Source organism: Gossypium raimondii, chromosome 7 (genome assembly GCF_025698545.1).
Source record: "Gossypium raimondii isolate GPD5lz chromosome 7, ASM2569854v1, whole genome shotgun sequence".
Classification (NCBI taxonomy): domain Eukaryota; kingdom Viridiplantae; phylum Streptophyta; class Magnoliopsida; order Malvales; family Malvaceae; genus Gossypium; species Gossypium raimondii.
The window spans coordinates 51,415,336-51,556,074 of NC_068571.1; the positions used below are offsets into that span (position 1 = coordinate 51,415,336).

At 31.5% G+C, this 140,739-nt stretch overlaps 20 protein-coding genes and 1 non-coding gene across 28 annotated transcripts in view; 10 read left to right on the forward strand and 11 right to left on the reverse strand.

Annotated features, from left to right (window-relative positions):
- LOC105803137 (IQ domain-containing protein IQM1) overlaps positions 1-1,043 on the forward strand; it is a 3,046-nt gene extending 2,003 nt beyond the window's left edge. The window contains exons 7-8 of the mRNA XM_012635193.2: positions 257-358; positions 447-1,043. Of these exons, the coding sequence (XP_012490647.1) occupies positions 257-358; positions 447-845 (501 nt within the window). The 3' untranslated portion in view covers positions 846-1,043. The remainder of the gene's footprint in view (positions 1-256; positions 359-446) is intronic.
- A 7,524-nt stretch (positions 1,044-8,567) lies between these two features.
- On the forward strand, positions 8,568-10,928 carry LOC105803069 (protein IQ-DOMAIN 6). Its single transcript, XM_012635076.2, has 5 exons — positions 8,568-8,869; positions 8,956-9,204; positions 9,641-9,868; positions 9,951-10,064; positions 10,136-10,928. Exons 1-5 carry the CDS (start codon positions 8,804-8,806, stop codon positions 10,790-10,792), a joined length of 1,314 nt encoding a protein of 437 aa, XP_012490530.1. The 5' UTR covers positions 8,568-8,803; the 3' UTR covers positions 10,793-10,928.
- Positions 10,929-12,251: 1,323 nt separating this feature from the next.
- On the forward strand, positions 12,252-17,492 carry LOC105802934 (ATP-dependent zinc metalloprotease FTSH 4, mitochondrial). 2 transcript variants are annotated; one of them, XM_052633575.1, is made up of 7 exons: positions 12,252-12,507; positions 12,960-13,032; positions 14,341-14,604; positions 14,829-15,065; positions 15,154-15,275; positions 15,363-15,839; positions 16,190-17,492. In XM_052633575.1, the coding sequence occupies exons 1-7, from the start codon at positions 12,481-12,483 to the stop codon at positions 17,117-17,119; spliced, it is 2,130 nt and encodes a 709-aa protein (XP_052489535.1). In that variant the 5' UTR covers positions 12,252-12,480; the 3' UTR covers positions 17,120-17,492. The 2 variants fall into 2 exon arrangements, with proteins under 2 accessions (XP_052489535.1, XP_012490337.1); XM_012634883.2 differs by having other exon boundaries at positions 12,960-13,020.
- A 1,498-nt stretch (positions 17,493-18,990) lies between these two features.
- Positions 18,991-21,039, forward strand: LOC105802703 (LOB domain-containing protein 22). 3 transcript variants are annotated; one of them, XR_001136300.2, is made up of 3 exons: positions 18,991-19,423; positions 19,513-19,826; positions 20,488-21,039. XR_001136300.2 is itself a non-coding variant. In XM_012634621.2 (3 exons), the coding sequence occupies exons 1-3, from the start codon at positions 19,120-19,122 to the stop codon at positions 20,591-20,593; spliced, it is 561 nt and encodes a 186-aa protein (XP_012490075.1). In that variant the 5' UTR covers positions 18,991-19,119; the 3' UTR covers positions 20,594-21,039. The 3 variants fall into 3 exon arrangements, 2 of the variants coding, with proteins under 2 accessions (XP_012490075.1, XP_012490001.1); XM_012634621.2 differs by having other exon boundaries at positions 19,676-19,826; XM_012634547.2 differs by having other exon boundaries at positions 18,991-19,826.
- A 5,885-nt stretch (positions 21,040-26,924) lies between these two features.
- Positions 26,925-28,048, reverse strand: LOC105802633 (NDR1/HIN1-like protein 13). Its single transcript, XM_012634428.2, has one exon. It carries the CDS (start codon positions 27,901-27,903, stop codon positions 27,070-27,072), a length of 834 nt encoding a protein of 277 aa, XP_012489882.1. The 5' UTR covers positions 27,904-28,048; the 3' UTR covers positions 26,925-27,069.
- Positions 28,049-31,889: 3,841 nt separating this feature from the next.
- Positions 31,890-32,728, reverse strand: LOC105802852 (leucine-rich repeat extensin-like protein 5). The gene has a single exon (XM_012634776.2). The coding sequence runs from the start codon at positions 32,650-32,652 to the stop codon at positions 32,062-32,064; it is 591 nt and encodes a 196-aa protein (XP_012490230.1). The 5' UTR covers positions 32,653-32,728; the 3' UTR covers positions 31,890-32,061.
- Positions 32,729-43,580: 10,852 nt separating this feature from the next.
- On the forward strand, positions 43,581-45,314 carry LOC105803223 (protein ALP1-like). The gene has a single exon (XM_012635271.2). It carries the CDS (start codon positions 43,783-43,785, stop codon positions 45,247-45,249), a length of 1,467 nt encoding a protein of 488 aa, XP_012490725.2. The 5' UTR covers positions 43,581-43,782; the 3' UTR covers positions 45,250-45,314.
- Positions 45,315-50,190: 4,876 nt separating this feature from the next.
- LOC105802563 (aminopeptidase M1) lies at positions 50,191-56,587 on the reverse strand. The gene is made up of 19 exons (XM_012634304.2): positions 56,317-56,587; positions 54,972-55,117; positions 54,783-54,885; positions 54,500-54,686; positions 54,260-54,353; positions 53,956-54,109; positions 53,763-53,867; positions 53,562-53,678; positions 53,343-53,456; positions 52,824-53,006; positions 52,366-52,642; positions 52,167-52,288; positions 51,990-52,087; positions 51,526-51,703; positions 51,319-51,433; positions 51,171-51,238; positions 50,993-51,067; positions 50,802-50,879; positions 50,191-50,668 (listed from the first exon to the last, which is right to left on the reverse strand). Exons 1-19 carry the CDS (start codon positions 56,530-56,532, stop codon positions 50,483-50,485), a joined length of 2,616 nt encoding a protein of 871 aa, XP_012489758.1. The 5' UTR covers positions 56,533-56,587; the 3' UTR covers positions 50,191-50,482.
- A 1,668-nt stretch (positions 56,588-58,255) lies between these two features.
- Positions 58,256-61,160, forward strand: LOC105802489 (uncharacterized protein At4g33100). The gene is made up of 4 exons (XM_012634202.2): positions 58,256-58,414; positions 58,507-58,591; positions 58,685-58,803; positions 60,831-61,160. Exons 1-3 carry the CDS (start codon positions 58,320-58,322, stop codon positions 58,790-58,792), a joined length of 288 nt encoding a protein of 95 aa, XP_012489656.1. The 5' UTR covers positions 58,256-58,319; the 3' UTR covers positions 58,793-58,803; positions 60,831-61,160.
- Positions 61,161-62,653: 1,493 nt separating this feature from the next.
- Positions 62,654-65,909, forward strand: LOC105802288 (protein PLASTID MOVEMENT IMPAIRED 1-RELATED 2). The gene is made up of 5 exons (XM_052633488.1): positions 62,654-62,693; positions 62,782-62,855; positions 62,958-62,985; positions 63,547-65,146; positions 65,258-65,909. Exon 4 carries the CDS (start codon positions 63,843-63,845, stop codon positions 64,863-64,865), a length of 1,023 nt encoding a protein of 340 aa, XP_052489448.1. The 5' UTR covers positions 62,654-62,693; positions 62,782-62,855; positions 62,958-62,985; positions 63,547-63,842; the 3' UTR covers positions 64,866-65,146; positions 65,258-65,909.
- A 270-nt stretch (positions 65,910-66,179) lies between these two features.
- On the reverse strand, positions 66,180-67,689 carry LOC105802365 (probable WRKY transcription factor 50). 2 transcript variants are annotated; one of them, XM_012634081.2, is made up of 3 exons: positions 67,318-67,689; positions 66,788-66,929; positions 66,180-66,676 (listed from the first exon to the last, which is right to left on the reverse strand). In XM_012634081.2, exons 1-3 carry the CDS (start codon positions 67,571-67,573, stop codon positions 66,652-66,654), a joined length of 423 nt encoding a protein of 140 aa, XP_012489535.1. In that variant the 5' UTR covers positions 67,574-67,689; the 3' UTR covers positions 66,180-66,651. The 2 variants fall into 2 exon arrangements, with proteins under 2 accessions (XP_012489535.1, XP_012489455.1); XM_012634001.2 differs by having other exon boundaries at positions 66,243-66,702; positions 67,318-67,676.
- A 1,451-nt stretch (positions 67,690-69,140) lies between these two features.
- Positions 69,141-69,902, reverse strand: LOC105802226 (17.1 kDa class II heat shock protein). Its single transcript, XM_012633772.2, has one exon. It carries the CDS (start codon positions 69,755-69,757, stop codon positions 69,281-69,283), a length of 477 nt encoding a protein of 158 aa, XP_012489226.1. The 5' UTR covers positions 69,758-69,902; the 3' UTR covers positions 69,141-69,280.
- A 967-nt stretch (positions 69,903-70,869) lies between these two features.
- Positions 70,870-74,498, reverse strand: LOC105801989 (PHD finger protein ALFIN-LIKE 4). Of its 3 annotated transcripts, none has more exons than XM_012633498.2 (6): positions 74,059-74,498; positions 73,921-73,953; positions 73,258-73,486; positions 72,554-72,686; positions 72,024-72,305; positions 70,870-71,521 (listed from the first exon to the last, which is right to left on the reverse strand). In XM_012633498.2, exons 1-5 carry the CDS (start codon positions 74,144-74,146, stop codon positions 72,030-72,032), a joined length of 759 nt encoding a protein of 252 aa, XP_012488952.1. In that variant the 5' UTR covers positions 74,147-74,498; the 3' UTR covers positions 70,870-71,521; positions 72,024-72,029. The 3 variants fall into 3 exon arrangements, with proteins under 3 accessions (XP_012488952.1, XP_012489035.1, XP_012488872.1); XM_012633581.2 differs by having other exon boundaries at positions 70,872-71,430; XM_012633418.2 differs by lacking the exon at positions 70,870-71,521 and having other exon boundaries at positions 71,780-72,305; positions 74,059-74,495.
- Positions 74,499-75,312: 814 nt separating this feature from the next.
- LOC128042450 (pentatricopeptide repeat-containing protein At1g05670, mitochondrial-like) lies at positions 75,313-77,628 on the reverse strand. Its single transcript, XM_052633731.1, has one exon. It carries the CDS (start codon positions 77,520-77,522, stop codon positions 75,807-75,809), a length of 1,716 nt encoding a protein of 571 aa, XP_052489691.1. The 5' UTR covers positions 77,523-77,628; the 3' UTR covers positions 75,313-75,806.
- An 8,805-nt stretch (positions 77,629-86,433) lies between these two features.
- LOC105801911 (omega-amidase, chloroplastic) lies at positions 86,434-90,240 on the forward strand. Its single transcript, XM_012633298.2, has 10 exons — positions 86,434-86,754; positions 86,839-86,955; positions 87,613-87,837; positions 88,192-88,285; positions 88,417-88,491; positions 88,577-88,655; positions 89,150-89,165; positions 89,527-89,607; positions 89,712-89,794; positions 89,902-90,240. Exons 1-10 carry the CDS (start codon positions 86,503-86,505, stop codon positions 89,978-89,980), a joined length of 1,101 nt encoding a protein of 366 aa, XP_012488752.1. The 5' UTR covers positions 86,434-86,502; the 3' UTR covers positions 89,981-90,240.
- Positions 90,241-100,683: 10,443 nt separating this feature from the next.
- Positions 100,684-102,151, forward strand: LOC105801836 (protein BIG GRAIN 1-like A). Its single transcript, XM_012633187.2, has one exon. The coding sequence runs from the start codon at positions 100,946-100,948 to the stop codon at positions 102,101-102,103; it is 1,158 nt and encodes a 385-aa protein (XP_012488641.1). The 5' UTR covers positions 100,684-100,945; the 3' UTR covers positions 102,104-102,151.
- Positions 102,152-113,210: 11,059 nt separating this feature from the next.
- Positions 113,211-116,539, forward strand: LOC105801400 (mechanosensitive ion channel protein 10). 2 transcript variants are annotated; one of them, XM_012632820.2, is made up of 6 exons: positions 113,211-113,373; positions 113,727-115,008; positions 115,090-115,210; positions 115,345-115,638; positions 115,730-115,932; positions 116,026-116,539. In XM_012632820.2, the coding sequence occupies exons 2-6, from the start codon at positions 113,750-113,752 to the stop codon at positions 116,294-116,296; spliced, it is 2,148 nt and encodes a 715-aa protein (XP_012488274.1). In that variant the 5' UTR covers positions 113,211-113,373; positions 113,727-113,749; the 3' UTR covers positions 116,297-116,539. The 2 variants fall into 2 exon arrangements, with proteins under 2 accessions (XP_012488274.1, XP_012488191.1); XM_012632737.2 differs by lacking the exon at positions 113,211-113,373 and adding an exon at positions 113,398-113,631.
- A 129-nt stretch (positions 116,540-116,668) lies between these two features.
- On the reverse strand, positions 116,669-117,265 carry LOC105801759 (40S ribosomal protein S3-3). Its single transcript, XM_012633066.2, has 2 exons — positions 117,164-117,265; positions 116,669-116,997 (listed from the first exon to the last, which is right to left on the reverse strand). Exons 1-2 carry the CDS (start codon positions 117,251-117,253, stop codon positions 116,794-116,796), a joined length of 294 nt encoding a protein of 97 aa, XP_012488520.1. The 5' UTR covers positions 117,254-117,265; the 3' UTR covers positions 116,669-116,793.
- A 2,862-nt stretch (positions 117,266-120,127) lies between these two features.
- LOC105801330 (peroxisome biogenesis factor 10) lies at positions 120,128-123,466 on the reverse strand. Its single transcript, XM_012632668.2, has 11 exons — positions 123,188-123,466; positions 123,065-123,096; positions 122,884-122,973; positions 122,688-122,782; positions 122,346-122,556; positions 122,101-122,170; positions 121,925-122,003; positions 121,660-121,793; positions 121,206-121,294; positions 120,679-120,764; positions 120,128-120,576 (listed from the first exon to the last, which is right to left on the reverse strand). Exons 1-11 carry the CDS (start codon positions 123,381-123,383, stop codon positions 120,474-120,476), a joined length of 1,185 nt encoding a protein of 394 aa, XP_012488122.1. The 5' UTR covers positions 123,384-123,466; the 3' UTR covers positions 120,128-120,473.
- An 80-nt stretch (positions 123,467-123,546) lies between these two features.
- Positions 123,547-123,618, reverse strand: TRNAD-GUC (transfer RNA aspartic acid (anticodon GUC)). Its single transcript has one exon. It is a non-coding gene; the product is annotated as a tRNA-Asp (tRNA).
- Positions 123,619-133,254: 9,636 nt separating this feature from the next.
- Positions 133,255-134,622, reverse strand: LOC105801260 (transcription factor MYB123). The gene is made up of 3 exons (XM_012632600.2): positions 134,298-134,622; positions 134,079-134,208; positions 133,255-133,992 (listed from the first exon to the last, which is right to left on the reverse strand). The coding sequence occupies exons 1-3, from the start codon at positions 134,428-134,430 to the stop codon at positions 133,440-133,442; spliced, it is 816 nt and encodes a 271-aa protein (XP_012488054.1). The 5' UTR covers positions 134,431-134,622; the 3' UTR covers positions 133,255-133,439.
- Positions 134,623-140,739: the final 6,117 nt, after the last annotated feature.

A 140,739-nucleotide genomic window follows, 5' to 3' on the forward strand; every position in this document is an offset into this window, starting at 1 on the left:
TATAAACGTAGAGATTATAAAGATCTCCAAAAACTTTATAAACAAATATTAAACCTGAGCCTCGAAACAAAACCAATTTTTATGCTCTCTAGTGTTCAAACGCATGGAATACACCAGGTGTTCTGCCGAACTTTTTCTCGTATCCCTACAAAGCCTATTACTTGGTCTCCAAGAAACTTATTCTTCAGATATTACCTAATACAATATTTGGATCAATATCTAATGTATGATGCTAAATGCTTATCTTCCTTTCCAGGCTATTTGGCCTTACAGTGGTCATTACCTCCCAACTGAAGATAATTTCAAGGAATTCATTATTTTCCTTGAGGAACAGAATGTAGATTTGACCAATGTAAAGGTAATAATCTAACATTATTTTCTCCAAGTTTGCATGTGTTTAGCTTAAATAGTCATTTAGGCTTATTGGTTCCTCATTTCTTATGCAGAGATGTGCAGTAGATGATGACTACACCGCATGCAAAGTTGCTGTTGATGAATCCAAGCATGGGGAGATCAAAGATCCAACGGCAACAGTGAGTCTACAAAGTAGCATAGGCAACAGTGCTGCCAATGTGGAAGAACCAGCATTCAATATGGCGAACCGTTTGTCTTGCAAGTGGTCAAGTGGTGTTGGCCCTCGAATTGGTTGTGTTAAAGACTACCCCAAAGAGCTGCAATTTCAGGCATTGGAACAAGTCAACCTATCTCCAAGGATTGAACATGGTCGCTTCGGAAACTGTGGTCCGATACCTTCACCAAGACCGAGCCCCAAAATCCGTGTCTCACCAAGGCTTGCATACATGGGACTCCCTAGCCCAAGGGTGTCTGTTATGGCTGCCAATTGAAAACTTAGTGAGCATTCACCAAATGGTAGGAGGGACAAAAGTTGAGTTGAGCACTTCTTATGCTCACAATTTTGGAATAAAAGTGTATATAACAGATAGTAAAAAAATGTAAAATAGGTAGAAGGGAAGGGATCTAACCGAACATTCTTTGTTCTTTGATTTGTTTTATGCATTTAGGCGCAGTAACCCCATTTGTCCTGGGACGTTCCATTTGTTGGCTTATAATTTTTAGGCCAAAGGTGTCTAAAGCTCTAAAAAAATCCATTCTAAATTGAATTCTTGAAGGTCAAAATTTTAATAAATTAAGTCATTTAATCCTTAAAGTTAAAAGGTTAACTATTAAAGAGTAACATAGCTATTTTGAGGTTGTTTTAGTAATGTAACATGTTAAAATTGTGTAATGTGTCGAAATATGATATTTTATATTTAAAATTATTAAAGATCATAAAAATACAAAAATTAAAATATATTTATTAAAATATATAAAAGTACAAAAAGTTATACACAATTATTATAGATGACAAAAGTTATATAAATTATTAAAATTCAAAAAGCATTTAAAATTATTAAAAGTACAAAATATAAAAATTATGAAAAATATTTAAAAATATTATAAAAATATCGAAAAGTTTAAATTTTATAAAAATTAAAAATATATAAATTACAAAAAATAAAAATTGTAAAAATTATAAAATAAAATAAAAATTACAAAATGTTAAAATAGGGTTCAACATACACTATTAGACTAAGACTTAGACCAACAAATGGTACGCCACCCTGGCGGATTCTATTCTTCTTGTTTTCGAAGTATCAACAAATGGGCACAGTCCAATGGCGGACACCATCCGATATTAGAGACTCGCATATGACGGGCACGAGGCACAACTACTCTGCATGTACGCTACCTTTGCAGATTACCCCTTTATGACTATTTATCATACTATTTACACTTCATACAACGTTCACATTTTGTTTAACACAATATACACTCTCTTATCTTTATACTTCCTTCCTTATATTAGCTTTTGATCCTAGTTCTGAAGAACCATTATTCTTGTATCTTTATACCTCTCATTAGAGCCATTAAACCAATCATAACCTCCATATATCCATGATTCCTCATTGTATTTCGAACAAATGAGTTTCCCCACAGTCGGGTATTCACCAATCACGGTTTGCACTAGAGTGTCATATCGTAGGCAAAACATAATATCTTGTATCTTCTTTTCATTATCATACGTAACAACCTTCCAATGCTTCCTTACACCATTTTGGATACGGAGCTTGTGCACCAAGGAAGAAGTATTTATACCCATTCACATGCATGACTTCTGTTTCTGATTTACTGACTATAATCGTACATGCATCGACTCCTTAAACGCATCTCATTTGATGCAAGTATCAGAACCAAAGGTTAAAGTCACTTCTCTGGATATATAGTAGGTAGGTTTAAATGAAATAATACAGATAACAGACTCAGAGCTTTCCTACTCAACGAGTTCTTTCCCTTTAACACTAGGACCTTCTCTCATATCTTTGGCTAAAACAATCAAATGGCTTCTTTAAATATAAAAATAACCAAAGCTTATGAAATAATATAAATCGATAAACATGCAAACAGTTTCCGGATAGAAGTTTACTTCCTATCTAATATTCAAATGAAAGCCCTATTGAATAGCTCTTATAATAACTCATTTCTATCTAGTAAACTTAAAGAATGATTGAAGAATTTTACCAACAAACAACTTAAGGGAAAGAAGCTTTTATAAGCTTGACAAACAACTCTTTCGTTAACGATGAAGAACACCTTTAGTTTTTCTTCGATGATAACGAAGGTTAGTGGAGAAGATGAAATAGAAATCTTCTCTCCACTACCAGGCTGTCCTATTTAAGCTATCTCCAACCTAAATCTCACTCAAGGTTAAACTCTAATCAGTAATTATGCTCACACGCTTCCACTAATTAATCACATCCTATGAGGCTCCCCAAGTGTTCAGGTTATTGACACGTTACCTCCACTAGGATGCTAGATGACTTAAACATGTCCCACTAACGACTACAATTTCATCTGCGGCAACACAAAAACACGGGCGACAAACTTATTAGTGGGAGAGTCCGCCAAATAAAGAATCTCGCCGCAAGAAGGAACTCGCTAACCGCAAAGTAAGATTCTGCAAACTCGGTGAAGTTCAGCGAAATACTTTTCTAGGAAGCTTACCAACGCTAACCTGTCTACGTCGCTCACCAGCACAATCTCCAAAACAGTACTAGCTTGCCAAATGAGGGTGTAACACAACAGGTGGCAAGTAAATTTCAATGAAGAAGATGAAAGTGTAGTTCTTAATAAAAGAACGACCTTATGGTCGTCACAATTGCTATTGTTGGGTTTGAAGTAAAAAGGATATTGATTGGCAGTGGTAATGCGGTAAAAGTCTTACTCTGTGAGTGTTCAACCTCAAGTCAATCTCCACAAGGATTACTGCCTTAAAGCCAAACATGAGGTTGAATGGTGTTCCGCGCGTGCCTGCATGTGATATTTTTTGCAGGGCCTAAAGGATTCTTGGTAGCTCTTCCAACCATGATCCCTTTTCCTCGTCAACTTTCTTTTTTAAAGCTTATAGGATGGTCTATGTCTGCTCATTTGTTTATGGAGTTTTAACCGAGTTATGGACTAAAAATATATATAAAGGCTTTTACAAAATCCACAAATTTTCCATGTAAATAGGTGGCATTATCTGTGGGAGGTCATACCTACATATTATTGTCTTTTAAACAACTGCCTTCATTTGCTTTTCCGTGATTGTAGAGAAAGCCTTCGCTTTCATCCATTTTGTGAAAAACTCAATGACCATAATTGATTGGAGCATTTTCTTTAACACTTACATGACATGAACTCAAATATTATCGTTCACCTCTTTTTTTATTATTGTAATGATAAAAATATATATATTATTATTATTAATGTATAAAATTTTGTTTAAATTCAAAAAATAATACAAATATGAACAGGGGTGAAGGGCACGTGAGAGAGAGGGAGGGACAGACAGACAAGGTGTTCATTCCTGGAACCCTGAGCTTTGACTTTTGACTATTGACTATCGCCCTTTGTCTATAAACATTAATGAACCTCGTACATAAATTTATAACAAATTTGTGTAATTCAATTATTCTGTTTCTGGAGTTTTAATTTTAATAAGTTTGAAGGGAAATTTTATTTGATGGAAATGTCATTTTAAAATTTATAAAATTATTTAAGCATAATTATTTTTTTAGTCTTCCAATTTTATAAAAAAAAAGTTATTTTTGTCCTTTATTTATTTTTTCACTTTTTTTAACTCTTCATTTTGTGTTTTTTTGTTAAATCACCCTAAAATAGATGGAAAAGTCAACCTGTTTTAACTTTGCTAATGTGGCTCACACCCACGTGGATGACACGTTATCATTTAATTAAGTTTTAAAAAATTTAAAAATTTAAAAATGTTTTTTTAAATTTAAAATCATTAAAAACATAAAATTATTTAAAAATCATTTATTTTTCTACATTTTTTATCTCTTAAACTTGTGTTTTTGTTAAATTGCCTTAAAATAGATGGAAAATTTAATATTTTTAACTTTGTTGATGTGACATACACCCACTTAGATGACATGTTAGCATTTACTTAAATTTTTAAAAGAAATTTAGAAAAAATAAAATTGTTTTTAAAAATTAAAAAATATTAAAACTATTAAAAAGTGTAAAATTATAAAAAATATATTTTTAATTTTATAAAATTAATTAAATATTGAAATGTCATCCACATGGCAATTCACGTGTATACTATAGTCAACAAACGTTAACTTTTTCATCTACTTTGGGGTGATTTAATAAAAAAATACAAGTTCAAGGGCTAAAAAAGGTCAAAAAAATAAATAGAGGGCTAAAAATGATTTTTTTTTGCAAAGTTGGAGGGCCAAAAAAGTTATTATGTCAATTATTTAAAGATTTAAGTACTTTTATAATATTTTTTATTGTTTTTATGCCCTTTTAATTCTTTATTAATTGAGTTAATGTTCAATTAACTCATCACACCATATCACTTAGGGATTTTATAAGTAATATAGATAATTAAATCATCATTGTGTTCAATTGAATGCGTTTAATTTTGTGAAATAGATTGAGGCTCCACAAACTTTGACATCTTATATTTAAGTCCCAATGTGGATGAATATCATATGTAAGTTTTAGTCTAGATTTAATTGTGGCTTACGTTCCACAATGTGTGAGCCTTATTCAAATCTAGATGTGTATTATAATAAATTATTTTAGTCATACTTATACGAATATATTAATTGTAATTACTATCGAAATTGTAACTTAAAAAATGCAAAATAGAGTAGATGTGTAAAAAGAAATTGTAATTGTAACTTAAAAATTTAAAACAAAATGGAATAAAAATAAAAATGTGTACAAGAGAGGAATCGAACTTGAGACTTAAAAATAATATTACAAACATTTAACCATCTAACAAAAGGCTAATATATTAGAAAATTGCGGTTTTTAAAAATATTTTCGAAAGTGTGTCCTATAAAGTGCGCTTTGAACTAAAAACGTTTTTTGTAGAATGTATCTTTTATTTCACTCCCCTAAATATCGAAAAAAAACTCCTAAAATCCTAAATAACTTTTAAAACCAGTATATATATATATATATATGTGTCAATTCTATAGTGAAATTATATAAAAAATTATATAATTAATCTCACCCTCCCTATAAAAAATTTATCGTTTCACCTTTGACTTCAGGTGAGTTGTTTTCTCCGGGTACCATTAGCCACTCTTTAAGCCTCGCAGATGAGATGTGGTGGAGTTATGGTACCAACACACGAAATTAAAAGGTTTGATGGTTGAAGCACCCCATCCTTTTAGGGTGTGCTTGGTTGGCCGAAAAAGTGAATGAATGGAAAGAAAATAAACTTTGATTGCGCTTGGTAAGAAAAAAAAGAAGTGAGAGGAAATAAAATAGGATGGTGACCATTTTCCATCTTAATACATAAAACCCAATCGTTCCAAATTGAAATGATGAAAGGAGAGAAAATATAAAGTAATAGTGGTCGACAATGGCTCTAATCGGAACATTTGTTGATTTGGATATTCTCTCCCCTTTGGGAGTTTAGGGTTGTTTAAGAACTAGGCTTGAGTTTTGTTTCACCATTTGAGTCTCCTGTTATAATTAATTCTATTAATTTTTATTGTTAATATTAGATGTTTATGGTATGCATCTTTCGATTAAATATTAGTTCGATTGACATAAATATTGTTGTTAATGTAAGATAATGTGAATTTAAATGCATTGAAATGTAATATCTTTTGAGAACGGGTTATAGGTAAAAAAAACACATGCAGTCAGAGGCTGGACAAATTAAGGAGCACACCAACCAAAGTAAAAACATTGAAAGTAATTAATTAACCCAAAGAAACTCCCAATCCCCAATTTGCATGTTTTTATTTATTGATTTTTATTACTTCAATGTGGCTGTCACTGTCTTCTTCACATTTCAATTAGGATTTAAATTGGAGCCCAAACTTGACTTTCTTTTTACTCCAATTACAGCATTACACTGTACTTCTAAGATTGACAGAGAATCCTAAGCTAAAAATATTAATTCACTATCAATAGATCTTACTGTTTTGGGTTCTATGAACACATTTGAATCAAACCCTTCATTGCCAACGAATTTCAAAATTAAGAAAAAAGATTTGTCCTTTTTACACTGTAAAGTTCAAATGATATTTGTAGTTTTATGAAATACTTGCAGGCATCAAATCACCAACCAATCAACTTCTCACCTTTTTTTCTCCTTTGTTTTCCTATGCTTAACCTTATATAGAAAGATAATTAATTATGAGTTTAGTCCTTCTGTATTAAACTGTATACTTGTTGTTTGAATTAAGGGTGGAGTGGAAAAAATGTTTTCTTCACCAACAACAATAATGTTTCTAAAAGAGATTATAAAAATATAGAAAAATAAAGAGATTAATGTTTTAGTGGTGTCGTAGTACTAACTTTTCTAAAAGAAACGATAAAGGAGTTTTTTGAAGTTGAACAGCGATTTAACACTGTCCATACAAGTAGCTTAACCACTCTTCTTCTTTTTCATTCTTAGGGTGAGTTTGGATGGGCGGTGCATTTACCTGCGGTTAGTGTAAAAATAGCGGTGGCGGTGAGATTAGACACTGTAGCGATACTGTAGCGTGAGACAAAAAGTAAACTAAACGCACCGCACCGCACCCAATCGCCCATCCAAACCCACCCTTATTTGGAGAAATGAGATACGATACCAGGAAAGTTTTCAAATATTTATCAAATTAAAACAAAATTATTTGGTTTTGAATGATTCGTTTATGGGTTGAGTCGGATGTTGACAAAGTTTTAGACCCATTTGATAGGTTCGGGTTTACTTTAATACCTGAATTCTAGTTCGGATAAAAATGTTAAGATTGGGGTCCGGCTCACCCATATTATATTTTTATATAATTTTAAAAAATATATAAAATACATCACAAATATTAAAATAAATATTTATACTTAAATAGGTGCAACATAACAAGCAAATATTTCTAAAATAATAGCTTTCAAAATAGACATTTTTTTTACTCAAGACTAAATAATCATACCCATGAATAGGTTTATTAGAAGTGTACTGTTGTAATTTCTATTTTAGTTAGATATGAAGAGTGCAACATAAACATAGTTAGGGGGTTGGGTATAACAGAAGAAACCAAACAAAAATGTTGAGAGGAGAGATTAGAGAGATCCTTTGTCGGGTAATTTGTTGTCTTATTTTATTTTTTTCGGTTTCCAACTTTTGATATTTGTATAAAACAAAGGCGACGTACCTTTTCATACGACAGTGGGACCAAACAATCTCGAATGCCATAACACAAATTTCCAAATTAAAATGTCAGAGACTCAAAAAGTGAAGGAATTCCATTGAGCGGGATCCTTTCTCCCCTGCTTTTGAATTTCAAATTATATCCCAACTCCGTTATTGCCTCCTTTTATTTTTGCTTCATTTCTACTTTTACACTTCATTTTACTTAACACTATGATTTAGTCCTTATAGTTTTATTTAACATAGGTTCACATATACCTTAGATCCCTTTACTCTTCATAAGTTTAAACTTTAATCCTTCTACTTTTATGATTTCAAAACTCTAATCCGATGTTAACAAGAAATAAAAGTACAAGAACCTATGGAATATTTTAACCTTTAATATAATCTGAAATTAGGAAATTTCGGAAGGAGATCAAGAAAAATTATAATTTTTAAGAGATTAAAGATAAAAAGAAAATATTACATGAACTTAAATTATTAATTTTGGAGGGTCAAAATGATTTTTTCATTAATTAAAAGTTTTTCCTTGATACAAATTTTACTACTATTCATTACTCCAAAACCCTTAAATTGGGAAACAATACACATTTAAGCATGCTCAAATTCAAATTATTCCATTTAACCAAGAGAAGAATGCCCTTCCTACCTGATCATTAATTAGGTGAATTTTTTTTTCCCCTAAAATGAGCATAGTACAAGGATAAAAACTAAAATTTGACCTACTTGTGTAAACTAATGATATTATAAAACTAGGGTTAGATTTCAAATTGAGCATAGTAGAAGGATAAAAACTAGAATTTGACCTTTATTTTCAGTTTTCTACTCACCATTTTGGGTTCTTAGTGGTTTTCAAAATTTTAACTCGAATATGTTTCCTTTTTCTTAAAAGAAAGGGATTTTTTTTTCTCTTTGAGTCTAGTTGAAGACTTAAGGATCCCCCACCTTTTTTTTTTGTGCAAAAAGATTTCCTTTTTGTCACTCATACTCTGTTATCAATTGTTTCCATCGTTGCCCATTTCCTTTTTCTTTTCTTAAATAACAGTTGTTTGTATCTCTGGGAAAAATATATACTTTGAAACTACCATGGGTGCTTCAGCGAAATGGGTGAAATCTCTTATTGGTCTCAAGAAAACTGTAAAAGATGACCAAGTAAGCTCTACTCTTTTTTGTGGTTCATCTCAAAGTTACCTTACTGTTATATAGAATTAATCACCAAAGTGTTTTTTTTTTTGTAGGAAAAGATGAGTGGCAAGAGCAAGAAATGGAAGCTATGGAGGAGTTCTTCAGGGGATGGAATAGGTTCCTCATGGAAGGGTTTTAAAGGAAAGTTTAAAGCAGATTACGAAGGATCTGATTCTTCACCAAGGTCTGAAGCTTTCTCTGCTGCCATGGCTGCTGTGGTTCGAGCTCCTCCTAAAGATTTCAGGGTTGTAAGGCAAGAATGGGCTGCTATCCGCATTCAAACTGCTTTCCGAGGCTTCTTGGTACTTTTTTCTGCCCTTTGTTTCCTTGTTTGGTGTCTGAGAAAGCGAAGGAAAGTTTCTGTAGTGTAGGTTCTTTACTGTTTGAATTTATCGGTGTTAAACACATACTCTTATTTAACGTTCACACTCGAGTTCGAGTAATATAGATGGAAGGGACTAAGCTAGACTTGCTGAGACACTACCCCAAGTAAACCAATGCTTTCAATGAGGGGCTTTATCATGATTTGATCCCAGATTTAGAGGAAAAAATGTGTTTGAACATGTATCAAATTGTGTCTGTTTTCTGTTTTTATCATTTTGCCATAACCACGCCTATTTTGCCATGTCGAATATATGTCTGCCGCTGGTATGTACCCTGGTGTGTCTGTGCTCACCGTGCTTGTTTCAGATACATTTGGTGATGTTGTTCAGCTATTTACCAGCAATACTTTTGCAGGCAAGAAGGGCTTTAAGGGCTTTAAAGGGAATCGTGAGGATCCAAGCCTTTGTTCGCGGTCGACAGGTGAGGAAACAGGCTGCTGTGACACTCCGGTGCATGCAAGCTCTCGTTCGTGTCCAAGCTCGTGTTAGAGCTCGTCGTGTCCGAATGTCCATCGAGGGCCAGGCAGTTCAAAAGATACTCGATGAACACCGCAGCAAGGCCGAACTCTTGAAACAAGCCGAGGTACCACTAACTGAAAACTTTAGTTCCTACATCAATGTCGTTATAAGCTGTTCGGATAATTCTATGTCGAAATATTTTTCAGGAGGGCTGGTGTGATAGTAAAGGAACATTGGATGATGTTAAAATAAAGCTACAACTGAGACAAGAAGGTGCTTTCAAGAGAGAACGAGCACTTGCTTATTCTCTTGCACAAAAGGTAAGGGAATTCCCTAAACTTTGCACCATTGTTTATATCGAAAGATGATCGAAGCTTATTTGGTTTTGCAGCAATGGAGATTGAACATGGATTCAAATACTCGAACAAATAGTTCGGTTTCTGTTCCATATCTCAAAAACCAAGTGTTTGATAAGAATAGTTGGGGATGGAGTTGGCTTGAACGTTGGATGGCAGCCCGACCGTGGGAAACTCGATTGATGGAGCAATCACAGGCAGACCCTTCCGAACCAACTCCACCATCAAAAACTTGTTCAGAGTCTAGAAAAACTACTAGACCGACCGAACCGTGTTCAGTAAAGGTACGAAAGAACAATGTCACAACTAGGATTTCAGCAAAGCCTCCCCATATTGGTCAAGGTACTAGATCATCATCGAGTCCAAGTTCCGAATTCCGGTTCGAAGAGAGCTCCGCATCATCATCGATATGCACATCTACAACACCGGTCTCGTGGAATACAATGCCGACTTCAGAGAGAACGGAGAAGACGGGGAATAGTAGGCCAAACTATATGAACTTGACAGAGTCTACCAAGGCAAAACAAAGAGCTGCAAATCATGCCTTACGAAGAATCCAAATGCAGTCCATGGATGAGTTCCAGTTAAAGAAAACAGCTGGTTTGTATGATGGGGATTCAAAGAGTAGTGTGGGGTCGGATCCTACGGTCCATATGTCTCGGCCACTGTATCCACCTACGAGATTAGGTTAAAAGTGGTTGTGTCTGTGATTAAGTAGATCGTCAGTTTTATTATGTTTTCCAACATCTTGTTGTTTAGTTTTAGTGTGATGTAGCAAACAACTTATTGAGTGTTTTTGTATCTAATTCGACGGCAATTCATTCTGCATTGGTAGTGTACATTAATTTTGTCTTAAAAATTATTTTGATCAACCGATAGATATGTTCATGATATGAACTGGGATTGGAGCTTGTTGGTCATTTTTTTATCCAACATATGGGAATACATATTTTACCTCCATTAATGTACTATTGAGGGGAGGTGGGACTCTCTCTTGAGAGTTGTTCAAGGGGTATGTAGATGTGGTTTAGCAGGAGAAGTGATTCGGGATGAGAATGGACATTGGATCGTTGGGTTCTTGCGCAAGATGGAGATCAGTTTGCAAGTTGAACTGTAGGGTGTGAAAGATGCCCAACAACAGAAGTCTAGAAAAAGGTTATATTGGAGTTAGATTTGACAGTAAATTCGCATTTCTTAAATTACGGTGTCGATGGAGATCATTCTTTGAGGGTCTGTTTGATTGTAAGAAAAATTCGATTAGAGTTTTAAAAAGAAAAATCTTAAGTTTTTACGTAAAATTAAGTAATAAGGAAAAATTTGGATTTCATTTTGTAGTTGAATAACTAAATTTTCTGTAAAAATATTCAAATTTATTTTTGCAAAAAAATTTTGAAAAGTAAATTAATGATCAAAATGAAAATTTACTAAAGTCCTTGTACTCTTTATAAATTTATAATTTAGTCATTAACCTTTATTTTAGGAATTTAGTTCTACTTTTTATATTTCAAAATTTAAATCCAATTGTTAACATTGAAATTTAGGGTTCATTATAATGTCAATTTTAGTTACATGGTTACTAAAATTTTTTTATTTCAAAATGTCACGCACGTCAATAGATTTAACAAAAAATAATGTTAAAAATTGGATCTAAAATTTGAAATCTGAAAATTTGAAGGATTAAATTCTTGAAAATAAAAATAAAAGATTAAATTTCAAATCTATAAAAAGTATAAGGAATTCTGACTTCGCCTATTTTGAACCAAATAACTTTCAAAAGAAATATAACATATTGTAAAATAAAAATAGAGTCAAATCGAGCTAAACATCTATTTTTATTTTTGAAAATAATATTTTAAACTTTTTTAAAGTAATAAACATAATTTTTAAAATAAGATTGATGGTCAAATCGATGAGATTATTAGTTTTGGTTCGATCAATTAATTCGATCTTAGTTAAATAAATTTTAAAAATCATAAAAAAATGAAAGGGTAAAAAATTCACAAAAATTTTTAATATAATAATATTAATAGTTTCACAAAAATTTCAGATATTCACATTTTAATCCAAAAGTATCTCCCAAAAGAAAATGACAACGTTGAAAGGGTCAAAAAAGGAATAAGAAATGTCAAATTGAAAGGGGAAACATGTCATTTGGAGTAGAAGATCTTCTGCTACTGTTACTATAACTAATAAAACAAAAACCGAACCGAATTTGCCATTTCCTCACTTACGGTTCGTTCTGCTCTCCAGATTTTCCTCTTTTTTACTCTTTCATTTTTCCCATTGTCCTTCATTTTCTAGCCAACCAAACACGCCCTTCAGCACCCATATAAGGAAAAAGATAGAGATCAGACCTCATTTTGGTCTCTGTAAAAAGGCGATGTCTTGGAGACGGTTAATCACTCAGGTTCCTTGCCTTCTTTCTTTTCTCCTGATTTTTAGGATATTTTTTTAAGATTCTTTGCTCCATTTAATAGATTGGATTTTGTAGGATATGAAACTTCTGAAAATTTGGGGGTTGTGGAAACCCTAATCTTGAATATCTTGCCTTGAACATTCCAATTCGAGTTAGGTTTTAGTAGAGTAGGTAATTAAAAAAATATTGGAGTTGGGATTCATTTTCTTAAGGGATTGAAAGCAATGACGTCATCCATCTATATATTTTCAATGAATTTTTGCATGAGATTCTGGTAGAAATGGTAAAGAATTGCACTAATCGGATTGGTGTGAGGCTTAGTTAGTATATTGTGTGTGTTATTCTTGTTTACTAAAGAAGCAAATTGCATGTTAGACAGGGGTTTGAATGTTAATTCTTTAGATAAACAAGTGAGATTTTTCTTCAACTTCATCTTAAAACAGGTTTCACGACAATCGGAGTCGGGACGAATCGGTTGCTTGTTTAATAGAACTAATCTTTCTGGTATGTTTAGGGGTGAGCATTCGATCGAATCGAATTGAAAATTTTCGAGTTAATCGAGTTTTCGAATCTCATTTTATCATCCTAACTTTATTTGAAGTTTTCTCGAATCGAGTCGAGTGAGATGGAATTCGAATCGAATCGAATCGAATATATTTGTTCGAGTTAAATTTTAAAAATTAATTTTGGGTCCTTGTAACCATTGTCACCCATCGTAATAAAATTTGTCCACCTTAATCAAATTTTTTATTAACTTTCATCATCTCATAATTTATTTATTAATTTTTTATATACTGGTTAGCTTATTTGTTTGCTTAGTTGTTTCAATTATCTTCGGATTCTTGTCACTATGTATTATATTAAATATAAAAATATGATTTTTAATAAAATTTATTTTAAAATAAAATTTAAAATTGATACCAATATAAAATTTTAACACGAATATTTTATGACATAATTAAAATTCAATTTTAATATAAATATTCAATATGACTAAACAATTCAATAATATAAATAATATAAAATGTGAAATTTAATTTAATAATATAAATAGTATATATAAATAAAATTATTACTATTTATGTTTAGTGATTTTTTGGATAATTTTAATTTTTATTTGAGAGTAAAGGGTGAGAAGTAAAAGTTTAGGGGAAAATAAAAGTTTTGGGGAATAAAAGTTTGAGGAAAGTAAATAGGGAGTAAAATTTTGGAGGAAAATATTAAAAAAATTGGAGGGGAGGGTTTGGGGTAGATGGGATGTGGGATGGGAAGAGAATAAAATTTTAGGGAAAAAGTGGGAGGGAGTAAAAATTTTGGGGGAAAATAAAAGGTTTTGATGGTTTTTGAGAGTAAAATTTTGAAAAAAAATGAATTGAAGAGTAAAATTTTGGTGGGAAATGGATTTTGGGTAGATTGGGGGTTGGGAGGGGAGGGGAGTAAAAGTTTTGGGGGAAAAGTGGGAAGGAGTAAAAGTTTTGAGGGAAAAGTAAAAAAGTTTAGGATTTAGGGTAAAACTGTAAAATATTATAGTTTGATATTCGAATTATTTGAATTATTCGAGTTATTCGAATTCGAAAACTCAACTCGATTCGAACTCGAAATTCGAAAAAAAAATTCGAGTTGATTCGAATAACTCGATTAACTCGAATAACTCGATTCGTTTAACTCGAAATTCGAATTTTTTTTCGATTTTTTCGAGTCGAATCGAATTTTGCTCACCCCTAGGTATGTTTGTTTCTTTTTCAATAAAATACATGGATTACCCTTTCATTGTTCTCAACTCAAAAACTACTTTGCCTAAGCTGAAATCTTGTTTGATTGCAGGTAATAGCCTTTTGAGTAACCAACAGAGGTTTAGGTCAAGCTATGTAGGCAGTTTAGCTCGAAGATTCCAAGATGCGTATGAATCTACTGAAGTTGCTAATTTAAGAGAACTTTACCTTAGAAATGATCCTGAAGCAGTGATAAGACTATTTGAAAGTCAGGCATCATTACATTCTAACCGTTCTGCACTTTCTGAGTATGTTAAGGCATTAGTCAAAGTTGATAGGCTGGATGAAAGTGAGTTGCTTAAGACATTACAAAAAGGTGCATGGTCTTGTTCTTGTGCTTCTCTATCTCTCTTTAAATTTTCACATTGCTTCTTTTTTGTTCTGTTTTTTTTTGTTTTCTTTTTCACTTTTCTGGAGAAATCTTTTAAGACATGCTTAGAAATTCTATGTTAAACTATAATTTGTTCATTTCATTCTGGACGGTTTCCACTCTTTGCCTTTATTAATATTTGTTTGCTAAGAGATTATATTAAATTACAGGTATATCTAGTTCAGCAAGAGAGGAAGAGATTAAAGGTGGACTTTCAGCTTTGCGAAATGTGGGAAAACCTACAAACAATGGTGCCCTAGGAACTGCTAGTGCTCCTATCCACATGGTGTCTTCAGAATCAGGGAATTTTAAAGATCAATTGTGGCGTATTTTTCGCAGTCTTGCACTTGGCTTCTTGTTGATTTCTGGTATTGGTGCACTTATTGAAGATAGAGGGATTAGTAAAGGTAGAGCCTTTAAGCAGCAAGTTTCTCTCTCAGTTTCAAACGGAGCATGTCTTTTTCTGAATTCTGACTGACTATTTCCTCGTTTCAGGACTTGGTCTACACGAAGAGGTGCAAGTGGTGGAATCTAACACAAAATTTAATGATGTCAAAGGTGTTGATGAGGCGAAGGCAGAGTTAGAAGAAATTGTTCACTACCTTCAAGATCCTAAGGTAATTTCTGTTTTGGTTTTCTTAACTTTGTCTCACTCACTCACTCACAACTGACACACTCTCTAAATATGTTCGTCTTTCTTGCAGCGTTTTACTCGTCTTGGAGGCAAACTTCCAAAAGGAGTCTTGCTTGTTGGTCCACCTGGCACAGGGAAAACTATGTTAGCAAGAGCTATTGCTGGCGAGGCTGGGGTACCTTTCTTCTCCTGCAGTGGCAGTGAGTTTGAAGAGATGTTTGTTGGTGTTGGAGCTCGAAGAGTGAGAGATCTTTTTTCTGCTGCGAAGAAGCGATCACCATGTATTATATTTATTGACGAGATAGATGCCATAGGTGGAAGACGTAATCCAAAGGACCAACAATATATGAGGATGACATTGAATCAATTACTTGTTGAATTGGATGGGTTTAAACAGAATGAAGGAGTTATTGTGATAGCAGCAACTAATTTTCCAGAATCATTGGATAAGGCATTGGTAAGACCCGGACGAGTTGACCGTCACATTATTGTTCCTTATCCAGATGTTGAAGGGCGAAGGCAGATTATGGAATCCCACATGTCAAAGGTATTATGTTGACTGTAGAAGTTAATTTCTTCTAGGAGTTTTGAGTTTAAGTTGACAGCTATTAGTGGCAGATTCATCAGATTTGTGACAGTACATCAGGTGGACTGTGTTTGGCAGGCCCCATTGGAGCATGTTCCATAACATTTGGCTTGATGTTAGCTTTTCAAACATGCTTCTAATTATTGTCTTCGCTGTTTTACATGTTGCTTTAGTTGCATCAACATTCTGTTGTCTAATTTTCTGTACTAGGTTTGTCTTATATTTACATTAACGATTAGTTTTTGGGATATTTTTGGTAGAATAATTGTGTGCAGCCATGATGTCTAACGATTCGTTCTTGTTCATTACAGGTCTTGAAGGCTGAGGATGTTGATTTAATGATCATTGCTAGAGGTACTCCTGGATTCTCTGGTGCTGATCTAGCAAATTTGGTCAATATTGCTGCTGTAAAGGCTGCAATGGATGGTGCCAAAGCAGTTACAATGACTGATCTAGAATTTGCAAAAGATAAGATCATATTGGGAAGTGAACGCAAGTCAGCTGTGATTTCTGAGGAGTCACTAAAATTGACAGCTTTCCATGAAGCTGGCCATGCCCTTGTTGCAATCCATACCAATGGGGCACTTCCTGTTCACAAAGCAACAATAGTCCCTCGAGGAAGTTCTCTTGGCATGGTGTCCCAGTTGCCTGACAAGGATCAAACAAGCTTTTCTCGAAAGCAGATGCTTGCAAGGCTTGATGTTGCTATGGGAGGACGGGTTGCAGAAGAGCTTATCTTTGGGGAAAATGAAGTTACTTCTGGTGCAGTGTCTGATCTTGAGAATGCGACTAATCTAGCTCGAAAAATGGTTACAAGGTATGGCATGAGTAAAGAAGTGGGGCTTGTTACTCATTTTTATAATGACCACGGCAGAAGCATGAGCACTGAGACTAGACTTCTTATCGAGAAAGAAGTGAGGGAGTTGCTGGAGAGGGCTTATAACAATGCAAAAACCATTCTCACCACCCACTGTAAAGAACATTATGCACTTGCTAACGCATTGCTTGAGCATGAGACACTCACAGGAAGTCAGATTAAGGCTATGCTTGCCCAGTTCAACTCTCAGCAGCAACAAGAACAGTGTGAACAGAGGATTGAACCACAGAATGGATCTAAGTTCAACCCAGTGCCTTCAAGTGCAAGTCCAGCCACATCTGCCGCTGCTGCAGCAGCAGCCACCGCCACCGCCACTGCAACTGCTGCAGCTAAAGGCAAAGGGGTTGCTCCCGTTGGATCTTAGCATGGAATGAGCTGGTAGGGTTTCTTGCCTGTTGGTCATTTATTTAACTGGATGTGCACATACATAAATTCTTCTCCGGCCTTTAGGTTTTAATTAACTTTGCCTGATTGCTGCTGCTGCTCTGCTGCCACTGGGTTTAGTTATGTACAACCTTGTGTCCGACCATGTATTGAAAGATATATAAGAATGAGTGACTTTGCCATGGGGTTGTGGAGAAATGCACGGCTTCCCCCTCCACCCCAATTTTTCCTGAACACCCTTTTTGACAAATTTCCTCGTGGTACAGTGGTAATGTTCCATTGAATTGAAGAGTATACTCTCCTTGGGATAAATTAGTAAAAAGCCTTAATAATAAAGTGCTATATTATCACCATTTTGCTGCTGGAGTATATTTTGATTACCTGGTCTTTGTGTTATTTTGGAAAGTAAAAAAGTCGGGAAATGCAGGGTCCTTTTTGCCAACTTAAAAATGTAATAATGTAATGGAATCTTTTAAACGAAATGCAGGTTCTGGGTAACTTTTGTTAATTTCTAAGAAAATTGTTCAGGTAATTTAGCACTTGTATTATACTCTACTTCGGTGTCAACTTTGCATCTTCATTCATTTTGGTACCTAGCAGCCAAGAACGTGCCGCCTTATTTGTTTACATCTTTTTTCAATTTAATTATTATTATTTTTTGAGTTAAATTTGATCATTAATTTTTTTAAAAAGAGTCAAATTTAATTTAATAAAAGATTAACTTTTTTTAGAATAAAATGTACTTTTTAAAAGATTTGAGTGTGAAATTTAATTTTAAAAAGTGGTCAATTTAACAAAAGATGTAAAATTAAAAGTTGAATTTGTTATTATACCATTTTAAAAAGCATGGTTAGTGTGCATTTTGACTTTTAATGGTCTAATTTTTATTTTTATTTTGAGCTCTTATTCTTTAAAATTTATTATAGATAAATAAATATTGAAAATTTTCAATGATGTGTTAAATATATTTTTATAAACTTTAATTAATTAAAATATTAAAATAATTAAGATGAAAGGTTAAAATTTTAACTAAAATTATTAACTGTGATAATTCAAAGGAAGTATTTATCTTAGAAAATGGATAAAAAAAGTATACATAAATTTTGGCCTAATATATATGTAAGTAAACTTTAATTTGGTATATTGTACACGTGAAATTTTGATTGTGGTTTAATTATATACATGAAACTTTGATTTTAAATTAATTATGTACATTTAAAGAAAAAATGCATCAACTTATTTTTATATTGAATACTTATTATTACTTGTATATGTGATATGTAAATGTAAAATAATATTATATAGATAATGGCATTTGTGGTTTGTGAAAATTAACTTAAGTCAACATTATATATACAAAACTGTCCAAAATCGATGTCTATATTTAACATTATATATTGGATCAAAGTTCATATTTATAATTTTATCCCTCGAAAAATTTTGTTAGGGTGAGGCCCAAACCCGACCTGGCCGTGAAATAAATATATACATTTTTTGTGCATTATAAAAATATTAAAGTATATATGTTACAACAATAATATGTTTAAAAGAAAAATAGTATCTACTAAATTAGCAAAAATATTAACTAAAGGGGCTTTCTATATATTTAACAAAAAAGAGTTTAATTTACCTCTTTTTCTAATAAAAAGTTAATAAGAGAAAACATTCATCAAAATCAAGTAAGCAGATAAATTATAGTTCAAAATGCAATTATCAAAATAAATAAATAAATAGTTTCAATTTTTTAAAAATATTTTATTAATTTAAAAGAACGATTGCACGTAGGGTACCACGTTCCCTAATTTTTCTCCAAACAAAAAAGGAAATCAGTTTACAAAAAGAATGGCTTAGGGTTCTTTCTTTCTCTCTTTATTTTCTCCTGTTCTTATTTAATGTAATTCGGGGATTATTTTGCGGCTGGATTTCTGCAAATTATCCATGAAATAACATTATTATATTTAGAGCACAAATCCCAATAGTATGCAAAGTCACACGGCGACCAACAGCGCCGCTGGTCCACAAGCTTGTGCTGTTTGTAAATACCAACGTAGAAAATGCACCAATAACTGTCTTTTGGCTCCATTTTTCCCTGCTAATCGCCATAAAGATTTCCTTAATACCCGTAAACTTTTCGGGGTTCGAAATATCATCAAGCTCATTGAAAATCTTAACTTTCAGCAACGTGTTATTGCCATTAGAACCATCATTTTTGAAGCTAATATGAGGGCTCAAAACCCCGTTGGCGGTTGTTATGGGTTGATCTGCGACTTGAATAACAAAATCGGTGAGTACAAGACTCAACTTAATCTCGTTAATCAACAGCTTGCTATTTATAAATCACAGTCAGTTTTTACTCAATACCAACAACAACAGCCGCAGAAGCAGTACAATGATGGTGGTGATCAGAATTTGGATGCTGGTTTCAGTATATTTGATGGTGGTGGTGGTGGGTCGTCGCCACCATTGTTGTCTGCCTATGATGTGTTTGAATCTAATCTTGTTAAAGCTGAATTGGAGGGTTCGAATGTTTTATCAGATGTGGATGAAGATATGAAGCCATTGTTTGGTAATAATAAGAGAGACCAATCGTTTTCATTTGATTCAGAAGGGCATGTTGTTTTCTCGGATGATAAGAAGGAGCAGCAAACATTTTGCTTTGACTCTGGTGGATCCAAAATTCAAAACAGGTTTGATTTTTGGGTTTATTTTTATATTAACAAAACTGGGTTTTTTTCCCGTCTTTGGTTAGTATCTTGTTATTCCATAAGTTAGTATGACATTTTGATTTATTTTTTCTGATTGTCAATGTGAGTTTGAGGTGGTGTAAAAGGAAGTTTTAGTGGTCATAAGGATTTAAATGCATTAAATGAATCCATTAATCTTTTTTTATTACTATAGTTATAAAGATTTAGTTGATGTTTTTTCAGTTGGAAAAGAATTCATTGCCTTTCTTAGTACTCAGAGCTTGCCCTTGAAATGGGTCTGATCCGGCTTGACTCCTGACTACTAGTAAATACTTTAATAAGCACTTTGAACCTTTACTTCAATTCCAGGGCTAGTTGCATAGGCTTTAGTAAGGTAAATTGATTGTAAAAGATAAGATTTTCAAAGCATGAGGTTTTATGTATGTTGGAAATAATTCATTTCCAGGGCTAGTTTGCATGTAACTGGTTGTACTGTCCTCTGAGAAAAATTCGAAGTTGAAAGAATTGAAAGATGCATGAGAGTAGAAAGTTTGCAACATATAGAAGAGTTAAATATAAGATATTGTGAAACATATAGAACGGGCGTACAGCAATCTGTTTGGTTTATAAATTGACAACTCAAAAGGCATTGTTTTTATTTCAGTGGTCAACATGTGTCAAAGGAAAGGGGTGGCTTAATTCAACATCAGCTGAAGAATGATCTCAATGGTGGTGCTTCCCTGTTTACTCTCACTAGTGGCAAGGAATAGAGAGATAGAATTGATTTTTGGTATCTTTTTTTTCTCTAGCTATGATGTAAATATGGTTTTTACAAAGCAGGTTGTGCACAAAACAGAAAGTATTTCTGTTTACATGTTTGACAACAAAGGAAAAAGCTAAAGAAGTAAAAAAGAAAATTGTAGCCTTTTGAAGTGTTAATTCCATTTTGGGTTTAATATGTTAGATTTTGCTCGATGATTTTATTGTAAGGTGAGTGAGTTAGGGAAGAGTCGGAGTTTGTCTTTCAGGATGCTTGAAGCTAGTAAAATTGTAGCCGAGAATAGGGAGGTAAACCTACAAGAGTTTAGGTAGACAAGGTGTGATGTAATATACTTCTAAGGAATCATGTTCAAAGGATGAGTTATCTGATATGGATGCTTTTATTGCAATAGGAGTTTTTAGTTTTATTTATTTATGATATCAGGTTTTATTAAGAGTTTTAGTGTTACTTATTTTCTCTATTATATTAGGTTTTTATTTCCTTCATAAACTCTAAGTTAGGAATTCTATTAAGACTCTTTTCTTTGTTATTAACAATCTATAAAAGGGTGCCAATATGAAATAAAGAGATAAGCAATTATTTTATAAAAAAGAAACGTTATTTTGGAGGGGGTTCAGTCAAGGACGAATCTACCTTTTGAGTAACCATAGGTCGAAGCAAGAATTCTTTCTCGTCTAGACCTGTGACTAGATCCTACGCCAAGGCACATAACAACTTGGTATCTGAGCCAGCTGTCATGGGTGACGAAAAGACTTTGACAACCAAGCTGGAGGCTTTCATGGAACAAATGGCCACAAGGTAACAAGCATTAGAGGAGAAGGTGGCAATATTATCTCTTTCGGTCCAAAAGATAACGAAAGGGGATTCAAAGAAAAATACTGAAGAACAAGGCAGCAGCGGAGGCACGAAAAGGAACTCAGACTTTAAAAGGATCAAAATGCTTTACCCATGTATGCATGGTGTTTATATATATATATATATTTTAAAGGAAATATATGGAGAGAAAGAGATGATGATGAAGGAGAGATAGATAGATAAATACTTGGCTTGCTGCAAGAAAGAGTAGGACCATAAGCAAATGTAAGAACAGCCAGTTGATTGCATGAGTAAATGCAGGAATTCAGCTCGTGATGCTTCATCGAGGTTGAAGACGGCGTCCATGAAAATCAAATATTATTCCAACCTTTTTTTTCTTTGGGGTCTTTTTTTAGCAGTAGGTAGATCCTTTCACGGATCCATATACTGCTGGTTTAGGGTTCATGTCATTTGATTTTTTTTTTTTTAGAAAAATAAATGATAAGAAACTAAGATAGCTGAGAGGTACAAGAGGTTTTTTTTTTTTGGTTTGAAAAATAGCAACAAAGCTTTATATATATACAAGGGGAGAACTTGGAAAAGTATTCAGGAGATTGATTGATATAATCAAAGCAAAAAAGGTTAAATTATGGTTTTAGTCCTTTACTATAATCAATTTGGTGGAAGGTTAGTTCTATAGGTATAATTTCATCTTTCTATTGCTATTAATGTTATACCTTCGTTTATATCAGTAGTACCGTTTAAAACAAGTTTTGTTAATCGGGTGATGTGGATTTAAAAAAGTTTGAAACTTGAGGTTAAAATTGGAATTTCAGGGTTTTAAAAGAAAACTTCGTATAAGCTTATTAACGAAAATACTAAAGATTAAATTATGGTAATTTAAAGTATAGGGACTAAATCCCCAAGTTGAATATACTAGAGGGACTAAAATATAATTTAACCCTAAACCAAGAGAATAGGCAGGCCCAGCCCAGCAGCCAGCCAAAGAAAATATGGAAAAGTAATGTTCAAACTTCAAAGTCTTCCTTCTCCATGATTTCTTTGAAAATAGTTAGTCAGGCAATGCAGATTCCCTTTTACCCCACTTTTTTTATTTTTCTTTTAAAAAAGTTTCTTTTATTTAAAGTGTTTTTGTTATTATAATATTGCAATTAGTTTTTTATAATATTGTTTTTTTTATTTTAATTTTTTAAATATTCACTTAACACAAATTTAAATCACATTATCCCGTTCTTAATTTTAACATTATATATAAAAATAAATTTACAATAATTATAACATAAAATTAAATCAGTATAAAGCATAGCAGATGAATATGTAATAATATTATATGAAAAATACTTTTATAATTTTTTTAATGACCTAAAACACCATGCCCTAATTTTATAAATCCATGTTGGATTGAGTCTACCATTGTATGAACACAATCCTTTCCCATTTTAGTGTGTGTCACTAACACTAAATCTTTGTTCTTTCTTTCTTTCTTTCTTTATTTCATGTTCATATATGAAAATATATAAAATACTTTATAATAAAATATTTATTTCCTAGTTGTTCCTAATGATTTTAACATGTTATCAATTTTAAAAGACTCACGTAATCACACTCGATTTTTGTTTGGAGAAAATACTCATCGATGAATTATTAATACATGCTCTCATCTTCAACTTGTGTCTTACCAAATTTTTTTCCATTAATAATTAGTAAGCTTATTTTAATTAATACTATTACTAATTACTAATTACCTACCATATTGGAAAAGTCAAGTGAAGAAGAAATAGAAATGTTTTTGAACGGTTAAGACTTTTGACAAATTCTCTTAACTTAACTACCACACACATAGTATTGGTCTCATGCATCATTGGTGAATAGTAATATAAAATATCATTATTAGATTAAATAAAAATGAAGGACTTGTAAATAAATATTAATAAATTTATTTAAACATAATTAAGCATTAATTGTAACTATTATAAATAAATATTAATAACTATCGGATTTAGGATATTGTGTTTAAGGGTTTAGGGTCTAAGGTTTATAATGAATTATTATTTAATTATGTTTAGATAAATTTATTAGTGTTTATTTATAAGCCCTCCACTATTTTTTGTGTTATTTAACGATGATGTGTCACATTACTATTCACTATGGTGCATGAAACTTATGCCCCAATAATACATCAAATATTCTTCTATATATATTATTTGGCACTGGACGATAAGTGCAAACAAACTAAACATATTTCAAGGTTAAGTGTGAGAAGGATTACCTTGTATTATTTGGGATGTAACAGTACTTGTGTCTCGTACTAATAAAGACCAATGAGGCCATAAATCTAACTACTTAAAGAGGAAAAAAACAAGGCTAAATGTTGGAATCTAACCTTTTAGAAGATGTTCTCGTAAGGGTTTAACATTTCAAAATGGTCATATAATGGTCTAACATTTATAAAAGTGCTTAAATAGATGCCAAACCTTTTCATATCCAAAATTCGGAATAAATAAATAATAAAAGAATAAAACCTAAGATTGTTGACAATTACAACTAATCATGCTGATTTTTTGAGTTTGCATTTGTTGTAATGTACATATATTGGCATTGACAACGATTTACATGAACCGCAAATTTAGCCATTAGCCCCCAAACTCAGCCGATTGGCACCTCTTAGATCGGCCGAAAAATGGCTTTCTTGGCAATATGCTATTGAAGCAGACAAGACCATGTGAAAATGCTGTATTCCTTTTTTTTTAACTGGTTCTAAGATTTTCTCCACTTATCTTCTAGCTTTCAGCATGGTCCCTCTCACCCCCTCTTGTGTACGTCTCTTGATAAATTTTCATAATCTAGTCCCTGCGGTACAAAATAAGTAAATAAACAAAAATAAAAAATCGAAAATATTGAGATTAGAATTTTAAACACTTTGAATATAATATCATAGTTTGTTTGTTTTTGTTTCATAATAATTTGTTCTTGGGGGGTATGCCAAGATTTGATTGACCCATCTTCCATGCATTGAAGCATCCAATTTCAGATTCTTGTTCCTTCATGGTGTGACACCATCTTCTGCCTCTCTATCCATTATCACCTTCCCATTTTGGGTCCCCCATGCACCCATTTCTTTTTGAGGTTGAAAATCATCCTATCAAAACGAAAAAAGAAAAAGAAAAACACTTTAACGTTCATATGCTTGTACTCTAGCAACATAGAATGATGTAAAAATTTTACGTAAATATAATCCAATTTTTATTTGGTTTGAATATGTTTTAATTATCATTATGTTTTGTGATGGATGATGCTAGTGATTTGCAATACATAAACACTATATATATACACGCGTATGTGTGTGAAAACCATGTATTTAATATATAGAGATATATTTAAAATTAACATACAACGAATAATGAAACATATTATTTAAAACTAATTAATAATAACATATAAAATATATACGATATTAAAAATTAGATTAAATTGTGAGTAAAACGAAATTTAATTACGTAAATACATAATATTAAGAGTACTAAATGAATACAATTCTTTAAGATTGTGTTGTCATTAATCCTGAGTTGGTGTCAAGTTAAATTAGATTAAATTGTGATATCGGCTTAATCAACAACACTATTAAAATGTGCATATTAAAATAAAACTTTGGTCAAGTGGTTAATTTAAGGTTTTGTTAATGTAATTAGTAGTAGATTCCAATCCCATTATATATATATATATATATAATTTTCTTAAATGAGTTAGTACCCGGTTAACTTGTGACAACAACTCGATTATTAGACGGTCCAAAAGTTTGGTATAGACTGTGAATACACAATCCCTATGGTCCTTTTGTCACATTTCCTATGGTTTTTTTAGTGTCTTCATTGCTCTTGATTTAACTTACCAAAGAGGCAAAAGACCAGCCAAATGGTCCAAACCCATAAATGGCAGTGAACCTCAGTGGGATTTTATATATAAATATAAGTATATTTATGTGTGTGTCAAATTGTATAAAAGATTCCTATACTATGTGATCTTTTCGATTTAATCCATTTATCTTAATTTGATTATTTTTAATCTTGAAATGTATATTTTTAGTTTTCGGATTAAAAAATTTCCCATCAATTTCATCAAATAAGTCGATGTAACATATGTACTTTCTGCATTTAAAAACGTTTGCCCCAACACAGAAACCATTCATTTCAAAAAGTAAAGGAATTAAAATAATAAATTAGAGTAGAAGGATTAAATCATAAAAACGTATTTTACAGGGACCTTGTCTAGAATTTAGAGAGATATATAAAGTGTTTAAATAAGAAAGGGAAAAAATCTGACAAAATTCCAACTGCCCCTGTATAAGCAGACCAATAAGACACAGAAACCACGTGCACTTGAATTTACTCTCTTTCGCCATCATGGGATGCACTTGACTCCCATTATTTATGACATCATACGTCACATTGACAACTCTCTTTTGCCCTGTTTTTATTATTTAAATTAAAAAGATAATATTAATAATAAATAAAATTCTTTGTCGGTAATTTTTTTTTAAGATTTATGTTTATTTGATCTTAAATGAAATTAAATAATGGATTTATACTCGAATTTTATAAATAAAGATAATAATTTCGGAAAATAACTTAAAAAAGACAATAATTTCATCACAAAAGAATATTAAAGAAATAATTGCAAGTTGCAAACTTATGAATTTCTTCCAGTACTTTCAAGTTTCTAGATTTTTTTTTTTTTAATTTTCCTGCATGGAACAGTTTGGATTCAGATTCACGGAAAGCAAGAGAAAAAAAAAGCTGAAAAATCATTAATTTCAGTACTTTCAGGCACATTCTAATATCATAAAAAAAATAAAAATTCAAATATAACCCTCAGTAATATATGATTGGTTTACTGCTCATCACGCAATGCCAAGCACACTTTTTCTGGGGAAAAAGAGAGAGCCAAAAAGCATTAATCTAATAGTCCTTTTCTTTATGGTGATCATAAATAAAATTATAAAACCTGTCACACAAGGAGATGACTTTTAGCAAAGTAAGTTTTTTATATTAATGAGTAATTAATTTTCTTTTATAACATTGCATTTCATTAAATAAAAATGAAAACCCAAAATTCACTTACAACATAAAATATCTTCATAATAAAAAAAATTAACAAAAAAAACCCCCTAATTTCAACTTGTTCTTGAAAGACTAATTCACCCTAGATCTGCTTGCTAATTCATCCTTCAATTGTTTCATGACATTTTTGTAGAACCCCCCAAAAAAAATTTCAAAAGCATGGAGAGATCAAGGGAAAAATAATACAAGTAAATAAAAAGTCAAATTATTGTTTTATCGCTCTACTATACTTAAAATTAAAGGTTTAATCTTTATACTTTAATCTATCATAATTTGATCCCTTTATCTTTATAATATCATTACTTAATTCAAATAATTAATCATGTAACTATCGCTAATCATTCCGATAAAATAGTAATAGTGTTAACTAATTGAGCTAAGTAATGATATTATAAAAGTAAAGGGATAGAATTATGTTAAATTAAAATATAATGACTAAATTCTGAATTTGAGCATAATAGAATGACCAAAACCGCAAATTGACCTAAAAACAAATGGAATTAAAGGTACTAAATTGAGAAATTTTGTGGTCTCAAAAAGTCCATTTCCAGATCTTGATCCGAAGATCGACCTTACACTTGGACCCTGAAACATTGGCCACCGACGGTGACTTACCTTTCGGCACAGTCCCTTTAATGTCATCACACGTAACTCTAATCCCCACTTTCTTGCTCTTCAATCCATCCATTTTCACTGTCACTTTAGTATCCATCTCAATTTTCAACGGGATCCCATTTTTCTTTTTCAGATCGGGTCTCAAGTTGTTGACGGTGTCGGCATCTAGATCACTTGATGTCGTTATTACAACTCCCTTGAATGTTGTCTCGTTTTTGCTGTTACTGATGAACGCCGGCAATGTGCCGTTGCCTATAAACACATCGTTGTTACTTGTAACGCATGAGAGGGTGAATGGGTCGTAAGTGAAGGTGAGGTGGGAATTTGGGTTTTTGGAAGAAAGGGTTAAGTTGAAAAGGGTTGAGAGATGGGAGGAGGCGGAATCGGCGGTGGTCGTTAGGTTTAAGCGGTGGACACGGAGGGAAGCGAGGGTGAAAGAAGGGCGGTGAGGGCGGTAAAGGACGTAAAGGATGGAACCAGCTATGGCAACTAAAAGGGCAAGGATAAGGATGATGAGGATGGTCCAGAAACAGCAGCAGCAGCAGTAGTTTCGGCGGGGACGGTGGTGGTGACGGCGGTTGTAAGGCTGACGGTAAGGTTGGCGAGAAGTGGGGTTGTAGAGATTGGATTTTGTTGCTCCACCGTTGGTTGCAGTTGTTGTAGCAGCTGGGGGTCCGGCAGTGGCGCCGTTGGCGGGGGGCGGGGCGGCGGTTGTGGTAGCGGCGGGTTTAGAGGAAGGGAAGACAGACATTGTTAAAGAGAAAAAGAAACAGTGGCGGAGGGGTGTAGTACGAGAAATGGGAGAGTCAAAGAGATGAGATTTGTGGAGAGACAGAAGAGTGAATTTGAGGAGAGGAATGGAAGAGAAAAGTACACTCCAACCAATGGAGATGCTGCCACCTCACTAGATTATGAATATTTTATTTTATTTTCTCATTATATATATATAAATAAATATATATGTCTGTCGGAAGATTGCGTGATTTCAATTTTAAAAAGGGTGTTAAATCGATTCATCAAAAATTTTATTTTATGATTTTTTAATAATAGATTTAATCGAATAGGACGAACTAGTCAAATGGGTTAGATTGATTAGACCGACAATCCAATGACTTTATCGATTTGACTAATGATTCGGTTTTGAAAATCTTAATCATTAGGTCTAGCTATAAGTTCAAGCTCGATTGGTAACGTTGCTATTGTAACATATAAGAATATATGCGTTCGAATGTGGTTAAACACATACAAGTAGTAGGAACTAAGAAACGTATCAAGAAATTATAATGTTAATTCAGATTTATTGTAGAACATTTTAAAAAATTAAAATATGCCACAAGTCAATGTAATATTTGTTAATTTAGTACTTTTATTTTCAATTTTCAAATTTCTAAATTCAGGTTAAACAATTAAACTTATTATGTCATTGTTAGTAAGGAGATTTTTAACTTCAATGCCGAGGTTAATAATATACTAATATTTTGAACCTGAATAAAAGGACTGAAATTAATTTAATTTATAAATTTTAAATATAGTCCATGTACTAATAATTAATGCCGAGGTTAATAATATACCAATATTTTGAGAAATTAATTAAATGTAATAACCCACATAAATATTTAAAACTTCCATGTAATTTATTATTTTCTATAGTTTACATTTATTATAGAATCTTCATACACGTACAAGAGTTCTAATAGACTTATATTTTTAATACTCCATATACTACTACATGTGATTATGATATGAAAGTGAAATAAACCTTAAAATATTAATATATTGTATGAATATATAATATATTAGCACCATATATAAATACTCACCGACGGAATCGATTGAGCCTTAATTCGATTGACATGAGTATTGTTGTCAATACATGAGAATGTGGGTTTGAGTGTGTGCATTATCCTCCTATTTATAAGTTAGAAAGGGTTATGGGTAGTTTTAGGCATTGTGTATAAAAAAGAGCAAATATGATCAGAAATTATAATGAGATTATTCAAAATAAATAAATTTATATTTTTTAATTCGTGATAAAAAATTTTAATTTTTAAAAATTTGAGACCAAAATATCATTTTAAGCTAATTTTGGCCTTTAACCTTTAAAAAAAAGGTCAAATTTGACAATCAACCTTTCAAAAAAGAGTTGAATTTTTTGTTCCTTTTATTTGAAATACCGACAAAAATGTTAAAATTTTAAACATGACAACCCTTACGGTAATCCACGTGTATTTATTAATATATATATTCTTAATAGTGAACTAGTAGATATCATACATTACAATCATTATACTTTATTTAATAATTTATTTATTAATATATTAATTATGGTTACAACTATAATTATGGTTGGTGTTGCAATCACTTTTCATGAATTATTATAATTATGATTTATAAATTTATTTTAACACAATATATTTACTTATTAATATATAAATTGTAATAAAAAGTGAGAATTGTAATAAATTATCATAATTTTATGGAATTGAGACTAAAAATATTAAAGGAACTAAAACTATTAAAAAATTTTTTATAATAAGGGCAATTGAGTAAAATGTACTTCTAAATAATCTTACATCCCGTTAACCAAACACCGAATCTTACATTCAAGCCAAATGAACCAAATAAGATAATCTCACATTCCACTCATAATGTTACATTCTCATAATCGTATTACGAAAAGTAATCTAAAATTCAGCAAATCAAATATCCCAAAAATTAAGTTAAGACATACATGTTGATTCTTATAAAAGAAAAAAACAAGGATGAAATAATAATATAAAAATCCCTCAACTTCAAGGCAAAGACAATAATTTTGTTTAAGAATTTCGGGGTCAAACATAAATATATTGTGTTAAAAATATTTAAATTAAATTATATATTTTTAAGAGGAGACAAATTTTAAAAATTTTCATTTAACGAGACTTAAAATGCTTAAATTTAATATTTTAATTATTGGAGGGCCTTCTATAAATATTTCACCATTTGGCCAATGGGGCCAAGGCCCCCGCCTCTTCGCTACGCCTCTGCTCACCTTTGAATAAGTCCCCCTTTTGTTTGTTTTTTTTCTCTGAATATGCCATTAACTTTAGAATATAACAACATAAACCCCTAACTTTTAATTTATATCTAAATTAACCTTTAAAATAAACCAGCCTTTCATTTAAAATAAGGTTTACACTCAAATAAGGGCTTATATATTTTGATTTCTATTATGCAAGGTTTTCAAAATCGATTTAGATAATTTGATCCGTGTTCAGTTTGATTTAATAAATTATTAAAAATTAATTATTAAAATTAGAGAAAACTTGTTCAAACAGTTTTTAGCTTAATTCAATCAGTTCTAGTTTGTACTAGTTTTACGGGTCAATCAATCCAACCTTTTATTTCAGACCAATACCATGATCGATTGATCCGATTCTGAAAAATTTTAATAAAATATCAATGATTGAATCTGTAACGTGTATTATGAAGCTTTAAATCCATCATTCCCATGAAGTGAAAGGAAATTATTATTGGGTTGACCAGAAAATATGATAGATTTTGTTCTTTGAAGGCAAGAATTAATGAAAGGTGGAGCAAAAGAATAAAAATATAATTACTAGTTAAATCACCCAGTTCCAGTTGTATTAACTTATAACCCAAGTTAATTAACAAAAGCATCCACTAATTAAATGAGCTGGCTTTGATTATCAAAATCATTAATTTTGTACTTTCCTTAACACACAATGTCTATTTCAAGGCTTTAGCCTTCACTTTTCTTAGATTAGACAAGTTTAACAAAATATTCATTATTTTTCAGCCAATAAAATATCTAAAATTTTATATTTAAAAAAAAGAATCTAGGTAACTTGATATCCAGATTTAAAATTATAAAATTATTAAAAACAAAAATATTTTAAGAAATTCTATAATTCCAAATCAATACAACAAAATAGTGAAACTTTTAATTTAAAATAGTTTCTTAAACATATTTTAAATATATTCTACTAATTTTGTTTCTATAATTTCTTGAGATATTTTAATGAATATTCCATTATTTAAAACTAATAATTCGTTGTTTATACTATATTTAAATCTTTTATTAAATTGATGTCATAAGTCAACAGGTCATCAACTCAATTAAACACCTTTTCATATACAAAATAAATTATATTATTAATCAGCATGTAAATCAAATTTTTACTGCTGACTAAACTCTTTCCAAGGTTAATATGATAGTGTTTACAAATTCAAATTCAAATTTAATATTTAATATTTTTATTTATTAAAATTAATAAACTTAACTATTTTTTTAGTGTTTACATTATAGTATCATATATTATTAATTTAATTTAATTTGTTTGTGCTATAAATTACATAATATGTATTAAAATTTTAGAAAAGTCCTCCGAAAAAAACTAAAATATCAATTAAACTTCTCATTAAAAAGTGCACTCAATTGAACCCTTTAAATCATGATTTGTACTAAATTAAACTCCTTAAATTCTTTTTTCCATCAAAGTCCTTGATGAGTCCCCAATTTTAACAGTACAAATGGATAAAATTTTTAACAAAAAAAAAACAAAGACTAAAATGCTCTTTGAATTAAGGTACAAAGACTAATTTTCTTATTTTTAAGTAGAGGTAACAAATTTAAAAAAAATTCTCTCATTTAAAACTTTCACTTAATTCAACTTTAAATTTAATTAAAATTTAATGTAATCATCATATAAAAATATTAATTGCAAAAGAAAAATCTGTAACAAGTTGATTGATAAATATAGTTGATTTTAAACACCAGCAAAATGATGAAACAACATACACCCCAAGTGGTTTCCAAATTTATACATACATACATACACATAAGTGTATATATATTTCATTTCTTTGCCCTTTCTAAACTCAAAAATATTATAAACATCCAAATAATTCAACAATAAAACAACACAGCATTGAAAAACAACAACACTACAGCCGAGATAGAGACTAGAACAGATAGAGATGAGGCCTTGGATGAATAGTAATAGTAATAAGGGTAAGGGTAAGGGTACTGGCGTGGTGTAGTAGGTGGCCCTTGACCTGATGGCTCATTGTAGAAGTACTTAAAAGGAGGTGGTGGACTGCCCTTGGAGGAAGGTGCCGGTGGAGATGGAGGCGGCCGTGGCGGAGATGGAGGTGGTGAGACTGATACCGATGGTGGTGGGGAGTGTTGGGGAGTTTGTGGTGACATTGGTGTGTAGTAAAAGTAAGGTACATCCGGTGGCGGCGTGTGATGAACCGACACCGAGGGCGGCGGAAACGACTTCGACGGTGGCGCAGGTGGTGGAGAACAAATGACAGGGCATGTTGAACATTCACTGATGCATAGTAAACCGGCTGATGGTGTCCCAATTTCTTCCATTGATGTTACACTAGGAACCATGATCATCATCATCATCCCCATGAACCCTACTTTGAAAACCAATACAACCCATTTGCTTCCTTGGGATAATTGACCATTTGGAAACCTCATGTTCACCATTTTTTTTATCAACACAAAGGAAAAATGAAGACTATATGCACCAAGATAGGCAGGCCACTTAACCCTTTTACATGCGTGTGTATGGCTCTTTCTTAAAGCCTAGTTTTTAGATGCTTCAACAAAATTCTTTGCTTTCATCTGTGAAATACTTTTTTGGATTAAATTACAATGGAAAGTTAATTTGATTCAAATATCAGAAATACCCTTTCAAACTCACTTAACTTTCATAACATAAAGACCTTGAAATTTTGGTTACCCTTCCAATATGAATATATTTACATTATACTGAAAATAGTAGTGTAGATGAGTAGGATTTATGGTATAGACTTTCTTTTGGGGTTGATTTTGAGTCTTAAATGATTGGGTTTTAGTTCCGTTGGTATTAACATTGATGTCGGTGCTAGAAGATATAAATTTGAACAAATTAAAACGCGTTTATCCTCCTATTTAAAGGTTAAAAAAATATTATAGGTAATTCAAAACCTTGATCATAATTTTTTTGTCTTTAATTTGTCTCTTTACGATGATTAAATATGATATTAAAAGAGGCAGACAATGATAAATTAGGGTATCCTGGTGTAAAGACAATATTGAATGACATATCTGTTAATATTTTGAAGGTTTGTATATATTTCATGGAAGGGGAATCCAATGTTATTTTATACCTTCCTCTTAACATAAGTTCACCTTTGTATCAATTCTCTCCTTACAATGTCACCCAATTAACACTTTATTCTTTGCTTGGTGCTTTGCTTTCGAAGGAGGGTTCTTGAATATCCTCCATCTCATTAGTTATGTTTGCAATCACAATAAATTTGTTGACATCCTCGAAAAAAAAAAAGTTATTCAAACACATGCTCAAATTTTAAAGTTAAACATATTTGTTAGACTTGTTGAATTGAAAATTAGTCAGGGTGGATTAAACGGTTGGATCAGAGGGTGAATTCTTTTTGAATAATCACAATATAAGTTTTGATCATATCTGCTCTTTTTAACATAATGCCTAGAACTACCCATAGTCATTCCTCAACCCATAAATAGGAGGATAATGCGCTTCAGCACACTTAAACCTATGTCCTTTTACATTGACAATAATACTTATGACAATCAAACTAAGACTCAATCGACAAACCTCGAGTAATTTACAACCCTCTAAACTCTTGCCCTCAAAAATTAAGGGAATAAAATAAATATTATAAGACCATATATATATATATAATGTAAATCTGATTTTAAACTCAAGACTATTGTTGATTTGGATTAAAATATTTTATTATGTAAATCTGAATTTTAGGATTTGAAATTTGGACTAATGAAAAAAGTTGAATTAATGGTTTTGAGCTATTTTCACTTTTAGGGATCATTTGCTTTTTTTAAATAAAAAATTGGATTTGCCTATTGGTTTTAAATTTTAGGTACTTTTTTTTCCAATTTAGTACTTGAATTTGTCAAATATTTTATAAATTACTCTAATATACTAACAATATTTTTTTATGAGGTAGTAAAATAATCAATGTATAATCGACATGTGACAGATGATATGATATTTCTTTTTGTATTTTATATGTTCAATTACTTTTGATTTTATTAATTTTATTTATTAATTTAAAATAATGAATTTCTTTTAATTTTGGTTTTAAAATTCTTTTTTCTTATTTAATATTAATTCATTTAGTATAGCTCAATACCTATTTTTTAAAATAAATTTCCTCTAATATTGACGACGTTTTTGTAGAATAACACAATTTTTTAAACATAGTTAGTGTTTTATGTAATTTGCATAACATTTAATAAGTTTAGGTACCAAATTGAATCTAAAAAGCTTAAGTCCTAAATTAGGAAAATGCCTAATTCATGTATCAAATTAGACAAAAATAAATAAATACTAAATTAAGAAAATTATAAGCTAAAGTACAAAATATTATATTAAGCACAAAAAAAACACCAATGAATTGGTTAGACACATGTCAATTGAGGAACAGCTTAAGGCCTTCCTTTTATATATAGTTAATATTATAGTTTTAGTCCATGCTTCGCATTGGATTAATTAATTCTTTTACAAAATTATAAGATAAAAATTTAAAAATTTTAATTTGCTCAAAGATTTTTTACTATTCGTATATTTAAAATTTAATCTAATTATTTTTCCAATTTAAAAATTTAAGTCAATTTGTTCATACTAGAGGTGTTCATGGCCGGGCGGCCCGGCCCGGCCCAACGGCCCGCCCGAAATATGGGAGGGTTTGGGTAAAAATATAGGCCCGAAATATGGGCTTGGGCAAAAAAATAGGCCCATTTAGAATATGGGCCGTGCCTCGGGTACCACTTTTTTAGCCCGGCCCGACCCGACTCGGCCCGATTATAATTAATATATATATTTTATTATTTATTATATTTACAATTTTAGTTACCTATTTACCTTTCCCATTTCCCCCACCCGTTCAAACTTCAGAATCCCTAACCCCTTCCCTTCCCTCCTTTTTTTTTTCCCGAAATCGAAAACCCCACCTCCACCTCCACCTCCACCGATCAACCATCCCACCTCCGGTGTACGGCCCTCGACGACTCCACCTCCAGGCTCCAGTTCCACGACGCTAGCGTTGTTGTTGTTCTCTACTTCTCTTCACTTCGATTCTTCTGCAACTTCCGAAGGTATTATTTTTTATGCTGTCCAAAGATTTGTTTTTGTTTTCTTTTTAAATGTTATGTACTGTTCAAAGGTATTATTTTTATGTTATGAACTGTTGAAAAATGTTATCTTTTTGTTATTATGAAGCCCCAAAGTTTTAAGTTTTAGTTTCTCTTCACTTTGATTCTTCTGCAATTATACTTTTGAAAGTGCAAATCCTTGTTAAAATGGTGAGAATCAGTTTTTACAAGCTGCCATAAGCAGATTTATCAAGTCTATTTAACAATCCCAAAATGAAGAGAGTCTTCTTCAAATGCTTTCTATATACCATTCGTAAATAACTAATTTGGCCATAAATAATTAAGACAAAATATAGCCAAGAACAAACAGATTTAGTATAAAATTGTGAGGCCATAAATTACCTTTGGAAAATGCAAAATTGGCCATAAATTAACAGATTTAGTATAATATTGTTAATTTGTTATCCTTTAAAAGCATAAAAATGTAATGATATGATAAACTTTAAAATATTTAAGTTAAAAAGTTAAAAGTAATTAAATTTGAGTTAATTGTTTTGTAATTACTTGTATAATCATTTTTTATTTTTATTCTCTTTTTTTTAAGAATTGATTGTTTGTAATTAAATCCCAATAAGTAATCTTATTTTATTTTTTTGTTCATTATATAGTATATACAAAAAAAATATAATTTGATCTTTGATATAATTTTAATAACAATTAGTTTTAAGTAAAAAAAAAAGGGCCGGGCCGGGCACGGGCTTCATATTTTCTCCACGGGTTTGGGCCGGGCCGGGCCCGAGCCTAGCAATCGGGCTAAAATTTTTTTGGGCCCGACCCATGAACACCTCTAGTTCATACTGTTAAAATTCTTTTGTTAATACTGCAAAAATTATTTTATTAAATTTGTTCATGTAGTATTTTAAAATTAGAAAAAAAACTCACTTGGTATTTAATAAAGAATTTTAACAATGCTAACAATTCTTAAAATTCACATCATCACTTTAATTAGAATAAAGTATTTAGACTAACAAATGACATTATAAAAATTGAGGTACCATATTATGTCAAAATTAAGGTATATAGATTAAATCTCAAATTTAAGCGAAATATAGAGATTAAATTGAAATTTACCCATTCTTATAATCTAAAAGAAGTAGAGGAATTGAACTTGAAATGTTATGTCAAAAAAGGGTGAGAAAACAATGGAGAAGTGTCGGTTGTGGAACCTTGGGACATTCCTTTTATATAGCAGTATAGATTATATTAACGCAAGTACTTAACTATATTTTATTAAAATTAAAAAATTACAAGAAATTTTAAAATTACAAAATGGCCCCTATTTTTCTAAGGTTTACGATTTAGTCCTTATAATTGCCTAGGACAAGTAGTGGCTTCCAGTCCAGTGGCCAACTACCCATACCTTGTGACGCCCTCTGCCAGCTCCCATCTCTATCTTGGCCTGTTAAGAACAAAAAATAGAGGTTAGTAATTTGCGCAATTTAACTGTTGAGTTCAGAGCTAATTAACCCTCACTCTCGGCCTCACCAAACACCGCAAGCCACCATACTTCCTCACCATTTTTTTCATAATAAAAAGGAAAGGTATAATTAAACTGCTTTATAATGTGAACGGTAAGAAGTAGTTGGAATGGAATGAATAGTGAATCTAAATGGGTTTTCCTGGAATTTCGCCAAACCCAACAAATATTTGGAACTTCAATTTTGACCTTTTTTAGAGTTTCATGCTTTCACACCATATAACTATTTGTGTACATTACCCATAGAGTTTTATGAATTTTATAATTTTGCAAACCGTATAATCATCTTTTAATATTTTACAAGCGAACTAAAAAAGAAACTCGGTATATCAAATAATAATCTTTTAATAAATAAATTGATATAATCAAATTAGGAGAGGAATGTGTATCACAAGATTTGATCTTTAATGCCACTGTATGGTACTCAGCCTCTCGCACCACGTATTCCCTTATTTTGACACAATATTTATTTCTTTAACAAGTGACACACAAACTCTAACACGTACGTACATACATGTTTGATAATTGCTTTGAAAGAAACAAGGAAGCAGACTTTGTAGGTAGACTCATTCAACAAACTACTGTTACTAAAATAACATGTTAATGTGTAAAATGAGAAAGCATCAAGAAAAGGCTCTTACAGGAGATGCAACAAACACATGGAGGACTCCTTTATTATTTTGGACTTTGCTTGCCTTTCCTTTTATTCAAAAACTGGGAAACTAAAGGGAAAAAGTAGCAGCAGAAAATGTTGAATTTGTTAACCTACATGGATCCACTGACCATTACTAAATCAAGTCAATTGCAGCATTAAGCCCCTAATCTTTTTGGAGGCTACTACTTTTCTACTAATTTTACTCTTTCCCTTGTTTTCAGCCGCCAAATCACATGCTCATCCATTAAATTAACCAACGTTTTGTTTTGTTTTATCGGTCTTGTTGTTTTAGTCCCTCTAGTTTACTAAAGTTTAGAATTTATTTGGCATGATTTGGGTTTTTTCTTTACAATTATAACATTATATTAATAAGTCTAAGTTTATATTATCATTAGTTGTTTGCCGTTAAAACGATGATATTATATTAACATCCATATCTGTTCTTTTTGATATAATGCTTAGAACTACCTATAACCCCTCCACAACCTATAACTAGGAGGATAATGCATTTTAATACACTCGAACTCATGTCCTCCTGCATTAGCAACAATACCCATATCAATTGAGTTAAAACTCAATCAGCCGTTTTAAAAGAAATTTTATGTCATCATTTTAACGAGGAACAATATATTACCCATTTGAACTTACTAATAACATTATAAAAGTAGAAGAATCAAATATGCTCATATTAAAATAAAGAGATTAAATAAAAAAAATTCAGATAAAAGGACTAAATCCATAATTAGGCATAGTTTATCTACGTTACATAATTGCAAAGATAATGAGGTTCTTTTTAATTATAAAAAAAAATTAAAAATAGAATAACGTAAATATAAAATATGTGTATACGTAAATCTGCATGATTACCGGGGAGTTGTTGGATCAAAACGTCATCTATCCTTTATTCCAGGGCCTATACTTTTATGGAAATATAAAGATTCCCATGCAATTTTTTCCACTTTTATTTTTCTTTTTACATAATAACTTATTTGGCCCTCCAACTCTTAAAAAAAGTCATTTTAGTCATTCATTTAATTTTTTTACCTCTTTTAGCCCTTGAACTTCACTGACGTGGTATGACATTCACATGGCAATCCACGTGTATGTTACATCAACTTTTTCATTCATTTTGACAAATAGCAAAAGGAGAGCTTTCAATTGATGTAGGTGATACAAATAAAGAAAGTCATACAACAACGATTTCAACAATCCAATGGCTTAAATGAAAATATTTGAAGAGTTCAATAATTATTTTTTATAATTTTTTGAAATTAAATGACCAAAATATAAATTTATTAATAGTTTCATGATTTTAGTTGTAATTTATCTAAAAAAAGGGGGTAAAAGAGAAAGGGAAAAGAAGAAATGAAAAGCAGGTAGACAAAAAGACATAAATTTCCACAAAATTAGACATTGATGTAAAGGAATCCATTGTTAAAAAGGGTCAATTGTCAATTTCAGCAAGCAAAGCATCTCTTGCTATACATGTTTCTTTCTGGGGATGATTATTGAGTACGTCATTGCCAATGACTCAAGTCTGCAACGTTTTCAATAGTTATAGTTAGTTGGATTAAATAAATTTTTAAAATTTCAAAATAATAAAAAATATTCAATTGATTTTTAATTCGGTTCGCGAGCCAACAACCATGCAAATTCATTTATTTGTAGGTTATGACAAAAATCGGGGGAATTAAAAGTTATTCTAATTATAGTGTTCGGTTCGGCTTCAATTAAATTTTGAGTAAGTTATTATTTAAATTTATTTGATTCGATTTTCGATTTATAAGATAAGAGTTGTTGCAATCCAAACAAAATCTTATTTCTATTTAATTTATAAGTAGTTTTAATTTTTTGTAATATTTTATATGTAAATTAGTGAAAATAATTTCAAAAGCATATTAAAAATTTTAAATTTTCTTTAAAAACTGATAAATCGGATCTTAATTACTTTTATGTCAAGACTTAATTATTTTATTTAAATTTTACACAATTTAGTTTTTATTTTTATTTTTATAATGTCGAGGTGAAATATTTTATAAAGGATCCTCAAGTATTTAGTTTTCTAACTATATAATTGAATAACAGTAAAAATAAAAGTTTTCACATTAATGATAGCAACTGACGGTGAATATCAAAATAGATATGCTAAAAGTATGCCAAATTAAAATCAAGGATTAAATTATAAAATTTAGTATAATAAAGGGACTAAAACTAGAATTTGACCAAGTCAAACGGAGGGTCTGCGACGCAAAGCAAAAGAAAGTTCACCAACCGCCCCACACCGACCGCCACCACTCCAAATCCATCATAAGTTGTAACGTTTGACTTTCTTTCTATCTAATTAATTAATTGATACCTCATTTTGTTTTTAATATATAATTAGTATAATGATAAATTTAGTCCTCAATGCTTAAAATTTTTTGTCAATTTAATTTTGATTTTTTAAAATTTAATTTGATCATTAACATTTCAAAATAAATTAAATTGTTTTTTTAATGAAAACACTGACTAAACATTAACTTTTTAACAATGTTAGTGTGGCAATCATCATGTGTGTTGCCATATTTAAAAATTTAATGTCTTAATCAGTATTTTCATTGAGAAAAACAAAATTTTAATTCTTTTTGAAAGGTTGATGGTCAAATTCGACTCCTTTTAAAAAGTTAAAGGTCAAAGCTAGCAAAAAATTAAGAGCCAAATTGACAATAGATGTAAATGTTAAGGGCTTAATTTGTCATTATGCCCATTTAATTTGGTATATGAATTGTGACAAAAGAACTCAAGTACCAAATTGAACATTAAAACAAAATTCAAGTATCAAAAATTATATTAACCTTAATTTAAATTTGTTAAATACATTTTTTTTTATGAAAATACATTCCTCGACTAAAATCAATGTCTATAAATGTTTCCATGGCCAAGACTATCAAAATTGAGCTGTTTTTTTAATGTTTTTAATTTTAAAGAGTTTTACCTTTAAATAAGCAATGTATGCAATTATAATGTGCAGGTCTTTTTTTCATATTATGTGGGTTTTGTTCATATTTATTTTGATTTAGATTTTCAGGTACTTTATATTGAATTAGTTTCATTCGTACTATTCGTTGTTTCATTTCGATTTACCAAAGTGTAGGGGCTCATCTTACACATTAACAATTTGTTAACCAATTCATTTAATGAAAATATTTATTCAAAACTCTTAAGTAGGATCTATAGCATCTTGACATGTTCTTTCCCATTTAACCTTTATTCATCTCTTTGAACTATGGCATGCTTAAATCATCAATTTCCTTAATATCGTTTAAGGTAAGTTCACTAACCATCTATATCTATACACTATTAAAGCTCATTATCATGTGAAATTCTCTTTTGATTACCTATACATTTACCTAATTCTCTTACTTTTAACCATCTATAGTAACATTTAAAGTTTATTAACAATATTTAACTCATTTTCGCCCATAGTAAACTCTAGTAAAACCAACTCGAGTACACGAGACTCCTCTACCACACCAATGAGCACTGAAGTGCGAAACTATAAGATAGAGCAAACATCCCTCCACCACACCAAAGAGCTCATAAGAGCATAAACTACGCCACACCAAGATGCACATAAGTGCAAGGCCTGAAGGCGATATAAAGCGCACATAAGTGCGAAAACTCCGACAAAACTCCAACACGCTACAGCCCTTAATTGGGATGCCAACCGTATCCTAACATTTCACTAAGCCTACTAGGGCACTTTACAATTATAATTAACAAGTATCTAACAAAGCCATTAACAAACGCATTTACACACATCATATAAGGGCACCTTAGCATATTCATGTTCAAAATCATATTAATAAAGGGCTTTTGAGCATGTTCTTCTCCACATATGGGCACCATACGTTCTTTTCATATTTCTCTAGGCATTGTAACATATCCATTTCATATAATAGCTCCCAAAAGCGAAAAGTCATATTTTCATTCTTCATCTTTTACATATCAATTCCCGTATTTTAACATGATATCGACTAAAAACATAAATTCACCAATAAGTCTTATTTTTTGCCACAATGCTACCTATCCATATTTTTACATTAATAATATAATTTTACATGTCAAACCATGCTTATTAACACTTTCATAACAATTAATATCTCCATATCATATTTTTGTTTTACAAAACGTTTCTTAACTAACAATTCCAATATAACACATATCATTTAAACCATGAAATTTGTATATGTTTATTACAAATTTCCATCCATATTTATCACTTATATTTTTACCTAATTCATATAAACTTTAATATAAAATAAATAAGAGTATCCAAGGTACTTTAGCTTAATGGGTGCTTTAAAACACTTAATCAAGCTTCCATGAACTCCACTCTATCATCATTCAAGCTTATAATTTCCATAAATCATCATCTCCTTATTTTCATACAACAAAAATACATTCAAAACTAAATATAAATTTCTTCTAAGCTTTCTCATTACAAATCATAGCAAATATCAAACTAACATAGGTGTAGGAAATCATTTCTTATCTTATTAGAGTTTTCTCACTCAAGCCATGAATTATCCCACTAAAACCCATGAAACCCTAGGCTTCCATGGTTGAAATTAATGAAGGAAATGAGCTCAGGGGTTGGTTTCATGAAGATTTCAACATTATCTCATGGTGGGTAATGGAAATTTTGAGAGAACATGGGAAAATAAGAAAGGAGATGAAGAAGAAGAACAATGGCTATTGCTACTAACTGGAAAAGAAGAGAAAATGAGGCTGATCAGGGTTCTCGTCCCCTACAAAAATATCAACATGTGGGTAATTTCCTTAATACGGGGTTCCCACTGTCTAAAATAATTTCAGATACTAAATATCATATTTAAATATTATTTCCATCATAAATGTCTCAGAAATTGAGCAAATTACCCTTTATGGCAAAATTACCATATTTCCCCATTTTATCTTTTTTAATGATTTTTTTGTCAAAACTCGATACTTAGACCAATTCAAGATCATAAATCATAATAAATATTTAATATAAGTCATTGAGCGGTGAGAATTACAGTTTTTCGCTTTTTATGGTGAAAATGTGAAATTTATAATTTAATCCCTAAACTTTTCAAATTTTACAATTTGATCCTTTTGTCACATTTCCACTTCTAAATTCTTTTCAAAATTTTTCCATCTCAATTATCAACTTTGATTCCATAAGATTCCTTTAACCAATTCAATTTCCAAATTTTCTCACCGATTCACTATATCAGTTACCAGAATAGTGCCACGTGTCCAATCGAAAATTTTGGAATGTTACACCTTAAACTAGAGCTTTCTGTCAAAACACCCCGAAATGAATGGAAAAGTCAGCGTTGTTAACTTTGTTGACATGGCAATCCACGTGTATGTCACGTTAGTAATAAATTAAATTTTCTAAAAATTATAGAATATTATTATAATTTTTATTATTAAATAAATTTTATATTTTTATCATTTTTATTTTCTATTTTTATTTTTTTGACTTATATTTTTTAAATTAAAAAAATATTAATTGTTAACGTGGCATATACATGGGTGTCATGTGAGCAAAATTAACAAATATTAACTTTTCATTCATTTTGATATAATTTGGCTAACAACCTAAGTAAAAAGCTAAAAGGTAAAAATTTGAAAGGACGACTAAAATGACTTCTTTTTAGAAAGTCATTATGTCTTGTTTTTATACATTTGTGATATGAATTTTGAATTATTGATTGGTATAGTGAAATTTTTAATGTCGTAAGTCTTGATGTAGTCGCATCAAGTAAAATTAAAACAACTTCAAAATTTATGTTAAAATGAAATAAATTAAACTAGGAAGTTTTAGAAGAATGAAAAATGCGTTTTTTTCATTTAAACAACAATTTATTAATTTATTAATATATAAACAATTATATCGTTTTATAAAGATATACAAAATTAAATTCAATGATTAAAAGAGAGAAATTGACGTATAAGAGATAAGCCTCATTGATGTTGATAGATTGCCACCTTACCGTAACAATTGTCTCACCTATAAAATGCTTCGCGACACAAAACTGTGCTTCATTTGTCAAATTGAACCTCTTTGTGTTCACACACAACCTTCACCTTTTTCACACCTTTTCTTCACTTTTCAAATCCTATTTTTTCCTTCTTTTTTTTTTAAAAAATTCAGTATCTTTCCAATTTCACCTTAAATCTCTTTCATATATATGAATATCTCAGCTTTGGCATTTCAAGACCCCATTTTTTTTCTTGTTTTTCTTTGTTTTCTTTTGAAATGAATAACGGTGAAAATTGCAAACGGCGACGAAAGGAGGGGTTCACTGCCGACGAAGACCACGGCGAAAACGACGATAGCTGTTCCAGTGGTCGTGAAACGAAGAAGAAAGATTTGAATGGTATCATCACTTCGTTAATCTTGCTTGATGAGCAAGAAAAGCGAGATCGGGAGGAACGAAACGATGCGTTTAAAGAAGAGAAATCGGTTATGGAGTCTACTCATACCAAAGGAACCCGAACCATGCTTGAATTTCACTCTAATTTAAACGATTATTACTCTAAAATCGACGAAGCCGACCGTGTAAAGCGGAAGAAATCCCGTGTCAAGGCGGCGACTGTGGTTGCTACAGCTTCGAATCATGTGGCTGACGACGGGAATGGGAAATCCGGGTCGGGTCAACAGAGACGGTTATGGGTGAAAGATAGGTCAAACGCATGGTGGGATGAATGTAACCGACCCGATTACCCGGAAGAAGAATTCAAGAAGGCGTTTAGGATGAGCAAGTCAACGTTTGACCTCATATGCGATGAGTTAAACGCCGTTATCGCCAAAGAAGACACCACGTTACGGAACGCGATCCCGGTGAAACAAAGGGTTGCTGTTTGCATTTGGCGTTTGGCGACGGGTGAACCGTTACGGCTCGTTTCGAAACGGTTCGGTTTAGGCATCTCGACGTGTCACAAACTGGTCCTCGAAGTCTGTTCAGCAATACGCAACGTTTTGATGCCGAAATACTTACAATGGCCGGACGAAGACTCATTACGGAAAATAAAACAACAATTCGAGGGCATTTCTGGAATACCAAACGCCGTCGGATCGATGTACACTACACATATACCAATCATCGCTCCGAAGATAAGCGTGGCCGCATATTTCAATAAAAGACACACAGAACGGAACCAGAAAACGTCGTATTCGATCACCGTACAAGGCGTCGTCGACCCGACCGGAGTTTTCACCGACGTATGTATCGGTTGGCCCGGTTCAATGACCGACGATCAAGTCCTCGAAAAATCAGCTCTTTTCCAAAGGGCTAAAAACGGTGGTCTATTGAACGGCGTTTGGGTGGTCGGAAACTCTGGGTATCCATTAATGGATTGGGTTTTAGTTCCTTACAATCAACAGCATTTAACATGGACACAACACGCATTCAATGAAAAGATTGGTGAGATCCAAAAGGTAGCTAAAGAAGCATTTGGGAGATTAAAAGGGAGATGGTGTTGTTTACAGAAAAGAACGGAGGTGAAATTACAGGATTTGCCGGTGGTGCTCGGAGCATGCTGCGTTTTACATAATATTTGTGAAATGAAAAAGGAAGGGATCGATCCTGAGTTGAAAGTTGAGGTTATTGATGATGAAATGGTGGCTGAAGATGGGTTAAGATCGGTGAGTTCATTGAAAGCTAGAGATGCTATTGCTCATAATCTTTTACATCATGGTCTTGCTGGTACTGGGTTTCTGTAATTTATAATATATACCCAAAAATGGAAATATTTATGTTCTTTTAAAAAAATTAGAAATTCATTTTTTGGGGGATTAGTTGTTGTAGAAGATAATGTGTATTAGGGTTTATAGTTCTTTGATTATGGAATAAATTATATGAATGAAAATCTAACATAGAAACATTCTTTTAAATGTTCAATAATTGTAAAGTTATATTGAAATGCTGTTTTTATTCTTCTTTTCAGTTTTGTTTTGTTGTTATTAATGCAATTGTTTGTAAATTTTGGGTCTATTTCTATATTACAGAATAGTTGTTAATTTCAGCTTATTAATTAAAAATTTAAAATCCTCTTTTTTAATGGAAATGTTTTAAAATTTATTTTCATTTTATGTTGACACAACACTATTTATAAAAATTTTAAAAATAGCATGAATTATATGTGGATGGTCATATGGGTTGTTATATTTAAAATTTAACGTTTTACTTCATATTTCCATTTTTTAAAAATAATTTAATTCTTTTCAAAAGGTTGAGGTCAAATTTAACTAAATAATAATAATAATTAGATTAATAAAAAATATAAATATTAAAAATCATAAAAATTAAAATAAGGAATTGGAAGTCCAATTACACTTTTAATTATAATTTTAAATTAAAATATTGTTCAAAATTACCAATTAAAATATTATTTTATATCTTTAATATTTTATGAAAATAAATTTATAATAAAATTAAAATAAATTAACATAGTGCGTGGTAATTTTAGATTAGAAATATGATATGATAGAACTAAAACATGATATAATTTAAAAAAATAATAATAAATTAAGTAATAAAATATATTTATTTATAAATAATTATTATGTTAGAAAAAGCAGGACACATGTCCTCAGGGCCTTCTTTTTATCACGAGGGAGATAGTTAGGTGTGGAATTGAGAAATGATTTGGACACTACTCTTATATGTAATGTATAGATTCATGGATATAAATTTAAATTTTGAGGATATTTGAAGGACTAAAACTAAAATTATACCATCATTTTAAAATTCATAAAAAAAAAGAAGAAGAAAGCTTTGTTTATTCCTTCTTCTTTTTTCATCCTTCTTTGATAAACTAATAAAAATAAAATTTTAGGGAAGTGATTTTCTAGATAAACAAATTTTGGGTTGATTTTCAAAAATAAGTCCTTGTAATTTTAAAAATAGGTGAGTAGTTTTTCTTTTTATTTCAAAATATCACAACAACTAATTTAAAAGAAAAAGAAAATATTAACAATTTGAACCTAAATTTTAAAATACGAAAAATAGAAAGATTAAATTCTTAAAATTTAAAAAGTGGAGAGACTTTAAGCAAATTTAACCTCTTTTGTAGACTGATTAATTGTTAATGTAAAAAGATAACAATGATAAGCATAAAGAAGCTTCTGAACAAATAAAAAAAATAAAAAAAAAGAAGGTTGAATTTGAAGTTTATCACCACAATTATTGATTTATCGAATAAATAAATGAATAAAAAGAAAAGGGTTTAATCCTGGTGACTTAATCCCCAAGTCTAGAAACCATAAATAAATACAGATTTGACTTCATGTGCAAGTCTCGAGATCAGAATTATTTGTGGGACGACTTTGAACAACAAACAAAATAGTGGTATTTTTAAAAAAATTCTTTTCACATTGAAGTCTTACCACTCCCAAAGTGGGATGGTGCCACCAAATAATTGACATTTTAGAAGCTTTTAGATGACCTGACAGAGAATTGCAGGTATATTCCCACTGTCAAATGCATGTATGTCATTGCAATTAAAAATCTAGGGTAATTTGTAATTAAAGTTATTAAACTATTAGTAAGTTTTCGTTTTGGTCATTCAACTTTAAAAAGTTACAAAATGGTTACTGAACTATTTGAAAGTTTTTATTTAAGCCATTGGGTTGTTATGGTTTTTTTTTAAAAAAGTCCTGCGAGCGAGTTCTGAGTGATTATTCGACGATCGATACAGTAAATCAGTACCCATTGATGAGTAGAAGAACATACCTTAGATCTAAAGTTGTTAATCAAATTTGTGATGTTCAAAGTTGGTTTATGAAGAAAAAAAACTGAATTGTAGAAGAGAATGGAAAGGAAAGCTTTTGATTGATACAAGCAATGTAAATAAAAAAAGGTCAAAATGATAAATTTGGCCACGAACGTTTGTATGTTTTGTCAAAATGATCTTAATTGTATTTTTGAGTCTTTTTTGGCCATCAATCTTTGTTTTTTTTATTCAATCTGCTTTTTCTAACAGATTTAATGAAAGTACTGTTAAAAAAGTTAACGGGGATGATGTAGAATATTTTTAATAAGATGGAATTTATTACTTAGATAACCCAATAAGGTAATTATGTGTGGAAAATGATAAAATAAATAAATAATACATTAAATTAAAAAAATAACTCTTAATTTAAAGAAGATAAACGTAATTACCTAAAAAAATTAACTAAATAGAAAAATTTCTCAATAAACAAATGTATGAAAGATTGAAACATTGAATTTATTCATTAAATCTGTTAAAAAATGCAGTTTGAAAAAAAAAATCAAAGGTTGATGGCCAAAAAAGGCTAAAAAATACAATTAGGGCTATTTGGACAAAACATGCAAACGTTAGTGGCCAAATTTATCATAAAGCCGTTACTTAAATAAAAACTTTCAATCATTTTGTAACTTTTTTAAGTTGAGTGACCAAAACATAAGTTTATTAATAGTTTGGGTGGAATTTACCCAAAAATCTTCTGTGAATTTGTGACGTTTTTTTCCAAGAGCAGACAACATGAAAAACATTTTAACAAACTTATCTGATTGAAAACAATGGTTGACATGATAGATATCCTCTTCTTACATCTTCACATGCCTCCACGCGTTTAAATAGAAAAATGTTTTTAAAAAAATTTATTTGGTTGGGAAAATATAAAATAACCTAATAATTGTTTTTATTAAATGTATCCTCTATCACAAATAAGGAAAAGACTATAAAATTATTTAAAACAAGTCCATTAATAATGACAATAATATAAGATGTCTTCAACTAAAAATAATTAAACAATAAAATATAATTATACAACATGTGAAGTTTCCTAAAATAATAATAGAAATAAATAATAAATAAAATATAATTAAAATTAAATATTACTAAAAGAATTTAGGTAAAAAATTGGGGGCAAATTACCAAAAAAGCCCTAATTTTTTAAAATTTACCGAAATGGGCCCGGTATTTTATTATTTACCGGAATGGACCATTTTCCCCGAAATCGCGTCCACGTCAACAAATTTCAATTTTCATCTCAAGAATAAAAGTTAATTGGTATATCGATCCAATTTTTGGGCAATTTACCAATAAAAGCCATTTTTTTCAAAAATTACCGAAATGAGCCCATTTTTTAATTATTTACCGGAATGGGCCATTTTCCCCGAAATCGCGTCCACGTCAGCGCGATGTCAGGGGACGTGTCAGAACATTGCATCCACGTCAGCGCGCTTTGCTTACGTGGACACAAATCGGGCCTAGGAGAACGCGATTTGCTGACGTGGATGAACAGTTTATGTTTTTCAGCTTGGAAAACTTTGAAAGGCCATAACTTTTGGCTCGGTTGTCCGATTGAGACGATTTTTTTTATTTCGAATAACTTTTCGAGATCTACGCTCTGACAAACAGCCGAAGGCGGTTTGCCGCAGTTTTCGTCGAAAAAGATCCTTTTTTGCCCCCTAAATTTTGATTTTTTTGGTTTAAATTTGAATTTTGAAACATTCAAATCATTATTTTTCTTATTTATTTGAAGTAAATACCGGATTCTTTTTTACAGAATTGTTGTATTATTTTTTCTGATTTGACACGTGTATGGAATAGGTCCGATAAATCGTTAGAACGTAAGTAATATAATTAAGATAATAACAGTATTTCTATAATATGTCAATTAATTAGTTTGGCTTAGTTGGTTAAGATGCTTGCTCTTTTCCTTTAGTATCTTGTTGGTAACAATTTTGAATCTTTTTTGTACTTGTTGCTATTGATGTAATATTGAATAGTTAATTGATTAAAAAATAAATACAAGTACAAAAAGATTCAAAATTTATTTTTTCAAAATACCGAAAAAGCAGAAAGATTTCCTGACGCGTACCCTGACATCGCGCTGACGTGGACGCGATTTCCCGGAAAAAGGACCATTCCGGTAAATAATTAAAAAATGGGCTCATTTCGGTAATTTTTGAAAAAAATAGCTTTTATTGGTAAATTGCCCAAAAATTGGATCGATATACCAATTAACTTTTATTCTTGAGATGAAAATTGAAATTTGTTATTATATTTTTTAATTGATATATATCATTATACTTTTGAACTAAAAGTAAATTTATCACTATACTTTTAATTTTATGTTTTATTTGATTAAATCTTGGTACGAAATTTAGAATTTTGTTTAAATTTTGCTATTCAATTTCAATTTAAAACAATATAAAAGAATTAAATTAAAATTATTTAAAATATATTATTTTAATAATTAAAATAATAAATTAAACTTGTTAATATTTTATAAAATAACTTATTATTAACTATTAAAATAAAACATTTGAAATAGTACTTTTGGGGTTGCATTTCATTTTCAAATAATCAAAAGTGAAAACTTTTAATTAAACAAATAATATTTAATGACAAAATTCAACCACATAATAATTAAGTGTAAAATTTATCCATATTTTCAACATCTAATAACAAAAATTAATTAAAATAAATAATTTTTAAAATTTCTAAAATTATCTACCAAATAAACTCAATAATTAATCCTCCACCTTTTATAAGCTTATAGGCCCATTAAAATGTAAATACTAACCACAAATTTTAAAATAAATAATTTCAATATTCAGTATTATGCATTTCAAACGAAAAAAATTATTATTTCGGTGATAAAATTCATTAATTGAAATTAAAAATAAAATAGTCATAAATCTCATATCACCATTACCTAAGAGAATGCAAATATTAAAATTATCCCAGATTTAGATGTGGGACAGACCCAATCCAAAAGGCACCACTAATATTTAAAAAGGAAGCAATAGGTAACAACTAAAAATAACTAATAACTAATGCCTAATACATTGTTTTTATTAGGATGATTATTATTCATGATATTACTAGAGAGTATTCAGTTTAGTAAAAAAGTATAACAGTAAAAAGCCACCACAACTACTTTCCATACTAGATCTCTAGTAAAAACAAAGACAAATCCCTTAGTATTTCCTGTAAGCTAACTCCTGTATGGCCTCACCCAGATTTTGCTCTGCCTGAATGCTCTTAACCCAGTTGGCATTAATGTTAACCCGCTCCAGGCTCTGCTTCAATGTCCTTGCAATCGAAGGCATTGATCGGTTGGCAAAGAACTCCTCCACTTCCTTCACTTTTTCAAATGATGCAAACTGTTTACAAGCAAAAACAATCAGATATCGTAATTTATAACCACCTCTAAGCTAACTAAACATGGTCGAATACGAACAAGAGTATGCAAATGCAAATTCCAGATTATGAAGTTGCGCAAAGAGAAGCACAAACCGGTGAGACAACTGCACTGACAAAACGTGTTATCAGGAATCCACTACCGTAGGTTTTTAAAATGAGATCCCAGTTTTCCTACATCACCATTAGCAGAAAGATTGGATTTAGAAGAAAGAAAATGGTAATAAAAAGAAAAAGGGTACTAAAAATCAACAATAATTTTGTTCGTGTTGTGCCAAGGAGATTACCTTGAACCAAGTCCAGGCAACTTCACGACCTTCCTTGCTAACAGCAAGTGCATACATAGCGTCTTGGCTGCGAACCTGAACAAAAAGAAAAAGGGAAGGAAATTGTTGTTGAGAACATTGCATTTTAGAGATTTTACTTATATTTGGATAAATGGCTGCTCTTTAACGGTTAGAATACCTCAGGAGACAATGAAAACTTTAGAACTTCACTAATTATACCCTGATCGGGACAAGATGGCAATGAACCTACAAATTGCGAGAAGTAATATCATCATCAAATTCATTGACTCAGAATCTGAATCACAATGAAAAGGATTCTTCGGTACCTAAAATGCGGATTTTCTCCTGGCTTAAATCAGTCTCTCTATAAACTTTCAAAAGAGAGTCAAAACCAGCTCTATTGGAGGAGGTGACTGTCTGCATGACAGCTACATATGCTGCCTGAAACCATAGTTAATAGTTAACCGGTGGGTATAAAAATGGGGGACAATTGTCTGAATTAACCCTTGAAAATCAAAAGTAATCTCAACTACCTTTCTTGTGTCTGGGGGGAGGAGTGGTGTGTTTCTGTCTTTCAAGAATGCATCAAATCGTCTGCTTGCTTCACTCAATGTCTCCTTGTGTCCAAGCATAGCAAGCGCAGTCAAAATTTCTCCTCTCAACATTGAATCCAGATGACTCTCACCTTGTGTAGCATCCCAACCGAGCTTCCTATAATACATTAAAACAGGGAACTTAATTTATACTTTGGAATGCTATCTATGCAGATAAAAAAAATGTAATAAGCCTGAGTTTCCATTTGCTGATGAAAAACAGGAAGAAGCCATGAATCAAATAAAATGGACAATAGCCTCTCAACTGGTTTTTAAAAAATTGCCATGTGTGTTACTATACCCGATCAGAGTTAACATCTACTTGGAAGTCATCATTAATCCACAGCATGCAAACAGTATCCCATATTTCCAGGAAACCCATAATTACATTTAAGATAACTTACTCAGCAGAATATTGGAAAATGTTAATGAAAAATTGATTGATGTTATCCATTAGCTCAGGTCTTGCATCAGCTGCAATCCTCCCAACCTTGTATGTTATCTGTGAAAAGCAAGAGCTGGAATCAGGACTCGGAGCATAATTGAAGTAACTTTAAACAAGAATGAGAGATAAGCATTACACTAATTAAGTTGGACAGCACGGTATAGTCAAGTTCCTCTCTGTAGGCACCCATCAAGGTAAGCAAGGAAGTCAAAGGCAGCTGGCGTGCCATACAAAGTGCAAATGAATCATCAAGAATGCCTGTAATAGGAAGATGTAATGTTATCTCTTGTACCATTCTCGAACAATATGCAATCTCATAAAACTATTCAAATTACCAAATCTGTCAGTTGGAGTCAAGTATTTGTTTTCTATAGCATAGCGGAGTCTAGCGGCAAGTTCCTCATCATATTTCACCCTATAGAAACCAGTCTGATCCACATTAAGCTTTATCCAAGCACTTTTATTGCTATCAGAAGCGAACTCCTTTACATCATAATTTTCGGACTTAGTTTGCAACAAAAAGCTTTTCTTCTTGTCATATGACCCACAACAAAATGTTATTGGGACAATCCACTGCCCATCCCCAAGGGAACCACTAGAGAAGAATTGTGACTGCCATTCATTACATCAATTGTTAGCAGTAGCTATGATAACAACAGCAAATAAAACCAGCATAAAATGAAACAGGTCAACGAGTTTGAATTGAAGGATATCATTTTAACGTATTAGCTAAACAGAAAACCCCATTTCCCCATACCGATCCCCAACATAAAAAAACTAAACATGATTAAACCTGCTCAAATTCCAACTTCTGATCTTTGAATTTGACAGAGACAACCGGATACCCCTTTTGTTTTGTCCATGTATTCATCAGTTTGGTCACTGGTTCACCAGATCCCTCCTCAAGTGCAGCCCATAAGTCTTCTGTCTTCGCATTTGAGTATGCATGTTTTTTTATATATGAAGCAAGTGACCGCTGATTGCAGGAATATTTCACATGTAAATAAATCAATTAACCTTTTGAGTTTAGAATAGTCAAAGAAAAGCGATACTAATTTAAATTCATAAATGTGAGAGAAGGTTCACATAAACACATGGCATCAGACACATTTATGAAGTAAATAAATAAAAATCAACATTCCATCATTTGTTCTCCTTCAGTGTTCACAGAGAAATACTTACTAGCAAGAAGTCTTAATACAGATTCAAAAGATGCATTTAAAATAAGAACTATCACATGCAAAATATTAGCACAATCATTAGGAAGTCAACTCATACATGAATCATAATGCATGTAACAAGCCAGACCAACCTGAAAGCATTCAGCACCTAAATAGCTTTGTAGCATGCGTATAACAGAGGCACCTTTTCTGTAACTAATAGCATCAAAAATTTCATCAATTTCAGCAGCATGATTTATTTCCACCTGCAAAGTAAAATATTTTAAATTTAAAATATTGTAGAAAACAAGTCAGTCAAACCCTTAACATAGAGAAAAAATAACTGTATAACAGTGCAAGTATCCATTTACCTCAATTGGATGGGATTCTGCAAGCCCATCCAACCTAAGACCATCGGTTAATTCATCAAGAAACTGAGTCCATATTCTCCATTCTGGAAATATGCTATCAGTTGCCAAGTAGCTTACCTGGAAATTTGTAATCATTAGAAATTCAGTTTGTAGCACAAGCTGATAATAGAAAATATAGAAGGAAAAAAAAAAGTGCCTTACCCATGTTGCAAAACCCTCATTCAGCCACAAATGAGTCCACCATTCCATTGTCACAAGATTACCGAACCACTGGTGTGCCAGTTCATGGGCCACCACAGTTGCAACCTTCCAGAAACCAGGTAGGATTATCAAACACTTCGTCAGATGCAGGATAAAATAATCTGAGGACACCAACATGGTTTACAAATATTACCCTCTGCTTATTGGCAGCTGCAGAATGTTGCTCGTCATAGAGCAAAGCTGTTTCACGGTATGTAACTAAGCCATAATTCTCCATTGCGCCAGCAGCAAAATCAGGAATAGCAATCATATCCAATTTGGGAAGAGGGTATGGCACAGCAAAATAGCTGCAGAAGTTAGGTGAATTAATTCGGGACTAAAATCCAGAAGATAGATCATAACCAGTAAGCATCCACGTGAAAGAACATCCACCGGTCTTTAAAGACTTGGGGGAATAGCAATCAATAAGCAGGAAATTAAATGAAGAGAAAACATACTCTTTGTACAACTCAAGCGTCCTCACAGCAACTTTAAGAGCAAATTCCCCTTGGTTTGCCTTCCCAACTTGACAATATACTCGAACTTTAATCCCTGTCCAAAGATACAGGTAAAAAGCTTTTAACACAATAAATAATAGAATATGACTGCACCATCATCAACAATCCACATAAGAGAAAAATCCACAGATTGTGACTGCATTGTCATCACAATAAATAATTAACAGAGTTTGTTCATACCATCTGACGTGTGATCTTCCACATAATCAAACAAACCAACAACGTAAGCCACTAAATAAGTGGACATGATTGGTGATTCTTGATAAGAAACAGTTTTCAGAGGCCCATTAACTTTCTCCTCGATTACTGGCATGTTTGAGAGGGCCACTAGCTCAGATGGCACATCTAAGGTGATCTTAAACTTAGCCTATAATTTCATATTAAAAAGAAAAAAAGGAAGTAAAATCAAGATCAAACTTAACAATTAATAAAAGTAAACTTTTAGAATATCTAAAACAATAACCTTGAAAGAAGGTTCATCCCAACATGGAAAGGATCGCCTAGCATCAGCTGGCTCAAACTGTGTAACTGCCATATTCTTCTTCTCACCATTGTGCTCATATGTACTAAATACCAAAATATCATTAATTAGATAAATATTCTAATCTTCTTTCTTTCAAACATAAGTACCATATAAGCATCAAACATGTACCTTCTATAGAACCCTTTCATTCTGTCATTTAAAATTCCTTCAAATCCAATAGCCAAAACTCCTAGACCCAGAGGAAGTGCCTCAGCAAAATCTAATACCAAAATCTCATCTTCTTCAACTAACTCAACTTTTTTCGGATCAAATACCTGCTCAAGAATCAGTTAAACTCCAAAAAGTTGGCCAAAATTTAATCAAACCAAAGAAACTTTGAATCAAAAAATTAAACTAACTAAAGTGGAAATATAGAAATGAAGAGCTATGACGTAACTTAATCAAATAAAATAACATATTATGGATCTTACTTCAAATCCAAAAATTAAGCTAAGACCTTGTTTGATAACCAATTAAAAATTAAATCAGCCAAAATTAATATTTTCAGTGATTTAATTTTTAAACAAGTTTGATAATCCATAAAAGAGAACAAAATGGTAGAATTTTTCAATGAAAAGTGTTGAAAATGATAACATAAGGAGCTACTTATCACTTATGCAGAGTTTTTTCAATTATTTTTAATCTTTTAATATTACCCTTTAACGATTTACCTTTAAAGTTTTAAAATTCCTATTTATCAAACAATCTAATTATATTTTGTACTTGATTTTAATTAATATACCAAACAGATTTTATAACTTAAATTTAGTAATTAATTTTCAATTTATCAAAGAACACCAAAGTAAAAGAGGAAATATGGAAACGAAGAGCTATGAGGTAATTTAATCAAACAAAAGAACATATCATGAATCTTACATCAAATCAAAAAATAAATTAAGTAAAGAGGAAATGTAGAAATGTAAAGCTACGAGATAACTTAATCAAACAAAAGAACATATCATGAATCTTACTTCAAATCCAAAATTAAACTAAATAAAGAATACATACAGAAATGAACTATGAGGAAATTTGATCAAATATAAACCGAAACATACTCTAAATCTTACTTCGAATCCAAAAAGTAAACTGAAACATACTATTAATCTTACTTCGAATCCAAAAATAGAACTAAGTAAAGCGGAAATATAGATGAAGTGTTATGAGGTAATTTAATCAAACAACGGAATATATTATGAATCTTACTTCGAATCCAAATATTAAACTAAATAAAGCGGAAATATACAAATTAACTATAAGGAATTTAATCACACATATTATTAATCTTACTTGCAATCCGAAAATTAAACTGAAACATACTAAGAATCTTACTTCGAATCAAAAAAGTAAACTGAAACATACTATTAACCTTACTTCGAATTCAAAAATTAAACTAAGTAAAGCGGAAATGTAGAAATGAAGAGTTACGAGGTAATTGAATATCGACGAAGAAGAAGTTAGATATGATCGAGGAGACCTTAGAAGAGTTACGAGGGGAGAAAGAGACAGATCCAGGGTTGATAGACAGTTCGGCGGCATTGAGAACGATGAAGCGAGTTTCGGCGACGATGTCAACGTCGATCGAGACGGAGCCGGCGAATTTGCAGGCAGAGAGGTCAGGCTTCAGCTGGAGATCGTAGCGCTTAGGTACCGCGAATTTTGGAAGACGAGGTTGCCCCTTGAAATTTTCCATCGTTTGAGAGAGATGACTTCAGGCGATTTAGCTTTGAGAGTGAAAATACAAGGGTAAACGAGAGAGGTGAGGATTATATAGCTTGCTCTGCAAGAGCCGAACTGTTGGAACCCTAAACGGCACCGTTTGTTTGCATCTGCAAAATAGAATATTAAACATTCATTAGGCACGGATTTTCTTCTTTTAAAAAAAAATTTCTTTTGACTTTTCAAATTTTATTAAATTGATAAACATTAAAATACATTCATCAATTCCTAACTAATTTACTTGTGATGTTTTTTTAAATGAAATTATTCTAAATTTCTTAAATAATTATTAACATTTATACTATTATTTAAGCATTTAAATTAGTATTACCTTCAAGTGGATCACCAATTTAATTATAAAATTATACAAATATTATTTTCTAAATTATAATTAATACTTTCTTAATTTTATATCATTTTAAATAAAAATTATAAATTTAATTATTAAACATATGTTGGATATAACATTAAAATACAAGTTAGTCACCACTCAATTTATATTCATTATTAACTAAATTTTAAAATATATATAATTTTAATATAAATTATGTTTTTCACTCACGTCTTGCGTATAATAAAATCTAAATATAATATAATTACATAGTATAGTTGGTAAAAAAATAAAGATTAAATAAATGATAAATATATTTAACTTTACTTTAGAAAATGTTAAAATTAATTCTTGTAGTAGTAAATTTTAGTTGAAATTATTAATATAGTTATTTAATTGTACTTTAAAAAAACTAATATTATTTCTTTCAAGTAAGTTGCAAAATTAGATGAAGCTCTAAGTTAAAGAAATATGGGAATCTTGGAAATGGGATGAGGTAGTACACTCTAAATTCTTTTAGTATTGGATGCTTAACTTAGAGATAAAGTATCACTTTTAAGTTTTATTATTGTCAATTTGTTTTAAGAAAACAAATGCTTTCTTAATTTGATGGACAACCATGTATTTCTATATGATTTTATATAATCAATATAGACCGTATAAATTACATTATGTTCTTTTAAAAATACTGGATGATTTGAATGAGAAAATTAACAATAACTTCAAGGTTCATCATCATTATTTTGTTTTTCATATTTCAGTTAAAATTGAATTAATTTATCGAATTGATCTAATTTAATTAGTTAATGATTTTTAAAATTTGGGTATCGGTTAATTGATTTGAAATCAAATAATTAATCGAATTAACAGAATTTAATAACTAATATTAAAATTATATGTAGTTTTAATTCAAATAATTCGCCAAATGAATATTATTATTTTTATATGATTTATTATTATTTTAACAAAATAAAATAAAAATATATAAATTTCGGTTAATTCGTTTAACCAATTTTAAAATGTCACACCTACAAATTTAACAAAAAACAAACTTAAGTGAAATCTAAAAATAAAAAGACTAAATTTCTAAAAATATATATAGTTTAAAATTTAAATTTATGAAGAGTACAAAATTTATAATATATTTTAATTTGACTCGTCATGTATAAAATAATAATGATATATAAATCACATTTTAATTATAAAATTTATGAAATTATTACAATTTTTAATAACAAAATAAAAATTAAGATTAGGTACTAAAATCTTACAAATGAAAATATGAGGTATTAAATTCTAAATTTAAGAAGAGTAGATGGATTTATGATATATTTTAACCTTAAAAAAAAAAAAAACAGAAGGGATATAAGCTTTGACCCGTTCATTAGCCGAATCGTTGTATGGAGCGGTACATTTAGCAGGCAAGTGAGATGGGAGCAGCAAGCAAGAGAGACAAGAAAAACAGTTCTACTTCAACATCACCTTGTGCCCATCTCCGATCTGCTTACCACAATTGCTTCAACCAGTTTGTTCATCCTTCCTTTTTTTTCTTTTTTATTTTTCTCTAAAACCCCTCTTAATCCCCACCTATTCTTTACATATTTATCTCATTTGCAGGTGGTACTCTGAGAAATTTGTAAAGGGTCAATGGGATAAAGAGGAATGTGTTTCCGAGTGGCAAAAATACAGAGATTGTCTCTCTGTAAAGTCCCATCTTAACCTTCTTTTTTTAATTTTCCCTATGGAATTACTTTGTTTTTTGATTGACTGATTGGGTTTTCTTTGTTTGGAAAAGGAACATCTGGACGACAAGCATCTTAGTCGGTTCTTGGAAGCTGAAGCTGCTTTTGGTTCCGTTTTTCAAGAGGGGAAGGAAAACCCAGTTGAGAATTCTGCTAAATAGTGTCAAAAAAGGTGAACAAGATTAATTGTATATATATGTGTGTGTATATATTCATTAGCTTATGTTTAAGAAACATTGTGGTTTACCTAGCTGATGCTGTAGGAGATTGGGGTATATCTTGTTGTTAGGTAAAGGTACCCCTTAGGAGTCTTATTGCATTTTGCTACTCTATTAAAAAATAGTAAATTAGTACTTGTACAAAGAGCAAATAGATCTTTTTGGTTAAAAATTTCATCTGTGTCTGTACAGTTGAAAATTGATGTAGATGACTTAATAACCAGATAATGATAAGTGGTGTGCCATGTGTAACTCATGTTAATGTACAAGGATCAGTTTGTAATAGTAGAAATTGATAAAAATTTTAATAGAATGATCAATTTACTTTTTAATCTAGCGAATAATGAATAATTTGCTACTTTTTAGTAGATGACCTAATAAACATTATGATTTACCTAGCTGATGCTGTAGGAGATTGGGGGTATATTTCGTTGTTAGGTAAAACTACCATGTAGGTCCTGTACAGTCAAATTGCATTTTGCTTCTTCTACTTATAAAATGGGCAAATTAGTTCTTGTACTTTAAATTTAAGAGTAAATTGGTCTTTTTTTGTTAAAAAATTTATCTACTTATACTGTTAAAAACTGATGTAGATGATTGAATAACTAGATAGTGACAAATGGTATGCCATGTGTACCTCATGCTAATGTACAAGGACCAATTTTTAATAGTAGAAATGGATGAAAATTTTAATAGAAGGACTAGTTTGCTTTTTTATCTAACGTACAAGAACTTATTTTTTCATTATTTTAGTAGAGGGGGAAAATGCAATCTGACTCCTAGTATAGGGGCTTCTATGGTACTTTTACCCTTATTGTTAGGGTGATTTTCACATATTTAGATAAACTATATGTAACATTGTTGCTAATGCATTTATTAGACCAAACCGCGAAAAGAAACATTGATCCATGTGTTCCATAAGGGAAGGTTCATTACTCCAAAAAGTGTAATATATAATACAAGTAATTCGGTTGGAAACTGTGGATAGTCTATTTATTGAAAGGAGCTTATATTTGATGCTTTGACAGTGTACAATTTTCTCTTTTTCTTGTTCGAAATAGTGTATTTACATACTGTTAGCGAAACAAGAGGATGATGGACTAAGAAAACCGGTTCTTTATTTTTAACAATGTCTGATCATCTAATTTACCGATACATGCAACTTGTTTCAATCCTTACCACATAGAATCGATACTGTATTGATATGGGTTTCACTGCAGAAAACCTATGATGTTTGTATCATCACAGGCTCCATTGAAGTAGCAATAAAAGTATTGCTTCTTCTCCATGCTACAATGTATTGTTCTGATTTTGCTGAAGTTCAATTTTGTGTTGTGGACAAGCCCTTGATTGGTAAAAGTACCATGGAGGTCTCTGTCCTAGGAGTCAGATTGCATTTTGCTCCCTTTACTTTGAAAATGAACAAATTATTCAATGTACATTAGATTAAAGGGCAAACTGGGCATTTTTGTTAAAAAATTTCATTTCTATTATTAAAAACTAGTGTAGCTGATAGAAAAACCAAACAGTTACACATGACATGTCATGTGTACCTCATGTTAACGTACAAAGGCCAACCGGTTTGCTTTTTGATCTACGTATAGGAACTAATTTGCTCATTTTTTAGTAGAAGGGACAAAATGCAATCTATCTCCTAATATAAAAGCCTCTATGGTACATTTACCACCCTTGGTCTCATGTTTCATCCTATATATCTGTTGATTTTAAGTGATATCTCTTTATATAAAGGCATCAGCATATAGTGGAAAGCATGTTTCAGAATCCGATTTTCTATTTTCCACTAGGCATTGCATTCTTTTGATGTTGTAGTTTCTAAGTGGATCACCATTGCGAGGATACGAGTATAATCTTTACTGAGTGGTAATTGGATCTGATTCCTATTTTCCACCATGCATTGCATTCCTTTATAGTTTCTAAGTGGAGATATTATGGATAACGATGATTGTGTTTGTTTCTGCAGGCAATCGACGGATGTCATTGTTACTGCTAGTTTCAAAGAACAACTTGTCTTGGTTGCAGATTTTAACGACACCGGTACTCGCATAAAACTAGCGAATCTCTGTTCAAAGCTCAGTTACTAGTCTGTCATTATATAATTTGTACTGTATGGAGCATCTTGGTTGATAGGGACTTGATAAGAAGTGAAAAGTGAAAGCTTATAGTTGAAATACTAGTCAGAATGTGTTGATTTTTTATGTAGAACAGTAGAAAAACTCGTTAGTGTTCATAGACATTGGACATTTATTTGATATCTTTTCATAAGCTTCGATACGAAGTAAGTTTTCCTAAATTTAATTTGTCTTTCCATTGTTATCCATCATTTCCCTTATTAAAACCTAGCAAAGGCATAAATTATGATGGTCGTTTGAATCAAACTGGCCAGTTGAATCGGGATTTGGCCAAGGTATCAATCTAAGAGAGGCATCAGATTGATTGACCTATAAATCGATATGGATCAATTGAACGGAGCTAAAAAATTGGTTGACAACTAAATTAATATTATTTTTGAAAAGGGTTTTCCAAAAGTGTCGTGATAAAGTAGGATTGATTTAATGGAAATTAATTGTTAATATTACTAGTTAATTATGAATTTTTATCAAATTTACTTTAAAATTTGAATTAAACACTTAAAAGTTAACCATTATTGTATAATTTTATAAAATACAAATATTACGTTAGAAAAGAAAAAGCTTACAAATATCACCTTAAAAATATCAAATAATTTATTAACTCATTTAAAAATCAATAAAAATTGGGTGAAATGGATAGAAACATCGAATCAATAGATAATAAATATGAGAGACAATAGTCTATAATGGAATGGTCGGGTTCCTTTATAAATTAAAATAGGTAAAATGATAAATTTAGTTCTTAATGTTTATATTTTAATTAATTTGATTTTATTTTTTGTTAAATTTGATTATTAATATTTCAAAAGAGTCAAATTATGTTTAATAAAAATACGGACTAAAACATTAATTTTTAACGATGTTAGCATAATAATTCACGTGGCAATCTGGTATACTTTATATTAACATCACATTATTTGTTTTATATGTCAAATCAACAAATAATTTAAAATTTATAAAAAATTAAAATAAAATATATAAAAACATTCATAAAAATTAGAAAAGAAAGTAATTTAATATACGAGTGAATTGCCATATGGGTTCTTTGTGTTTAAAATTTTAACATTTTAGTCTACATTTCTATTAAAAGAACAATTCAACTTTTTTTGAAATATTGATAATCAAATCTGATTTTTTATTTAAAATTAAGAGCTAAATGTAGTTCAAAATATAAGAGTTAAACCGACAAAATAAGTAAACATTAAAGATTAAATTTATCATTATGTCTATTAAAATACATAAATAAAAGTCAAAATTCTTCATTCTCACCAATGTTATTCGAATTGAATTAAATTAATCAATTGATTACCAGGATAGAGAAAAAATTTTGAACCAATTGAAGCAAGAATAAGTACTGACGAATTCAACCAACCAAATTAATTTATTTTTATTAATTCTTAATAATTTATTTAATCTGATCTTCCGAAATTGTCGGATCAAACTGGCGAAGCTTGATTCTCACCGATCTGACGGCCAAAATAGCCCATTCTACGGATAATAACGTGAAGTCAAAACACCTTATCTTAACTCTATTAGGAAAAAGTACAGTAGTTAAATCTTCGGCTTACCCAACTCAATCGAAGTCCATGCTAAAGACAAATTCTCCATCCTTCTTCACGTGAAAAGTTTTCCGGGAAAATACAGAGAGCATTAAATAAAATTAGACGATCCCAACAAAATCCCTACTAATTCAAGTAACTACCTTCTTCTTATCATCAATTTTCTATTTCCGGGACTTTATTTTTCTTGCTTGTTACTCTTTTGTATTGTTTTTGTTAAAAGCTTGGTCACTGAAAGCGATCAAAGGTTTCGGATTCACCGTCTCATCTCATACAACAAGAAGAATCAGATATCTAGTAAGTAACTTTTAATTTTACTATGATGAATTCCTTTCTGGGTTTTCAATGATTTATCTTTTAATCCATTTTTTTTACTCCCTTTCCGGTGAATGACTGAAGATATCCGGTGTAACTGAAATTGTTAAGGGTATATCTCTTATACTTAGGTTATAGTTTTAAATTTGTCTTTGTTGAATGGACAAAATGAACTCCAATGATGGCGATGTTGATTCTGATAATGGTCAGTTGTTGCGTGACATTGAGGAAATAAGCAATGCCCTTTACTTGCATAAACCCTCATCACAAGCATTGATTCCTGTATCCAATTTTAGATCTAAATCTGTTGGAAGAACCCGAGTTTCGGAATCTGAAAAGGATAAGAAAACATCATCATTTTGGGATTGGAAGAAGCCTTTGAGGGCATTAACTCATATTAGGCATCATCAATTTCATATTTGTTTCTTTCTCCATGTGCATTCTATTGAAGGCTTGCCTGCTTATTTAAATGGCTTTAGCTTATGTGTGCATTGGAAGAGGAAGGATGAGTTATTGTCAACTCGTGCGGTGAGGGTTGTTGATGGAATTGCTGAATTTGAAGAAATTTTGATGCATAAATGTTGTGTGTATGGTAGTAAAAGTGGGTCTCATAATTCTGCAAAGTATGAGGTCAAGCTTTCCTTAATCTATGCTTCTGTTGTTGAGACTCCAGGGCATGATATAGGCGAGCATTGGATTGATCTCACAAGATCATTGCCGCTTTCGTTGGAGGATTTAGAAGGGGAGAAAGGATCGAGTAGATGGACAACAAGCTTTAAACTTTCTGGCAAGGCTAAGGGTGCTACACTAAATGTCAGTTTTAGTTTTTTAAATCTTACAGAGAATGGTTCTAGTGCAACGGGAGATAGCAGAGTTCATAGGATACTTCAGCATGATGGTATTGTTCTAAGTAATGTAAACCAAAGGTCTCTATCACCTCTGTCTGTTGATGTGAAGTTTGGTACTGAAATGTTGCCAAATGTAGGGCTGGAATTTTCCAAATCGATAAGCATTTTATATCAGAAACTTAATGAAGAGAGCTTACATGGTTCTTCTGGCTTAGATAAATTGTCTGAACATGTGGAGCCACTCAAACCCGATTCTGAGTCTGCTAAATATATAGATGAGGATAAAAACAAGTTTTTTGCTATTGAGCAGGGTGAAAAATGGTGTCTGAAAGATCCAACTTCAATTGAACAAAGTGCTATTCAGACTATTGATGGCTCTGTCATTGAAACTATCGATGTGGATGAGATCCTTAAAGATTGTGACACAGACATAGATGAGGTGGTGGATCCTGTTTTAAATACATCCTGCTCCAGTTGTATGCTGAAGGTTGTGGTAGACGATTGCGTACGAGAAAAGAGTAATAAATGTTCCAACCCAATGACTGTGCGAGAGCTGGAGTCGGTTTTTCATGACAAATTGGTTGCAGAATCATCAGTATCGGAACCTCCATCTGCTTTGAATGAGTTTATTGAGAATGAAAAGTTTATGGAAGGTAAATCACATTTTGAGGCTAGCGAACTGACAAATAAATCGCCAAGTTTGGATGACATTGCTGACACTGTGGCTAATGATTTCTTAAAGATGCTGGAAATTGAACATGATCTATCTAGCTTCAATTCTGACAGTGCTCTTGAATCTCCTAGAGAGCGTCTGTTGAGAGAGTTTGAAAATGAAGCCCTAGCTTCCGGTGATTTCATCCTAGATATTGGCACAGCAGGGGAAGAGGAGGAATTTGATTCCACCATTCCTGGTCTTTGTTGTGGGGATAGTTCTGAAGATTTTACTTTCTTGTCTGTTGTTCTGCCCAGCAAGGAGCAGAAGATGGAAAGTTTGTCACTGAAAGACAGAAGGACGGTTGAAATGGTTGAAGACTTGGAGACTGAAGCTTTAATGCATGAGTGGAGCTTAGATGAGACACTGTTTCAAAGTTCTCATGTTCAAAGTGATGGTTTTGGAAGTCCAATTGTGCTTTCACCTGAATGAGATCAATTTCCTCCACTGGGAGGTGGATTTTGGCATTTCATCCCGGGAAAGGATGGATTTGTTTTGCGAGCTACGAATTCCAGGCTTTCAGAAATTTTAAAAACGTTGGCCACATGGTCTCATGCAAGTATCCAAAGCAGTTGTAGTTCCTGCAAGATTGGGTTACTGATATCAACTTTGCTTCACTTGGAATTGAGAGCCTGTCGTTGTAGGTCTATAAGTAACTTATGCCTTTCAAGGATGATAATGGAAGCTGCTTCTAGAGCTGTCGTGCTAGAAAGGTATGTAATTGTGTCAGTTGGATGAACTTATGCATTAGTCTCGGTTTTTTCTCTTTTATCCCTTTCTTGTTCTTGATATACCTGTTTATTAACAAAATCATGATTTGACAGGCAGTATGAGTTGTTTATTAGCAAGAATCATCAGAGAAAGGAAGTTTTAGGACTTCATTTTGTTACTATGAACCAGTTGGCACTTCAATGGTTGCTTTAATTCAAGTGGAGACGCACCTCTCCCTCTATTTAGACATAGGATCAATGAGAAGGGATTCCAGTTTTCAAAATCCCTGAGTTCCACATTGCAGGTTAAACACAGCAACCCTTTAAGCAGTGCATATATGGGGTAGAAAAGCACAGCAGCAGTCTGGGACCCGCTGGTTGCTTGCCACTGGCACTTCTAACTCCAATAAGAATACATTTTCCAAGTCAAAGCTGATGTAAGAGTCTACCAACCAGCGATGAGAAGGTGCAGGCTGAGAATGTGCTGTGGAGTCTAACCTCTAATGGCAGATTTAGGTCCAGATTCTTGAAGCCCTGATGCCATCATCCAAATGAAGGTGTCAAAGCTTGTTTGAGATTGCAGCATTTGCCTACTTTTTGAGAATATGTCTTCATTTGTAGATTGAACATGTAGCCATTTTTATCATCACTGTATGTATTATCCAACTTTTCTTGAACTTTATGTTGGAAAGGACTGTGCAGTCCTATAGGAACTGTAATCAATTCATGTTCATTTGACAAAATGAAGCATATATGTTCTAAGTTTTCTGCCTTTTCCTTTTGTTTCTCTTGCTTTGGTTGTTTATTCATGCTGTAAGTCACATGCTCACCTGTCTATAATTATAGTTATATATCGTCTCAAGTGGTCAAAGCACTCAGTTTAGCCTAGTTGACTCATGCAGTCACATAAAGAGTAGACCTCTAACAAGTTTTGGTTTCACATTATGGTATTTGTTAATCTTTATCCTCGGACTGCGATTTCCTTTGTATCAATATATCCAAAGAAAGAGACGGGAGATTTCTACCAATGGTCTGATACTTTTTTGCCTATGAAAGGAAGGCATGATTGTTCTCGACACATACTCAAACACGAGTGATGGATATATATATACATGTATGTATACGATACTCGTTTACTCTTAAACAAAACTGGATCAAACAGTTAAAACCTCAGTAAGTACCCTGAGTTGTAAGACATCAGTTGAAACTCAGGGTTCTACCAGCCAACAAATTATGTACATAACCAAAACAAGAACAAAATAAAGTTGGCCAAATTTAAAGATGCATACATGAATAAAACCGACCTCCGCCTTTCCGATATCATCTTTATGTTTCTTAATCATAATGCATGACTCAAGTATCATGCAGCTGATGTGATCGTCGATGTTGGCCCTTCTGCCGGACTTAGGTAGTGGTCAAAAACAAAACCACTGATTCAAGAAACACTTTGGTGATTATGGATCCCCTCATAAGTTGTAATGACATAACTTGGATCCTCTCCATCTCTTTCAACTCTTTTCTTCACAGGGCATCCTTCAATCAAACATTTGTAGTAGTTCCTATGAATCAATTAATAAGAAAATGAATGAAAACATACGTAAAACATGTACCTTGAATACAAATATTATATATATATATATATACCTTGGATTTGGGCTGTTCTTCACCATTTTCTTCCCATATTTCCTCCACCTGTACCCATCATCCAGTATTTCAATCTCAGACTTGGTCTTGAATGCATATCTTTCTTTGAATTCCGACATCTCTCCCACAGTTTCACTTTCTCCTGTTTTAACATAACAAAGATGGATAATGTTCAGTAATATTAGGAGCTCAAGATATTTAATCATGTTAGAGCATCGTGCTGATTACACAAAAATAATTTTTTTTTTAGGTGCCATTGAAAACCGGTACACCTACAAGGTTTTATCTCCAACCGATTCTAGGAGCACCTCTTGCCTCTGAAAAACAAGCACATGGTGTGGTGCTAATGCATGCAAACGTGGTTTAAACCCAAGATCTCTTAGCTATAGAGATACTTTGGGCAACCGACATACCAATGCCCTAAGTCCTTCTTAGAGACGGGAGACAAAACTTTAACAGTGCGTCGTTTTTCTTCAACACGATGACACTAATACTCTAACTAAGTAATGACAATTTTTTTTTTGTCTTACTGTTATCATCTGGGGCTGGAATAAGTAGGCTGCCATTGCAAGCAAATTCATCAAACAATTCATTGGCTTGATTAAAAGGATTCTCAATTGTCCCTGAGATCATAGCTCCTCTATAACCCTCATGCAGCCAACCATCAAAATAAGCATCAGGGAACTCGAACTTGGTTCGACCGGCACAGCCGCTTTCCGGCGAGTTTGGCAATCCAAATTTGTTATTAAACATCTCGATAATGAAACTGAACAATAATATATGCATGTATTATATACTGAGCTTATAATAAATCATCAGAGGTGGCTTCCCTATGAAGTTCCAGTGACATTGCAGGAAGCTTCAATGGTAAATGCAGAAAAGGCTAATATTGGTGAGAAATTTGGGTCCCATTTACATGCCATTAAGAAGTTTAATGGAAATGGGGTTTCCCCAAGGAGACCAAGACTTTCATTTTCATTTTTTGTGGGTGTGAATTTAGCTTTTTCAAATATCAGTCTCGTGCTTAGACTAACCCTTCAAAACGTTGTTAATTGTTGAAGAAGACCAGTCAAAAAGTGATTGTGACTTCACTGTACCTGCACCATAACATTGTTTATCCAATAGCAATAAATTGGCTGTTGTCTTAGACTTGACTCTTGACCACTAGCTTTTATGGCAAAATCCAGAAGCTATTACAGTGAAGTTCAACCGTAGACAAAACACATGCTCATCATTCATTAAGACAGAAGAGTAGCTATGAATATGATGATGATCTCCTCCACTCAAGATTCCTTCACCACCCCACTAAGTTCATTTGAAACTTCCATTGTCACCTGTCATTGTAACCTTTTTTAAATTTCCTTGCTCTCCTGAGTTGACTCGTCAGCTCAGCTCATTGGCTGGCTTGCTTTACCATTGTATTTGTTTATGATCAGAGATCAGATTAAACCACAACTTGGATTAAAGTCACCGCTATCTTTAGGCGGCGTTTCTTTTATTATGGGTAAATTTTAAAATAGTCACTTTTATTTACCTCATATTACATTTTAGTTACTTATGTTTGAAATATTATGTTTTAGTTACTTATGATAACATGTAGTAACATTTTAATCACTGAGCCATTAATTACCGTTAACGGTGTAATAATAAGCTGATGTGGCACGTTAAATTTTAGGTTAAATTATATAATTAGTCCTCTTATTTTTTTGTTTTGAGCAATTTATTTTCTTATATTATTTTAACTTTTTTCTTTATTTTCATTCTTTTCTGCTTCTCTCTTTGTTTTCTTCCTTCCCATCTTTTTAACAATTTAATTTTTCTATTTTTTGTTTTTTTAGAGATGAAGAAGAGAAAGAAGGAAGAAAATGAAAAGAAAGTGAAGTTAAAAGAACATAAAACAAAAAATTAAATTACTTAAAACAAAAAAATAGAGATGAATGGTATAATTTAACCTAAAATTTTTAAATTTTAACAAATAAATTTAACAATTAGATTTTAACAGTTAGATTTAAGCATGAAAAGCTTAGCGAAGATGGGAGTAAGTTGTTGGGATATATAATACCTTGATTAAACAATTTAAAGACGCTGTTGTTTTTCACCAAATGACGAAGCTTGTTTTTCAGAACATTGTGATTGATTTGTGTTGCACAATCATACTTTCTATTACTTCTTAAATTTATATATACATCTTTGTATTCATACCATGATCATAAATGGAAAGATTCAATAAACAGAGCTGTTGGCCCATGTCATCTTCTAGTAGCGTCAAGAGGATTTAGAGAGAGTTTAATCAATATTTAAAGTAAAAGGGTATGGTGTCGGGAGCAGAGTAATGGCAGAGGATCACCACGAGTAGAACAAACATCAATTTATCATTATCAACTATAACATAATTCCATCACAAACCCCAAAAACTGGAAGCGACACATCAACCAGAATTATTTAAAGGCCAAACCAACATTAACTAAAAACAAAAACAACGCTCTTGACTCTTCAACAAATCTCGACCTCAATGGTCTTAGGCTTCTTAGGTTCAGGCGGTGGCAATTTCTCCACCGTCACAGTCAAAACCCCATCTTTACACACCGCCGTTATACAATCCCTATTCGCATTCTCCGGCAACACAAACTTCCTCATCAACTTCCCCACCCTCCTTTCCATCCGAATATACTTCGCCCCTTCTTTCTCTTCCTCTCGCATCCGCTCTCCGCTTATCAACAGCACATTCTCTTCCTCCACTTGCACCTTTATATCCCCCGGTTTCAGCCCCGGCATGTCGACAACGAACACGTACGACTTCGAGTCCTCTTTGATGTCCGCCGGTGTCGCCGCCATGGCTTTGGCGTCTCGTACGTAGGTCCTCGATGCGGCGTTGGGGTTGTTCTTGTTATCACCGTCTTCGTGGAGGTCCATCATGTGGTGGAGGGTATGGAACAGTGGGGAATCGAAACCCATGATTCTGAAATCCATTGTTTTGGGCAAGAATGGTGTCTTTGGATCTTTTCTTTCTTTCTTTTTTGCTGTGTTTTTTGGATGGGAATTTGTGTTATATTTAGAAATGCTTGGCTATGAAGGTTCCAAGGGGAATTTACGAGAGTTTTCTGGAAGGTTTTATTACTTTCATTTTCTAGAGTTTCTGGAATGTTGCATATGGAGAAAAGTTGTTACGCTAATTGCGAATCATTAGTTTGTTTCTTTTAGGTTAAAAGATTTAATCCTTATATTTTTATTCGGTAATTGTTTTTATTTTTAAATTTTAATATTTTAGTTCTTATAAGATGATAATTAGCAAATTTATTAAGTTTTATTACTTTTTAAATTTAATTTGGTAAATATGTTATTATTTTCAAAAATATAGGAATTTACAATAATTTAATTAAATAATATTGATTAAATCTATAACGATACGCATAGAACAAGATTATATTTAACTGTTACATATTTTAAAAAATATAAAGACTAAAATTGAACAATTTAAAAATACAGAAATTAAAATTTATCAAAATACAAAACTTTTATAAAATACAAGCACCATTACAAAATTCAATCTTTTATTTATTCTTTTTAACTTTTCTATTGAGAAGAGTTATATATATATATATTATTCTGGTTAAAATATATTGTTAGTCCCTATACTTTTATAGCACTTGAGATTTAGCCCTTATATTTAAAAAGTTAAAATTCAATTTTCTTACTTTTTCAATTTAAAAATATTAATCTAATCATTATCGTTGTTGGTTATTTTATTAGAACTTGTCAATTTAACATGCTTATTTTCTAGTACAACGTTAATATGGGTCACAACTTAGGGTTGGATAAAATTAAGCTAATATATATATTTTTTTTTAAATCGATACGATAAAAATATCGATTGATTCGAATTTACAAGTATTACAAATACAATTATATTAATAAAGTCAACAATTAAATTGTTAAAATATCAATTATAAAAAGTTAGTAAATATATACAATGATGTTAATTTTATACAGTATAAATAGATTATTATCTTGTTATTTACTGAATTATTCAAAAATTTTCATTTAAGTCACTAGACTATTAAAATTGTTGTTGCATGATCTTCTCCATTCACACCGCCTATATTAATCAGAAGCTTTTTTTCCATTCTCTTTTATAGTTTAGTTTTTGTATTCATAAAACAACATTGAACATCTCATATTAACGAACCAAAATTCAAATAGTTTTTTTCTCCGATCTTTGACACTAACCGTTAGATCGACTTGGATTTAAAGTATATTCTTCAACTCATTGATGGGTATTGATCTACCGTACCGATCGACACTTGAAGCTTGCTAGTCAGACCTTAAAAAGGAAAAACTTAACTTTGCTAGTGAAATTATATGCACTAGCTAGACCTAATCCAACCCACTTTCCCTCCATTAACACCTTGTATATAATACAGGGTAGAGGTGTTTCACCACTGAAAATGGTTACCAAATGCAGCATGGCTTGACCTGTTCCCATTCTCCATCTCTCACATATATAAGCGCACAGGTCCGCGTTGCTGGTCCTTTTATATGAACAGATTTTAGGTGTTTTAGAGATCCAAATGGTGAAGAAAAGCTCACCTCCATTGTTAAGCTGCAACTCAAATGGATGGCAAGCAACAACACTCCCAGGCCACCTGCTTGAACCCATGTGTTAGCTTAAACAAGCCTAGCTAACACCCAATTGCCTATTGACAAAAGATGAAGCCTTGAAGACATTGCAAAGACCTGGGTTTTTTTTTTTTTTTTTTTGTAAGAATTGAAAATAAAGTGTGGGTTATTTTTTGTATTGGGAGTAAATGTTGGACATGTTTGATTTTATACCCTAGAAGAACTAAAATATCACCGTATTTCCTTCCATTTGTAGCTTTATATAAAATACAAGTAGCTGTAGTTTATTACTTGGTGTGAGTTGGTTGGTTCATATTAGAGTTTTAAATATTTTTTTCTTAGTTAGAATACAAATGCTTGAATATAGAGACAAGATTCAAACATTAAACAAGTTTCAATCCCAATGGTAGGAAGAAAATGATTCTCAACCTGTTTACAGATATTCCTTTTTTTTTCTTTTTCTTTTTCTTTTTTTTTTTTTGTGATAATCCTACACATACAATTCATGAAGACTTCCTGGGTTAAAAGGACACATTGACTAAGAACATTAACTCGAGTACATCACCTAGAAAAAGAGTTAGTAGTCCATGATGCCGGAATTCACATAAGAGGCGCTTACCAGACATCAAGAAGGCCGTGCACTCTTGTTGCCGCTGCACGATGGGCATTTGTACTGCTTAATATGCTCTGCCCTTGCTGGTGTAATCTTTACACATTTTCCATGGAACCATTTCTCACAGATATCACAGCAAATCCAGAATTCATCATCTGCATAATTCTCCCCACAAGCCCCACATAATGCCTCTCCATGCTCATCGTCATCTTCCTCTTCGATACCATCATCAACCTCATCCTGTGATGGCACTGCTTTTGAATATTTGGTCTGAGCTTCAGAGCCTTGCTGCATTTTTTTCAAAAGGAAAAAGAACATAGGGTCCCCTTCGAAACGTAAATAGTTATCTTATTTCTACCATTCAACGAATAGCACGGAAATATTGATAAACTAAAATGCACAATTTCATCGGCTTTATGTCCAAATGAACTATACTTCCACCATTAGGGATTTTACTATCTCAACCCACCCTAACTTTCTATCATACAAACAGATTAATATTTAATGAAAAATCTAAGCAAGAAAATTTTCCAAACCTTAGAGTTTGATTTAGACTTCTTGCTGCTATGATTTGAAACCAATAATTTCTCCTTTGTATGTTTCTTAGCTGATCCTGTCACAACTTCAAATATTGTTGGAAGATCATTTATCATATTGAAAAGGCGTTCCCTACATCACGTTAACCAGCACAGTATTATTGAGGAAAGGACATAGCTCAAAATATAGCATGCCTGTAGCTACATGCAAGTCCCATATGCAGCACCCCGATTTAACACACTAACACATGCTAAGCCTAGAATTACTATTTACTGGTACACTGTATGACCTTTACTCAGAAGCCTAAATTTATGGATCAGACGGATCATACTTTGGAATGGATGACAACTAGGACTTCAAAGTTATCTGCATTAACACCTGCCTTCAGCATTTTTATGGACGAAATAAACTAGTCGACAATGCAATAAATGTTCAATAAAAGCCTTATAAATAGGTATTATATGCTTCCCAAAGCAAGTAGCAAATTCTAGCCAAATTAAACAAGTTTCAACAAATGTACTAACCATCTAAGAGAATCCATTTATTGCAAATGAGTAGCTTAGCATATAAAACACTACAAGAGATTTGGCTGAACCGTGGCTGGTTTAGTGTGCATGCCTACCAAGCAGCTTAGCATATTTACACCTAGAACATGTAAATAAGCCAAGACAGGAGACGACACTCAGGCAAGAAAAAAATATACCTATCAGTTTTATAGAATCCAAATCTAGCACCAAAATAGAAAGCCACAGAAAGTAACCACGCATCACTGTGTACAGCAACTAAAGATAACCAGTCCCTTTCTTGCATCCCATCTCTAGCGAAGTTAATACCGAGTGCAGGCTCTGGAAGCTCGGGAGGCACCTCTTCAGCAGGTAGATTCACTTCCCATTGTTCACTTGGAAATCCATAAAGGCAAAGATTCTCCTTTTCTATAATCAAAATTTTTTAATTTGAATCAACTTATTTCAGGCATTTAAAGACCCTAACAAGATAAAACGAGTAAAAGCAAGGGTATGGCAACCCATTAATTCAATATTTTTCTACTCAGGGCATAAAGTTAAACAACAATAAGCTATAACCATAGATACCATCACATGCACTAAAGTTCATTTCAATTATACTAAACTTTAAACTACTTAACCAACACCTGTTTAAGGGTATGACTCGGCTTAACTCCGGACCAGACACTGGGGGGCTCTACAATTACTGGGTTTGAATTTCTACTAAATTTATATTAAAAATACCTTGAAAATAAAAACTGTAACTTTAATTCTTCAGCTAAGTCATTTGGCCAGGCGAATCATATACAAAACCCAGCAGCAAAGTCCCGATTTCAAGGGAAAAAAAAACAAAAACCCAGTACCTGGATCACACTGCTGGAAAAACTCTCCCACATCTGCAAAGAAAACCAGACCCAAAAATTAAATTAAATAAAAATAAACTTTAAAATGATAGAAAATGTGGATTTTCTTTTCAAGAAAAAGAAAAAGAAACGCATTACCAGTAGTAAGGGCTTTAATCATGCCAGCACGGCGACCCTTGAAATCTCGAAAGACTTCTTCAACGGTACGCGGGTTGTAAGCGTCCATTAGCCACACTAATTCTTCTCTTTCGAGCGAGGATCGTGAAGCACAGGGAGAGAGAAAGAGAGGAAAGAAATGGAGGGAAAGTAAAAGATTTGCAAAGAAAGTTGAAAAATATAAAAAAAAAAATTTTGAGTATTTACTGACCCCTCTCTTTGCATTTCTCTCGGTTTGGAGGGAGAAAGAAGGAAATACAGAATTGGGCGAAATTCGAAATACAAAATATTTGGGGTTTTCCTAATTAAGCGGATTTGATGAGACAGGGAAGAGACTGTTGCTCTGATTTTTGGCCCAATGAAAAAAAGAAAAGGGAAAAAGAACCCTAAATGGAAAAGCCCCCTTCCAATGAAATCAAATAAAAAAACCCAAAATGTCACAAGGGCTGGTTCTCCCTTCCAATGAAATTAAATCAATGTGTTTGAAACATAATTATGGTGGAATCGATTAAACCAGTACTTTTCTGTTCTCAATTGGTTTAAATCAAATAAATTACAAAAAAAATCATAAAAATTTTAAAATTTAATTCAACCGCTAATTTAATTAATTTGTAAGTTGGTACTACTTATTTCCGATTTTTAAAACAATAATTTAAATCAATTTAACTCATCAATTTAAATATATATTTATTCAATTTAGACTTGTCTTTTATAACTCGAAAATTCAATATGATGTGATCAATTCAAGTTGAATTTAATTAACTTAAAAACTAACACAAACTCAAAACTATCCCAAATCCAAAATCACTCAAACTTAAAACAACTTAAATCCAATATGACTCGAACAAGTATTTTGAAATGTTCATGACCAAAACAACCCAAACCTGAAATATATCAGACCCAAACTAACCTAACCCAACAAATTGAGCCTCAAATTTAAATGATCCGACACAATCTAATCCAAAATCAATCTAGCCCATAGGTCATATTTATTAGTTACCACTTTTTAAAATGGATAACTAAAAAAACTGAACTTCCCGACTATTTTTATTTCTAAAAATTTTTTACATAATATAAAAGAAATACAGTTCCATGATAAACCATAAGAATTTTGAGCATGAATGGGGAACCTGTTACTGGCATTATGAGCTGCAGTGGGCATATGCTGTTGTTCTTTTATGTTCTTGATTATGTTCTAAACACAAATGCATAAACCATCTTTCCAAGCCAAAAGGAGAAGCAAAAGATGAATTTCAGATGATTAAATACAATGCCAATCAAGAAACATCAATCGGAATGCCAAATACAAGTTTTAAGGAATGGCGCTCAGCGCTGACTGATTCTCCATCTTGTCTCTGGCGGGGAAGCAAATTCCACAATGCTGCCGCTCAGGGTATGTAGCTCGTTGCTGCAACATTTTAGCCATTGTAAAACAAGGAATGCTGTGTTGTCACCAACATAGGGAATTGAATCTCAGCAGTGTGAGAGATACCTAATGGTGCTCCCATCAGATGAATATCAAATTTATTCAGACTGCTAAAGCCTGCAGGGTGATGAGTAACGAATCCCTTTTGCGTTTCCACCATCACAAACTCTCTTCTCCATGGAGTTCCTTACTTGAGACTTCGAGTTTTTTTGCAGATGCTCATCTAAGATTCTTCTCGAACAAGTTTATTCAGACTGCTAAAGCCTGCAGGGTCATGAGTAAAGAACATTTCATGTTTCCACCGTCACGAGTTCTCTTCTCTGCTGTTTTCCTTACTTGAATCTTGGGTTATTTGCAGATGCTTATCTAAGATTTTTCTATAACCATCCCTTTCAACCACAGGGAATGTCCTACAAATGTCCTCGAAAAAGTTTTCAGCCTTTTCAATCATCCCTTCCGCACACAGCATTTTGACAAAAACCGAGAAGCTCTCTGAACTAATGATATAACTCTTGCCAATCATTTCATTAAAAACTTGCATTGCCATATCTTCATTTCCGGCCCTACTGTATCCCTCAAGCATACAACCATACATTGTAGCATCAACAGGAATACCATATCGAAGCATGTCATCGACTAGATATCCAACCTCTCGCATCCTACCTTCGGTCCCACAAAGACCACATATGACAGTTCTATATGACACAGAATTCGGCATGCAACCCATTTGCGGCATCTGTTTTAGAAGCAAAACAGCTCTATCAAGTGCATTTAACTCGACGAGAGCTCTAAACATTGAATTAAAACAACTTACATTGTGACTAAACCCTCTTTCACACATTCCCTTCAAAAGGAAAATTGCTTCATCAATCTTCCTCAACTTGCAATATTCCTTCACAACAACAATATATGCTTTTGCATCCAAATTCATATTACAACCAGCCATCCATTTAAAATATTCAAGGGCTTCTAAAGACCTCCCTGCAACAGCTAGCCCTTTCAATATATTCAAATGAGTTGCAGTATTATCCTTTACTCCATTCAACCTCATCTCGGTTATCATCTTCTTTGCCTCGTCTACTTCCCCTTTAAGACACAAAGCATATATAAGAGCATTATAAGTAACAACATTAGGTGAGCAACCCGCTTTCATCATCATATTCAAACACCTCTTTGCCTCAACAAATTCTCCTTTTCTACAATACCCATCAATCAAAGTAGTGTAAGTCACAACATCGGGCAAGGAATCCGCCTCGGTTAATATCGTATCGAAAACCAAACTTGCACTCTCTAAATCACCGTTCTTACAATACCCATTAATCAAAGTGTTATAAGCAATCAAATTCGGCTTGCAAGGCATTTCATCTAACACCTTTCGTGCACTCTCAACCATCCCTTTTTTACATAAACCTCTCATCAATATAGTATAAGAAGACACATCAGGTTGAACCACACCTTCCTTCACAACGTTATCAAACAAGGTTTCAACTAAATCTATCAAATTAGCCTTAACTAAAACACCTAAAATCGAATTAAACGAATAAAAATACTTATCTTTCTCAAAGGATTTCGCTTTATTAAACCAAAAGATAGCAGCTTTAATATTACCTCTATCCCCATACGCCTTGATGATTTTACCCACGAAGAAATCAGAGAGCTTTTGGGATTTCTCAAGGAGTTTGACTGTACGGTGGAATAAAGAGTGGCGAAGGAGGAGATCTGTGATGGCTTCATAACAAGTGTGATTGTGGGAATAGTTATTGGGGTTTGGGTTTGGGTTTGATGCCCAGTTGAAGAAGAACAAAGCGTGGAAAGGGTTGGTTTGTTTGTGGATGACAAGGGTGACTAAGTTTGGGTCTAGGAAAGGTGAGAAGCGGCTTAGAGGGGATGATGTGAGGTTGATGGGGATGGGGTTTCTTGGGTTTAGGGTTTGAAGAAGGGAAGTTATGGAGTTTACGATAGGAATTAGGTCCAAGGCTTGTGCCGAATTGGCAATGGCCCTGGTTGATGGCGGTGCCATGGAAGCTTGTTTTTACATGCCTTACTCGCAATGCAATTTAGGTATATGTATAGCCTTAATGATCCTCGAAAAGGCATAGGAACATTTTAGGGAAAAGTAGTATGCGGTGAAACTAGAGTTTTAGATGGTTGGGACGGGCCAAATAAAAATTTAGGCTCTTTTTTAGGTGCGTGTTTTACCGGATCTGAAAAACTGGTTCTAAATTTTGTTCAACCCCAAGTCAAATAAATGAGGTAAAATTTAAATTTGGTCCGGTCAATCCGTATTAAAATTTTTATATAAAAATAAATTTAAAAAATATAATACACTAAAAATATTAAAATAAATATATTTTAACAAATAATTCATTTTAAATATGTAATTAAATAATACTAAGATAAGTGTAATTTAGCGAACAAATATATTTACAAAATTAGTAATAAAACAAAAGTTATACAATATCCAAACAATAAAAATAAAATAATAGCAATATAATAGCGAAATTATAGTGAAATTATAGCAAAACAATAAAAAAATAGTGTCAAAACAACAACAATTTTTTTTTGGCAAATTCAGGTCGAGCTAAACCTGGGTAAAAAAAGCTTACTCGAAGCGCAACCCATTAATCTTAGAATATAATAGTATAAATTATTATTTAATTGATATTATCTTATTAAATTAATGAAAAATATATGAATTAAAGCCAAATGTATAATAATAAAATATATATGTGTAATAAAAATAAGCATACAATTGTAATTCATGGATTTAAATTACTCATTATTTAAGTAAATAGATATTTATTATTTATTATTAAGTAAAAGATATTTATTAGTTAAATAATTATATTATAAGATTTTATGTGATAAATAAATTAAAACATGACAAATGTATGAATTACTTAAATAATAAATATCTATTTACTTAAATAATAAGTAATTTAAATCCATGAATTACAATTGTATGCTTATTTTTATTACACATGTATATTTTATTATCATACATTTGGCTTTAATTTATATATATTTCATTAATTTAATAAGATAATATCAACTAAATAATAATTTATACTATTATATTCTAATATTAATTAAGAATAACTTAAATCATTAAAATCTTTAGATTTTTCTCATCGTTTTGCTGCCTCAATTATTACTTAATGGTATATTTCCCATTTTGGTCCTTTACATTCTCTTTTAATCTATAATTCAACTTTTACCCCTTATTCAATCTAGTCCTTCTTCATATTTTCTCTTAATTAAGCTAAATTCACTTAATTAAAACCTAATTAAACACACTACTAGACTCATAAATATTTCTAATAATTATTTACAAACCCATTTTGTTAAGACGGAGGCCCGATAATGTACTTTTCTGATGCCCGTGAATTTTGGGTCATTACATTTCTCCACCCCTTAATAAATTTCGTCCTCGAAATTTACCTGAGAAGAGATGAGGATATTGCACTCTCATAGTTTCTTTTGATTCCCAAGTTGCTTCTTCCTCATTATGATTTCTCCGCAATACTTTTACTAGAGGAACCCGTTTGTTTCTCAACTCTTTCACTTCTCGAGCTAATATCTGAACTGACTCTTCTTCATAAGATAAATCTGATGGAATTTCAATGTTTTCAGTGGGAATGATATGTGAAGGATCCGACCTATATCTTCGAAGCATAGAAACATGGAAAACATCGTGAATCTTCTGTAACTCTGGAGGTAAAGCTAGTCAATAAGCCACCCGTCTAATTCTTTCCACTATTTCATACGGCCCAATAGAACTAGGATTCAATTTTATTTTTCGGCCAAACCTTAAAACTTTCTTCCAAGGCGATACTTTAAGGAATACCTTATCCCTAACAGAGCATTCAATGTCTCGTCATTTCAAATCTGCGTAAGATTTCTGTCTGTCGAAGGCGGCTTTCAGTATATCTTTAATCTTTTTAACAGTTTCCTCTGTCTCTTGAATCAACTCCAGCCCAACTATTTTTCTTTCATTTAGTTCCGTCCAACATACAGGCGATCTATACCTTCTACCATATAAAGCCTCATACGGAGCCATTTGAATACTAGATTGGAAACTATTATTATAAACAAACTTGGCCAATGGTAAATAACGTTCCCAACCTGATTCAAAATCAATGATACAAGCTCGAAGCATATCTTCTAATATCTGAATTACTCGCTCAAACTATCTGTCGGTTTGCAGATGAAATGCAGTGCTAAAATTAAGTCACGTACCCAATGACTCATGTAACTGCTTCCAAAATCTTGATGTAAATCAAGGATCTCGATCTGAAATTATCGATACTGAAATACCGTGTAATCTAACAATTTTCCGGATATAAACCTCGGCAAGCTTCTGTAGTGACCAGTCGGTTCTAACTGCTATAAAATGAGTTGACTTTGTGAGTCGATCGACAATTACCCAGATGACATTCTTTTTACTCACTGACAATGACAATCCCATAACAAAACCTATGGTAATGCAATCCCATTTCCACTTGGGAATATTAATAGGCTGTAACAAACCTGTCGGTACCTGATGTTCTGCTTTTACCCGTTGACAAGTCAGACATTTACCGACATACTCGACTATATCTTTCTTCATTCCTGGCCACCAATATAACTCCCGAAGATCATGATACATCTTCGTTCCATCGGGATGCAAAGCAAAGGCACTATCATGTGCTTCTCGCAAAATCAACTCTTTAAGTTTAGAAACAACTAGAATACAAATCAAAATTTGAAACCTCAAACAATCATGTTCATCAATACTAAAATTTTCTACCACACCATTCCGTATCATTTATCTTTTCTTCGTCAACTTTTCATCTTTTAACTATGCTGCTCTGATTTGATCAAACATTACCGGCTTAACTCTTAACTCAGCTAACAAACTTCCATCATCATTAATACTAAGCCGAGCGAACATTGCCCGTAATTCAACTGCTGCTTTTCTGCTCAATGCATCTGCTACCACATTTGCCTTTCTTGGTTGATAATCTATAACATAATCATAATCTTTCAGAAGTTCTATCCATCGTCTTTGTCTCAAATTCAACTCATTTTATGACAGAAGATATTTGAGACTTTTATGATCAGTGTAAATATAACATTTCTCACCATACAAGTAATGCCTCCAAATCTTCAATGCAAAGATTACAGCAGCTAACTCCAAATTGTGTGTCGGATAGTTGCGTTCATGTGGTTTCAACTGTTGAGCTGCATAAGCTGTTACTTTTCCATCTTGCATCAATACACAACCCAAACCATTCAGAGAAGCATCACTGTACACAACAAAATCCTTCCCAACTCTGGTAATGTTAAAATAAGTGTCTCAATCAACATCTGCTTCAGTGTCTCAAAACTCCTCTGGCATTGATCATCTCAGATAAAAGAAACATTTTTTGTAGCAGTTTTATCATCGGTAATGCTATTTTCGAAATTCCATTAACGAACCTTCAGTAGTACCCGACTAAACCCAGAAAACTGCATACCCCAGACACATTCTTTGGTGCCTTCCATTGAACAATAACCTCGACCTTCTTTGGATCAACTCTAATCCCATCAGCAGATACAACATGTCCTAAGAATATTACCTCTGATACCCGAACGACATCACCAAAAATTCATAATGACCATACCGAGTACAAAATGCAATATTCGGCACATCACTTTCTTTTACTTTCAGTTGATAATACCCAGATCTCAAGTCAATCTTCGAAAATACTGAACCTCCTTTTACCTGATCAAATAAATCATCTATACGGGGCAACAGATACTAGTTCTTGATCGTTACTTTGTTCAACTGTCGATAATCAATACAAAGCCGCATTGATCCATATTTCTTTTTAACAAACAATATCAGAGCTCCCCAAGGTGAAATACTCAGTCTAATGAATCCACGATCTAACAAATCTTGTAACTGTATCTTTAATTCTTTTAATTCAGTAGGCGACATTCGATACGGAGGTACAGAGATTAGAATTGTAACTGGATAAACTTCAATAACAAATTCAACCTTTCATTCAAGTGGTAAGCCCTGTAGTTCTTCAGGGAATACATCTGGAAACTCACATACAGTTCTGATCTCGCTGCACTGACTACCAATCGAATCAGAATTAATAACATAAGTTAGATGTAACAGTCTGATTTAGGGCATAAACGGAATAGTGGTTTTGAAACCACAAATCTGAAGTAGAAAAATTTATTACGATTAAGTTTTAATATTTACTGTGTGATTGAATGACTGTGTGAAATTTTCGCTATGAAATTCTATCGATTGGGTGTCCAATTTGATGATTAGGACTAAATTACACTAGGTGAAAAATGTGTGTTCTAGTTCATAAAGGTACTTGTTTGTAATGGGTTTTTAAAGTGGAGGTCCTTAGATAGTAATTAGACCATTATACTTTACTTTGGACAAAATACCCAATGAAGGATAAAATACCATAATTTTTAATGAAGGGCATTTTGGTCATTTGTTTAATAAAAGAAATATAAAAAAAGGGAAAATAAGGCCAAAATTGTGTCCATCTTCTTCATGCTTAGCCGAATTTCTCTAAGTTTCCATAGTTAGGGTTTTTTTCAAGCTTCCAAGCTCAATAGTAAGTGCATCCTAGCCCCGTTTTTAATGTTCTTTACATTTTTGAGATCCTCGTAACTCGATTTAGCTATTTTTACCATTATTTTGAACTAGGGTTTGTGTTTAAAAATTTACCCATGGATGACATGCATGTGTTTTGATGTTTCATGGAAGAATATTAAAGTTTAGGGTTGATAAACAACTTTTACTAAGTGATTTTTGATGAAATTGTATAAAATAACCTATTTGTAAAATTTGTAAAATTATGTGTAGGAAAATGTGATTTAGTGAAAAATATGGGCTGCTATAAGAGGGGATATGAATCAGCTAGGCTTAGGATTTGAGAAAAATAAGTGTTTTTCATTTTACGAGCCTAGAGGCAAAATTGTAAATATGTGAAACTTTAGGGGCAAAAATATAAATTATCCATAGTGTGATTTTTGGACTAGATTGAATAATGTGAGTATTAAATGAGTTAAATGTGTTATTATAGATCAAGAAAGACGAGGAATTGACCTTGATCGGGGAAAAGAAAAGGTTGTGGACTAAATTGCAAATTCATCATATCTGGCACCGAGGTAAGTTTGTATGTAAATAATGCATCATTTTTACTTACGTTATCATATTTTATCATGTTTTATGAAATGTGGCTGAATATTGAATGAAATTGACACGTACCAAAAAGTGAGAAATTTCCTGGTTGAACATTAAGAATAGAATAGGATACAAGTGACATGTCACTAGTGACTCAAGTGTGGTACTATGTGAAGGCCACTTTGTGAAGAAAGATAGCTTTGGTCACAAGTGTGGTACTATGTGAAGAAGGTAGCTTTGGCTACAAGGGTGGTACTATGTGCAGGCCACTTTGTGAAGAAGGTAGCTTTGGCTACAAGGGTGGTACCATGTGTAGGCCACTGGGTATCCGTTATTATTCCGATGTGTTCAACGGGAAATGACTAAGTGTAAACGAATATGACTATGTGATGAATAAGTGCAAGTATGTGTGTGTAAACTTATGAGCAATGTACTCGATATATGATTGAACTTTGGTAAGATTGATATGGAGTAAGTGTTATAATGAAAGTTACTATAAAGAAAATATGAAAGAGTGAAATTTAGAAATAAAACAGTTTTGAACAGCAGTGGTTGTGTGACTTTGAAAAATCACCAAAAATAGTGAAAACTGAATTAGAAGTTGAATAAGACATGAAATTAAAGCTTATTGAGTCTATTTTCAAATAAAAGAAACGGTGTTAGTAAAAGAATTTTATATTATGAGATATTTAAATTTTTGTGAGACAGGGTCAGAATGATTCGGAATCCTCTGTTCTGACTTTGGAAAAATATTAAAAATTGTACAAAAATATTTACGGGTTATAATTTATATGTTTAAAATCTTGAATGAGTATATTTTCAAGAGAAACAAATTGGAACATCATCAGAATTTTGTATGAGAAGATAATTAGTTTTTAGTGCAAAAAGGTTGAAACTATCAGACAGCAGAACATGAGAAACTTTAAAAAATAAACTGTACTTATTGGCTAAACCAAAAATTCTAAAAATTTTATGGTAAGAATATATGTGAGTCTAGTTTCAGGGAAAATTTACGGAACTTAATTTAGAGTTCTGTAACTCAATATATAAATAATTTAGTGACTATGACTCGAGTAGACAGCTAGATATGAACTTAAGTAAATATTGGAACTATGTGCAATTATGATTGTATTATTTTGAGAATATATTGTGAAGAATGATAAAATCATATTAATAAATTGTTTATTATTTAAATATTCACTTACTAAGCTATATGCTTACCCCATTTCTTCCCCCTTGTCTTATAGTGTCACTAAGCTATCTCGGGGTATGGAAATCGTCGGAGATCCATCCACACTATCAACATTTTTTTGGTATTTTGAAATCAATTTTTGAATTATGGCATGTATAGAAGGCTTGATTATTTTGTTATGTGTCATAAATGATTTAGCCTAAAATGTTGGTCTGTGCTATTTGATAATTTATTTTGTATAAAGCCATTGATGTTGGCTAATATTGATCAAGTTATATGTTCATGATGATGCACTTCGTGGATGTGCAAGCTTGCATGACTTGACCAAAAAGTTTTTAATTTAAAAAAAAAATATAAGTCTTGGTTTTGTACGATTGCATGTGTTTATGTTCTGGTAATGCCTCGTACCTTATTCCAGCGTCGAACATAGGTAGGGGTGTTACACTAGATATGCTGTACAACCTTGCTGAAGCAATTTATTAGCCTTGATTGCTGAAATGATACGTGTTGATCCACTAGTACGGATGCCATTCACCTCAATTTTGTCCCCATCTTCTGTCTGAATATTGAACCTCTTTTTATAGCATTCCAATACCACTCCATGTTCAGACAACCAATCCATACCCAAGATTACATCAAAGTCACCAAAAGGCATGATCAATAAATCAACAGAAAACATTTTATCCTATATTATCAACGGGCATCACCTGCACACTCGGTCCACAGACACGACTTGTCCCAAAGGGCTAGACACTTCTATTAAAACTCTAGATATTTTAGATTTTAATTTCCCCGATTCGACTAGTTTTGAATTAATATATGAATGTGACGAACCCGGATCAATTAACGCATAAACAGGTTCAGAATACAATACAAATATACATGTTACAATGTCGTGTGCATCACCTTCTTCCCGAGTCCGAATCACGTACGCTCTGGCTGGTGCTCTAGCCTCTGACTGCTGTGTAACTATATCACTGCCCCTTCTTACACCTCCAGCTCTGGATACAGAACCACCTCTGCCCGAACCTCTGCCTCGAGCAGTAGACACTAATCTCTGGGATGCTGCAGGTGTAACATTTTTATTCTTCGGAGAGTCTTTAACAAAATGCTTTGTCGACCCGCAGCAGAAACAACCTCCAATCACATTCCAGCATTCACCCAGATGCTTTTTCCCACAATGTTCACATTCTGGAATTTCTACATCTCGGGATGGACCTCTCACACTACAATTAGATACTATTGTCTGTTTTTCTCGGCTTCTATCACCTCGATCCGGTCTAAAACTATCTGATATGTTTGGTAATGCCTCATAATCCTGCTCCGGTGACGGTATGGGGTTAAGGGGTGTTACATATATTTTTACCCAAACCCTCCAAATTTTTTAGTGTACCTTTGGGTCGGGCCAAGTGGCCGCACTTATAGACAAGTCTAGGTGAAACTAGTCAGGTGACTAGTTTTCGGCCCAATGGATTAGACTGATTTAAACAGTTTAAAGAAAATAAATTTAAAAAAAATTAAAGATATTAAATATAATTGAATTAAAATAACAAGAATTTTAAACAAATAATATATAAATTTTGTAATAATCATGTTATTAGAGAATATTTCATGGAATTCATGTTAAAATTTAATAGTAATTTATGTAATTGGATATTATAATAATTTGTATGATTAGGTAACGTTTTGTATATTTATGTAATTACATAAAACAAGAGTCAATTTGACTAAAAATATAAACTTAAAAGCTAAATTGTGGTTAACTATTCTATTTTATATAATTACATTTAAAATTAATAGTTATTAAATTTAATTAATAATTTTAAAACATATATTTTCATATAAATATATTTATATGAATGTAAGGAAGATATATTTGTACTTATATATTATTTATAATTTATTAAGAAACTAAAAATTAAATTATAAAATATATTGTGAAAAAAAATTGAAATAAAACATTAAAACACGTAGATATGAATATGTACGGATATAAAAATAAAATGATACGCATACCGATCTAATATTTAGAAACATTTAAACCAAAATTTTAATCTAAAACAAAAATCAACCCTACCCTCGATTCAAAAGTTGTGTGAGAGCGAATTGACTAAAAACTCGGTGAATATTCTTGAGAAGCCCCTCTATAATAAAATTTTGATTAAATTAGTCCATTTACTATTAAATGGATCAATTGAGTCTCTATATTAGTAAAAAGAATCAAATAAGGCCAAATTGAAATAGAATTAACACTTACTATTTTTAGAAAATATCATTTACTATTTTATAGAATTAATATTTTAAAATTTCATGATTTTGTAAATAAAATTTTTATTTAGAATTGAATTGCAGTAGAAAAAAATAAAGTTCGAAATATTTTTATATGGTAAATTTTATATTTGTTATAATTTGGATTTATTTGATTCTTTTTAACAGTATAGGACTAAATTATCTATTTAGTAATAGAGGACTAATTTGATTCAATCCTTATATTACAGGGACTTTCTAGGGATTTTAACCCTAAAAATTCCTCACTACCATATACCCACCAAAAAGCAAAAGAAAAAAGGGAATCAATCCCAGAAGGGAAAAACGATGTAATCGAGCCCCGGAAGAAACTGAAATGAGATGAAGTCAGCGGTGTCATCACTTGTTAGGTCCAACAATTCTCTCATCTCACGCACCCTTCTTTATCACTCATCAAAACCCATTTCTCAATCACCTTTCTTCCTTTCAAATATCCCCAAAAATCTCTTCAATCAACGATATCAAAAGCTCCAATTCAGCCCCAACTCAACATCCATAATGGCATCACTTTCCAAGTCTGAACAAGCCAGGGAACCCCCTGCTCTTCCTCTTCCATCACCTCCTCTCACCAAGGCAATCTCTCTTTTTTTTTTTTGTTTATTCATTTGTTTTATTGTTGCTTTGATTGTTTGTTTATTGATGGGTTTGTTGTTGTAGTTCAAGATTGGGCTTTGTCAGCTGTCAGTGACACCTGATAAAGAGAGGAACATAAAGCATGCTAGGAAGGCCATCGAGGAGGCTGCTCAAAAGGGTGCTCAGCTTGTTCTCTTGCCTGTGAGTATTTTTGCTATTTTCTGTGTTTCAAGGTTTCACCTTTGCTGATTATCAAATGAGTGCTTTGTTGGGTTATAATTTGTATTAAGTTAAGGCGGTAAAAGTTCCATGGAGGCTTGTACTAAGAGTCAAATTGCATTTTGGCCCTACAAATTAGTCATTGTATCTTTAATCAAAGAGCAAACTGGTCATTTTGTTAAAAACTTCATTTATTTCTACTGCTAAAAGTCGATCCTGCACGTCAGCATTAGGCACACTAGGCAAGCCAAGCCAAGCCAAGCATCATTGTCTTATTATTCTGTCAGTCACGCTAGTTGCTAATAGTATAAAGGGATGAAATGTTTAACAAAAGTGTCAATTTGCTTTTTATCTAATGTACAAGAATTAATTTGCCCATTTTTTTAGTAAAGGGGACAAAATGCAATCTGACTCCTAGGGGCCTCTATGATACTTCTCACATTTTAGCTAAAGCCTTTATTTTTTGGTGAAAATGAAAGTGAAGATTTTCATCTTTTACTTTGACAAGCCAATTATATGTTGTTTTTGGTGGTTCACAGATTGCATGTAATAGGTTTTTGCAGTCAAGATTTTAAATTTGTCTATGATATCAAAGCATAAATTACAGGTCTGATCTTCCTGTCTGTTATTTTGTGTCAGGAAATATGGAACAGTCCATATTCAAATGACAGCTTCCCGGTTTATGCTGAAGATATCAATGCAGGTGGTGATGCTTCTCCTTCAACAGCTATGCTGTCTGAAGTTGCTAGTCGCCTGAAGATCACAATAGTAGGTGGCTCTATACCCGAACGCTGTGGTGATAAGTTGTACAATACTTGTTGTGTCTTTGGTACTGATGGAAAGCTGAAAGCCAAGCATCGCAAGGTAGAGGCTCTTCCTTTCCCATACGGTAGTATAAACACAAAAAGTTAATTTGCATATTATTTATTTGCTGGACTCGGTGAAGGAATGTGTTTTGGAGCCAAATAAGCTCATACATAGACACATTACTTGATGTTTGAGCCATCTAACATTTCAGTTTTACCTATCCCGTCTTTTGAAACCATCTTATAAGTATGCAAAGACAGAAATTCCGGATCTCAGATACTAAGTTGGTAGCATCCCTTAGATAATTCTATGGTTTTAGTGATACCATTTTGAAGACTCTCTCTTTAAAGCTGGCGTGCACAATATTTATGACATTCACCTTTTTGATATCGGTATTCCTGGGAAATACAGATTCACCTTTTTGATATCGATATTCCTGGGAAGATTACCTTTATGGAATCCAAAACCCTTACTGCAGGGGAGACTCCTACTGTTGTGGACACAGGTTCGATGTTTCCTTGACTTTATGCAAGTTAACATGTTTGGATTTTCTGTCTATAACCTGTTTCAAAAGCAATTTTTAGACCATGTGTTGTTAATTTAGCACACTGGTTTGATAATTTTTAGTGCATGCAGATGTTGGGCGGATTGGTATAGGCATCTGTTATGACATTCGCTTTACTGAATTAGCGATGATATATGCTGCAAGAGGTTTGTTTACTTCTCCGTTGAACCGTGATACAGTTATCATTTTTAATATATGCTGAATTTTGATCTATTATGCTTCCCAAATTAGGTGCTCACTTGATATGCTATCCTGGAGCATTTAACATGACAACCGGACCATTGCATTGGGAGTTATCGCAGAGAGCAAGGTGCTTGTTTTTCCCCTTCTTTCATGCCCTTTATTAATTCTTTAAAATGGAAAAGGTTGAGAAAAACAGGGTTAAAAGACAGAATTTGCTTCGCCTAGACACCAATAAATTTTCTTTGATGCATTTTCATTAGAGTTTATCATGTTTGAGCATCCTCCAAAACCATCATTTCATTTAAGCGTGGACAATTAGCTTACATATACAACAACGAATTAATGCTTAAATCAAGTCATTCCTCCAGATTATTTCTTTTTTGCTCAAACATCCAACCTGTGTTACTCGGACTTAGGTGTGAATGCCCAATAGGGTATGTATCTGAAACAGGTATGGTTAAATATTTCCAAGTGTTTCCATGTATTTGGAGGATCATAGGATCCAACCTTTCTTAGAGCTAACCATTGTTTTGCAATGTAGAATGCTGTAATTCATTCTGCTTGTGTTTCAATTTGTTAGTTGTTCATCTACTAATGAGTTTCTTGCTGTAACATATGCAGGGCTATGGATAATCAGGTATGGTTCCAAATGTTTCCCCTTTTCTTAAATTGACCAGTGTAATGGTATGCTGTAATGTTTGGTTTAGTAGAAAAAATTGTCCTAGTACTATTGAGGCAGTTAAAAATTATGTAGATTCTGTCACGGTATTGTCAAAACTAGAATGCAACGGTCTAATGCCGTTCTTCTGTTTTATTAAGCTCTGAAATACTTGTTTATAATTCATGTGCCAATGTCACCGTGGATACTGAATGGTAAAAGTGAAGTTGATTCATCAGAACAGGAAACTTCAGATCCTTAAGAGCTCTTTGCTGTCTATAACATGAAGATCTGACTGCTTATAAAATTGCTCTCTTTTTTTGTTTCTTCTAAATGACAGTTATATGTTGCAACTTGTTCGCCTGCTCGAGATCCTGGAGCCGGTTATGTGGCTTGGGGTCACTCAACCCTTGTAGGACCTGTAAGTTGATAGCTCTTCCATTAGTTGCATGTAATACGTGTATGTTGTGGTTTTAGAAGTCTTTTAACCCGAGAAGTAATACTTTACTGTTTGCATTGTGACAGTTCGGAGAAGTCCTAGCTTCAACTGAACATGAAGAAGACATAATAATAGCCGAGATTGATTACTCGATACTCGAGCAACGAAGGTGATCAAAAGTGACTTCCACGTAGTATTCATTACATGCTTATGGAATTTGTTTATTTCGACCATGCTTTCTGATCATTCTGAGTGGTTTGCTTGTGATAAATTTAGGGCGAGTCTTCCCTTCACGAAACAACGACGAGGAGATCTTTACAAGCTGGTGGACATACAGAGGCTCAACTCCCATTGATATAAAGAGAGGAGAAAAACCTTGTGATGAAACTCATTGATGTAAGAGTTTTCATTAGAGTTCTATTTAAGAGTCCTTGACTCGATTAATAGAACTCAGTAGCCATTGAGTTGATTGCTGCAAACTCATGTTAGACCAATAATGATTTGCTAATTCAGAGGGATGGTTGCAGATGAGAATGTGCATTCTTAGTTTATGTTATCCGGATTTTTCTTTTCCTGAACTTGGATATGAGAATATAACCTAACCGTACCGAAGTATTACGATGTTAATTTACTATTTTGCCCAAAAATTAACTCAAAATTTTACAATATCTTTTCCTGTAAGAAAAAATTAATTTTTTTTCATACATTTCATGTTTATTTTACTGTTTATGTTGAGGAAAAAATGTCTAAAAGAATTAAGGATATGAAATTAGTTGGAATAGCCACAAGAGAGGCATATGCATTATCAATATGCTATTTTAATGAATTCACATGTTTGACCAACAATAATTATAATTGCATGTTTGATTTATAAAATACTAAATATATTTATTAAAATTCACATATTTTATTTTAAAAACTTAAAACATAAAAATATCACCATATTTATATTTATTATTTTGTATATAATAAGATATTTTAATAATTTTAATAAAATTAATAATTTTAATAAAATCAACATTTAATTGACTCGTGATAATAATTAAATATGGGGCTTAATATAAAAATAAATATAGATATTAGAAATTAAAGATCTGTTAACTCTAAAAAGAAGAGATTTCATCCACAAGGAAAAAAAGATTACACAATGATGCCAGAAGTAGATGCTTTCTTACAAGCTTAGTATCTTTTGAGATTTTGGCGGATTGATTCTCAAACCATTGAGACTTCACCCAGAATATCCATTTATTCATCCACTTAAATTTCAATTCACTGAATTCCCTGATGAATTAAAATAGATGATGTGGTATTTAACACACCTGTTTCATATTGGGATAGTTTTCAAGACTTATCTTCAGTTCAACATGATAGGGAGGAATCTCTTTTACATAACAAACAAACTTACTTTTATGACTCATATAACAAACAAATTTACTTTTATGACTCATACAAAATGATAAAACATCTAATCACTTTCATAGTCTGTACTAACATCAGAAGTGAGGTTCAATTCTTCTATCATCTTTGCTTTTTCTTCTTTAGTTCTGTAGCACTTTATCTCCATCTGTTCAATCTTTTGTTTAATACCATCACGTGAGCTGTCAAGATTGTCTTCTACTTCCATAAGTGATGTCCAATTATTGGTATATTTGTTCAACAATGTTATGCTTATAATCCCAATCATGAGTACGGTCTGAAATTTCCTATGATATAGTAGTCACTTGTCATCATCATGAAGTGGGGACGTGAACAGATGAAAAGGATGGAGGCTTTGGAGATGGAGTCCACGTGAAAATACAATTTTGGTGAGGTACGGTTTTGTTCATAGCCACGTCATGTCACGTGCTACTCTGCTCAGCAGGACAAGCTCCGGCTCCGACAACGCTCGATGTTTGCTTCTCATTACATTACATACATATATAAATCTGTCGTTATGGCCTCGCCTCGGGGGCACAAAGATTCGTCTTCTCCTACTCGTAAACTATTAAATATTTTATTATGTATTTATTGAGTTAAACTTTAATAATTTAAGTTAATATAATGTATCCTTTATTTAATTTAAAAATATTTGTTTGGTTTAATTGGTGTGAAGTGTGAATTCGGCCTGTGACAGAATTTTTATACGTGGCATTGTATAATTGGTTGAGAATTTAACTAAACTACTTCAATTTCTTTAAAAGAGCACGTGATTAGGAAGTGGTCCCCACATTCTCATCTATCCCTTCCACGTGGCCCACTATAACCACACCAGTTCGTTTATGATTGGCCCCATTCAACCTCAAAGGCTTATCTGGACCCCACATTTAAAAGAAAAATAAAATTCAGACGAAAATTAAGAATACTAGATTCACATTAATGTGATAAATAAATATAAAAATAAGATGGAGTTTTGGTTAAAATTACAAAGTTAAAATGGTGAAGAATAGGATGACAAAGTTCAAATTGTTACGTCGATTTTGTTTCCCATGAAGGAGATTTGTTCTTTTGAAAGGTAAACGTGAGATGGGGTTTTTTTTTATTATAAAAATTGTGATAAATTCATTATATGAAACTACTATTTATCCTTTCATATAGTTGTTCAAAGAGTACAATTGTAATAACGTGTTTTCTTTTTGAAGAATTATGTTTAAATCTTACCTTTAAAAAATTTGAAAATATTAAAGATAAGTAAAAATATTAAATTAAAACAGAGCGGGGTAGAGATGGATGCATCTACATCTATAGAGGTGGTAATAGTTTTCAATATTATGCATTCATAATGGAGTAAGATGGGTGATGGAGCAAACTATACCAACTATATAGCAATGGTGGATTTAACAACATTTATTCCTACCCGCTTCATTGCTATCCCTAATAAAGAGTATGTTGTTTTAGGTCCAAATCCCATAATTCCCATTCATATTTATTTTTTAAAAATTTATCAATATATATATATATATATAAAACCATATAAATTATTGAGTTGGAAACCATAGATAAATAACACCAAATAAACCAAACATAATTTTAAATATAAAATAGGCAATGACACTCGTGTTATTATTTTCATTACAATTTTAAATAATTTTATTGGATAATCGAGGAAACCAATTTAACAATTTATATTACTATATTAAATTTAATGTATTTTTAATAAGTGATACTAATTCAATTAAAAAAATTAAATGACACGATCTTAAAATTTAAAATTAATGATATAAGTTAGTGATAATTGAAAAAAAGCTACCAATATGATTTTTCTTAACTTTCAAATTGTGGATTTTTCATTTTTATTAAATAAAACAATTTTACAACTTATTTATCAGAATATGTTTTCTCAAAAGATTATCTCGATATTTAAAATGTGTTGCACTACAAAGTTTTCATCCCGGCATTGAAATTAGGAAAATATTGTGCAATGATTAATATGTCCAATGGAGTTCGACACTCGCTGCATGCTGTCAAGTTCTACTTAATGTGAATTTTCACTATTAATTATAAACCTAGCCTTAATAAATACATTTGATGTAACTTGACATTAGTGGGTGTCAAATTTAGATTTATTTGATTTTTCTCTATTCGTCGTAAACTTAACTTTAATAAATGTATTTAGTGGAGTTCAACACCTATAGGTGTCAAGTTTAAATTTTTAACTATGTTGACATCGCAACTCACGTGATAGCCCACATGTACTTTATCGCGACATGACACTATTTATTTTATATACCACTCCAACAAATAATTTTAAGTGAGAGGATCTATGTCGTTTCTTGGCTTTTTATTGAACGATATTCTCCACTATCCTCGAACCCCAGTTTGCTTTAGAGTGTGAGCTCCCACTTCATGAACCGATCGCACAGACAAAAAACTTTAATAAAATTTCAATGAAAAAATTATTTCTTTATAGGAAACCAAAAGCTTTGAACTTTTAAAAAAATAGAATTTATTCTATAAATAAATTTCTACTATTTTTTAACAGTGTAACGACACTCAAAATATGAATAACTCGAGTGTCTTTGGCTCATCTCATCATTTCTATTTATAAGAAAAATGTATAAGAGCTTAACTTGAACAAGAGAGAATTAAATAATATTATTTTATTAAAAATTCAATATTCACTTAATTGAGAATATAATTTACAAATTTAGAGCATATAAATAAGGTTGAACATAAATGCTAATATAAAATGAATTCAACATTATAAAACCATAACATATCATTGGAAAATACCAATTAGGCAATTCATCAAGATAGTCATTAATTTGGGTGTTAGATGTTAACTTAAATATGATGTGAAAATATTAAAACACGTTATTCAAAATATAAAGATGTGTTTACCTATTATATAAATTATTTGGACAAGACGTGTTGAAAAGAAAAGAAATTAAACTATCATAAATTTTAATGACATAATTTTTAAGAGTTTAGATCCAAATTATCCATATGATATGTACACGTGTATTTACAATTTGACTCATATGATAAAAATGTTCCATACCAATTCTAAACTGATATTTAACACTTAAACTAATAGTTAAACTTGTACAAATTGAAAGATTCAATTAAAATATTTAGTGGAATTAAAGCTATTCAGTATAAAAATATATGATATTGAAAAGATGAGACTTAATGGATTTACAATTATGAAGGCCATGGATAGTAGGGAAAGTTGGTTAAAGATGGGGATGGGGATGGGACTAATGTTCTCAAGCCTTGGGCCTTGGGTGCAATGCCGCACGGGGTGTCATGCACATATATATGCCTACTTCAAAACCTTTATTATTACCACCGAGTCATGGCCCATGGCCCTACCATAGTGGTATAGTTTAACCTCTCGACCCGACATGCTTTAATGGCATCGGATGTTGAAAATACGCCTCCATCGCTGTCTACTTGCCGGTGGAAACCACTCTTTGAGTTGTACCTGTTATTGCCAATGCAAAAGATTGCACTTAATATTTGGCTAAACTACTAAATGAGTCCTTCAACTAGTTTGTTTTCATTGAGTAAGTGCTTTACTTTTTTGGGTATAAACATAAGTATCTTTATCTGTTTTACGGTATATGACTAGTCCTATTTGGATTGGGATGGTATTCAAGTGAAGCCCTCGCAACAATGATGATTCTGGGATTTGAACTTAATCTAAATGTCTGATAAAAATGTCCACTTCTACTTATTCTAATCACTTGTTGGTAATAAGTTTCTATATTTGATTAATCCTTTTAATGTACATGATTGTCCTGTCCAATAATGTCATCTCCAATGTTTGAATCTGAGTCATTTCCTTAAAAGTGCAATGTGCCTTATCATTGCACCCAATACTTATTAGTACACTTTTTAGCTTTGGCCTTAACAAATTATAATTTTATCTCGACTCTCCTAACAAAATAAAATTTTAACTTCGATCTTATCTGCAAGTGATTGAAAGCTATTTGAAACCTTTTGAAGAGAATATATATATCATATACTTTTCTACATCATTCCCCCTTTTTTCCCAACCCAAAGGGCTCACATAAAGGGTTATGGTCCATGAACAAAGTAACCAGAAACATTAAGTTACATGTGATCTTGATAGGGATTAACCGGACAAACCCTTTGTTCAATAACTCCCCCTGCTTTAATCTTGTAGCCATCCCATCGTTTTCAAGCATTATACACTAAATGTTCTCTCGAAGTTTTGTTGTTTTTTGGAGAAACCAACTAGAAATCCATGTCTGCTAACTAGGTTAACTGAACTTTGCATCATCATTGCATGTGAATTTTCCATATAGCCTCGTTGTGAATTTCGTCCACATATGATTCGTCGTTGTTGGGATTTCATGGATTTCATTAATTATACATCCACAGTGATTGGATGGGAACTGTGGGAGTTGTTGCATCATTCTTGCATGCTCATAGCAAATACATTAGTATTGAGCTCTCGAATGAAAATTATGAAATCCAAACTCCACCTTAAATTTATTTAATTTGATTACAGTGTATTGGAGTGTTTTCATGATCATGTTTCTTATAGAGATTAATTTCTTTCTTTATAAAGTATGGTCCCTTGATTTGACGTACTAAGATTAATTAGATAGGTTCTCATGCAGATTAACACGTATCTCATGCTAGGGTCAACACGTGTCTCCCTTGTATGAGTTCGCTTGCATGACAATGTGAATTATATGGTCTGGTGAACTATACGTTTACTGAAATAAAGAAGAGATCGAGTTGATCTTAATTGGATAGCAAGTCGATTGTGGCGAACACTCTTAACACAATGTATGACTTTTTGCATTATTAATAAATAAGATGATAACATAGAAAGTAAATATTAAATTTAGTTTTAAAAATTTTGTATTGAATTATATATTATCAGTGTATAAATATAATATTTTTGAAAAACAAAATTCTTGGGTGACACTTTCATTCAAAGAAACAATTAGTATTCAAATATTTAGGTCAAATCGTGGTTTTTGTCCCTGCATTATACTAAACTTGAGATATAGTCCATTTACTTTTAACTTAGCACAATTTGGTTGCCTTACTATTACTACTAGTATTCGCTAGTCAAAATCACTCACAGCGTCGACTGAAAAGAAATTCATTGGTCGATTGATGTAGATTAATACAAGGATTAATTCCAAAATTTAAATATAATATAAGGACTAAAACCAAATTTGACCCAAGTATTTATAAGACTATTTGTACTTAAAGATATGTCAGATTAATTGTAGCTTTTTAATTCAAGTACAGAAGAGTATCCTGGAACATAAACTTTAATTTATTTTCATACTTAAATTCATCCCAAACCCGAATAATATTAAATATATTTGATTTAGCTTCTTTGAAAGTGGATGAATCAAACACTGGACATGATATAAATGATTTTTAGTTTTGGATTAGCCGAATACATGTGGCCCAAAGAAAGAAACACATATGTAATCAAAATAATGTGACTTAATTACAACATGATCGGACTCATCAAATCATGTCGGGAGAAAAACAATAATTCAATTTGCTTTTTGGTGAAGTAGGAGGCACTTTGGGACATGATTACAGCAAATTTCAAGTGCTGGGTCATTTCATGCCATTTTGGCATATTCTTATTTAGACCCCTATATTGACTGCATTGCATTGGTATAAGTGAGGTTTGGGCTACATCAGTAATTCATACTAGGGTTAATTTCACTAGACATCCTTAAACTATGACCAAGATTTTATATTGGTTCCAAACTTTAAAATGTTCTAGCCGAGTCATCATCTTGTATCAATCAGGTTCTTCCATCAACGTAGTCATTAGTTTAGGTGTTAACTACTAGTTCAAATTGGACATAAAATTTTTTAAAACACATGAATCAAATTGTAAACATATGTACTTATTGCACAGACAGATTGAACTTAACATGTTAAGAAAACCCAAAAGAAATAGGCGTCTTAAATTTTATTAGCATTGTTTTTTTTCTTAACACATAAAATTCAAACTATCTATGTGGCAGGTACACACACATTCACAATTTGATCCACGTATTTTTTTAAATGTGCTTTGCATTATATCCAAATTGATAGTTTACGCCTAAATTAACGAATAGATTAACAGACAAATCCGATGTGGATACTTTAAGGATTCAATTAAAACATTTTAAAATTGATAAACAAATTTAAATACTTTTGTGTACATAAATGTACCAATTAGACAGTGATCTCAAAATTGTCCATTTTGATGATACATACAATCTTTTAATGGTAGATAGAAATAGACATCATAAATTGTCAACAAATACATGTGATTTGTTCTCTAATTACAAACGTATTTGGACATAATCTAAAATGTAGCTCCCATGTGGACTGTCACCTTAAGGCTTAAATCACATTGATTCTAAATTTTGTGGCTTAAAAGTGATTTGTTTGGTACTTTCAAATTAAATGCAAAATATTTCAAAATTTATTATGTTTAAGTTTAAATAAATGATAGAATGTTAATAAAAATTCAAATAATGCAAATGATTTATCATTGTATCACCCCACTAATTGCTACTTATAAATAACAATAAATAAAGGTGCTTTAGAATATTAATGAAGGAGTCCAGCCTGCAAAATAATGCATATACATAATGGAAGTTTACAAATTTTCCATAAATGTTAATTCACTTAATTACAAAACAATGTGCACAAACATAATTATTCAAAGACAACAAACCATATGAGAAATAAATTATACAAGCCCCCAAATCAATCACTTTTTTCTAATTTAAACATATATTTTAAAAATTAATTAAATGGTCATATCTAAAAAGTTCAAAAAATTAATTTTTCTATAAATTTTGAATAAATACAAATTTAAAAACTAAAATATAACATTCCAGTTCGTGTGGTGTTAGGGTTATGGTTGCTTTGAATCAATAATTGATTAATGAATGTTGCCAACTCAATGTGCAATTTTAAAAATCCTACCAACATTGAACCTTCCTGCCTTCTTTTGATTAATATTTTTGGGAGATTTGTTTTTTTATCACTATTTTAAGAATAAATTGTTTTATGGCTCTTTGAATATTTTTATGTTGGGTTAGCTACATTACAAAATCTAACTAATAATAATAATAATTCATTGTGACGGTGGAGTTTGCATAATATAAGCATTATATAAGGCTAAAATATTTACAACTTCTACTAAATCCTACAATTTTTTCTTTTTTTCTCCTTTATTTCTTATCTTTTGTTTTACTTAGCGGCGGTGCTAATCTCTGGGCTGGTTATCGTCCGTTTTTTTCCCTTCCCACCAACTCTTTCTTTCTTTTTTCTTCTTATTCACTCCACATGTCTTCTCTCTTTTGCAGTTTGTAGATCTATTTTGTAAGTATTTTTATTGTATTCACAAGTTGTAATGGATAGATGACGATGTCTGTCGTTCACTAAAACTCCGTCGGTCACCAGTAGTTTTTATTGGAAAATGAGTGGCTTTTTGTCAACTTCTTAATCTGTTTCTGTTTTGAGAATATTTCAGAATAATAAATGATTTCATGAGTCAGTTTTGACCTGTGTTGTCTTAAGTTTTATATATTTTTTTGTTTGTTTTTCCATTGTTTAATAAGTCTTCAGTTTTAAAAGTTTTTTTTTCTGCTCTTGTAGCACGATTTTTAGTCTTGCTTATGCATGTAATCTTGGTTTTACAAGTGATTTTAGGATGGTTTTGTTGTAGTCTTCTATAGTTTGGTGAATGCTCGATTCTTTTGTCAATTTTTGCTCGCCGCTTTGGATCATCTAGGGCTGGTTTTCTTATCGTGTTAAGTGTTTGCAACCACTCTAGATATGTCGTGCTTGAGTTGTGACAAAACCAATTGTCAACATGTTATAATGTTCTATTGATGTTGAGGCTAAAGCCTTTGCTATGTTGATGGAGCTTGCCCTTCCCCATCTACAACGAATGTTTGCTATTTTTTTTCATTGAATTGTATGATTCTATTCATTGAATGGATTGATGAATTTACCTTTCAAAAAAAAAATATTTAGAAGTTTTTTTTGCTATAACTAAAATAGAAAATTATTTAGACTCAAAAAATATAAAATTATTATTTTTTCATATTACCCTTTTAGTTTGATAATATCCAAACTAATTACCCTTTTAATTATAATAAATAGATTGTGTAAATACTTGAACTCACAATAAAATATTTTTTAATAAGTTAATAAAATTAGAAATTGAAACATTTAAGATAAAATTACTAAAAATTAAATTGTCAAAATGCATAAATATTAAAGTTTTTTTATTGTTATGCCAAGTGGCCGGTCCATGATCAGGTCTAATCATAGTATCATACTCCACAATATGATGTAAGAAATTTTTTGTATTTACATAATTAGCATCAACCTAATAATATTTCAGTTCATAATTCAAATAGTTTATAGTTTTAACTATAAAACTTATATAAACTTAATTTAGAGCATGACTTATGCTAGATTATATCCCTTTTATAATACGTAAATTAAGTCAATAATAATATACAACCTTTATAAATAAGGTTTTATAAATTGTCTAATAACTTTCATAACACTTCTTACAATGTTTTTTATGAATAAGTATATTGTTTTTATGATATATAGCATAGGCATATAAATGAGTCATGTCCATACTACTTAGCCATATTTTTTATAAATAAATATATCATAACAATTTCAAACATTCATAGATGTTCATACTTATAATTTTTATAATTTTACTTGTGCAAAATGATTTTTAAAATTAGATATGGGTGTAATTATTTACATAGTTACTCCAATTCTCACCCCCTAAGAATTGGAAAGTATAATTAAAATGCTCCAATTACACCCGATTCGGTATGACCCATTAATTACAATGGTTTCTCAAATATGTCATCATTGTGTAATTATACCCAAATCTAATTACTAGGATTGTGTTTAGTAGTGCCTTTCAGAAACACTTTTGACATAAAAAGCACTTTTGAAGCAAAAGGAAAGCTAAACAAGCAACTTTTAAAGTGAAATTTTTGTTTCTCAAAAGCATTTTTGACAGCTTAATTACGTTTTTACTCCTCTAATACATAGTACTTTCTTTCTCTAGTTAATGACTTACACAATATTTAAAATTTATTTTTCATACTTATTTATTATTTTATAACATTATGTCTAAAATAAACAATTTATTTTTTAAAAATAAACCAAAATTTTTAAAAGTATTCTTAAAATTACTTTTCCAAATTACTGTTTAAAAGTGATTTTTAAACACTACCTTAGTAAATATGTAAAGGGTAAATGCACCTTCCAAACATGATTACAACCTTTCGACCCGAGAACATTGTATTATTGGCATCAGAGTTGGATTCGATCTTAAATAACACTAGTTCTCTCCCTCAATTATAATAAAAAATATAAAGATAATTGTGCTTTATATTAAACTTGAGATAAAATGTTTATTTTACGACAAATTTAAATAGAATTAAAATAGAATTAAATATAAACAAATACTAGAACTGAACCGAACCGATCCAATCGAAAAGGACCCAAGAAGAATGCCATGTAGAGAGATGACAATCTGGCATGATTGCCCCCATTGACATCCCTTTATATATTGCCAAACTTCTATTCCCCTTCCCCCTTCATCTTCACCTTCAAAGGCCTGCAATTTTGCTTTCATTACTCTCTGTCTCTCTCTCTATATTGTTCTTCAGACACAGCATCAATTACTCTCTGTTTCACGTTTCCAACAAAACCAAACCAAAGCCTGTCCTTGTTTCGAAAACACCAACACTGACCCTCTGTTTCTTCTCACCATTTTTTCAGCTTTTTGAACCCTTCTTTACAGAACCAAAACAAAACAAAACAAAAAAAAAAAACAGAAAAAAACATGTTTAGAGTGGAGAAAACACTGATGAGAGAAGAAAGATACAGGCATAAGAGAGATAACCCATCTTTCTCTTCTTCTTTACTCGATCAAATCTGTCGTTCCATCGATGATAATGATGGTATTAGCGACACCAAAAGTCAAGGCTTGAAATTCAATAGCAAAAAACAAGAGATTTGGGATCCCCAACGAGATTGTTTGATCGAGAAATGGATGGAAAACAAGGTTTCCGAGAAGAAAATTGCAGGGAAAAAACAGGGTCTCAAAGATTTCAAAAGGAAATCACATCATCATCATGTGAGTTTGTTTAGCTCAAGTTCTAGCTCATCGGATTCCAGTTCCGGTGGGTTTTTTTCATCATCCGACACTGAATCTTTGTATGGTTCAAAGACAAAAGCTCCATGTTTTGTTCCTCCACCATCACTACCAAAGCCTAAACCTGTCAGGACCAGCGTGTCGGCTCCTCCGGAGAAACTTGATGAAAGGTCGAAATCGAGAGCCATGAAAATCTATGGTAATTTAAAGAAGGTGAAACAACCCATTTCACCTGGTGCCCGTCTCGCCAGTTTCATCAATTCTCTGTTTACAAATTCAAAGAAAACCAAGAATCCAGATGATGATGATGGTGATGGTGATGACGAATACGATGAGAGAAAATTGAAGTCAAGCCAGGTTTGTTCGTCAGCTTCATCTTCGAGATCATGTCTAAGCAAGAACACGCGAGAAAAATCCCGCAATGGGGTGAAAAGAACAGTCAGGTTTTGTCCGGTGAGCGTCATCGTCGACGAAGATAGCAGACCGTGTGGACAAAAAGGTGTATACGAACAACAAGAGTCGAGGTTGCTGCCGGTTTCGGTTCCGACGGCGTGGAAAATCGGGAAATCGTCGTCGGAGGTGAAGTTTCAAGTAATGGAGAAGAGTAAGCGAGTGGAAGAAATGGCTAGGGAGATTATCAGAGAATATCATCAAAATCAGAAGAAAAACAGTCATTATGATGATGATGATGATGATGATGATGCAGGTAGTGAGTCGAGTTCGGATTTGTTCGAGTTGGATCACCTTGTTCTCATGGGAAATGATAGGTATAAAGAAGAGTTACCAGTGTATGAAACTACTCATGTTGAAACAAATCGAGCCATTGCTAATGGCTTCAAAATGTAATTAACTTTCAAACAAATATATAGTGAAAACCAACATTTTCAGCTTTAATTTCCTTTTCAATTAAGGTTGACTCAAATCTTTATGGCAAACTTTGGTGTAAATAGGATTAACCCATTTGATTTGGCATTTAAGTGAAATGAAATATGACAATGCTAGTAAGTTAAGCTAACATGTGAAAATGGAACTCGAAGGGGAGAAAAAGTAAAAAGGGAACCATGGAAGTTTGGGTTTTGTTTTTCTTCTGAAAAGTAAGAACTGAGGAATGGTTTCATTTTTTGATCATGATCTGAACTGAAGAGATACTGACTTTTCTTTAATATTAAAACACAGTGGGAACTGACTGAACAAGTAAAAAGAAAGATTGTAAATCTTAATGGCAAGCAAAATGAGAGGCAGAGAGAGAGGGGAGCTTTTGGTTTCTTTTTCATTATGAGGAATTGGAGTTGGACCCTCTCACTTGAAACATTGCATCCATCCTCCCCACACCCTTCTCTATTACCAAGGCAAAAAGGGTACTCTTTTGGCTTACTTATCTACAAACTATCCCTCCCGTTCAAGCATCTACCTCTTGTATGTGGATCTTTTAATAATATATATAACCCCATTTTTGTGACACCTTATACAACGTTCAAAAGATTCAAAATTTTCTCTTTGGATTGCGATGGAATAAACCCTTTAATATAAGCAAAAAGCATTCGTGTTTTCTTTTTGAAGAAAATGAGCCCATATTGAATTGAATTATGGAGCACTATTAGAAATTATTTGAATATAGTTGAGCTTAGAGAAAAGCTTAGCGTTGGGTTGTTTGATTACGTGTATAGGCTAAAGTGTAAATCTGAGAAGTAGACCGTAAAAAGTTGCTTCGTCCTTTAAGTCACATTGCTTGTGTAATGTAGTTGTCAATGTTTTGTTAGGCTTGAGTAAATGACATGTACATGGTAGTTTATCTAGTAGTATTGCATTTATTTGACCACAGAATTATGCTTGCGCCATGATGTCTTATATGTAATGTAAAGCTTGGGACTATGGATGTATGTCTTTAGATGCTTGGAAACCTAGGCTTAAGGTCATACTTTATGCATGGTATGGTGGTGAGATCTTGTGTGCTATGATCAAATATGCATATAATTGAATAATTTTTCCCATTTGATAGTTAGGCCTTAAAGGTAGGTTAAAGACTTTCCAAGTCATTGGTATGAGTTTCTTGCAAGTAAAGAAACCATACAATCCCTAACTTAGGATGTACTACACTTAGGTATCGATGCCCAAATTAGGGGTACCGATTCCTACAAACATTGAACCTAAAATAATGAATCAAGGGAGACATATATCGATACATTGTACCCAAATATCGATACCTCACAAGCCAATTGTCAAAATTGAAAAAAAAAAGGAGCCTAATTCTGATACCCATGCTTTGGGTATTGATATTTCAAGCTAGAATGTATTGATATCCTCCCTAAGGGTATTAGTACCATAGACTTACCTTCTAAGGTTAAGGAAGTTTTATGTAATTGAGCTCGAGTTTATGGTTATCGCTTATAGGTTGAAGGTTTAATAGATAGCAAAATCACTCTAATTGAAAAAAAGTCATTGTTTTACCATTAAGGTTACCAAAGATATCTCCCTTCATTGGTTGTAACACTGCGTAATTGAAACTGTAGTTAGTCTAGGCTAGGAGCGCTATAGAACTTTATCATAGAAATGTCATCAATCTCCATTTGGTCCTCTTCGTAACTCCCTTAATACTATTCAATAACATATCATTGGATGACGTCCTACCCTCTTTCGGTGAATCAATAGCCATGCCCCTTCACTAGGGAGATCTTCCTCTAGTAATAGACTTTCTTTGTCATCCTAACACACTCCTTTTTGGATTCAGCGGTTGCTCAACCTTGTCAAAAGAGAGTATTTTCGTTACTTTTAATTGAATCCACGCAATATAATTAAACTACAGAAAATAGAAATGTAACTCCAACAATATTGATGCACAAAAGAATCAATGAAGTTAGAATTGGGAATTAAAGATAAAAGAGGAAAAAAAGTTTACAACCTTAGATTGCAAATTGATCAAAAGATTCTTCCATGCGCACCTACCCTGTAAAGCACACGAAAGGATAAATATATATGTAATTCAAATGGAAGATAGAAAAAAATAAGAAGTCGGAATTGGGAATTAAAGGAGTTGAAATAATGGATCAAATCGAAAAGAGAAAAAGATTATGGCGTTAAATTGGAATTTGACCAAAAGATTCAACTCTATATATAAACTTACTTCACGTAAAGTAAAAAAAGAAAATATTAATTACGCCCAATTGTATTCAATATGAGATCTCTTTTTTTTTTTAAAAATAAATATTTAATCTCTTAAATAACACGAAACCTTAAAACTTAGACATCAAAGAATAATAATCCATCTCTAAAGTAACTTCTAAATCCTTCAACTTAAAAACTTGTCTACAAATTCTTACCTCCACAATTTTCGCTAAAACGGCCATAGTTAAATTGTGTGATCACTTCAATCGACATGTTTTAAGGTACATTACAAAACTAAGAAACACCTAGAAACATAATTTAACCTAAAAATATCCCAATACTATCCAAAAATATGTCACAAGGCCAGTTAAAAGGCGAGGTTATTATCTAAGCTTGAAGTTCAACTTGATGTTTGAGAGGGTTTGGACAAAATTATTAAATCTAAAAAATAGAATTGAGTAAAAAAATTAGGTTTGTTTAAAATATGTGACAATTTGGTCTCTAGTAGTCATCACCCTTTTTTTTTAATATTATAATGTATTATTTTATTTCACCATATATATTATATAGTTTATATCATATAAAAAGTAAATATATCATAATATCTAATACTATAATATAAAAATATCTTAAGTTGTCTATGTTTAAGATTCCAATAAAAGAACAAGTATGAAATGATTACATATTAAATTTTAAATTCACATAAATTAATTGTTATTTTTTTTTTAAATAGGGGAGGGACTAAAATATGATTCAATTAGACATTTATAAATACGAATAGACTTTGACGAGTATAGATTATGTTATTATCATACAATGATCTGACCTGACTATGAACACTTAAACCAAATACGTACATACCAAATCAGGTGTACGGCTTAAGAAATAGCATTTTTTAACAAGTAAACGAAAGTAATGTGTAAGAAGATATACATTTTATATAAACCAGCCAATTCTAACCTAAACTCAAAAATTTGATTCGATTAATCTGAATCCAAATTCAAATCTAATCCAACTTGATTTGATCATAAAAAGCTGCCAACCGGATTTTGAAATTGACTTGAACCTAAAATGGCCTAAACCCGTAATAAATCAAACCTAAAATGATCTAAAATAACATGAATAAATAATTAAAAATGACCTAAACTCAAAATAACCTAACTTAAAAAATTCGATTATCAAACTCAAATAAATTAAATAAAAAATCACCTAACTTTAAATCGAAATCACCTAAATTTAAACTCAAATTAATATAATTCAAAACTAAATTCACTTTAATGAATTGACATATCTAATCTCAAATCCATTTCAAGATTTATCAAGATAATGCATTATTCTCCTATTTAAGGGTTATAAATGGATTATGGAGATGATAAAATTAATATTAGAAAAATAGGTGACATTAATTCAATATAAATGCACTCTTTTATTGGGAAAATTGGGGTTGTTTTCATGCAAAATTTAAAGAGGTGAATGGGACCCAAGGAAGTAAGATAGAAGGAATCTTACAAAATAGTTATGGACATGATTGAATATGACAACCAATAAAATTTGTTTTGATAATTATACCATGCTTTTCAACAAAAAAATATATATACTTACGAAAGATATCATCATGTAGCTTTAAAACAAAGCATATAGTACTATACTAAGTATCAAAAATCATGCTTCACAATGACGACGCACGTTCAATTTCTTATAACATGTATTTTAAAATATTAAGGTCACTAAAGGATTTTTAAATTAATAATAAAAGATGCCCTAACTGTTACACCAAATTCTTCTTGCCCACCTAAAAGAGACTATTATTTGATATATTAAAGATGGTAACACATGTTTCTATATGGAAGCTAATCAAGTTGCAAATCGAACTTAATCGAAGACCTTGTCAATGATAAGCTTAAAGGATTGTTCAAACTAATCAATGTAGTTAAAAAAACATTATACATCAAATAATAATCTTAAATAAAAATCACGATCGATCTTTTTTACATAATTTTCATTTATATAAGTATTAGGATTTGGTACATTCACACTAAACTTTTTTAACTCCACAAGCATAGTTAAAAAAATTCTTGGGTCCCTTTATTTTTATTTATACATTATTAATTTTATTGCATCTTATAGGACATTTGTCATAGCACAATTCTGCTTGTGGAGTTTAAAAATTTCATTCGAACATTTTCTCTATATGAATATAAAAGAGTAATTATTTGACCGCCTGTGGATTTTTTTAGACTTCACAAGTAGGTTAAGGGTGTGACTTGTGTCACATTTATTTATATATATTTTTATTTTTTACTACACCTTATAATACATCATCAAATCCTTAACCTACTTGTGAAGTCTCAAGTAATTTAATATAAAAATAGTAGAAGAAAAAATATCATTATATTAATTTTCATTACTTTGTTAAAGAATGATTTGTAAGTAACTTTTTGAACAAATTGGTGTCAAATTAACTTGTGACACTAACTCGATTAACCACATTGTATATACTAAGTGCATCCATTATATGAGTGGAGATTTTATGTAACAAATATATTTATAAATAATTGATGCGAAAAAACAAATGAGACTTTAGTTAAAATGTTGAAAATCATGTTGTCTTAGTTTCAAATCTCATTATGGGTGCGTTTCTTTAAGCTTCATATTAAAAGACATAAACATACCCTCGTAGTAATATTTCTTAATTTATAAAAGGAATGGGTTTTTGAGTTAGCACCTTGTTGATGGGTGACACCAACTCAATCAAACACTTAAATAATACTAGAAATCATATCACACACATATGCGTGTGGAAACCACAAATTAAGAATACAAATGTGTATTTACAAATAACATATAATAAATAATGAAATGTATGAAATATATACGATATTAAAATTTTTAAAATAGATTAAAGTTTATCATTGTGTGTTGTCGTCAATATTGAGTTAGTGTCGAGTTAACTTATGATACCGGCTCAATCAAATACATTATTAATATATACAATTGATGGAAGTAATAAAGTGTGCATAACAATATTAAAATGTATAAAAATATCAAAATAAAGCTTTAATTGAGTGGTAAATTAAAAGTTTTACTATCCCAATTGGTTTGGGTTTAAATCCTACTATATGTATATTTTAAAGTATCATCGAATTATATAATCTATTTTAATTACGAAAGATATTTCTATAATTTCCCTAATAAAATTGGTGGCCCGATTAAAAGTGACACTAACTCAATTAGAAACGTAAATAATACCATGTATATTTATTCATTCAAGCTAGTGAAGCGTTCTTGATGGACTACCTTTCTTGACTAAATTTTAACATTCAAATCATTCTAAAAAAAGAATCCAATCATAAATAAGAGAGAGAGACATTTATAGTTTAAATTTTACTTTTGGCAACCTCCAAAAACTTGGTAAGATGAAATTGAATAATATCATAGATTAGAGATAATGACTCTTTAACCAACTTAAACCTATTCTCATGTTAAACAAAATCATGCTCTTAAGCACATTACAACCATAAAATACATATAGGGTTTCAACTTTCAATTATATTAATTAATGTAATAGACCTAATAATGGCCTATATAAAGCAAATAAAAACACACCATTCGTACTACGTGACAAGCATGCAAAGAGTTTTCTTTTTTCTTTTGGGCCTTACTCTCCCGCTCATATGATGAAGAATCTCTCACTTAGTCAAAATCTACTAATAAACAAGGCGGGCGGCAGTGGATGTGTAACTTATTCCAAAGAATTATTGTCATGTCCTTAATAGTTCCTTTTTTCTTTTTCAGGCTGTACTTTACAACAAAAGCTTTTTGATCCATTACTTAATCTGTGGAGATTAAGATTTGAATTAAGTTATTTACAATTATGTGAGCTTAGGGTTTTATATATTATTGTGGGGTTATAGCTTCATTTTGTTGGAGAATTGTGGACGCTAAGTGGGGAAGAAGTTGCTGGCAATGATAATAATTATATATTATAAGCTAAACCTACCCATACTTGACCTCTTTTTTTATTTTTGGTACATAACATCACCTAAAACCAAGTTTTGGTTTCTTTTGAGTTAATTTTCTTAATGCACTCTTGGCTGTGTCTAGTTTTTCTAAAGCTTCATCATGTTCTCTCTTCTCATTAAACTTGACCCACGTACATTTGTAGTACTTTTTCGTATTATAATTAGGGGTGATATTGAGAAAATTAAAATTATAAAAATTTGAGAGGTTAAAGTTAAAAATCTTGTGTTAAATGAATTTAAATTGAATTATTAGATATTGAGTGGCGTCAAAACGACGACGGTCTCATTTAATTAAGACGATTAAGGTTCTAGTAATCCATTGCTTAGTGATGTTTAAATGATTGGTTCGATTAATAATCAACTTGAATTACCTTATCCAATTTTATCAAAAACGAATCGAAAATTCAATTAATTTTTAATTAACTTAAATTTCTATATTTTTGTTATATTTTAATTTTATTTATTATTATTTTTCTTTGGCCAATAGTCCATTACCACATACCATATTTCCATATGTTAATTGGGTACATTCTATTGCGTAAATATTAAATATATTTATTATATTTCGATTATTTAACCGAATTAATTAATAATTAAAATTTTAATTGATAATCGAAATTTCAATAACCTTAATCTAAACATAAACCCTTAATAGCAAATACCCATACTTGTTTTGTTTTGCTTAGATACGTCCAAATCAACCATCCTCAATTAAATTACATTACATTGGGGACAACTTTTACCCATTGGTGTAGATAAGTTAAAAGTTAAATTTGATTAGACAAAATGATGACCTTTTTAAGGCTTAAACTAGCTCCCATCAACCCACCAAATTTTGACTGATTCATGTATTTTGGAGTTAAAAAACAAAAAAACCCACTATTTTCTTGAAAGGATAATCATAGAATATGGTAATTAATAGCTTCAAGTTTCAAGTTTGTCTCCTAGAAAAAGTTAGACACTGGGGGAAATTGGGTGTTTTCCATTTTGGTCTTTGGAATAGGAGACAAATAGTTACCTCATGAGCTTCAATTTCATTCATGAATCATGATAATGATATAGGGTTAATTCAAACAAATATCCCCACATTATAGTTTAACTCTTAAATTGGTTTTTAAAATATTAAAATGTTTCAATTGAATCTTTAAATGGAAGTATTGTTTTAATCTGGTCTTTTTATTAGTCTAACTACAAATCTAATATTAAATATTAGTTCGATTTAACGTGTTTGAAAATATTTATTAATTTATGTGTTTAAAACAGGAACCATGCATGATCTAAGCTTTTTTAACACTACTAGACTAATAAAAAATCAGATTTCAGTAGAAACGTTTTGAATTTTCAAAGGTGAAATTTAAAATTTAACCAATAATTTAAGGATATTGAACGCCGTTAACCCTTTTTATTTATGTAAATGATGAAGTTACTTAGTTGTTACGATGAGTTGCAACTTAATAAGCGTAAATAATGAAGACAATCGATTTAGTTACGTAATTCAATTCAATTCTACGTTTACATAGTCTTATTCAGAGAGTAACTCGTTTTAATTTTTATTGTATAAAAGGTAATTTAAACTTCTCGCATTCTTATTGGAGCATTATTCTTATAAAATTGTAATAAAAGAATAGTTTAGTACAAACAGCTAAAACTGTAACATAAAAAGGATTGAGATAAATGGTGAATAAAAATTACTCTCAATAAATGAATTACCTTAAAATAAAGATAAAAGGAATGAGATAAATAGTTATAATCTCAAAGGGATCAAATCCGATCTTCACAATCAATATCAATTTTTGAATTACAACCCAGATTTGTGTTGACAAAAGAAAGTACTATATATATATATATATATATACAAATCATCCATCAATGCAAGACCAGTAACCCTTCATCATATCCAGTATATCAGATTCGTATCCTCCAAAAACTGACAGATTATTCTTATAAAAGAATAAAAAGCATTTCCGTCTCAGCTTTACATAAGAGTATGAGGGAAGGCCACAGTTGTAGGTCAGAGTGGACCGACTCTCACTCGGCTAAGGTTACACCATATAAGGCCATATATGAAATTGTGGTCCACAGCACCTTTTGAGGGGCCAACTTCTTTTACTTTTTATCCAGTCTTGCCTCTTCATCTCGTTGATGTCTTTCGCGTGATGGATTGGGTTTAGAGACAACTTGCGAGATTCATGGATGACAAATGTGAAGTAAGGAGTGTTGGAGCTTGGATACTCTCAAATGCTTAAGTCGGCAAATGGTGTGGTAGGAGTAAGGAAGCAAGATAGAGTGGGTGATCATCGGTTGGCCAATTGGTTTGCCTAGTTACCCGTTTATTGGTGATGCAACCTTAACGGTTTAAGATGCTTTCATACAAGAATATTGATTTTAGATAATTTACTTGTGGTTCTTGACTCTCTGATCGACAATTATAACATATTTATTGATTAAAATCAAGTTTAGAACTTTGAAAGATAAAATAAATGATTGGCATTGATTTTTTTTTTCTATTTTAATTATGAAATAGTATATAGAGTGCACCAAAGAAATGGGCATTGATAAATACAAGTTTCTCATATACCCAAAATTTATGTCTCTCTTGGGCTTGGCCACAATTCTGATTTCTTTGTTGTGGGGTTTTTTCCTTCTTTTATTCCTACTTTGTAACATCAAAGTTTTTATTTTAAAGCACACTTTCCTTTTCAAAATTATAAAATTTTAATTTTAATTTCGAAATTGTAAGTCAATAAAATGATTTAAAATTTGTATACAATTTAAATATGATCTTCTAAAAAAATTTAACTTCAATTCTTTTTTTAATCTTAAATTTGTGTATCGTGAATAAAAATAATAATACTTCATTTAAGGATGTAATATGACTTGATCCCCTCCCATGAAAAATGGAGTATTTTTGGACAACACTCACGATAAAAGAGATTAGTGAGACGATGAACACCTTGATTTCGAGAAAAAAATATGACTAGATGTATGGGAAAAGCAAGAATAAGGTTGGGCAGGCTGAAGGAAGCTTCTTCATCAGGTGGAATGGAATCTAAAACCGGGATAGGGGAGTGAAAGAAACACACCACTTCCCTTTTGTCTCGTTGCTTCGCTTCCACCTCTACTGTCATAATAATAAAATAACAGATTTAAATATTAAAGCTCAAAATTGATTATTTTTATTTTTATTTTTAAATATTTAACTCAAAATTCAAAAGTCAAAAATAGTGGTTTTAATTTTAAATTCCTTTTAAACTATAATTATTAAATAAATAGAAGGTTCCATCTCTATGTACAAAAAGAATTAATAAATTAAATTAAAGGTTTAATTATCCTCTAAGTACATGTATTCTTCATATATTTAAAATTTAGCCTCTCTATTTTGATTCTAAGGAAGTGAGTTTCTATATTTTTCTATTTTAACAATACAAATCCAATCATTAGTATTGTTAAAAATCTTAGTTAATTAAATTCTTTTCTTCTTACATGGCGTTATCATGTCAATATTTGTTTATTCCAAAATGACACACAAATAATTTTAGCAAATTTTTTAAAGATAATAATAATTGGACCTAATTTTAAATTTAAAAATAGAGAGATTTAATTCCTAAAATAAAAATAAAATGACTAAATTACAAATCTATAAAGAATATTAAAACTTGAAACATATCTTAACCTTATGAGCATAAACCAATCAAACCAATAGTATAGTATAATTAGGGTGTTCAAATGGTTAATCGATCCGAACTAGTATTAACGAATTTTTAATCCTTTAACCGTTAATTGAATAAAAAATTTAAGAAAAATTACAGAACCAAATATTTCGATTAATTTGGTCGGTTAACTGGATTAATCGAAATTTATATGTTTTATTTTATTTTTGGTTAAAACAAGTACAAAATATATAAAATAAATAATTAATAATAATGTTCATTTGACCAAATTAACCGAATTAATAATAGTCTAATACATATAATATATAATATTATTTATTAAGTTCCGATAATTTAATTAATTACCTAATTTTAAATCGAATTAACCGTTAATCGAAATTTTAGATCAATTACTCAACTGATTAACCAAATTATATCGAAGATTTCAGTTTTAATATAAAGTTTTATCTCTCCTCGTATTAAAAAATTTTCTTGGAAAGTCCTGGAATTTTTAAAGTTTAAAATAAATTATCACCGTCCCAAATCGAACCTTGGGAAACTTCAACATTTAAATTTTCTCTGTATACTTGAAAAGTGTGCTCTTTCTGTTTACTAAGATCAATATATAAAGTTGTAAATTAATGTATCTAAAATAAAAATGGATAGAGATTGCTTTAAAATGGTCAAATTTTGCTATTAACCCCTGTATTTTGTGTAAATTATGGATCTAATCTTATATTTGGATTTGATTAATGTTAGTCTCTAGTCATGATAGAATGGTGTTTGGTTAAATTTTGCTATTAGTCTTATACTATGTGTGAAGTTATAGGTTTAGGCTATGTTCTCCAGTTAGATTATTATTAATCATAATATTTTTAAAATTTAAAATTTTGGTATTGATTCAAATAAGGACCTCTATCGGATTTTTGTAAAAGTAGAAAACTAACATAGCATTATAAATAGAATAAAATGTTTGGAATATTAGATTCTGAAAATAATATAATAGTTATTATATGATTAGAATTAAAATATTAAACTTGAGAAAATATAAAAACTAAATAACATGATCATAATTAATAACAAGTAATTCATAATAAGGTTAAAACCTGCAACTTATGGTGACAACCCATAAAGCTGATGATGAGAATATTCACATGATCAAGATATCCATGCTCCATTTTTTCACAAAAATTAAAATAAAAAATAGGAGGGGTTCAGAGAATAGAAATTGGAAGTTCTATAAAACTAAAAAAAAGCAGCCTGAAGGAAGAAAAACAACGTCTTTCTGTCTTTCTTGTCAGCTAGCTACAGGCGAACTCATCTTCCTTTCATTAATTAAATGGTACTCCTCCATCTACCCACGACAAAAGCTTACTCCATAGTCAGAACATTTTAATCTGAATCTTACTTTCAGAGTGTTCTTCTTTTTTGTTTTACCTTTGGGTGTTTCTTACAATGTCTTTTGGTATCTTGTCATTGCTTTAAGTTGTGTAGCGGAGCTTCTTGTTTTTTTTTACTATTTCTGGGTATCCTGTGGAGATTTTCTTCTTCTTTTTTTTTTCCTTGAAAACTTTTCTGGTAATGGACTAAAAGCCAAAAGGTCAATGGGCATTCAGATCTTTTGATTCTCTCTCTATAAGTTTCCATTTCTGTTCTTAAATATAAATCTGATCCTCTGTTTAAATCTCCTACCAGGTGTTTAATGAAAAGCTAAAGACATGGCAGATAAGAAAGAAGAAGTGTTGATTAATGTTTCCAACGAAGAAACTCCCAAAGTGTCGAAAGAATCGGAGGTATTAACCCCTAAACACACTGCAAATAAACCACCAAAAGTCCCAAATGCAGGTAATGAGTCTCACCTTACTCGAAGAAGATCATTTACAAAACCCAAATCAAGATTTGGGGAACAATCTTATCTCATTGAATCTGATCAAATGGAAGAGACTAACTTAGCTACTCAAGAACAACTTGGTTCGCCATATAGACATTCCTTCAATAAGGCCTCCCCTAATATTAGGACAGATTCTAGTGTGTCAAAAACATTTTCAATGACCTCTAATGGAGAAAAAGAATATGAAGAGATCATTAAGAAAGTTAAACTACATAAAGAGAAGCTTAAAGGAGTGAAACCCAAGGTTGTGTTTGAGGTAGTTGTGTTTTTGATCCTATTGGGATGCTTAATAGCTAGTTTAGCTTTAGATAAACTGCAAAAGACACAAATTTGGGGTTTGCATATTTGGAAATGGTGTGTGCTTGTTATGGTTATATTTTGTGGTATGTTGGTTACTAATTGGTTCATGCATTTGGTTGTTTTCTTGATTGAGATCAACTTTTTGTTAAGGAAGAAAGTGTTGTATTTTGTTCATGGTTTGAAGAAGAGTGTTCAAGTGTTTATTTGGTTGAGTTTAGTTCTTCTTACTTGGACTCTATTGTTTCTTGGCATTGAGAGATCGAAGACTGCCACGAAAATCCTCGATAAAGTAACATGGACATTAGTTAGTGTTCTTATCGGATCATTTTTGTGGTTGTTGAAGACTTTGTTGTTAAAGCTATTAGCTTCCAATTTCCATATGAACAAGTTCTTTGACAGAATACAAGAATCAGTGTTCCATCATTACATACTTAAGACCCTTTCCGGAACTCCGTTTATGGAGATCGATGGGTTTCAAAGATCACCTACGCATTTGACTGTTAGCAAAAACAAGAAAGGTAAAGAAGCAAAAGCGAAAAATGTGATCGACATGGGAAAAGTCCATCAATTGAAACGAGAAAAGGTTTCATCTTGGCACATGAAGGTGTTGGTAGATGCTATCACGAATTCAGGGCTTTCAACGATCTCCAACACGTTAGACGAAAGTGTTTACAAAGAAAGTGGTGAACAAGCAGATAAAGAGATCACTAATGAGGAGGAGGCACAGTATGTTGCTCATCAAATTTTCTCGAACGTGGTCTGTCATGAGAGTAATCAAAATTGCCAGTGAGAATATCAGCTTTTTCTTTAGGCTTCTAGTAATTTTTGTTTTTTCCTTTTCCCTTACGATATGCTCTTTATGGTCAGTTACATCGATGAAGATGATCTCTTAAGGTTCATGATCAAGGAGGAGGTGGAACTCGTGTTTCCATTGTTTGAAGGATCAAGCACTGGAAAAATTGACAGAAAAAGTTTCACTAACTGGGTGGTAAGAGCACTTATATGAAACTATATAAACACATATATACATACACACACGCACGCATATGTGAATTTGATGCAAACATAATATCCTGTTGTAGGATTCTTGGTCAACATGCTTGCTTTTGTTATTTCATACAGATAAAAGTTTACCAGGACCGGAAAACGCTAGCACATGCTTTGAGCGACACCAAAACAGCCGTAAAGCAATTGAACAAACTTGTAACCGTTGTCTTGATTATCGTTACCGTTGTCATATGGTTACTTTTGATGGAAATTGCAACCACAAAAGTGCTTTTGCTCCTTTCTTCACAGCTTGTAGTTGCAGCCTTTATGTTTGGAAACACCTGCAAGACTATTTTCGAAGCTATTATATTCGTATTCGTGATGCATCCGTTTGATGTAGGTGATCGTTGTGTAGTTGATGGTGTTCAGGTAATTGTTTGAAGGGGTTGTTCCTGTATATATATATACATGCATGTCTGGTAAATATTACTAACTATGCTTATCACTTGGTAACTGACAGTTGCTGGTTGAGGAAATGAATATTTTAACGACCGTCTTCTTGAAGCTCGATAATGAAAAGGTGTACTACCCGAATTCAGTTTTGGCTACAAAGCCAATCAGCAACTACTACCGAAGTCCAGATATGGGTGATACTATAGAGTTCTCCATTGATTTTATGACCCCTGCAAAGACAATAGGCAGGCTGAAAGAAGAAATAAAGAAGTAAGATCAGATTTGTAGCATGTTTATAGAACATATTTCGAACATTACGAGTCGATTTTGGCTATAGAATTTATGTTCTTTGTGTCTTACCAGGCATTTGGAGGCCAATACCCTATGGCATCCTGGCCACCTAGTGGTGGTGAAGGAGATCGAGAACGTTAATAAATTAAAGATGGCTCTCTTTTGTACACACACAATGAACTTTCAGGACTTCAGAGAAAAGAACAGGCGTAGAACCGAGCTGGTTCTCGCGTTGAAGAGAATTTTCGAGGAGCTGGGTATAAGATACAATCTACTCCCCCAACATGTGAATTTCAACCAAGTCAACCAAGACAGGCCCGGCACAACGTATGCAATCAACTAATCAGTTTTGCTTGTTGCTCAAGAATCTTCTATAGGATAGGTAGGCATGCCCATTTTATTGCCCTCTTAACATGGGTGAGCTGAAATGCAGTTGGTAGCTAGAAGTATACATCTATGGAATGGAAGAGTTAAGACCAATGCTATGTAGGGTTTTTGTTTCGCTTCAAGTATTGAGTAGGATGAATGAATGCTTTTTAACTTTTGACAAGTTTTGCTTTGATTTAGAGTGGAAAGTTTCTAGCAATACATCTGGCATGGATTCACATTCCTTAGATTCGAACTTAATTATGATATGAAACCGATTCGATCAACTATTATTCTACATGATTTTATTATAATTGTCAAAAATCCGAATTAAAACCGTCTCAAACCCAAATTGACCTGAATCCGCAAGTTTAAAACAACTCGATCTAAACTCAAAATAATTGGAACCCAAATCCTAAACAAAGGATCTCAGCAAAACATTAATTCATGCAGAGCCATCCAGTAATTGTCCTGCTAATGTATATTAGTGTTGAAGAACATAAAAGGTAATATAAACTTGGTTGGGGGAACAACTGCTTCATACTCTTTCTTTTCTTTAGACTCTTCTTCATCCTTTGGAGGGTGGATGGTGACAAGATCCGGCAATGGGGTCATAGGGCCCTGCTTGCCCTTAGGATCCCAATCAAGCATGATTTTAACTTTGATACCCAGCACACCCTGAAAATATTTCAAACAGAACACCAATGTCTTTCAGGTAACTATTAAAGGAAAACATGAACAAAAAACAAACAGATAACTTTCATGTTACAAAATCTTAACATCAAATCTCTTAGTTGGATAATAATAGAAGAAAAAAGCCACCTAGAACTGCATTTTAACTGACATGTCTAAGAAGGACGTGTCTAACGGCAGAATCAATATATTTCTTGACAGGATAACCAGAGGATATCATGTAACCATCCTTGAACTTCATAGACTTAGCACGCTGGGCACGGAGCTTTCCACTCACAATGACCTAGCTGCATAATCATAAAATAGATCAGTAATAAACAAGGCTTAATTCACGATTTGGCTTCTGAATTATACTCATTTTTCCATTTTGGTACCTAATTTTTTTTGTCCTAATTTGGTACCTAAAGTATTTTTTAGTTATATTTTTAAGTAAGTTTTTTACAAACATTAAAAGAATCTTATAATCAATTAAAAACACCACGTGACGTCTTTATGTAAAAATTAATATTTTTTTCTTAAATGTATATACACATTAAAATTATACAAAAATAAATATATAAAATTCAGAAATATATATATAAAATCTAGAAAAAATATAAATTATAAAAATTATACAAATAAAATTTACAAAAATTAGGATAATTGAAAATAAATTAGTTGAAATTAATAATATTATTATAAAATTATAAAAAATTGTAATTTTAAAAAAATTAAAATAATTTTTATAAAATTATAAAATATATAATTCTAAAATTCTAAAAATTATTTAAATTTCAAGTTCTACTTTTAGCAATTACTTAAATTTAAATACATTTTTAATAATTATAACATTTCCCAATTTGTATATATTATTTTGACTTTTAAAATTTTAAATTATATATTTCTCTTATATATTATATATGATTTTTTTACATTTTTAATTAATATATTATATATAATATTAAGAAATAAAAAAAAAGACACAATGTGTATTCTAATAGTGCCACGTGGCCGGTCAATGCCCTGATCAACGTCGGTCAAAATTGGTTAACGGCCAGGCAATTATTAGTCAAAGTAAAAAGTGTTTTGGTTGACCGAAGTTGATAGACTATTCACTAGTGTTGACTAGCGTTGACCGGGCATTGATCGATATTGACCGAACATGTGGCACTATTAAAATACACTACTTGTCTTTTTTATTTTTATTTTTTTAATAATATATGTATTATATTGATTAAAAATATAAAAACCATATATAATATATAAAAAATGAAAACATTTTTATAAAATTCTAAAATACATAATTATAGATTTTAAGAAGTCAAAATAGTATATACAAGTTGGAAAATGTTATAAAAATTAAAAAGGTGTTTAAATTTCAAGTAATTGCAAAAATACCTTTTGTAATAATATTATTAATTTCAACTAATTTATTTTTAATTTCTGTATTTTTGTAAATTTTATTTTTAATTTTTTTATAAATTATATGTTTTTTTCTAGATTTCACATATATATTTGAATTTTTATATGTGTATTTCAATGTGTATACACATTTAATAGAAGAAAATATTATTTAAATACCTTTTAGAATTTTATTTTATATTTTGTAATAATATTATTAATTTCAACTAATTTATTTTAAATTATTGTATTTTTGTAAATTCTATTTTTAAATTTTTTATAAATTATATGTTTTTTTCTAGATTTCACATATATATATTTGAATTTTTATATGTGTATTTCTATTTTTATATTTTTAATGTGTATATACATTTAATAGAAGAAAATATTTGTTTATTTACACAAAGACACCATGTGGCACTTTGTGATTGGCTATAAGATTTTTTTTAATGTCTGTCAAAAAATGGACTAAAAAATATAACGAAAGCATACTTTAGGTGCCAACTTGGGAAGTGATTGATACTTACCAAATTGGGACAAAAAAAGTTCAATGGCCAAAAGTGATTGATAATTAAAGTTGAGGTCAATTTTGATTTGAATTTATAAGTTATAAATAATATTTTTTATATAAAATATTTTTTTAGATTAAAATTATAAATTAAGAAAAACAGCACACGTATGACATTGTTGAATTTGATTTAAATAAAATGTATTTTATAGATAGAAAATTGAATCAAATCCAATAAAGCTTAAATAAATTTAATTAAAATACTATGACATAAATCGATTTTTGGAATTTTAGGTTTTCTTCAACCTTAAGCTCTATTTGGTAGAGTGGAAAATGAAAAATTGAATGATAGAAAAATAGAAAGATGAAAATGTATAATTTTTCTTTCTATAAAATGCTTGTTAGAAAAGATTAGAAAATTGAAAGAAAATAAAATATTTAAAACATATAATTTTGAACTAACGTACATATCTTTCTTGATTTCTCTTCTATTATGGTTCCAATTTGAAATGATAGAGTTTTATGCATCACTATGGGAAATAATTCTCTCTCTTTTCTCTTCGATTTTCTCACTTCTTTTTTCTTATCAAGCACGTTCAAATTTTATTTTCTTCTCACTTTTCCATTCTCTCCCATTTCCAATTTAATCAATTAAATTGTACGAAAGTAAATTTACTTTTTCGAGTAAGAAAAAATATTAAAAGTACTTTTGTAAAAAAATTTTAATAATTATATTAGGAGTGATAAAAAACTTGCCAAATAATTTTCATTATAAAAATATTATTATTTTCTTAAGAAAATTGGTGTTGAGTTTAGCCAAACTTAGAAAGGAATTTTTTTATAGCTACTAGTTTAATGTCTAAAATGGCGTCAACTAGGGTGTGAACTTTTTTCCCTACAAACTTGTGCAAACTTGAAAATAGGCTAACTTCTGCAATACCTTATATAAGTTGTTGATTTAAATTGTTTCATACGTGGGATGCCATGTCAACTTGTTATTTATATAGATATTACTCACTAAAAATTCAATTAATAGACAAAATCCAAAACTAGACTTAGAATGATTCAATTGGAGAATATGAACTAAATCTACAACTATACACACAATACAAGACTAGTAATTAAATTTAACAAAACATATTTAACTATTATTGTTAGAGTCAAGACTAAAATTTTAAAATTTGAAAAGTACAAGGACTAATAGCATAATTTAACCTTGAAAATAAATTTGAACCATTAAAACCTGTCAACTCAGCATCTATTTATAACCTTGAATGTGAATGTTGGATATGGTTGAAAACTGATATCCTCGTCTTCATACCCAAAAATGAATCCAACACAAGTACTAGACACAGAGTATTTTAAAAAAGAATATAAAAAATCGGAACTATCATAATAGTACATCTTGTGCCAAGGGAGATGAAAATATGGTCTACCTATGCAGATATCCCCTAACAGAGGGGAAATTATCTATTACAATGGTTATTGAAAAAACTGAACATACTAATCCTTATTTTCTTTTGTATACTTTCTAAAAATTTTCACCAGCAAAATGCAGGACGATAAGTAAAAGCTAAAAGTCTGAATGATATAAACAAACTAGACTCGAATGTGTTATGGGAGTGCGGCAAAGTGGGCATTCGGGTTTCTCGTTGCACCATTCCATGATGCAGTTCCTACAGACGGTTCACGATATATGAATAAATTTTTGCAGTCTCTTCTTCTAACATGGAATCTACATCTAAGATTCATTTGACAATGAGGGAAAAGAGAAGTACCAGCAGAATACATGACCGCATGGTGTAGCCGTCGGGTGTTGTCGGTTACTTAGGCATAAGGTGCATTTGCTGACAACACCTGTTGACTGAATTGCAGCAAAAGAAGATTTTGAGCATTATATGTTATCATTTGGCAAAGTGCAAGCAACCAAGATGTTGTTCATAGTACTTTAATAACCCAAAATAAATAAGCTTCTAATAATGAATAGGTAAATTAAATCAAAGCTAAGAAGTTTAAATATTTAAAGCAACTTGCTCGGGGAAGAGCTTTTAGATTTTAGGGTTTATCAATGATACAGTCCTTTTCATATGAGATCAGTGTTCCATAATGGTTTTAAACCTTCAATAAGTTGCACCTGCCAATGATTAGTAACACGAATATTTTATCGTTAATCTTGCCTAGTACTTATGATGTCTTAATCTAGCACTTTCCTACAATGAATATGGCAATAAGAAATAAAAATGGTAGGGGATGATAATAACGAAATACATAAACAGAATATTCAGTGATAAACTCGATAATTTACCTCTGAAGTTGATTCACCAACCCAGCTACCCCGGTCAGCCTCCGTTGGTATCAAGTTGCCTTCTTCATTTAACAGAGGTAAACCTTGTCCTACATGCCCAAACAACAATGTGTCACACAATACATGCTAATCTCCCATGGCACAACTGCTTGAAATGAGGATAATAAAATGTCTTAAATATCGATTTCCCAGTGAACATAGTAGGTTTACTATCGGCTATCTCAAGAGCTTTACTAAAAACTAATAAAGCCAAGAGATATACCTTTTGTACAATTAACTTGACATTCATTCTAGCAATAATCCAAAAGGTTCAACTTATAGGCAAGGAAGCAAGATGAGGTTATCAGATTATAGGTTAACCATCAAGCACTTGGCCATTGACACAATATAAACTTTTCATCTTGAAAGCTGCAAGTTTACAAAAGCACTACAAGGAAACTTGTTGCAAATTAACCTGTTGGATTTTGATGAGACCCTAATGAGGTTTGATGAATTGAACTTGTAATTGAAGATAAGTTGCTGCGCCGCAGACCTTCAGCGGCAATGATGCATAGCTGAATTAAGAGGAAAATCCCCAGGATTTGGTACCTGTAGTTGAAGGCAGCCAAAAATTTTATTATCGATATTCAGCACACCCAAACTTTTCCTCGCATGATGTTGAGCTCCAAACATGTAAAGAAAGATGTTGCATCAAAGCAAACAAGTAGAAAACCATATACCTGGGTCTTTGATTTGATGGCTTCCCAATGAACACATAGCGAATACCAGCTGCTCGTTTGGATATATGATAATAGAAACCTACCAAGGTTGTCAACGGAAAATTAATAATATTAAGATGACTGAAGTTCCATTTCAAAAATTTATTAGTAACTATAGATGAGTAAGCTCTAAATACCTTCAAAGTAGAAGAACATGAGGTTAGCACGTAGAACCCATTGCAAGAATTCACGAGCTATAGGCAGCACCTGCATGCAACAGCACCAAAATATATCCGTCTAAAGGACTAAATCAACAATGAAAGAACAACACTAAAAGAATTAAGTTGTGCTAGTAAGAAAGAGCCCTAGAGAATGAACAAAAGTAGTTTTCTATAAGTGAAAAGAACTCTTTCAGAAAAAAAAAAGAACATGATATTCATACTGCTGGCCATCTCTGAACTGCACGTAAACACATTCCACGCAGTTTCTCTTTCAACCTCGACAGTGCAGATACTGATGCAGTAGACTCTGAGGGTAATGAAATTTCAACGCCTGTGGATGACTCTACTTGACTCCTCTCAGAACCACTGTTACTATAGAACTCATCAGACTGCAAATCAGCAAGGGTTATACCACGGGACGCAATTCTAGAGCTGCACAAAGGAAAATTCAGACATACCCTCAAATTCCGATAAACATAATGCTTCTCCTGTTATCAACAAAAAACGAAGTACCCAAACAGTAAAACAAACATGAAAAGGGATGAAAAAGCTTCAATTTAAACCTAATTCTTTCGGCAATGTAAGGAACTGCAGTCTGATACACAATAAAGAGAGCACGTCTAGCAGGTGTTGGGGAAAGGCCATGAGGTCCAGCAACCTTAAAATAGAAAACACCATATCAAGCCATTCAGAGAATAAATTCAGATACATATTTTGAGCAATAAATAATTCATTTCTTTTCTTCAAAATATATCAAACCTGAGTTATATCACAGTATTCTTCTCCTAATGTTTGCTGCCCAGAACCTGTTGTTAAAACATAGTAAAGCATTTGACCTAGGAGTTTTGTCTGCAAAATAAATTAAATTTTTCAAAAAAAAAAAGTAAGTAAGAAAAATTTTAATTTAGTGAATTATTAGGGATTGGAGTCTAAAACTAACCTCGTTCTGATAAGCTACTGCAACTCTGGTACCTATAAAAAAATTTACATTTTCTTTTATATTTTATAAGTTATAATAACAGTGCTGGAGAAAATATAGGGAAAATAATGAAGAATTGAGTACCAAAAAGATGGCGGAAGGCGTCGCGGCAGGCGTCGTAGACGAAGGAAGCGTATTGGTCGTCTTTCTCCGCCGCTCTCATTATCTCGGGTTGAGCTGCAAGAGGGAATCGCCGTGGCTCCGTCGAGGGGGAGGGATCCGATTCCCCACTTGGACCTGGGTTGCCTGACCCGGGCGAGTCGTTTCTCCCCGATCCCATCTCCGTTTCAGTTCTCAGTGAAATCGAAGCTTTTTTTTTTTTTTTTCCCTCTCAAGTCGAAGTGGTGGAGAGGAGTTCTGAGGCACAAACAGAGACAAGAGATTGGAGGGAAACGTAACGACGTCGTATTCTGAGCAGTGAATACAGAAAAATAAAAAACTAACGCCGTTGCCGGGGATCGAACCCGGGTCGTCCGCGTGACAGGCGGAAATACTTACCACTATACTACAACGACCACTTGTTGGATGGTTGCTAAAAACTAAAATTTTACGACAGATTTCTTTGCTTGTTAACACCTCAAGCCCAATAAAAGCTTATGAATTAAGCAAGGCCCATTACTCAGCAAACTAGCTACTAAGCAAGTGAATATGAATAAAAAATGAAAACTCTTAAGTGTACTTATCACAGTATAAAATATTTCAATACTAATATAATTTTTTCACCTTACATTTCATTTTATTTAAATAAAATTTAAAGATGTAATTAATCATATCTATATCTATAATATATAACACGAGTTTGAAAAAACTTTTGAACCGATTTAAAATAAGCTTTATTTTCTACTATATTACTAAATCAATATTTAAAAATAATTATACTATTTATTTTAGAATTATTAATTAAAAAGTTAAGGCAAAGTAGAATTCGTGATAATTGTACATTTAAAATAATTATAATTTAATAGAAGTTGTGATAATTACACATTTAAAAATAATTATAATTTAATTTAAAATTATTACAAATTTTAAAAAATTAAACATTTTTTATTTTTAATCGATATTATATTTTGCTATATATTAATTATATATTATTTACAAAATATTATAGCTACTATTAATAAAATAAAATAAAAGTTGAATAGTGAAAAGTGTATTTTACAACATATCAATTTTTATTGTTTGCTCAAATGCTTTAATAATAGGTTTTTATTAGTATTACATATCAAAATAATTAATATATTTTAATAATATTTATTAATTATTATTTTAAATAATAATTAAATGAAGTAAAATTATATTGTATGTTGAAAAATAGTACATATATTGTAATTATGATTTGAATTTTTTAATATGGTATTTGAAAATGTATTTTTATTATAATTGAATTGCTAAATAAGTTAATATATTTTAATTATATTTAACAATTCAAATAACAAATTAATTACAATAATTAAAATTACATTGTTTAAGATTTAATTAAAACTTTAAATGCGTCACACTAGTCAATTAAGAAATTAAAATTTAAAATATATAAATATTGGTTATTGTTTACCAATACTAGCCAAAATATGATATGTTATAATGATAACCTTAATGTTGGATTAGAATTTGTAATGCTTAATTTGAATCTGTTACTTAAAACTGTTAAAAAAAAGTTTCAGCCACTCCACTAACCATTCAATCGACGACATAATTAATTTAACCATCAATTTGATTCTAAAAATATTATCCAGCAGCTAAGTATATATACCTAAATACACTCTCACCTTAGTTATGGCACTCTTTGCTGCTTAAGCTACTGCAACTCTGGTACTTTTTTTTTTTTTTACAATTCTTCATATTAACAGTACTGGAGAAAATAGAGAAGAATTGAGTACCGAAAAGGTGGTGGAAGGCATCGTAGACGAAGGAAGCGTATTGGTCGTCTTTCTCCGCCGCTCTCATTATTTCGGATTGAGCTGCAAGAGGGAATCGCCGTGGCTCCATGGTCGAATTCTGAGCAGTGAATGACAAAGTAAGGGAAAAAAAATTCACCGTTGCCGGGGACCAAACCCAAATCAACGGGTGACAGGCGGAAATACTTACCACTATACTACAACAACAGCTTGGTGTCCTAATTGCTACAAAAGTATAATGTAAGAAACTTTGGTGTTTCTAATGAATTAAGCAAGGCTCAATATTAACACACCGAGGCCTAAAGAAAACCTATGTCCATCAGACCTTAATCACTTAACTAAGTTGTCATCTAGGAACCAAGTTATCTGACCTAACAAGTAGCTATCAAGATCCAATAATCTTACCGAAAAATACCCTGAGCAATTGATGTCGCGAGGTCAACAGAGCAAGTCGAACAAACTAGTGCAGCAATATGGCTAGATAGACAACCAATGACGATACATCAAGCAGTCTAAAGGCTAGGTATGAATACTTAGGAACACTCTCATAAGGATGGAGGAAGTACCCAAAGATGGAATTTTTTTATTAATCTTTAGGAAATTATAAATTAGTATAATAGTTAAATTGTATTTTTTTCTCTTTCCCAAAAAATTGTAAAAATTTATTCATTTTTGGTCTCCCTAAAACAATTTTTTGATTTTTCCCTCGAGTCTCTCATCCTAGCTATGACACTATTTGCTACCTTGCCTTTGAATCTCATCTATTCACCTTTTACAAAGCATTTCTCGAAGTATAAACTCCAACGCTTCAAAATTTACGTGCATCTTGCAAAGGAATGTATAGCCTCCGAATCCGATCCATCGTCTTTCGCCAATCATTTCCGAGCTCAAGCAGCCATAAAAAATCATACCCTTACTGTTTTTCTTCTTTTTTTCAAGTTTGAAAGTTCATCATGGGGTTGGGGTCCAATCTCATAACACACAAGTCAAAACAATGCTTTCAATTCCATCACTTCGCTACAAGGTTAGGTAGCATTGTATTATGGTCAAAATATATGCACTCAATTTTCTTGTTTCTAGACCAACTATGTCTTTTCGGATTACCATATAATTGATTGTAATTTGCGGGTCAGTCAAAATTAATTATTGAAGGGTTTTAGCTAGCTCCAGCTATACGGCAATTACAGTAAGTTATATTTACATATCATGCAAAAAATTTCCATTCAGATGCATCAATAGAACTATAGATATTAGTTATGGCTTTTGGTGTTTTTCATATTATTGTGGTGTATATTGATGTTTACACTTTGCATTAAGACTTTAACTCATCTAAAAATATTCTAAGACATGTTTGTGTTGGACATGGATATGTTTAATTTTTAAAGTTTTTCTTATATTTAATAGATTCTTAGAGAGTTATATTTTAGGTTAATATACTATAAAAAGAGTCTTTAAACTACCATAGGCAGATCTTCATGAGGGCCAAGGCCTCCCAAAATTTTGAAAAATTGTTGTTAGGCCTTTTTAAATTTTATGAAAATTTTAATTAGGTCCTCCAAAGTTTTGTAAATTATCATTAAACCTCTTAAAATTTTTTAAAATTTTAACTAGGCCTTTCAAAATTTTTAGAAATTCTTATTAAGCCCCTCAATTTTTTGAAAAAAATAATTAAACCCTTCAGGGTTTTTTTTTTTGAAAATTCTTATTAAACCCTCTAAAAGTTTTAATTAAAAAAAATTTTAATTAGCCCCCAAAACTTAACACCAAGATTCGTCACTGTAAACCGTTGCAGTTTACTTAAACAAGCCCTTAAACTATGTTTGTAGTTAAATAAGATTTTTATCTATAAAAGCACTTGATATTAATATTAAAGTAAAAATATATTTTTGAATTTTTAAAATCAAAGACTTTAATGGATAAAAATTATTGATTAAAGCTTATTTAATTACAAAAATAATATAAGGGTTTGTGTAAATAAAGTGATGTACTTTAAGGGCCTTTTTAATATATTAACTTATATTTTACTTATCAATGTTGAAAATGTATTGGATATAGATATCGAACAGAATTTTAGAAAAGAATGAAGAACATGAACAATTTAGTGTATGATTTGAAGTTAGAATGAGTTTGGTTCTCTTCGGTTTTGAATTGTTGATGATAATTTGATTTGATTTTCGATTTTTTATATTAATTTTGAGTTTTGGGTTTTGGATTTATTTTGACAAAATGGAATTTTATTTTATGACATTTGGACATTATTTGGTGAAGTTTCAGAGTTTTTTTTTTGTGAGATAAATCTTAAAACTATACATGAACTTTGATTAAATGTACAATGTTATACATGAACTATGATTTGTGCAAATTTATACATGAAATTTTGATTTGATTCAATTTTCAAAATTTGCTAAGACAATTATTAATATATCATCATTTTACATTTATGTATTGCGTATACAAATAAGTATATTTATTATATGAAAAGAAAGTGGTGTATTTATTTAAATGTGTATAACTGAATCACAATAAAATTTCATGTGTATAATTGCATCCAATCAATGTTCATGTATCAAATTACAATTGTATACATGCAATTTGATTCATCAACACCGATTTGGTGTAATTATACATATTTAAATAAATACATCAATTTATTTTTAAATTGGATAAATATAATTATTTGTATATGCAACATATAAACGTAAAATTATATTACATCGATAATGGTTTGGTAGTTTATCAAAATTTCATGTATAAAATTAAATTTACCTATTTATGTATGAATATTGCTTGTGTGCGCTCCAGCTGGGAAGAAAAAGAAAGGGACCATCCCAAATTTAAAGTTATAAGTTTAAAGTTTGTCGTTTGTGTTAAGACCGAAATTTCAAATTTCAAAAACTGTAAGGTCTAATTAATTATCTAATTGAAGAACATGGACTAACTCTACAACTTTAGGCATAGTACATGATTAATAACAAAAGTAACCAAACATATTTAATTACTACCATTTAGTTAGGACTGAAATTTCAAAATCTAAAAAAATGACAATGACTAAAATTAAACAAACTAAAATATAGAGATTAAATCCATAACTTATGCAAAGTAGAGGGACTTATAGCAGAATTTGACCAATTCTAAAAGTAGGCCGTCCCCCCATTCAACCCCTAATGATTGTACGGCGGCGTCTCTCGCATTGATTCACTGGGACAATGACTAAAGTCAAAGTTTTCGGTTTTGTCTATGGTTGCTGTCGGCATATTTTTTGAGACCCTTTTTGCACATGTTGGATAAAATTATATTCTTTGAGAAAGCTGTATGGTATCACTCAAACATCACAACAGTTAGTGACCTCAACTTTTATAAATTTTTATTTTGGTCACCGAAAAATATTATATTTTAGACATCGTCAGAAATATTTTCATTTTAGTTATCTATTTAGTGTACACTTATTTTAGTCACCCACCTTTAAAAAGATAAAATAAATTTTTAATAAGAACTTAAGTTTTTTTCCACTGGAACAAAATTCTAGAATTGATTCTAAGAAAGGAAAATAAATGAAAAGATAAAAGATAAAATAGTTTTTTTCTAGTAGGAAAAAATTAAAATTAATTCTTGAAAAATAAAATATTTTTTAAATATATCATATTTAAATTGTTCATGTGATAGACACAAACATATTTAAAATTGGTTTCACATATTTTAAATAAGTTCTATGCCGATTTGAGCAAGTTAATGATTGGGTCGATGGAAAGACATGATTAATATGATACTCATACTTTAAGAATTAAATTAAAATGTTTTAAAGTATCAGACTAATTTAGAATTTAGATCATAGTTTGAGGACATTTGGTACAATAAACCCATCTTTATCTTATTATCATATTTTCTTATCTATCTTAAATCATGTTTTTCTTTTCCTCCGTCAATAGAAATATATTTTGATTATCAATTTAATTATTTCTAATATTATATAATAATAATTTTGTTATAATCACTCAAATGTATTATTTACCAATCTAATATCTATGAATATTATTATAGTGTACCAACTTCTTGCGTGAGCATTAATGACATGTAAGAAAACAATTATTATCTTCAAATTGACATATATCCACCTTCGATTTTTTTTGTAATAAAAACAATTAGATGATACCATCCCAAGGTTCTGTCTAGGATTCTCATAATTAATTATTTTCGACAAAACTAACTTAAAAAATCGTCAATATAAAAAACATTATCTTCAAAACAAACATTGTTATGGTATTTTCTGACTCGAAACCCGAATATAATCTCAAACTACCAATCCACAATCCGAGTAGATCGGAGGAATTTGAGCCCCACAAAATAGAGAAAGCTCGCATAATGAGCTCGTGAGTGAGGCTCGCATGTTTCTGGGTGTTCGCAGGCAGAAGATGCAAAATCAAGTGGGCAGTTCAATGCACACGTGTTAAGTCTAGAACAGTATACATGTTGGCATGCATGGGGCCTATCGAAGACGTCATTTCAATTAACAATAGCCGTATCTTATAAATTTAAAATTTGTCGTTTGTGGCATGCATGGAGTCTACCTAAAACGTCATTTCAATGAACAGTAACCGTATCTTATAAATACCCGATTCCCCTCACCGAGAGAACACACAGCTAAACGCTCAACAAACATGAATTTTCATAAACTATTATTAAGTATATTGTAAGTAAAAATTAAAAAAAATTATATAAGTATAATTAAAATGATGTTTTTATTGTTATTGTTTAATATATTATAAAGAGATATGAGAATATCTTAAGTTTACTCGTGAGGTTATTTTATACGAAAAAATAATAATAATCCTTTTATTAACTATTTATAGTATTTAAAAAATAATAAGGGTTAATATACCATTTATTATCTATTTGGTTTCAATATTTAATTTGGTATCTATATTTAGCATCAATATTCAGTTTGGTACCCAAACCAAACAACATCATATGACCCAATAAATATTTGACATGTGCGCTCTAGTAAAAAAAATTCGTATTTAATCGTGACAAAAGAAAAACTTAAGTACCAATTTGAACATTAAATTGTCAAACTTAGGCAGGGATGGATCCAATATTTTACACTAAGGGGGCAAAATTACTTCTAAATCCGAATGACCTTTTTACTAACGTAAACAATTGTCAATTCTTCTCGGATACTTTTTTTTCTTATCAAACAAATCAATTTAATATTTTTTAAAAAGCATGGACGATTTAACTGTAAAAAAAATTAAAAGAAAAAAATTGCACTATATAAAATTAAAAATTTCTTTCCAATATGCAAAAAAGAACAACTAATACTATACTAAAAATTTTGTAAATATCATTATAATAAAAAACATAATTTATGCAAAAATATTTACCGAGAGGTCTTTTGTGTAAGGAGCCGAGAGGAAGATAATTTGTATTTTTTTTACTCTGTGCTTTCAGTCTCGGCATCAAACTCCTTTCTTTTTCTCTCTCCAGTGTCGGCACCTTACAAGAGGAAGATAATTATTTAACAAGACATACAAATCAAACTACAAGAAAGACACTAGCCTAATATGTATGGGTATGGGTCAAATCAATTAATTATGAAATTGGGCTTTAAAGTTTGATTATTATTATTAAATTTATATAATTAAAAGTTAAAAAATATTTTATTAATATAAAGTATAACTTTATGGCATAAGGGGCGAATGTTTTACAACGTGGACATCAAATCTAAAAGACATGATAATTTATATATGAAATTCCAAAAATTGAGATCCATCCCAGATATCAAATTAAATATTAAAGACACAAAAGCATGCAAAATAATTGAAGGGAAAAAGGAGGTTGATAAATTTATATTTTACTCCTTTTATACGTTTAAGCGAGGTGCATGCATGGGTAAATCTAACAATCTCCTCACCAAAAAGTAGGGGCTGAATTATAGGTAGCAGTTACTGTTGTGATCTATCCCCACGGTTTGTAGGTTGATATTAATAAAATAAATAACGTGATGTAATTAGCTGTCACATCATCAACATCTTCAACAATATATTTAAACTTTTAACCTAAATCTGGAGTGTTTTAAGGATTCCCATCTAACGGTCAAATTCCATCTACCAACACATGTCTGTTACCTAACTTGACATTTTGGGGTCACATGTCACAACTGTGTGTTTTCTTGGTATAAATTTGAAAATTAGACAAGATTTATAAACACTATATAGTTAATAAGAGATTAAAATATTATTTTAGTTGTTCATCATTGTCCTTGTTAGGTCATGGGGAAGCACTTGTGAACTTCCAACTCACAAAATTTCAATATCATTTAACTTTTCTAAAATTTAAAATCTAAAATCACTTCAACTATATAAATATATATATATATATATATGAGGTAATAAGATCAACCCTCAATTATTTTCCCATTTTAGGCAACGACGTGAATGTTTACATCATTTATTAACTTCGTATCCACAAAATTTAAAATCTGAATTTACTCAAACTATATATATATATATATATATATATATATATATATGAGGTAATAAGAGTTTGATAAGCCATAAAAGTAACATATTTTTAATCCCATTCTTGATGTGTTTTTGGATGATTTATCATGTAAATTAGTGAATTTGATGCTCCTAATCCTTTAAATCTATGTTTCTATACTTAGGTGAGCATAGGGAAGTGAAAGGAGCGAAAAACGGGCCAAAATCGGACAAAAAGAGTTGTTTTCAAGATCCACATGACCTGGGCATTTCCACACGGGCTGGGCAAACGCCCGTGTGGGCCACACGTCCACGCGCCAGCCCGTGTCGATTTCGCACCCTGTTTCTCTTTTACGCGAAAAAACCCATTTTTTAGGGTTTATGAGCATTCTAAAGTTTATAAATACATATTAGAAGAGGATATAAGGGGGCACATAGAGAAGAATAAAGAAAAGACTCGAAGAAAGCCACTGGATTCAACTCAGAAGCGGATCTCCTTCAAGATTGAATTGAAGATCTCCATTCAATTTCCTTAGAAGTTTTATTGGGTTTCTTTATGTCTTGTTGTTATCCTAACTTTGAGATGGTTTTATTCCAAATTATGAACTAAATTCTCTAGATACCTATAGGGAAGATGAAACCTATGATGAATCTTATTATTTGATTTCTGAGTTATATGATAAATACTTGATTCTTGTTCTCAATTATGTATGTTTATTTCATGTTTTAGTATTTTCAAGATATTAATTCATGCTTAATGTGCTTAATTAGTGGAGCAAAAGTCTCTGTTTAAGAGTAGATCTAGTATAATTGAGTGGAGTTGCATGCAATCCTAGAAATAGGACAACATAAATCTACCAAATAAGAGTCAAATCTAATAGGAAAATCTATAGATCGAGTTAATGCGACAATAGGGGCTTTAATTAGAAAGAGATTTCAATTAATCAACCTAAAGTCAGTTGTTCTTACTCTCGAAAGAGATATTAACATAATTTAGGGATTTCTACGGATCAAGGCGCAAGCGAATAAATCGTTTAATTCAGATTCATAATAATAAATGGAGTATAGGTGGATTCTTTCCTGGGTATTGTCTCTCTCATTGGTACATTCAATTATTTTCCTATTTTATTATCTGTTATGTTCTTAGTTAAATTAGTTTAGTAATTTTAGAATAAAAACAATCACTTCAATTTATAGGCTAAATAATAGAAAAACCGAAGAAGAAATGAACAAATTATATATGGTTCTTAACTCTTTCAACTTAAATGGTGGTGCCAAAATATAAAAACTGGAGCATATTCATGAATAAAATTGTGTAGGTGAAATGAAGTTGCCTTATTAGCATTCCGTCGAATTCACTGTAAATGCAGAAACTCCTTTTTCAACCAAGTTTCAAAGCTAAAAAAAATTAAAATTAAAAAAGTTGAAAGAGGATAAAAACTGAAGAGATAATTAAGCCATTTTAAAATATAAAATGACCCAGAATTCATAGCCACTAATATTCTCGTAGGAACAAATCAATGATGCATGCTTGAGAATTGAGATTGTTTTTGTATTAGACATTTTTCCACATGCAATTTTCTTTTTGTCCCCTACCTTATTAGGAGGCAAATTTTCCAAGTAACTACAGCCTACACACTGTTTTGGTTGCATGTGTTATTTTTTGGGTTAATTCCATGACAAGTCCTTTAATTACAGATCAAATTTTAAATCCATCTTTAAACTTTAAAATATTTTAATCAAAGATCAAACGAAGGAATGAGGTTAAAAACAAGAATGGTAGCATTAACCAGACACGTGGATGAGTTATTTATTTTTCAACACCCAAAATTACAGTAATTTTGTCATAACATGCAACCTTCCAACAAGCAAAAAGAAGCATTTTTTTTTTCTAATCTTAAGAAAAAAAGATATACGGTGAAATGATTGCATTTATTTTTCACTGTAGCAGTACTGATATTCGTATCATGGCCATTCATCAGTGTCAAGCAAAAAGGCCAATGATTCCAAATCAGTGGCACCATTGTCATCAAGACAAGGACATGTAGACCAATCCTTAAGCATTGCCTCACCCAACGGAAAGTGCTGCTGCATAGGATTCTCCTCAAATTCTCCACCATCGTGTGATTTCAACAGTTCATTGATCTCGAAGCTCAACAAATTTGAGCCGCCATCACTGTACAATGACTCAAGCATTTGAATTCCATTGTGAGCTTCAATTGTTGAAATACCACCACCCATTTCTTCATTATTATTTGTATAGTGATGTTGACCATGTTGATGAGTTGCAGGTGGTTGTAATGGGACCATCACCTTGCTGCTACACCTAATAGCTTTAGTTCGAATCACTTCGATTTTGGTTGAACTTTTCGAGGGTTTATTGAGCCTAGACTCGGTTGGTATCGTTTTAGCTTCAATGGATGCTTGAGCTTTAGCTCTCTTACCTAAAGTAGTGTTCCAGTAGTTCTTGATTTCATTGTCTGTTCGCCCGGGTAGCCTTCCAGCTATTAAAGACCATCTGCGAGTTCATACACTTTAAACAAGGTCTCGAGTTTACTAAGCTGAAAGGGGAGAGAGAGACAGAGAGAGAGAGAGATTACATACCTGTTGCCAAGAAGATTATGGAGTCTTATAATGAGTTCTTCTTCATCATGAGAGATGTTGCCTCTTTTAATATCTGGTCTAAGATAATTCAGCCATCTAAGTCTGCAACTTTTGCCACATCTCTTCAAACCTGCATTTTGGGGGATATAAACCATCAAAAGGCATGAAATGAAAAGCATAATTACAATAATTTCACTTTGGGGTTTTATATATATATACCAGCTCTCTTGGGGAGGTTTCTCCATTTGCCTTCACCATGAACATGAATATATGATGTAAGTATTTTATCTTCTAAAGCAGTCCAAGCTCCTTTGTTGAGTCCTTCCTTGGAGCAACATGGACTCCTTCCCATATTTCTCCTAATCTCTCTCTCTCTCTCTTTTTCTCACTGTCTCCCTCTATTTATAAACCCATAAAAATGGAAGATGACCCCATGCATCAACTTAAAAAGACTTCAAGTTGCAAAGCAAATTATTAATACATGTGTGTGTGTGTGTATATATATACATGGTTAGGCTTCAAAAATTGGAAATACTAAAATCTATATATGAAGAAATAATGTGTATGTTTGTAGTCTTAATCAAAAAGAAATGTATGGTAATAAAATATTGTGTAGCAAGTTGACATGAATAATGCTTTAGAAAAAGCCTATAATTTATGGGTTATGATGTATGTGGAGCAGTGTGTATGGCAAGTGGCAAAAGAAGGTAACACATGCTCTGTTATGTGTGTGTTGGTGTGTTCTTAAAATTTGGTTTAAGAAAAAAAAAGTGTAGAATGTGAAGTCTCATATACAATTTGTCAGTTTCTGTTTTCGGCAGCCTAGTATTTGTCACTGTAGTGGGCATTTTACATTCAATTTCCATTGCAGAACCTTGTTCTACCTTTGTTTTCTTGCCCGAGAAAGTGGAAGGAATTTTCCCATTCAACATGAAGGAAAAGAAAAAAAAAAAAAAAGAAGAAGAGTTTTTACCTTATGTTTGCTTCTTTGTTTCAAACAGGGTTATTTCTAGGGGTAAATTGCATCTAAGGCCATTAAACTGTTAGTAAATTTATGTTTTGGTCGATCAACTTCAAAAACTTATAAAATGGTCATTGAATTATTCAAAAAAATTTATTTAAGTTACTTGATTGTTAAAATCTCTACTATATGGCCTTCTCTATATGCACTGCCTGTACCAATCGAAAGCTCTCGTTCCTCTTCTCTTACACTGTTCAAATTTTTTTCATGAAACAACTTTAAATGTCACGAATATGCTACAAAAATCCAAACAGCTTTCTTCTTCGATTTTCGACACTTATAACTATCAGATCGACTTGGATCTAAAGTATATTCTTCTAGTCGTTGATGAATACTGACCTACTGTACTAATTGTCAAATCATTGTTGGAGCTCTCACTTAACAATCCAGTAACTTAAAAACTTTCGAATAGTTCAGTGACTTAAATTAAAACTTTCGAATGATTTAGTAACCATTTTATAATTTTTTAAAGTTGAGTATGATTAAAACATGAACTTACTAATAGATCAATGACATCATGTGTAATTACCCTTTTTTTTCTATTTATTTAGATAGGCTATTATATTTTCATTATACAAAAAACAAACCTTAAATTTTAATTGGTTTTCAAAGATGCCCTTAAATTTTGATTGGAGCCCGAATAAGCTCTTATCTTGTTCTTGTTCTTTATATAAAAATTGTGGATGTCCTACTACAACATCTCATTACATGTTTAAAATCATTTGTGATATAAAAATTCTAGCCATTGTTTGGCACTCTATTTTTTTTTAAAAAGTCATTTTAATTTTTCTCCTCTTGTTAATGTGGCATGCACGTGTATTGCCATGTAAGCAATTCATTTTTTAAAAATTTTAAAAATTCAAAAAAAATCAAAAACTTATTTTTAAAAAAGTAAAAAATATTAAAATTATATTTTTTAAATATTTTTAAAAATTAATTAATTACTAACGTGACATACACATGGATTGTCACATGGATGCCATGCCAACAAAATTAACATACATTAACTTTTCTATCCATTTTGGGATAATTTGACAAACAATGCGAAGGCCAAATAAATTGTTATGTCAAAATTTTAATATCATTGTTCGACTTTTAAGTTCATTTTTTTATGCAATACAACGATCTTAATTTTTTTCATTAAATTAAAACTATAATTAAATTAAATTAAATCTATATTATATTGAAGCATAGTTATTGACCTTGACTTCTCATCTAAATAAATTAATTTTATAATAAGATTTTAAGTTTCATCAATATTAAAATATAACAATTTTGAATTTATGTGTGTGGTTGAACTGCATGTTGCCCCCAACAATTTTGAACTGATAGGAAAATTTTAAAAGTATCAAAATTAATGTTTTTGTTAAATGGGTAATGAAAGTTAACAAACAAATCACCAAACTGTAACAAACCAATAACGATGGCGACTATTCTATAACTTAACATCATTTTAATTAAAGTTGTGTGTGGTTGAGAGGTTTGGTTGCCCTAAGAAATTAGGGAAGGTTAGAACCTCGAACTAATGGAGAGATCGATTTGACATGTACAATTAAGACTCAAATAATTTGCAAGTAAGTTTTTGTTCTTTACCTATTAATTACAACATTACATAATCATGGAGTCATTCTACTATAGTACCACGATTAAACTCTCCCTTATTATATATCATAATGAAAGTCACTTATTAAGTGCTCGTCCAATGATTTTGTAATAAATGTGTTTAACCTCATAGGATATTCTTAATCTCTTTAGGATAAATCTTTTCTCCAATATAATTTTATCTTCCTTCATAAAAAGTCAATTACTAATAAATAGTAATTAAATCAATTATCTCTAAGACAAATTATCTGTGACCACAATACTTTTCATCCATGCCCCCACAAGAAATTATCAAAATCTTTAGTAGCTATCATTCCCTTAAACGCCTTGGGCTTTATGACTTCAATCTAGTGCTTTGGCATGGCTTCGAGTACGTCCCCCCCCCCACAGTTGCTTTGGATGTTGTGAGGTCTCCCTTAAGTTCCTCGAGTTCCTTCATTAAGGCTTGTTGCCATAGCCTCTAGCGTATCAGTCTGTTAGGCAAGTATGCCTATGGTCTCCAAAAAGGCCCCTTGAACCTCCCCCTTAAGCCCCTCTCCTGTTGACTCGAGCACCTTGACACGCCCCTCAATGACTTTTATGTTGGTAACGAGTTAAACAAATTCAACTCAACCTTTACCATATGGGTCTCAACAGTCACTAATAGGTTTCTAGAGCTCTCCCTTGGTTATCACATAGGCTTCGTCCTCTTGGTGTCTTACCTTCGATTGGGACATCATCGCATTATCATCATTGAGCAAAGTAGTTGTCACATGCTTGTACTTTTGATGAGTAATTGTGTGGCCTTGAACAAGTTATCACATGATTTTTATTTTTTATATAATTATAATTATATTTTTTTTATAATTTTAATAATTTTAGTTTTTTTTAACTTATTGTTAAGAAAAATTCTAAAAGTATCCAAATATTAATTTAGCTATAGTTCAAGGCTTAATTAGTTACTAGCCCTTTGAGTTAATGTGCCATGTCATCATTTCGCTAAAGGATAATGAAAGTTAACGAATAAGTAACCAAAATGTAATAACCCAATAGTATTAGTGGTTATTATGCAACTTTTGAAACTTAGGTTATCAAAACGTAATTTTAATAAAAGTTTAGTGGTCATTAATGTAATTTACCCCAATAAAAATAAAAAAATTAAAATTGAGAGCATAAATGTTAGTAAAACGTTCTTCTCATCTTTAGACAAAGATAGCTTAAAAGATGACAAAAGAAAGAATTTTATTTGAATTTTCAATTAATGTGATTGAAACATGTAGGAGAAGTTAATATTTAAAGAAATAAGTCTCATGTTTATAATAGATAAAAATAGAAAAGTTATATTGGAAAAAGCTTTTAAATTTTTATAAATACAAATGCAAATGATAGGGAAATTTCAAAATTATTAGAAAGCTAATTTAATTTAGTTAATGTACAAGTGTATACAAATACATATAATAAAACATATTTTTCACTAAAATGTATTTAATGTTGTTTTCCAAGATGTAGATTGGCCATCTCTTTTTGCGATTGTTTGTTGGAAGATATGGAAACAGAGGAATTTGTGTGTTCCAAGATTCTCCCTTCAACATAAGTAGTGTGATCCTCTCTTCTTGGTGGTGCACGAGTTCTATTAAGCAGGGGCGGGCCAAATCAAGGGAAAGCAATATTAATCGAACTAGGAATCAAAGATAGACTCCACCGCCCACTAGTTTCTTTAAATTGAATATAGATGGTGCTCAAAATCTGAAATTGGGTCTTGCTTGGTCGGCAACAGTGGCCCGTAATGAGTATGGAGGATGGATGTGGGGAATAGAAAGAAACATTGGGAGATGTAGTGTGTTACAAGTTGAGTTCTGGGCTATTTATGATGGACTCCAATTAGCATCGTAACGCCCCAAAATTTTAATTTTGGGTATTGTGAATGTGTGACACAAATATTTGTTAACTGTAGTGGTTATGTGTTCTGCGAGTGTTTGGGAGGTCCCAAGTTCAAGCTAGGACTTGGGAAAATTTTGGTATTTTTATGATTAAGCCCTATCTTTGGTCAGTAGGCTTTTAAGAAAAGTTGGCAAATAATTAATAGAATTGGTCTGCTAGTCTGGTGGATAAGTGGAGTGTTGGTGTGAGGGAGGTCATGGGTTTAAATCTTTGGGACGGCAAAGGTTGTATTTTTGCTCCTAGTTTCGGCAAGAGTTGTATTGAACTGGGTTTCTAATTGGTGGATGTGTAGTGGGAAGTGAGTGATCGATTTTAGGAGTGAATTAGGAAATATGGGGGAGAATATCCAAAATCTGATCACTTTTTTCTTTTTCGGAAAAAAAATAGTTTCTTTCTATCTTTCTGACGTTTTGTCTCCCCCATCTCTACCAAAGTTTTTTCTTCTTTGCTTCTTACTCGATTATATTTTTTTTTCTTTCCTCTACTGTCGAAATTTCCTTATTTCCCCTAAACCATTCTTTCCTCTTGATTTCGTAGCGTTAAGCAGCACTTGTGCAAATTTAGTAAATTGTTGGGTATCATTTTAAGATATTATTTTGTGTTCAATACTCTAATTTCGGGGTGTTGGCAGCAGCATTTTGCGGAGATTAAGGCTCTTTTCGTGATTTTCGTAAATGTACCGATTTGAAGTTTTGCGTTAAGTGTTCATCGTTTTATGGGTAAGTATTTTGGTTTCGGGATTTTGATCAATCGCGAGGTAAGACTGATTATGGCGTTACTTGTTCAATTATAGACTTTGGGGTGCTCGGGGACTGTTTTAACATCAAACAAAACCAGGTGTGTACCCAAAATACAAAAATAAGGGATTCGGCGAAAAGCCAAAATTGCTTGCTGTTTGGACAGCAGCAGTAGGCTAAATTTGAAAAATCACCAAAAATTATGAAAATTGAATTGGAGGATGAAAAGAATATGAGATTAAATATATTTGAGTCTAGTTTCTCATAGAAGAAACGAAGTAAGCAAAATAATTTCATATTATGAGATATTTGAATTTTAGTGAGATAGGGTTAGAATGATTTTGGAATCCTCTGTCTTGACTTTGGAAAATTATTAAAATTGTATAAAAATAATTATGGGTTATAATTTATATGTTTAAAATCCTAAATGAGTCTACTTTTATGAGAAACAAACGATAACATCATCTAAATTCTGTATGAGAAGATAATTAATTTTTAGTGCAAAAAGGTCGAAACTATCAGACAGCAGAATAGAGAAAACTTTAAGGAATAAACTATACTTATTGGATAAACCAAAGATTCTGAAAATTTTATGATAAGAAGGTATATGAGTCTAGTTTCAAGGAAAATTCACGGATCTTAATTCAGAATTCTGTAGCTTAAGATACAAATAATTTAGTAATAATGACTCAAGTAGACAGCTTTGAAGGATCATATAAGTAAATAGTAGAAACACATATGAATAATTAACTAGCACGGGTTACATTAAAATGGATCACGAGGCCAAGGCCAATTTTAGCCATGTGGGCCAACACAGGCGAACATCATGGGCTTGTTGGCCCATTTTAACTGTTTTATTGCTAAGGTTGTACGGGTCGCCCGAGTCAACTATGGACCTATTGTAGGGTCGGTAAGCTTACCTAGACCCCTAATTGATTGAAATGATTGTATGACTGATATGATTAAGCCTAATGATGTCCCATTGATTTGATACTGTATGCCCTATTTACATGCATGATATTATATTATAGCATGTCATATATGTATATTGCATTGAATTGGGTTGGGGGGATTGTAATGTTCGGAGGAAGTGTACTGAAAGGTCTCGAGCCTAATTTATTGGCATCTGAGCTGTAAACTACTGTCTAGTGCCGCATTCGGTACTACTTGAAGTGTAGGGATGAGTGAGTTGATTATATCCCCACAGGGTGTGTAGTGTTGGACGGAGATGGTGTGTAGAGGCTGGATGGGTAGGATTTTTGTGAATGCATATCTGTTATTGCTACTGATACTGTGATGGGCTAAAGCCCTACTTCATGACTGTTTTTGTACTGAGATGGGCTAAGGCCCAAATCGGATCGACATCGACATCGAAAAGGGC

What these genes read in the sequence shown, in the direction of transcription:
- LOC105803069 (XM_012635076.2), top strand. Translation starts at nt 8,804, where the DNA reads ATGGGTGCTTCAGCGAAATGGGTGAAATCTCTTATTGGTCTCAAGAAA. An exon ending in AAACTGTAAAAGATGACCAA is followed by an intron (nt 8,870 to 8,955) that starts GTAAGCTCTACT and finishes TTTTTTTTGTAG; the next exon opens with GAAAAGATGAGTGGCAAGAG. An exon ending in CTTATTCTCTTGCACAAAAG is followed by an intron (nt 10,065 to 10,135) that starts GTAAGGGAATTC and finishes TTGGTTTTGCAG; the next exon opens with CAATGGAGATTGAACATGGA.
- LOC105802934 (XM_052633575.1), top strand. Translation starts at nt 12,481, where the DNA reads ATGTCTTGGAGACGGTTAATCACTCAG. An exon ending in GCTTAAGACATTACAAAAAG is followed by an intron (nt 14,605 to 14,828) that starts GTGCATGGTCTT and finishes ATTAAATTACAG; the next exon opens with GTATATCTAGTTCAGCAAGA. An exon ending in ACTACCTTCAAGATCCTAAG is followed by an intron (nt 15,276 to 15,362) that starts GTAATTTCTGTT and finishes TCTTTCTTGCAG; the next exon opens with CGTTTTACTCGTCTTGGAGG.
- LOC105802703 (XM_012634547.2), top strand. Translation starts at nt 19,120, where the DNA reads ATGCAAAGTCACACGGCGACCAACAGCGCCGCTGGTCCACAAGCTTGT. An exon ending in GGATCCAAAATTCAAAACAG is followed by an intron (nt 19,827 to 20,487) that starts GTTTGATTTTTG and finishes TTTTTATTTCAG; the next exon opens with TGGTCAACATGTGTCAAAGG.
- LOC105802633 (XM_012634428.2), bottom strand. Translation starts at nt 27,903, where the DNA reads ATGTCTGTCTTCCCTTCCTCTAAACCCGCCGCTACCACAACCGCCGCC.
- LOC105802852 (XM_012634776.2), bottom strand. Translation starts at nt 32,652, where the DNA reads ATGGTGAACATGAGGTTTCCAAATGGTCAATTATCCCAAGGAAGCAAA.
- LOC105803223 (XM_012635271.2), top strand. Translation starts at nt 43,783, where the DNA reads ATGAATAACGGTGAAAATTGCAAACGGCGACGAAAGGAGGGGTTCACT.
- LOC105802563 (XM_012634304.2), bottom strand. Translation starts at nt 56,532, where the DNA reads ATGGAAAATTTCAAGGGGCAACCTCGTCTTCCAAAATTCGCGGTACCT. An exon ending in ATGAAAGGGTTCTATAGAAG is followed by an intron (nt 54,886 to 54,971) that starts GTACATGTTTGA and finishes TTTGGTATTTAG; the next exon opens with TACATATGAGCACAATGGTG. An exon ending in TAGGTGCTGAATGCTTTCAG is followed by an intron (nt 53,007 to 53,342) that starts GTTGGTCTGGCT and finishes TCCTGCAATCAG; the next exon opens with CGGTCACTTGCTTCATATAT.
- LOC105802489 (XM_012634202.2), top strand. Translation starts at nt 58,320, where the DNA reads ATGGGAGCAGCAAGCAAGAGAGACAAGAAAAACAGTTCTACTTCAACA. An exon ending in TACCACAATTGCTTCAACCA is followed by an intron (nt 58,415 to 58,506) that starts GTTTGTTCATCC and finishes TCTCATTTGCAG; the next exon opens with GTGGTACTCTGAGAAATTTG. An exon ending in AATACAGAGATTGTCTCTCT is followed by an intron (nt 58,592 to 58,684) that starts GTAAAGTCCCAT and finishes TGTTTGGAAAAG; the next exon opens with GAACATCTGGACGACAAGCA.
- LOC105802288 (XM_052633488.1), top strand. Translation starts at nt 63,843, where the DNA reads ATGTTGCCAAATGTAGGGCTGGAATTTTCCAAATCGATAAGCATTTTA.
- LOC105802365 (XM_012634001.2), bottom strand. Translation starts at nt 67,573, where the DNA reads ATGCATATATTATTGTTCAGTTTCATTATCGAGATGTTTAATAACAAA. An exon ending in TCCAGCCCCAGATGATAACA is followed by an intron (nt 66,930 to 67,317) that starts GTAAGACAAAAA and finishes ATGTTAAAACAG; the next exon opens with GAGAAAGTGAAACTGTGGGA. An exon ending in AAGAACAGCCCAAATCCAAG is followed by an intron (nt 66,703 to 66,787) that starts GTATATATATAT and finishes ATTGATTCATAG; the next exon opens with GAACTACTACAAATGTTTGA.
- LOC105802226 (XM_012633772.2), bottom strand. Translation starts at nt 69,757, where the DNA reads ATGGATTTCAGAATCATGGGTTTCGATTCCCCACTGTTCCATACCCTC.
- LOC105801989 (XM_012633498.2), bottom strand. Translation starts at nt 74,146, where the DNA reads ATGGACGCTTACAACCCGCGTACCGTTGAAGAAGTCTTTCGAGATTTC. An exon ending in GATTAAAGCCCTTACTACTG is followed by an intron (nt 73,954 to 74,058) that starts GTAATGCGTTTC and finishes TTTTCTTTGCAG; the next exon opens with ATGTGGGAGAGTTTTTCCAG. An exon ending in GGATTCTATAAAACTGATAG is followed by an intron (nt 72,687 to 73,257) that starts GTATATTTTTTT and finishes AACGTGATGTAG; the next exon opens with GGAACGCCTTTTCAATATGA.
- LOC128042450 (XM_052633731.1), bottom strand. Translation starts at nt 77,522, where the DNA reads ATGGCACCGCCATCAACCAGGGCCATTGCCAATTCGGCACAAGCCTTG.
- LOC105801911 (XM_012633298.2), top strand. Translation starts at nt 86,503, where the DNA reads ATGAAGTCAGCGGTGTCATCACTTGTTAGGTCCAACAATTCTCTCATC. An exon ending in CATCACCTCCTCTCACCAAG is followed by an intron (nt 86,755 to 86,838) that starts GCAATCTCTCTT and finishes TTGTTGTTGTAG; the next exon opens with TTCAAGATTGGGCTTTGTCA. An exon ending in TCGATACTCGAGCAACGAAG is followed by an intron (nt 89,795 to 89,901) that starts GTGATCAAAAGT and finishes TGATAAATTTAG; the next exon opens with GGCGAGTCTTCCCTTCACGA.
- LOC105801836 (XM_012633187.2), top strand. Translation starts at nt 100,946, where the DNA reads ATGTTTAGAGTGGAGAAAACACTGATGAGAGAAGAAAGATACAGGCAT.
- LOC105801400 (XM_012632820.2), top strand. Translation starts at nt 113,750, where the DNA reads ATGGCAGATAAGAAAGAAGAAGTGTTGATTAATGTTTCCAACGAAGAA. An exon ending in GAGAGTAATCAAAATTGCCA is followed by an intron (nt 115,009 to 115,089) that starts GTGAGAATATCA and finishes CTTTATGGTCAG; the next exon opens with TTACATCGATGAAGATGATC. An exon ending in GTGTAGTTGATGGTGTTCAG is followed by an intron (nt 115,639 to 115,729) that starts GTAATTGTTTGA and finishes GGTAACTGACAG; the next exon opens with TTGCTGGTTGAGGAAATGAA.
- LOC105801759 (XM_012633066.2), bottom strand. Translation starts at nt 117,253, where the DNA reads ATGAAGTTCAAGGATGGTTACATGATATCCTCTGGTTATCCTGTCAAG. An exon ending in GACACGTCCTTCTTAGACAT is followed by an intron (nt 116,998 to 117,163) that starts GTCAGTTAAAAT and finishes AAATATTTTCAG; the next exon opens with GGTGTGCTGGGTATCAAAGT.
- LOC105801330 (XM_012632668.2), bottom strand. Translation starts at nt 123,383, where the DNA reads ATGGGATCGGGGAGAAACGACTCGCCCGGGTCAGGCAACCCAGGTCCA. An exon ending in TACATTGCCGAAAGAATTAG is followed by an intron (nt 122,557 to 122,687) that starts GTTTAAATTGAA and finishes TCCTTTGTGCAG; the next exon opens with CTCTAGAATTGCGTCCCGTG. An exon ending in CAGTTCAGAGATGGCCAGCA is followed by an intron (nt 122,171 to 122,345) that starts GTATGAATATCA and finishes TGTTGCATGCAG; the next exon opens with GTGCTGCCTATAGCTCGTGA.
- LOC105801260 (XM_012632600.2), bottom strand. Translation starts at nt 134,430, where the DNA reads ATGGGAAGGAGTCCATGTTGCTCCAAGGAAGGACTCAACAAAGGAGCT. An exon ending in AAACCTCCCCAAGAGAGCTG is followed by an intron (nt 134,209 to 134,297) that starts GTATATATATAT and finishes CCCAAAATGCAG; the next exon opens with GTTTGAAGAGATGTGGCAAA. An exon ending in CATAATCTTCTTGGCAACAG is followed by an intron (nt 133,993 to 134,078) that starts GTATGTAATCTC and finishes ATGAACTCGCAG; the next exon opens with ATGGTCTTTAATAGCTGGAA.